The sequence below is a fragment of the Puma concolor genome, chromosome C1 (assembly GCF_028749965.1).
Source record: "Puma concolor isolate L17-30 chromosome C1, mPumCon1.1.hap2, whole genome shotgun sequence".
Taxonomy (NCBI): Eukaryota; Metazoa; Chordata; class Mammalia; order Carnivora; family Felidae; genus Puma; species Puma concolor.
In genome coordinates this window covers 113093627-113237805 of record NC_141674.1, presented here as the reverse complement: position 1 = coordinate 113237805, position 144179 = coordinate 113093627, and the positions used below count along the sequence as shown (strand labels likewise).

At 37.0% G+C, this 144179-nt stretch overlaps 1 long non-coding RNA gene across 2 annotated transcripts; it reads right to left on the bottom strand.

The window, feature by feature from the left end:
- Positions 1–35380: 35380 nt before the first annotated feature.
- Positions 35381–136017, bottom strand: LOC147578396 (uncharacterized). 2 transcript variants are annotated; one of them, XR_015255152.1, is made up of 3 exons: positions 135666–136017; positions 49384–49612; positions 35381–37048 (listed from the first exon to the last, which is right to left on the bottom strand). It is a non-coding gene; the product is annotated as an uncharacterized LOC147578396 (long non-coding RNA). The 2 variants fall into 2 exon arrangements; XR_015255153.1 differs by lacking the exons at positions 35381–37048; positions 49384–49612 and adding an exon at positions 114038–115137.
- Positions 136018–144179: the final 8162 nt, after the last annotated feature.

The window sequence follows — 144179 nt, the reverse complement described above, 5'->3', positions numbered from 1 at the left end:
GGCATGGTAGTTGGAGAGAGCTATTTCTCTTTATTCTCCACAGCACTGAACATTTTAAATATCTACAAGATACCATCAATACATACTCATGGATTACTAAACCGATTATCTGATCACCCAGAGTTTGAGCTCTGGCTTATATCCTCCTTGTATTTCTCTTAAAAATCAGGCCAATTTCCTGAAGACAGATAATAGGCAAGCCCACTTTAGGGGAACATGGAGTCTTATTGGGAATTGAAGACCAGTGCTCAAAAGGGAGCATGTCACAGGAAGTCCTTCTTCCTTTCAAAAGCCAAGGGCTTAGCTTTTAAAATGAGGAAAAGAGAAACTTTTGTTCAATTGCTATTGAGTTTCCTTTTGGTCAAGTGTATGCATTCTAGCACAGCTGTCCCCAAGACCACTTCAAAATATAGTCAGCAGAAATACAAATATTTGTCAGCCCAGCTCATAGGCTAGAGAACAACAGAGAACACCTCCCTGTCAGACCATTGCTTCTGTTCCTTCTTTGGCTTGGCTTCTTCCTAATAGACAGAATTCACTGCTGTGCTGTGCCCCGCTGGTTCTTATGTCCTTTTAACACGGATCACAGAGAATAAACATGTGATTAACAAATCCTGACAGCCTTCAACAAAGTGCATCATATAACTCATTGTTCCTTCGTGGGTATCAAAGAAGCAGCCTCATGCTGCTGACTCAAGATATCACCCTCCAAGAAAGGGAAGTAGCAGGGGAAGAAAGGAAATTTACAGCCTATTTATTTTACCAACCCTATCAATCCAATTGTCCCCATCTACAAACTTCAACTTTTGCAGACCAGATTCCACTTCACCAGATCTCACTGTTCCAGTGCTAAAACAGAAGGAGAGAGAAGAGAGGTGAGACATTCATCATTTGGAAACCCTTCTTCTATTAGCATTGACTGTGCTGTTAGAGAAACAAGGCTCACCTCATATTTTATTTCCTCCATGATGAAGTAGAGATTCAAAAATGCAATTGCATTATAAAGGAGCTGATTGATTTGGTATCTGTTATTTTCATCAAAGTGGGATAATGTTTTATTCAGTGCTGCACCCCCAAGATCTAGTAAGGATAGGCACATTCTTCCAGGTTCATGCTCCCCAGTGTTCACTAAGTGGACCTCAAAGTGTAGGTACTGGACTCACAGTACCACAGGCAATGCAGATTCCTAGGTCCCCTCTGGACATGCTGAATCTGTGTTTGAAAAAGTCCTCTGGGAAATGCTGATGCATGTTCTGGTGTGAGAACCACGGGTTTAACTAAAAGGAAAAGAAAGCAGGGAGGAAAGGGAGTGGGTAACTATCAAGTGCCATTTTGAGGTGCACCAGCTTTTCTGGGAAGCTTATTCTGACTCTCTCTGCCTGCTACCAGCAGCCTAGCAAGGTTAGTGGTACCTTCCTGGATAGCTCCTTGTTATCTGACTATATCATTACCTTAATTACTGTATACTGGCTCCTCGTATACCTGCCCTGGCTTCCATAAGAAGCCATCTTGACGACTCTATCAATCTTTGTTGTCTCAACACTAGTATGGCTCACAGAGCACAATGGGCATGCCCATTTGTTGAATGAATGAATGACAAATGAATGAGTCTACACAATGTTCCTTTGTCCATATGAATGTCCACAGTCATAGCCCTTATCTTTGGTGTAGGAGTGTGTATGTGAATGAGAAAATTCAGAAAGAGTTAACGTTACCACACAAAAAATATCAAAATACATCAATACATATGTTTGGAATGTACTTTTTTCTTTCAAATGTTCATATATGAAACACACAGAATCAGGGAAAGACATCCCCTGTCAAATATGTAGAATGAGACAATAAACTTATTGATAATGAATTGTTCATAACATACCCTTTTATTTTATTGGTTATTGGTTTTCTGGGATGTCCATAAGAAACTGCTACAAACTGGGTCACTTAAACAACAGGAATTTATTGTGTCATTGCTCTGGAGGCAAAAGTCTGACATTAAGGTGTTGTCGAGGTTACTTTGTGCTGAAGCTGGTAGGAAAGGACCTGTGCCAGGCCTCTCTCTTTGACTTGTAGGTGGTTGTCTTTGGATTCACATGGCATTTTCCCTGTATGTGTGTCTGTGTTCAAATTTCCTGTTATAAAAGGACCCCAGTCATATTCTATTAAGATGCCCCTAATGACTTTATTTCAACTTGATTGCCTCTGTAAAGACCTCATCTCCAAATAAGGTCATATTCTGAGAAATCAAGGATGGGGACATCAACAGATAAATTTTTGGACAACACAGTTCAACCAACATATCCCAACTGTTCTCATGTTCTTGATGTGTCCATGGCCTGAAGAAGTGGCAAACTCAAAGTCTGCTTTGTGTTGGAAAATGTCAGGATTTGCATGAATATTTCTTCCTTGACAGAAAACAGAGCCATCGGGTCTGATGACCTTCACAAGTAGCTGGTATTTGCTGATCTCCTGGAACTGCTGCACCTTGCCTGCTTTACACCCTGCTGTCCTCACTTCTCCTGACCTCCTGGGCTTCCAATCTTATGGCTCGGATGCTTTCTATGTCCTTCTTTTGGACATAGTTTCTCAATCAGTTTTCTCAAATGCAGGCCATGTTTCTCAATTATGAATCAGCTTTTGTCTAGTTCTGCTCTCTTGCCCTCTGTGTCAGATCTCAGGGTGCCCTCCCTCACATGGTCTGGCTACCTTCCAGCAGACAGCCCAGGGAGGGACAGTGTGGTGCTGATGTCACGGCCCTCTGAGCGAGGCTTCCTGAGTGAAATCTGGGCCCTGGCAAATTCTGGATATGGCTTAGCCAATTTGTGATTAGTGCCTCAGTTTCCTTGTCTGTAAAATGAGGATGTCAATAGGGCCAGCTTTGTGGGGGTCCTATGAGGATTAAGTGTTTTTTAAGTTTCTTTTTTAAGTTTATTAATTTATTTTGAGAGACAGAGACAGAGAGAGAGAAAGTCAGCAGGGGAAGGGGAGAGATAGAGAGGGACAGAGAGAAGGAATCCCAAGCAGGCTCTGCATTATCAAAGCAAAGCCTGACAGGAGGCTCAGACTCACGAACCATGAAATCATGACTTGAGCCGAAGTCAAGAGTCAGACGCTTAACCAACTGAGCCACCCAGGTGCCCCAAGGATTATGTTTGATGACAGTTCCTGGCTTCTGGTAAGCTCCAGAGAAGCATTTGCTGCCATTCCTCTGTTTCTTTGTCTTTGTCTGTCCATGCTGGACCCTATGATATGCCACTTCACCCAGTGTGAAGCACTTCTTTTTTTTTTTTTAATTTTTTTAATATTTATTTTATTTTTAAGAGAGAAAGAGAGACAGAGCATGAGTAGGGGAGGGGCAGAGAGAGAGAAAGGGAGATACAGAATCCGAAGCAGGCTCCAGACTCTGAGCTGTCAGCATAGAGCCCGATGTGGGACTCAAACCCACAAACCACTGAGCCGAAGTCCATGCTTAACTGACTGAGCCACCAGGCACCCCACTGTGAAGCACTTCTTATTCACATTCTACAATTTCTAAACTGCAGACTCATATTACACTGAGAAGCACGTTATGATGAAGGGTTTTTCTTTCCCCTACTGAAAACTTTCTATTAATTCAAGGGTGCATCTTAAAATCAATGTCATTTTAGAATCGAAGAAATAATGTTGTTAAGTCTTGCTATTTAATGAGAGCCTATTAAGCATTAGATTGCAGACACCTCTTCATAAATTTTAAAATAGTTCCGCAAGGGAGGTTTTAGCATCTCTACCTTGTAGGTGGGAGCAGGGATTGGCATCGCAGACTCTCTGAATCTGAAGGCCACGCAGTCAGTCAAGATCTAAGCAAAGCCAACTAAGTCTGTCCAACGTCTGGACCCTTTCTCTTTGTACAACGCTGAGAAGGTAGCACGCTTGTGCACTTCATTATTTTTGTTTGTTTGTTTGTTATGCGGTGTGGTGTTGTATTGTGTTGTGTTGTGCTATGCTGTGATGGTTTGTGAGAGTGTCCAGCTCTGCTTTGTGTGTGTATGAAACTGTTTGCCTCCAATGTCCTTTTGGTCAGTGCAGCACCTGGTGTACTGTGGAATTAACATTTGCTCGTCAGACTCCATAATTAAGGATTTACTCTCTTCATCATCTTTATTATATCAGGACATAATTCTGTCACAATGAATAATGCTGAGATCATTAATTGTTGCTTGCATATATACTTTATCTCTCTAGTGAGACTATGAGCCTCTTACAATCGAGAATGATGATATGTTTTCTGCATCCATGGTATTTTGTGAGAGCAGAGTAAACAAAAATTAAAACCAAAACCAAAAACAAACCTCTAGGTACTTCCCAACTGTTTATTTTCTGTGATGGGTTTAAAAGGCCTTCTAAGACAGTGGTTACGTAGGTAACCTGATACACCCTAATATGCCAATAGAACAGCACACTCTCTCTATTAAACATGTATAGATTAATAAAGGGCATCTGAAGATTATTCTCCTTGTTACTGGGTTATTCAAAGATGGTAAAATGTGTCCCTTCGCTACCTTTCCTCATTCTCAGCACCCATGCAGACATTATTAATTGATGATGGAGATTTTACTGCTAGGGTCAGATGCAGACTCTGTTTTGCAGCACAGCACTCTAGACAATCACTGCAATTTCTTTGAGGTCACATGCAAAATGATGCCAAGTTAAGCATCCCTTGTCTCACTCCTCTGTGGTTTCGAAAGTGGAGAATGCAGAGCATTTAGGAAGAGGAATTATTGCACAAGAAGATGGTCAGCTGGAATATATGACCTGGGGGGTCCCCCAAGTGGCCACAATATAAACATTCCGCAGCTTCAGCTAGGGTAAGACTAGCCCTGATTTTAAAATCACATCAGTCCTGGAGCAGAGTGGATCTTGTTCAGAAGTTACCCAAGAAGAACTCTGCTCTACAGGAATTCCATTCCTTCAGGTTTTATAAGCTGGCCATGCTCAGGCTCTGCCCCAGACCTCTCCAATCTGCCCAATTTAATCAGAAATCCCAAGGAAGGAGTTTAGACATTGGTTTGTTAAAAATTGTTCCACGATTGATTTAAAATGCCCACTTGCGGTGGAGAACCAGTGTGCTAGCTAGGGCATTTGCTGATAACAGTGCCTCTGAAAAAGATGTCTTCTAAGGGTATTTACATGGAGGCTCTTGACAAATGAAAATCCTTAGCAAACCTCCAGAGACGTATGCATGATGGGATTTCAGGCCATAAAATCCCATGGCGATCCTTGGATTGCCCACATGGACGACCATGCAGCGCTCACCTCCCCATGCCCAACTATACTGCAGATGTTAGATGGGAATACGTCACACATAGTAATGAGCTTCTAAAGGCACAGTCTGTGAGGATACAAGTTATTGACAGGTATTTCCAGTAGCATTTGGCCATTTTTTTTCCTGTCTCTATTAGAAGCTGTTTCTCCCAGAGGAAAAAAATAATCAGATGCTTCATATTCACAAATTCCCATAAAGGACTTCCTTCAAAATTGCTGCATGCATTTCTTCTGGTGGTTTGCCCATAGCTACTCTCGTAGCTAATGGTTTTGCTTGAAGAAAAGAACATCTTAAAGATTTCATGAAGAATAAGTTTTAGGAAACCGTATGGGATTTCTTTTTCTCTCTGGGGCAAAATTCACAGAGTTGCCATTCTTTTGTTTTCTTTTGTTTTATTAAATAAAAGTTAACAGCTCACAAGATTTGTTCACCTCTCACCATGGATGCGTTCATCATTGCATGCACTCTCCCAGCCGTGGCTTCTCCTGTGCATGAACTAACAGGGTCGAGCAGCCACTAACAGAAAGTAATACAAACTTACAAAGCAACACAAAAATGGAGGAGCAGTGTCCACTGGTGGACTCCTTCTCTACTTGTCTTGGCCTTTGTATCCCTACCCTCCTACTAATGCCCTCTCAGGATAGCCTAATTCAATCTCTTATTCCAAATGCTCATAGTTGAAGTTGTTATTTATACTTCATCTGTAATCTTGATTCTTGCCTCTTCACATAATTTCAATCCACCATCCACTGTCTTGCCCTTGTCCTTGAAATGCTTGAGCGAATGTTTTAGCTTGGAATTGATAAGCAGTAAAAACCCAAAGGCTTACTGCTCTCCCCTGGCCCATACTAGGTGACAAACATTTACCAGCCCATAATATTGAAAGAGAGAGAGGTGCAAATTTTGAAGTGGAATCCAGAAACAAGGCTAAGGCAGTAAGATGTGATGGTAGACCTCAGAGAAAGAAAATAGAGTAAACAATATTGAAATTAGTTTGCCTAAATATGAGATGGGATTTGTGTTAGGTTTTGATCTTTCATGACAGTGGGGTGCCTGTTTCTATCCCAGGAGGATCTCAATAAAATTTCTTAAGGCTGGATTTCTACAGCCTCTGAGAGAAGTGACTTCCTACACCCATAAATGTTTATGTAGAGGCTGTAGGTCCTCACTGATTCTTGAAACCCACGTCTCCATTAGTTTGAAGATGCACTGGACAGTCCTGGGCTCTGGAGTCTAGGGGCAAATCCCAGCTCTGAAACCTACCACTTGGTATTGTGGGAGTTGAAAAAGTATCTCCACACAATTTTCAAGGAGATTATTCAAGGAAAGTATCCAAGAGCTGTGTGATTCTGGGGTTCGTGGTGCCTGGTCAGGGAACTTAAGTCTAATGCAGGACTCTGATAGATAAGAAAACATGCACATGGAGTAAAGCCCCCAATATGACAAAACACAGGATTTTCCATGGACCCACACGAGCACTGGTCTTATGCCAGAGGCTAAGAAAAGTTTTTTTAAAGACTCTTAATACTTGCCCAGAGTTAACAGAGCAAGAGACAAGGGCAGGGCCTTCTGGGAAGTCTGCACTTCAAATACCCAAAATCTGGATCTGTGGAACAAAATATAATTTTGCTCAGGGCTGGGATACTTAGCAGGCAAGAGTTGCTGAGTTAGCCTCTCAACGGGGCTGTGAAGCTTTATTCTCCTCATTGCTTAAGCACAAACTGTGGTGAAAGTATGAAGACTTCATTTCTTTGCAGAAAATGACCCTGAAAAGAAAGCCAACTGCTAATGCTTGCAGTGGCAATGAGGAGAAAGGGGTGATTCCTAGCCAGAAAATAGCTTTATAAATTACTTTGGTTCTATATTTATAGAACAATTCAGGGCCTATAGGGTTCAACTACATTTTCTAGTTATATTTACTACAACTAAGGTTGGAATTACATGCTACAGTGTATGCAAATTTGGGGAATGTACAATATTGTGCACATTTCTCGTAAATGACAAGGGTCTGCTGTAGTTCAAATCATTATAGCTGAAGTGTAAAGAAAATCATGCACTGAAACCAAGCTTCAAACAGTGCAGTATGTTCTGGTGCATTATCCAGCCCCCCACCTAATATCACAGCTTCTATGATGGTTTGAGGCTCATGGTAATTGAGGGAAAAGCATCCGTCAAGATTTCAAGGTCTAATGTGTCATGTCAATTTCTGGTTGGTGTCTCAAAGCTGGATGTTTAATGGGCTAATCACTTGATCCTGAGGACTGCAACTAGTCCAGCGTTTGAGACCAATCCCACAGGATGTTGGATGTAGCAGACAGGGTCCTTGAGACTGAGATAGATTGTGGGTTAAGTTAACTTTTGAAGCTCAGTACAGAAGTAATCCACAGGACAGGGGTAAGAATATGTTAACGCTGACAGACTCAGTGGTGACAGAAATATGGGCGTTGCGTATCAATTTGGAGCGTAAAGTGAAATAGTCACCACCTCAAGACTTTTGCTCCCATGTGCTCAGGGGCTGGACATCCAGTTGAGAGTTTTCTCTTGTTATGTAGGGTTGGGAGTGGGTCTAGTGTTTTTAACTCACCATCATTTCACTCTCAGAGTTCCTAGTCCAAGATGTTGAAAAATGATCTTTCAGAGGACTTGGAATGCTGGGTTACATAGCACCATCTCCCGGTTATTAGCTGTTTATGGAATGATCCTCCTCTTTGGGGGCACAAATGACTCTCCACTGCCTCGCATCCCTTGTAGTTTGTTGTGGAAATATAATCAAATTTCCCATAAAGAAATGTGAGTATGACTGATACTTGTCAATTCTAGGCATGGCCCATAAGATATCTTCCACAGGTGTACTCTGGTGCCATTTTTCTTCTGATGGTAGGTTGCCAACACTGCTGATGTCCTAGGAGAAGATAGAGTCATAAACCAGAGTCTCTGAATCACTGAGTAGATTAGAGGTATCCGTCAAGCAGGAAAATCCATTCTGGACTAATAATACCTGAGGAATAAATAGACTTCTCTTGTACTTGGACAGTAACACATTGGGTTGATTTCTGGCAGCCACCCTACTGTGCTGGTGATGTTTGATTGCTCTCTGGTCCTCACTCGGACTTTCTGGGCCCTGCTCTGTACCCAGAGAGGCTATCTCTATAGACTGCATTCCCTGGACTCCTTTTCTCTCCAGCTTTTGGTTGACTTTAGCCAATAGGACTCATTAGCAGCAAACTAGAAGGTAAAAGTCCTAAAGAAAACAAGCAGAAAGGAGAACACAGGAGGAAGTGTTAGCCTCATGCTCCCTCTTGGTTTTTCTCAGGCAGCTACCCTAACACGGCTACAACTATGACCAAGTGCTGGTGACACAGATTCTTCCCATCCTCTATCAGATCAAGAGTATTAATGAATTCCCACTGTCACTAGATCTGGGTAACTTACCATGTTTTATTTGTTCCATTAGCCCTGCTCAGACCTTTGTAAATAGGTCTTTCCTTAAAAATCTATTCAGTTAAATCATGTTGATTATGACGTCTATTCTCTCTGGGACTCTGGCAGATAGAAATGCTATAATCCCCTCACTGCCTAACCATATCCATGCCTGGCTACCTCCCTCAACCCTCAATCCCTTACACTGCTGTTTTCCAGAGAAATACAAAATGAGAATGTTTTCCAGCCTATTCTCATGCTCACCATAAAAACTGTGGAAATAAAGGCCAGAGAAGGACACGTTCCCAAAAACATTCAGCATTTTAGGCATAGAACCAGGACTCTGGCAGAGAAGAAGTGAGCATTAAGGGGAGAACTGCCTAAAAAAGAACAGAGCTGGAACTAGAAACATCGTAGTTTCTCTCCTACAGACACTTTTTTGTCTGGCTTCCAAGGAAGGGTCACCCAGGGGAAACATCCCCTGCCATCTGTTCTCATCTGGGTAGGAATTAGGTAGGTGTGTTGTCAAGAATTGCATTGGGATCCCCATCCTTGACCTAGGAAACTAGGCTTCCCATTGTGAATCCACAGGGTTTCCTCAGAGCCTCTGGCCCCTATACTGGCCTCCTGTGGAAGATGTACCTGAAATCAGTGTACAGATTTGGCCAGATTCCTTCCCAAGAGTATTCCCTCCTTCACATTGTGGCAATAGAGACATTCCCGCCACCATCACCAATTAACTTCACAGAAAGAATCTGCTTTGAGAAAACGTAACAGCTAACCCACAGCTATCATGGGTAGCTGGTGGGAGAGGAGGCAGGGATTTAAGGTCCCTTGCCCCGTTAGATAGCTGCAAGCAGATAGAAAAGCTTGGAATTGGGGTGGAAAACCTATTGTGTCATTCTCAAAGGAACTATGATTGCTTTTTCTCACTTGACTTTCCTCCTCACCAGCTTTGTATTCCAGGAGTTCTTGGGCAGGGGTGAGGAAATGTGGCCCCTTAGAGAGACTTGGCACACTGTATTCCTAGGGCCTTCTGTCCTGAAGACCCTATTTTCGAGTCCTGTTTCCCTGACATCTCCCAAATAGCACACAAAAGAAGTCCTGGGAGAAGGCACTGTGCATTTTCTTGGGGCAGGTCTGAAATTCATGAGGGTCTATGTCTTCGGCACCCACACCAGGGCCTGGCAGGCAGTAGGTATTCACAGAATGTGCTCTTAATGATATCCAACAAATGCATTTGAGAATGCCCAAAACATCCGGAGGCAGGAGTTAATTTTAGCATATGTTTTCCTCCAGCTGTGAATTCTAAAGTTTGCCTATCTTGAAGACCACATTTAGAAAACTTCTTAAAAAAATCAAATACCCTTTTACAGAAGATTTAATGCTATAATAAAATATATGTTCCATTGCATTTATAGGGATCAAAATGGCAATAATTTTTGTGGTGAGCTAAATTGTAAGAAATTATATTATACTTAATATGCTAAATAATTAGCCACCGGGCCAATCATCAACTATTTATTCTTATTTATATCTTTGAGGTGTCCCAATCCTGTGAATCCCCTGCATCCTTATTATGTTTCCAAATAATTCAATTCTGTGTGCCTCCCTTCCTGATCTCCCGTTTTGTCCCATAATCATCAGAATTTTTTGTTTCTGATTCTTCACCAGACTGAATCATTTCAGCTATAACAAAATTCAGCATATATAATATATATATTAAGGTTGTTAGATATATATATATACACACATATATATATGTGTGTGTGTGTGTGTGTGTATATATATATATATACACATATATAGCATATATAATATATATATTAAGGTTGTTAGATATATATATACACATATATATATATATGTGTGTGTGTGTATATACATATATATATATATACACACACACATACATAAACTCTCTTTCCTGACCTCTCAGCTCCTTCGAAACTTGAATCTAAACACCTAATCAAACAGATGTCCCCTCCATTAGCCCCGTCTTCTGCTGTGGGTTGCCGGTTTATCTTCCCTTCTCTCTGAAATAGCCCTTAAAAAGTATTCCAATCAAATCTCATCTCAAAGCTCAAATAATATTTTTCTAGCTGAATTTATAATAGATGACCTACTTTTCTAAGTAGAAGGGAGTGGGAGAATGAGAGAAAAAGAGAGAGAGGGGAGTGGTTTTGTTTTTGCTTTTGTTTTTTTCTGTTTGGAAAGGATAATGAGATTTATCGTATAATTTTAGAACCAAAATATAACTAAAAGATCAAAGAATCCAGGTTAGATATTAGATAAGGAAGCCAAGATTCAGAGAAGTTAAGTGGTTTACCCAAGCTCACACAGCAAGGTATTTAAAATGTAAGATTATACTAGGGTAGTGTAGCTCCCAATTGAGTCCTCATTCAGCCCTTTTGAAAGTCTATTTATCTAACACTTATTTGTTCAGGAACAACAAATTAAAATTATACTGTAGTAACTGGAGATATGAAACAGTTAATATAGGATCCTGTCTTTGAAATGCGTGCAGCCACCTACAACTAAATAAGGCAAAAGAGGATGTTGCTTCAATTTATAAATGCTTTATAGTAATATCAAAATTAAAATTCCCAGCAGGTATATAGTGTTTTATAGTTTTAAGAGTTCCTATAAATCCACTGGCTCCATGGTTTCATTTGACCTTGTGAGAAAATGGTTCTTTATATAATTTCTGTCTTGGTTATATCCTTTTGTATACCATTCTCATCTAGACCTTAAAGCAGTAATACTGACCATTCTGAAACTCTCCAGAAAGAGTTGTAAATGAGGCCATGCAAGTCCTCACTCTGATGTAATTTTGATCAACTTATTTCTCCCCTGGGAAAATTTAGAGGAAATCATGCTTTCCCAGACCTGATGCTTTTGTGCACTATTCTTGCTGTCTCAAGCTATGGTTCTCAAACTTCCATATCCATTGCATGCTGGTCTCCAACCAGAGAGTGTCTGATTCAGTAGGTCTGGGGGAAGCCTGCGAATTTGCATGTCTAGCAAGTTCCCTACTGCTGCTGCTGCTGCTGTGCACCTGGGCCTGAATTTTGAAAACCACCCAGCCTGTGTTGTTCATCTCATTCAGGAGAGATGAAGGGGCCAAGGCAGATTTTGCCAATGCTGTGCCTGGGATGGCACAGTTCCTGGCACAGAATAGGTTTCTTTCATGCAGAGATATGTGGCAAACTGAAGAAGAGTGTATTCAACAAGCGTACATTGAGGATTTAAGTTGTGTGAGGATCTGGGCCCAGAACACATTTGTTAAGAGTCAGGAAGAGGCTGGTTGGAGGGTGAGGTTAAATTGGTAAGGGATGTTGGCATAGATAGCTGCCAAAGAATGCTGCCATTGGGTCCTTCTGTCTTTGGATGGGTATGCCACTCGACCTCGTGTGCCTGGGTTTCCAATTCTCTTTGACTCTGAGTTGGCCTTGTGACTTGCCTTGGTCAGTGAAATGTGGCAGGAGTGCCACTGAGCTACTTCTGGGCTTTGGTCTGGAAGAGGCTCTGCAGCATGTGCTATCACTCTGTGGATCAGACACCATTTAGGAAATCCAACTACCCAGAATCTTCCATGTTGTGAGGAAGCCCGGGACACTTTGTGGTGAGGCTACATGGAGAAACAAAGACTCTGGACATGGAAGTGAAGCCTTCTTTGACTTTCTAGATCAGACCAGACATCAACATCAAGAAAACAAATGACTAACTCTATCTGACACCACATAGATCCAGCCAATACCAGTGAATCAACAGAATTCTGAAAAAACAAAACAAAACAAAAACAAAACAAACAAACAAACAAGAAAACAAAAATAGTAAAATATTGTTGCTTTAAGCCACTAGTTTTGGGGGCAGTTTGTTAAACAGTGAAAGATAATTAAAAGATATGGGGTGTTCCATAAGCTGTAATATCATCATCGGTCTCTGTATACTAATATTACACCATAAAACAACACCGTGGAACAGAATTGAATTCACACAGAATAAATGCAGTAAAAAGATAATGTCATCTCCAATACTCACCCATTCAACAAATAGTTAATAAGATATTCTACTTATAATAAGAGATAAAGGGATATAGTGCTTAAGAGATAAAGGGATATAAACTCAAGAGTGAATAATATTAATACGAGTCATAGAAATAATTACCATAGTCGAAGCCTTACTAGGTACCATGCAGTGAGTTTTAAACAACAGTTTTCCCTCTTAATCCTCACAAAAAGCCATTACCCAGGAGTTTTGTTTTTTTTTTTAATATATATTTATTTTTGAGAGAGACAGATCATGAGCAAGGGAGGGACAGAGACAGAGGGAGACACAGAATCCGAAGAAGGCTGGCTCCAGGCTCTGAGCTGTCAGCAGAGAGCCCAATGCAGAGTTTGAACCCATGAGCTGTGAGATCATGACCTGAGCTGAAGTCGGATGCTTAACCGAGTCACCCAGGCACTCCTACCTAGGAATTGTTAATCACAGTTTAATGCAAAGAAATCTGAGACTATCTATCTATTAGGTAAACTAAAATAGTGACTTCAAGCACTGAAATATATTTTTTCATCTTCTGTAACTGTAGACATAGATCTTGCCCTATTTTTTAAGTCCACTATTTTGTATTTTGGGGTACATGGCACCATACATGTGCCAACAAAAAATATTGACATGTATGTAGTGGTAAGAATGGGAGGGCAAATGTTTGACTCAAATAAGAGAAAAACGGGGTTAAAAAATGTTAAACACATTTCTCGACTCAGTAAATCTCAGAGGCTCTTTAAGGCTAATGAGCTCTGTGAGTACTACATAACCTTTCTGGAAATGATTTGACCTTGAAATCCTTTCAGACCATCAATTAACATCACATTTAGATAGTGGTATTCCACAAAATACAGATTGGAAAATGCTGTTCTAGATAAAGGAATGAGGTGGTCAGTTGATTGACTTTTAACTGAAACAACTTCACTTGGGAAAAACAATCTGCCAATGTGGAGACACAGCCCACTTTAACATTGTTATTTAATTTTGCATGATATTTTTGTTGGCATATATTGTGTTTTTTAATTAAAAGAAACATTAAACCTGTGCAGATATAAATATTTAAAAAATCATTTCGGGTATGGCGGCCTGGGAAAAGGAGACCACGTTCTACACACAAGCCTGTGTTCTCAGGAGGACTTACAAATCCGGATTTTATTTTCCCTGTAGCCTATGCCATGTTAATTTCGACTTCCAGAGAAGACGTTCAGTTCAATGGTGTGAAATAAGACATGGCAGGTCAAAACAAACAAACAGCATGCATACCTCTTCCTGCCCATTGATAGAATCTCTTTTTGCTTGCATTCTGTTCTAGAAGTGGTTCTTCCTATCTGAGAGAATGGAAAAAGGTCTCCACTGTAGTGTGATAGAAAGAGAACACACTTTGTCCTGAGTAATGGGACAGAAGAGAGGACTCATCCTTGCGTGACAAGTAAAGCAAATGGCTTCTGTACAGAACAAATTTGGAAGACTCTTTCAGAATCAACTAAAAACAAAATAGTTCTGGAGCTGAGTTTTAAATAGTTGTAAGTAGTGAGAAACAGAAATGAATTTGAGTCTGTGTCAGAGGCCACCCTAAACTGAGTGCTATAAGCCCAATATAATAACGGGAGATAGGAAAGAAGTTGAAAAATATTAAAAATCAGAAAGACCGCAACTGTTTCTATGGACTGCTTTTAAAGAAGAAATAAATATTTACATCAGAACACAATCTATATTATTTGGAGTACGTTCTTATATGTGATTGAGAAACCATAAATTATATAAATTTCTCATTTCCATATTATTAGCTGATTATACTCAACTAAGTCTTCTTAATGAAATCACAAAGTCCTTAATTTGCCTTTCTAAGTATTTTTATGGTCAGTGAAGACCTTTTCTAAAACTTGCAGTCAGGTTCTGGTGTCCAGTATATTCCTCTCTTTATAATGTTCTTTAATACATTGTATTTTCACCCGAGTGTACTTGACACTACAATGGCTCTCTTTTGGGCAATTGTGTCGGTGGAATATTCAAAGTGCTCTGTTGCTAAAGGGTAGTAAGGTAATAACTGAGACTATTGTTAGGTAGTACTATGAACTCAAATAGACTGGTATCCAGATCTACTTGGGCTGCGTATTTTATCCCCCTAACAATATTCACTTGCCCATCATATACTGTCATGAAACAGTACACAAAGAACATACAAGGAGACAGAAACAAAAAACATTTGACACACATACACACACAAAGACATAAACTTGGAGTAAATAAAATACCTTCAATTGAACATACTTATTTAAAACCCCAACTTTATTTATTAAAAATGCCAGATTGTAATTTCTATATTTCACAGTGTCCACATGGAGACTCTGTCAATGATTAGGATTCAGGAACAATGTATCCTATGTACAGAGCATGGGCATTAGTGTCCAATGGACTCGTGTTTATAACCTGGTTTTGCCACTTTGCAAAGAAAACATTTGGGACAAAGTCAGTTGCCCCCATGCACATTTCATGTGTATCTCAATCCAAATCCCATAGGTCATGGTGATATCAATGTGCCACAACTAGCAATTCAAATTACTTTGTTTATACACTGTTTTAGTATGCAATGATTTACAAAACATTCTTAAGAAATATTTCCCAGGGTGCCTAGGTGGCTCAGTCAGTTAAGCATCCAACCCGATTGGCTCAGGTCATGACCTGTTGGTTCATGGCATTGAGCCCATGACACCACAGAGCCTGCTTGGGATTCTTTCTCCCTTTCTCTCTGCACCTCCCCAGCTCCCACTATTTCTCTCAATATAAAGAAATAAACATTTAGGAAAAAAGAAATATTTCCAATGCCATCAAAATATATTGATTTCTATTATTTGGGGTGATTTTTATAATTTAACTGCCATTCTCTAACAGTACAAAATAAGCGAAGTTTTTTCAGTACATTATGTGCTTTCTGGTGCGGAAAATAATATGACTATACATGTAAATGGAAACTGACAGTTAAATTATTTTTAACTGAGGTATAATTTACAAATGATAAAATTCACCTTTTTGAAGTGTACAGTTGGGGGCACCTGGGTGGCTTAGTCAGTTAAACATCCAACTTGGGCTCACGTCATGATTTCTCAGTTCATGAGTTCAAGCTCCACATCAGACTTGCTGCTGTCAGTGCAGAGCCCACTTTAGATCCCTTGTCCCCCTCTCTCTGCCCCTTCCCCACTTGCATTCTCCCAAAAATAAATAAATATTTTTAAAAATTAAAAAAAAATAAAGTGTACAATTGGATAAGTCCTAAGTGAATGCAGTCATACGACCACCATTATGACCTAACTATAGAATAGTTTTATCATCCCCAAAAGCCCCTTCTACTTCTACTCCTGGCAACAAGTGATCTGTTTTCTGTCCCTCAGTTTTACCTTTTCTAGAGCATCATATATGAATGGAGTCATTCCATATGTAGTTGTTGTGTATGATTTGTTTCAGTTAATATAATACTTGGAAATATATCCATGTTGTTGAAAGTATAACAGTTCATTTTTTTTTTTATTGTTGAGGAATATCTCATTGTATGGACCACCACAACCTGTGTATCCATTCACTAGCTAGTGCACAGTTGGGTTGTATTCAATTTGGGGCTGTGATTAATAAAACTGTGAACATTTATGTCCAGATATTTGTGTGGACATGTGTTTTTATTGTCCACAGATAAATAAGTAGGATTTGGATTGCTAGGTAGTATGGTAAGGGCATGTTTAACTTTGAAAGAAATTGTCTGTTTTCCAAAGTAAGAGATTCAGTTGTCCCAAATCCTCACTAGTACTTAGTATTGCCAGTTTTTGCTTTTTGTTTAGCCATTTTAGGAAGTGTATAGCAGTATCTCAATTAGTTTCAACTTGTATTGTTTAGAGTAATGATTAGCATCTTTTTATATGCTTGTTGGCCCATTATATACATTCTTTGGTGAAGGGTCCATTCATATCTTTTGACATTTTAAAAATGTGTTAAATTAAATTAATTGATTTCTGTTGAAGTATAATTAACACACAATGTTAAATTAGTATACAGCATGGTGATTCAACAATTCTATGCATACACAGTGCTTACCACAAGTGTAGTCACCATCTGTCACCACACAACATTATCACAATATTACTATTTCTCTATGCAGACTTTTCATCTCCATGACTTATTTATTTTATAAATGGAAGTTTGTACCTCTTAATCTTCTTTATTTTTCCCATGTCACCACCCCCCTCCCCTCTGGAAACCACCAGTTTGTTACCTGTATGAAGTGTCGGTTTGTTTTATTTGTTTGTTCATTTGTTTTGTAGATTTCACATGGAAGTGAAATCATATGGTGTCTGTCTTTCTGACTTATTTTCACTTAGCATAATACCCTCTAGGCCCATCCATATTTTCTTTTGCATTTATTAAATTGAGCCATTTGTCTTATTACTGATTTATAAAAAGTCTTTATATGATCTGGCTTCAAGTTTTTTGTCTAACTATATGTTTGGCAAATACTTTCTCTCATGTGGAGCTTGTATTTCCATTTTCTTAATTGGCTTTTGAACAGAAGAGATGTACTTTTGACAATGTGCAACTTACCCTTATTTTTCTTTATGATACATGCTTTTTGTGTCCTTTCTAGAAATCTTTGCCTAATCCAGCCATGTTAACAAAGATTTTCTCCTCTTTTTTTATCTAAAAGCTTTTTACACTTCTGTCTATGATCCATTTCAAGTTAGTTTTCTATATGGTGTGAGGTAAGAGCTGAACTTTATTTACTTATTTTGAATATGGATATTCAATTGTCCCTACATCATTTGCTGGAAATATTGTTGTCAGTGTTATTTTTTCCCACATTAAAATGCCTTGGCACCTATGCTGGAAATCAATTGACCATTTACATGTGGGTCTATCTGGACTCCGCATTGTTCTCCATTACTCCAAATATCTGATCTTAAAACAGTACCACACTGTCCTGATTACTATTAACTTTTAGAGTGAATCTTTAAACCAACCAGGTGGTATAAACTGTCTAACTTTGTTGTGTTTCTTGTTTTTGATATTAGAAGTCCTTTGCATTTCTATGTAAATTTTAGAAGTTTCATCAATTTCTGCAAATATCATGCTGGCATTTTGGTTGGGATTACATTGAGTCTGTAGGCCAGTTATAGCATAATAATATTGAGTCTTCTGATTCATGATTGTACAATATACCTTCATTCATTTAGATCATCTAAGATTTTTCCTGGCAATGTTTTGTAGTGTTCAGTATATGTTCTTGCACACTATTTAATCTCTTTATCTCTAAATACTTCAAATTTTATTTCTATTGTGAATTACACTAATGTTTTCATTTCTTTTTCTTTTTTTTTTTTTAATTTTTTTTCAACATTTTTTATTTATTTTTGGGACAGAGAGAGACAGAGCATGAACGGGGGAGGGGCAGAGAGAGAGGGAGACACAGAATCGGAAACAGGCTCCAGGCTCCGAGCCATCAGCCCAGAGCCTGACGCGGGGCTCGAACTCACGGACTGCGAGATCGTGACCTGGCTGAAGTCGGACGCTTAACCGACTGCGCCACCCAGGCGCCCCTTCATTTCTTTTTCCAACTGTTCACTGCACATATGTAGAATTTCAATTTATTTTTGTATACTGGCCTTTTATTCTGCAACCTTGCTGAAGTCACTTGCTATTTCTAGTAGCTTTTAGTAGGTAACAAGATTTTCTATGTAGACTATAAGCAAAGGCAATTTTATTTTTTGCTTTCCAAACTGTATGCTGTTGTTATCATTCTTCTTCTTATTATTATTATTATTAGCCTTATTGCACTCAGTTACTCTAGGCAAGTGACTTTTAAATGAATAAATTATACACTTACTATTAGATTTTTGTACATATATAATCATGTTTTAAATTCATAATAACACACAGTAGATATTAGTATTACCCTTGTAAAGTGAAGAAATTGAGGTTCAGAAACATTAGCATACCGGCTTAGTATTAATTCACATTAATCACATTTTATTTTATAACAAGTTATTTATTCCTGGGTCAGATGTCTGGGTTAGTTGGTCTGACTCTTGGTTTCAGCTTAGGTCATGATCTCATTATTTCGTGAGTTTGAGCCTCATGTCAGGCTCTGTGCTGGCAAATCTTCTCTCCCTCTCTCTGGCCCTCCCCCATTCTCTCTCTCTCTTTTTTTTCTCTCTCTCCCTCTCTCAAAAAAATAAAATAAAATAAAAACACTTAAAAATGCATTCATGCACTTATTTAAAAATAAAGTTATTTATTCCCAATAAAGCACTATTCTATTTGACTCTATCATGACCCCAATTTAGTTATCCCTCATGGTCTCTGAAATTTCCTTTCTCTCCTGTAGCATGAAAAGAGTCTCCTTTACTAGCAAACTTCCTTCTCACCTTCTTTTTTCCCCGGACACATAGACAGAGCACCTACAGTTACCACCCAGTTACCTCATAGGCACTGGGAACCAAAAAAATGCATGCTTGTTTTCCTCAAGTGTTTCAAGAACTAGTTTGGAAAGTGATTTTTGGAGGCATGAATGAAATGCAAGGAGTGCAGAGAGGTAGGTGCGTCTATAACTGCATAACCTGCTCAGAAAGAATCTCCACATAAAGGAAAGGGTGCGAAAGGTAGAAAAATCTCATTTTTTGTTGTGTTGCAAGAAAGGGCAAGGTGTTAGGCAGTGAGTGACAAGAAATATGTTTGGAAAGTGTCATGATTCCGACAGGAAAGTGCAAATGAAATGCTCTAGGTGTTTCAAACAGAAATAATTTAATGCAAAGAATTAGTTGCTGAGGGCTGGTAGGATTAGAATGCCGTATAGAGAACAGTGAGGGAATCCTCAATTTAGAAACAGCAAGCATGCCCTCATAATCTAGGGTTGGAGGGGCTTAACAAGGAGATGGCACCCGGCAGGGTTAAAACCCAAGGCCGTCCATAGGAGCTAAAACCATGGCAGAGACTACCTAGTGGCAGTTGGAAACTTTCCATAAATGGCTTCTAGGGATCCTGGTGGAAGCAGAGGAAAAAAAAAATCACATAGACATAGCCTCTCTCTTCACTTCTTGTCTCTTCAAATGTTCCGTTGTTATCTCCTATTGAATGAATGCAGCAGGGAGCCAGAGGGCAAGAGCTGCCAGCAAATGAAGTTTCCTGTGACACAGGAACAGAAGGATGTGGAAATAATGTAAGAGAAAACAGGCACATGATATCTCAGAGGGATTCACGGGGGCCAGACAAAGAAGGGCAGGAGGAGAATCTTGGAAGTCAGTGACCTGGCTGGACTGTCATCTTCTCTGCTGCCTACTGTTCTCTGTTTGCTTTTCCCAGATGCTGAGGACACAGGTGCTCAAAGTCAAGGTATCAAATAAGATTGCAAAAAAAAGTGTATTATAAGATTCATATCATTGGATAGATAGACTTTGGTATATAACATATACCAAAATATAATGCTTCCCCCAAAATACAATAAAACTTCAATTAGAATTTCAATAATTTATGGAAACACTGAATAAAAGTACTCGAAACATTATATGAAAGTAGAAAGTCTTGAGAATAGATGAGGACCTTTTGAAAGTTCCTTTGAATTTTGCATTGCTCCTACAGAAAATCAGTACTACAGAGCTACTGGAATTATATGCCTGTGGTTTGGCCTATGAGTACACGAATAGATCCGTGAGCTATAAGAGAGAATAAGGCAGCAGATTACCTTGTATGTCAGAATGTTATAAACGGCAAAGATGGCATTTTAATTCAATGACAAAGGATGCATTATTTAGTAAGTGGTACAGGCACAGCTGTCTATCCATCTGGAAGAATATAAAGCTGGACTTCCTTTTTACATCATGTTAAAAATAACACCAAACGTATTAAAGACTTAAATGTAAAAAATGCAAGAAAATCTGAGTCCATGGACGTTCTCAAGGCAGAGTATATATGAATCTACTTGAATTTATATAAAAAATAATATATGTGGTAAGAGATAAGTCAAAACACAAAAGACAGAATACATATTTGGGAAAGTATTTGCAATGAACAAAATATGTATATGCCCATTATTAATAATAGACAAATATCTTTTACAGATTTGCAAGAATAAAACATTTTATGGAAGTAAAAAATGTGCATAGATTTAAAAGATTTAGATAAGACTACTTACACAGGAGCAAATCCCAATGGTCAAATGTGAATAGATGCTCAAAAACAATAGTTATAGGGGCACCTGGGTGGCGCAGTCGGTTAGGCGTCCGACTTCAGCCAGGTCACGATCTCGCGGTCTGTGAGTTCGAGCCCCGCGTCAGGCTCTGGGCTGATGGCTCAGAGCCTGGAGCCTGTTTCCGATTCTGTGTCTCCTTCTCTCTCTCTGCCCCTCCCCCGTTCATGCTCTGTCTCTCTCTGTCCCAAAAATAAATAAACGTTGAAAAAAAAAAATTAAAAAAAAAAATAGTTATAGTGAAATGCAAATTAAAGTAACAATGAATATTTCTTTATATTTATCAATCTAGCATTTTTTTTTCTTTTTAAAAGGTCTGATTATACCTACTGGAGGCAGATAGGTGAGGAATAGGGCACCCACACATTGCTACAGTAATGCTACCACTTTTGAGGTATAGTTTGTAAGACTGTAAAAATTAAAAATGCAGATTCCCTTTGACTCAGAGAATACAGCTTTGAAAACCTGTCCTATAGAAATAAAAACTACAGTGCAAAAAGGACTCTGTCAGCAGAGAATATTTGAAGAAAATATTGTATATCTATAGCATGAAGGTTAAGACACCATCAAAAAGGATAAATTAGAATCATACCATATGACTTGGAAGGATTTCTAGAAGATTAAGAAAAAAGTATGCATAAGATGTCATTTTTATGGAATAAACAATGATACTGGGCAGAAGAAGAATCCTGTGTGTGTATATATGTATATAAAACATTATATAAATACATAGAAAGTATGGAAGACTATATTAATTTGATTATTTTTAGCCTATAAATTTGGTTTACTGACAAAGTAGGTCTTCTGGTGAAGACTAGAAGGAGAGTAAATAAGTAGGCAAGCATAAAGTTTGAAGAAAACAATTAAAGCTGTACTTGTCCCCCTATTACGAGATGATCATGGTACAAGATGATCATGGTAATATAGTTATGTGAAATTGTGTGTGTATGTATAAACATATACACATATATCTATGCAAATATTTACATACATATATACACACATGTAGATATATTTACATATAAGTATCTACATATATGTGCACATATATACATGCATATGTCTACATATATATATGTTTGATCATTAAGACAAACAAAAATTGGTGAATAAACAGCACAGCTTGAGGGCCTTCCTCCTTGTTAAGAACTGAGTTTAGCAGGTCTGCCTATCACCTTTGTCTTGTGGTGGTACCATGGTGACTTTTTGCTGCATATGTGATGTGTTAAGCCAGCAAGCCTACTCCTGCAGTTCATGTGGCTCTTTCTAAACAAGCTATGGGATTAATTAGGATGTATGACACTGTTTATCTTTATCATTTATTTTAGTTTGTGGTTTTCCTAAGTGATTACTCTAAAGCTTAGTCAATTACTTTTCTCTTTCCCTTGGGTTTCCCTGGAATAGAAGTTATCTGCATCAATTTCAGAAGCACCAAGAAAGTAGAAGTCAGCTTGCTTAGGCCTTAGTTTTTTTCATCTGTGAAATGAGGATAATGATACTTTCTTTGTCCCTGTCTCAAAGGGATGTGATGACAATGAATAAGATAATTGACTGGATATCAGGTCCCAGTAAAGATGTACCATGTAAATACAGCCTCTGCTCACATCATGTGCCTTTCACTTTTGTAAGAGTTTAATGGAAAGAAACCTATTTCACCAGAGCTGTTACAATTAAGCAGAAGGTGATGGAAGTAAATTCACTTATTTATAGACTGATAATCAACTATTTTGCAACAAGGCTTTGGGGTCTTGGAAAACAGATTAAATCTCAAGAGAGATTTTAGTAGTCTGTCCAAAAACAAGCAAAGCAAAGAAAACTCTAGAAACCAACTGCTCTTCATTTTAATAGCGTCAGGTTGTAATTCCAGGGCCTCATTTTCTGTTGATGCAATCATTTTCTGCCTTCCAGTTCTCTGGGATATAGCCTATGCTCTGATTTCATCAAAGCAATCCTTTAAAAACTCTAAACAATCTTCTAAAACACAAATCTCAAAGCCCATGCTGAACACCCTTAACCAGTTCTTCTTTTCCTTCCAGACAAAATCCAAGTGCATTTATATGGTATCAGGCTGTCCTCCATGACTGGATTCCTTCCCATTTTTCAAACCATGTTATCATGACCATTCCCCTGGCTGTTGTTCCCAGCCATCTATAGATAAGGATGGGGAAATGGCCTGTCACTCTCAGTGCCCAGACACTAACTGGACAGTCCCTATTAGACCCCCCACCCATGGCTTCATCACTGATGCAACTGGGACATTGATCAGCCTCACATGGCTTGGGGCGTTATAGACTGTCCCAAGCATACTGGGCGAGGCAATGTGTAAATGGAAGTACACTGAAAGTGCCTAATCATACAAAGTGACAAGAAGAGAGAGGGAACAAAGGATAGAGTCTGAAAATAGAGAGCTAGGAGGTTTGGAGACAAGAGGGTGTGATGGAGGGTGTCCCTCAGGATCACTGCATAGTCTCCAGCTGGCTTAATATTTACTTTCATTTTTTTTCCCTTGGAGCAAGCATTATCCCTATCAGTGCCCTCTGTTCCCAAAAGTTTTTCTTGGGACCAACAGTGCACCTCACCTGGTGTCTAGAGTCCATGAGACTTAACAATGAATAAGCTAACGTTAGCCCCAAATCCAAATGGAAATGGATGTACGCATGTGAGGCAAAGTTATAAACCATGGCTAAACTGACCAAGAGTGAACTTAAACCAGTAGTATGCTGGCAAAGCCTTACCAGCTTTGGCTGTCAGAGGGGGAGCCCTGATTTGTAGTATCTGAAGATGGCCATGGTGTAAATTCCTTATTATAGCCAATTTTAAGATACCGATGCTTTACAAAAATGACTGTCAAAATTCCTGATCCCTACAATCAATATGACTCAGAGACAGCACACCCTACGAGAAAAGGAGCTTCCAGAACAGTCTTCTGATAATCAGAGCTGGGAACTGTGAAATTAAAGAGCCAAATCAATAAGCACAGACCAAGACTGGAGCCAAAAACAACCCAAATCTGTGGGTAGCATGGGTGGAGTGTACTCTGGAAGGGAAGGACTGATGTGATCTTCAATGAGGCAAAATTGAGGCATACGAGGAGATTTCCTGAAGATGTGTCACCTGCAGTCATGAAACGGCTGCCTCTCAGATTTCTTTGTCACTCTCACAGACACTAAGTATTGGGGGGTTACTCTCTGATGGCTCTCTAACACAATATATTAAATATCCCCTCTCTCAGTCCTCACAAACATCCTGGAATCATTCTGCCCACTTTGCAGGCAGTAGAACTGAGGCTCAGAGAGCTCACGTAACTCTCTGCAGCACCCATGCTTACAAACACCTTCTGAGTATGTTGGGAGACCTGGATGCCTGTGTATACCTCTGGGGCTTATTTCAGTCAGTGAACCATTTAGGATTTGCTTCACTCCCAGAACTTCAAATGAGTAACTGTTGTCCATTTTACAATAATCTGTATTCAATCAGTATTTTCTGAATGAATTGATTTTATAATTTCTTTTTCACATTTATTCATTTTTGAGAGACAGAGGATGAAGGGGGGAGGGGCATAGAGGGAGGGAGACACAGAATTTGAAGCAGGCTCCAGGCCCTGAGCTGTCAGCACAGAGCCCTATGCAGGGCTCAAACCCACAGGCTGCGAGACCATCACCTGAGTCAAAGTTGGGTGCTTAGCCACCCAGGCGCCCCCTGAAGGAATGAATTTTAGATAACATTTTCAGTCAACCACAGAGAATAACAGCCATCTACTGTAAAAGTCACCCCCACTTCCCTGCTGAATTGTTCTTTTTATGCTGAAATTGTAACTTTTTGTTCTTATGATGTCTGCCACTTTTTAAGCCCCTACATGTACAAGCTGCTTAGATATTTCACCTTGCTTCATCTGCAGGAATTGTTTTTAAGTTTATTTATTTATTTATTTTGAGAGAGAGAGAGAGAGAGAGAGAGAATGCACGCACAAGCAGCAGAAGGGCAGAGAGAGAGAGGGAGAGAGAGAATCCCAAGCAGGCTCCGTGCTGTCAGTGTAGAGCCAGACTGAGGGCTCAAACTCATGAACCATGAGATCATGACCTGAGTTGAAATCAAGAGTCAAATGCATTACAGACTGAACCACCAAGGCGCCCCACCTGCAGGAGAATTTTAGAAGAAACAAAGTGTCATCGCCACCATACAGCTGAGAAAGAGAAGCTCACACAGTTTAAGTGACTTGCCCAATTTCACATAATTTATGTGACAAAGTCAATATTCGTACCCAGATCTGTCCCCATCTTCCTTCTTGATGACATAACCTCCCTAATTTCTTGTCTCTGCCACTCCCCGGCCTTGAGTGAACCCCTGTGGCTTCCTCCTGCCTTACCATGACAGGAAGCACATGTGTACAATTAACAGCACTGTGGGCAAAGCCATTTTTTTTCCACGTGAACTCTGCTGCTTTCAACACACTTAAATCCAAAATCCTGAATCCAAATATGTGACACTCAGCACAATAGTCACCTCTGGCCAACTGAACTCCAAGTACAAAGCTATTCAATAAATGCTGATCAGAAAGTTCAGGGAGTTATGACATGGCATGACCCCCCAGACCCCACGCTGCAGCTTTAATCATAATTGGAGCTTGTCTAAAATCCCTCCGTTCGTCTGTACGAACATACAGGATTTTAATCACAAATTTGCAGCGCTCCATCTTATTATGAAAGGGAAAAATCCCTGGCAATGCTGTTAATTGACCTTAATCTAATGTGATGTGTAATACACTCAGCTGGATCCTCAGGCACTCTAGAAATAGAACAGTAAAACACCTCTTAAATCTAAATTATATTTGAAATAGCAGATTAGATTATTCCCAGCGTCCTCAAACAAACCGTAGCCTGCTGAAATTTATCTTGTGCTTTCCAAACAAGGCAGAGACTCCAGCCTGACATACTGAATGCTTTATGAGTTCATCTACCTTGAAAGTCACACCAGTGTCTTCCTAATGGACCACCTGGCTGGTTCCTGCAAGGGGATGTGTGGTCTGGCACGAGGGCACTGACCCACATCTGTACTGGCTCTGAGGTCAGGCTGACCTGGAAGGATCAGGTCATGTGTTTCAGACACAGACAGACTGGGACTCATTGCTAGTGTGGCATTTCCCAGCCCTGTGACCTTGGGTAAGTGGCTTAGCATTGCTGAAGCACAGGACTCTTCATTTGTAAAGTACGGACAACCCTATGTGGTGCCTTAGAGCTTTGTAATGTTTAGGGCTTGCTGTGCTGTTTAGGGAGAATGTGTGGAAACCACATAGCTCATAGCAAACCTCAATAAAATATGGAATGTTTTGTAGCAACGTGGATGGAACTGGAGAGTGTGATGCTAAGTGAAATAAGCCATACAGAGAAAGACAGATACCATATGGTTTCACTCTTATGTGGATCCTGAGAAACTTAACAGGAACCCATGGGGGAGGGGAAGGAAAAAAAAAAAAAAGAGGTTAGAGTGGGAGAGAGCCAAAGCATAAGAGACTGTTGAGAACTGAGAACAAACTGAGGGTTGATGGGGGGTGGGAGGGAGGAGAGGGTGGGTGATGGGTATTGAGGAGGACACCTTTTGGGATGAGCACTGGGTGTTGTATGGAAACCAATTTGACAATAAATTTCATATATAAATAAAAAATAATAATAATAAAAAAAATAAAATATGGAGAGGGTTAGTATTGTTAGTGTTTTTACAAAATGGGACTGAGGATTTTAGAAAAGTCTACCCACAGCCATAGGAAATGGCTGAAAGTTGATGACGTGACCATGGGCAATCAACTTTTCTTCCTCTTTTGTTTTTAATTAACAGTTTATTTGGGGTTAATATAGATGAGTGTACAGGTAAGAGAAATAAAATTGAGGCATCTCAGATGTCTCATTTAGCCATTACTCAGTTTTTCCCATCAGGAATGTCCTGCAAAATTCAATCAGAATGCCGCAACCAGGACATTGGCATTGTCACAGTCAAGATAAAGAACAATTCCATCAACACACCTACATTTGCACTCCCCTGTTTTTATTAACCCCTGGGAACCGCTAATCCGTTCTCAATGTCTACAATTTTGTTTTTTAAAACTTTTATATAAATGGAGCTATACAGTATGTAGGCGTTTGGGATGAGCTTTTGGCATGCATTCCCTGGAGACTGATCCAGGTTGTTCTGTGTATCATAGTTCCTTCCTTTCTATTGCTGGGTGGTATGCCATGACGTGGATGGACCATGATTTGTTTAAGTGTCTACTTATTAAAGCACAGTTGGGTTTTCTCCAGTTTTTGGCTATTTTGAGTAAAGTTACTATGAACATTATTGCATAGGCTTTTGGGTGGATATAGTTTAATTCCTTTCGGATAAATGACCAAGTTCACAATTGCTGGGACATACGGCAGTTGTGTGTTTAGTTGTAAAAGAAACTACCAAACATTTCCAGACTGGCTGAGCCATTCCTACTCCCATTCAAAACGCATGAGTAATCTATGTTGTCCACATCCTCTCTAGCATTTGGTATTGGCACTGTTTGCTTTAGCCATTCTGGTAGGTGTGTAATGTTATCTGATTTGGGTTTTAATAAGCATTTTCCCTGATGCCCAAAGAGGTTGAACACTTCTTTATTTGCTTATTTGCCATCTGTACAGCCTCTTTTGTGAGATGTCTGTTCATGTCTTTTGCCCATTATCGGACTGGATTATTTGAATTTTTACTGTTTAGTTTAAGGTTTGTATGCTATATTCTGTATGGGCTCCTTGTCAGATATGCCATGTGTAAATATTTCCCTCCAGTGTGCAGCTTCTCTTTTCATCCCCTGGTCAGGGTTGTTCACAGAGCAAAAGCTTTTAACTTGATATTTCCAATTTTATCAATTTTCATTTAAGGATTGTGTGTTTGGTGTCAAGGCTAAGAATTCTTTGCTTCAGCCTAGATACTAAAGATTTTCTCCTGGGTTTTGTCTAAAAGTTACATAAAGTTAAATTTTATATTTAGGTCCATAATCCACCTTTAGTTAATTTTTGTATAAGGTATGATATTTAAGTTAAGGTTCACTTCTGGGCCATGGATGTCTATTGTTTCAGCACCATTTTTTGTAAAGAGAATTCTTCCATTGGTTCCTTTAGCACCTTTATCCAAAACCAGTGGGATGTATTTGTGTGGGCCTATTTCTGGTTCTTTATTCAGTTTGACTGATCTATGTGCCTGTCTCTCGACCAATACCACACTTTTGATCATTTTAGCTATAGGGTAGGCCTTAATGTTGGGTGGACCAATTCTTTCCACTTTATTGTCCTTTCGTGACTTTTTTTTAAAGCTATCTAGGGTTTTTGCTCTTACATATCAATTTTAGGATAAGCTTGTCTATGTCTACAAAATTACTTCCTGGGATTTTCAAAGGAAGTAGATTAAACATACAAATCAATTCAAAAAGAGTTGACATCTTTACTATGTTGCGTCTTCCAATCCATGAACATGTTATGTCTCTCCATTTATTTAGGTCTTCTTTTATTTTTTTCAACAGGATTTTGTCATTTTCAGTGTACTGATCATCAGCATGTTTTACTAAGTGTATATCTAGGCACTTCATTTTCATTGGAGTTATTATAAATGATACTGTGTTTTTAATTTTGGTTTCCACACATTCATTGTTAGTATATAGAAGTAAAATTGATTATTTTGTGTTGACCTTGTATTCTGTGACCTTGCTAAACTCACTTATTAGCTCTAGGAGTTTTTCGTAGATTCTTTAGGATTTTCTACATGAACAGTCATATCATCTGTAAATAGGATGATGCAGCAAAAATGGTAGTTGCTGAGAAAAACACTTAATACCCATTTCTTACTTGTAGATCTATCTTTACATACTTCAGACTCTAAGATGTGCCTCTTTCCCTAGGCTCAGTCATGAGCAGCACATAGGAGCTTTCAAAACTCAATCTCATTAATCCCTGTATGTAGAAGAGAGTAGCCCAGATTTGTTTTCCCACTGATGTGTATTATGTCACCCAGGACATTTCCACCACAGATAGGTAGAATTAACTACAGTCAGTTTGATATCTAAGTAGTTTTAGAAAAAATATTCTGACATTTACATAATAGAAATACAAAAGAAGTCCACGTTATAGACTTACTGTGAATGCCAAGTGACAAAAAACGTATAAGAAATATTTTTCCATGTTATTAAAATATTTGATAGCAATTGTGTCCAGCTCAAATTGTATCTAGCCATGAATTTTCAAATCTACAACCTCTGCATTCTCAACAGCAGGACACAGGGAAGGGGATAAATTTCTTGTGTGACTAGAGAAGCCAGAATCTTTAAGACTCTCTCAATGGCAACCAAACAAAAACATTTCTTAATATGTCAGGTTCTCTGCAAAGACCTTGTTATCTTCAAATTTACATACACAGTGGTAGTGTTTGAGGATTGGGTAAATCAACATAAAGAAATTATATTGAATCAAGTAACCATATTTTTTACCACTCCCTGGGGGCCTTTCAAGTAAGCATTAAACTGAATGAAGACACCATAAAGCATATAAAATCTATTTTAGGGATGCCTGAGTGGTTTAGTTGGTTAAGTGCCAGACTCTTGATTTTGGCTTTGGTAGTGATCTCACAATTCATAGGATCCATCCCTATGTCAGCTCTGCACTGACAGCACAGACCCTGCTTGGAATTCTCTCTTCTTTTCTCTCTCTGTCCTTCCCCCACTCATGCTCTCTCTCGCTCTCTCTCTCAAAATAAACCTTTAAAAAAAGATTTTAACAAACATAAGCCTTCTAGAGACCCCTTTTTAATCTAACAAATCCACCGAAATCCTGAAATCCAAAGGCAAATTATGTTATAAGCAACTGGAGGTTTTCAAAAAGCAGTTTCTGAGACCATACTTGACACATCCTCCTCTCCCCTACATCTATTATATTCCTATTTGTTAGGTATTGAATGTTGTCATGGGATCTTCATTTTAAACTAATTCCTAGGCAACTCTGCTTCACAGGCACACAGGCACACCTGATAATGACTAGTCAAACCAACATGAGGTTCCCAGGGTGAGAGTTTTACAAGATAAGTCTAGTGTTCTTCGAGGTGGGGATGAGATCCAGGGCACATAGTGGTCTGGGGACGAGTACAGGGAGGGCACCAGGTCCTGTTGGAATGCCTCAAAACAGAATATGGAGGGAACCAAACAATATCCCCCTTCTCTGTAGAATCAGAATGTTCAACAGTCTCCCAGTCTGACCCTCCATTTAAAAAAAAAAAGCCTGTCTGTGCAGTGACTTCTCTGTTTCCATTCCCAAAACTGCCTCTAAAGACAAAGCTGTAAAATGAGGGGTTTCAGGTCTGACCCTCTGTTGAAATTAATTATCTTGGACAAGTGTTCCATATAATAAGTCACAAATAATTTATTAAGCTCAAAAGGCAAATAACTTAAAAAGACAAAGACAGAAAGTTGAATTTATTATTTTAGCCACCAAAAAAATCTCATCTCTTCTTTGTGAACACATATTTTCTGTGTAAGAAAAAGACATATTGCATATGCATGAAAATCAATGCATCTATATTGTATCCAAACAGTGCCGATGGAACTAACAAATGCATAATCAGTCTAGCCCATTCCTTTGAAAATAAATTGATTCTTCAGCACTTTTCCCCAAACTCCAGTTGCTTTGAAAATAAAATCATTCTCTTTTTTTCTGACACCAGTGCATTTTAAATGTGGGCATTTTCTCATCAAATGATTGTTTCTGTGGTTTTCTCCTACTGATTGGACATATCTAATTATCCAAATAGCTATTTAAATAGAATGCATTTTCAGTAATGTCTTTAAAGTGCAGTTTGAGGAGACGCAGTGTTCTATGACCTTTAGACCACAGCCACCTGCCTCGGCTCAGCCCTGAATGAAGTTAGGCACCACAAACAATCTTAACATCAATACTCATGGATTGTTATTGGAATCTACATGTTTTAATTTTTTAATTGCCAAACAAGGCAACTACATGGCCATAAAAGGTGATTGAAAGTGCTGGTACAAGATGTGAAACTGACTGTTTTCCACTTATAATATAATACGAACACAGATTTATCACTGGAGCTTATTTTCTGTTGACATTTTTATGAAAATAAATGTAGTTTGGGAGACTTTGCCCCACTCTGTTCAACCTTGACTGGAGACCCTGGTGTAGCATGTCCTCAGATGAGTTCTCCACTTTGAAGAGCACCCTAAAGGAAAATATAATTGCTTTTCTCAACTCATCCTGCGTGGTTTTGATATGAAGGTCTGAATTGGTTGGCTGTTTAGGTACCTTATACTTATTATTTTTATTTGTAGATGTGTGTTTGCTAAAACACAAACTTTTCCTAAACACTTAAAATGTAATCATTTTTCTCTTTCCTCATGTGTAATTGATATATCTATTTCCCTTATAAGGACTGCTGTTGACCTATTATCCACATAAATGATGGAATAAGGGAATATATATATATATATATATATATATATATATATATATATAGTAACATGACTGTTGGGATATTATTGTACCACCTTCATTTTGAACCAGAAGAATTGGATTGAATTTCAGTTTTTGTGTGGTGTTTTCTTATTTCATGGGCTGAAATTTATAATATCAACAATAAAATTCTGAGTTTAGAAGCAGCTTTCTTTGATGGCATTCTTTTCCTCAATTTTTGACTACAGTCACACTTAGTTTTTCAAAAAAACTGAACTCCCTCCTGCTACAGGATCTTTGCATATGCCGTTCCTTTTATTCACCATGCTACCATATGGCTCAGATTTCTTGACCTAGATAGATAAAGGGAGAGGAAGGAATCCAAGACAACCTGTGGACTTCTGGCTTATGACTGGATGAATGGCAAAGCTCTGAAGCAGGAATGGATACAGATGAGAATGTATGGAAGTAGAAATGACAGTTCTGCCCAAACAGGCTGAGTCTGAAGTCCAGCAAGGCAGCCACCTGGGGTGTAGGAGCTGGATACAGGCACACGACAGGGCTCCAACACAACTACTAGTTTAAATCAGGAGAGTTTAACCTGACTAAAACAAAATGCAAGCATTAAGATGGACAGTGGTTGGCTCTGCCCCCAAGTAACACAGATCAAGACAGGAAAGGGGACCTCCAAATTATGTGTTGCCAAAGCTTTTAGAGTGAAAGATTTTCAAGAACGATCAAGATGGAGGGATGAACGGTGGTTCAGGGAGAAGAGAGTTCCTGTGAAACAAACAATGCAACCTCATCATTGAATCAGAAATGCAGTGCTGAGAATAGTCTTTGTGCTGAGAGGTAGAAGGTCAATGTCCTCTTCTCTTGGTGTCCCACACACCAGGAATGCAGAGACTGTGACAAAGACTATTCACTGGACTAAACATTACGTCAGATTTATCTTCTCTTAGCTCATATGTGCACTTCCTTATAAAATCCTGTTTGGGCAAGAACCTTAACCAGAACTCCCACCCTCAATATCTCATCAAGTTCCTCATCCTCCACCTTCCCACAGGTAAAGTTTAACACCCTGGCCTATCTTCAGCAAGAACCTTGTTAAGTCAATTTAGCCAGAACCCCTATTTACCCCTGATGTCTCCTCTTACAAATTTTCCATCCACAACCTTCTACCCTGCTTTTTGGTTAAAATTTCCACTTGCCTGTGCTGTATTCACAGTTGAGCTCAATCTGTCCCCCACTGTAGGATCCCACTGCAGTGGTCTCTATACCTGTCATGATGGTCCTGAAACAAAGTCTCCCTTGCCATCTCTAGCAAGTGCCATTGATTTTTCCCTAACAATTGTCCCATGGTTATCAAAAACTCTAATGGACTTTTTAATTTCTTTTTGATATGTACCAGTGTTATAACAAGAATATAATAATATAAGTAGAAGTATGATGAAAATTTTTGGAGGCTTGGTCAGATAGTCATTGTGCAAATAGTGATACAGAGGCCCAGGAAACGTAGCTGGTGAGCAACAGAAGCTCAAGTTTTCTCTGTCATGGAATTTCAATAACCTGCAGGTACTCCTTTCCTGGTTAATGATATGGCTCTTTAGTAATCCCATGGAGTTCTTAAGACTTATTTGCATTTCAGATCTCAGCAGCTTTTACTGGCTTCTTGATGGTGTTGGTACCTAGAAGGTGACTGATACAGAATCAAGTAAAAATATAGAGAAAACCTTTCAGTGAGATTTTGTGAATATCATTACAATTTCACTCAAGATGTTCTCCACATTGGCAAGTCTCCATCAACATTGCAACTCCTATTCTACCATGAATACCTGGTGCTATTAACCAAAGAGACAGGAAGTGAAGATTTTTCTGACTACATTTCAGAAGATGTGTTCAAGACTTGACATCTTCATTAAAATATCTGACTTTCAAGACCATCTTCAAAAGCATTCTTCAACAACCCTGGAGATTTCTTCAGCCAGTATTTTCTCCATACACACTACTTTTCATGTATCCAGCATTTTATCCAGAAAGACATGATCTCACATAAATCCCTACAGGAGGGAGAGAAAAGCTAATGCAGAATGTAGATCATCACATGATGTTAAAATCTTGGTTAGGAGAGAAGCAATTCTGAAATGGTGGGGTAAGAATTTCCAAACTCCTGATCATCCATAAAAGTAACAAAAACAGTAGAAAAATTGTCAAAATAAGCTTTTTCAGAGCTCTGGAAATTAACAAAATTATAAAATAATCTGGGTAACATTTATTTAAAAACAGTGACTGAATCTCAGTAAGAACAGCAAGATTTTTGGTGTGTTAGCTCATCATATTCCCAGACACTTCATCCCAGCTCCATGGTCTATCTGAAAACCAACAGCTTCCTAATCAGAGTAGCTCTGGAAACAAGCAGCTGGAATGAGAAGAAAGGACTTGGCACTCCAAAAGAAACACAATTCCTGACAAACTATCATTATTTAACCTATCTGGCAGCTCCCCAGAAACTCCCTACTCAAGATTTTTCTGTACATGTCCTGACTCTGAACTTGTCCAGGGAGAACAGCTATTTCCATGGGACTTTTTTTTTTTCAAAACACAGCTTGAAATTGTTTCATATTACAATAATCTGAGGTCATGATAAAAGTTAGGAAAAATAAAAGGATGACAAAAAACTTAAGGGAAACCTGGGGAATGACATATCCATAGTGGAGTTTGAAAAGTTCTGAGACACTCCTGGGAGTCTAGAAAAACAGGAACATGCATAGGACTGTGTGCATGCTTAGAGCTGTGTGCATGAGTGGGGAAGAGCCCTAGCTCTCACTACTCAGTGACTTGGAGGTTCTGTGCAAACAGGGAGTGAAGACTGAAGACGGAGTTGTAAGCCACCAGTGTGTTGAAGAAGCCTTAATATGAGCACAAAGGCCCTCAGCAAAACTAAGAGATTTGTTGGTTCAAGGTAATTTAATGAAATCTCTATCCGTTAATTTATTGACCTTAAGTTAACTGAGCAGAACCTAGAATCACACATGAAAAACAATACAAACTTTACAGAATTAATTCAAAAGTCACTAAATAATTGGGGTGACTGGACGGCTCAGTTGGTTAAGCATCTGACTCTTGATTTCTGCTCAGGTCATGATCTTGTAGTCCTGAGAGCAAGCCCCACACCAGGCTCTGTGCTGACAGCAGGGAGCCTGCTTGGGATTCTCTCTCCCTCTTTCTCTGCCCCTTCCCTATGCCTCCCCAAATGCACGCACAGAAGCATGCATCACACACTTGCCTCTCAAAAACTAAAAATAAATAAAAACATTTTTAAAGAATCCCTAAACAGGAAACAGCGGCAACGACAACATAATCTGGAGGGAGGGAAGAAATAGGATTTCGAGATTTGCCAAATCATTTTAATTAAATGTTTATTTTTCAACAAAAGTTATGAGACATGAAATGACATAGGGAACGCTGACCCATACCTGGAATAAGGCAAGGTTGTCTACTCTCACCATTTCTGGTCAACATTCTACTGGAAGTTCTAGTGACAGCAATTAGATAAATTGGAAAGGAGAATGTAAACTACCTTGACATGTACATATGTCTACGTAAAAGACAAAAATTTGTATACAGAATATGTTAAAAATCCAGAAAATATATTATTAGAACAAATAAAAGAGTCCATCAAGGTTGCAGGATAAAAAATCAAAATAAAAAAATCAACTGCATTTCTATACCTAAGCAATGAACAATCCGAAAAATAAACTAAGAAAACAATTACATTTACAATATGTCCAAAAGGATAAAATACTAAGGAATATATTTAACAAAATACATACAAGATTTGTATAATTAAAATTAAAAAATATTATTGACATATTTTAAAAAGTCTTAAATAAGTGCAAAGACATCCATGGTTTTAGAAGAGAAGTAAAAATTCTGTTGAGATGTCAGTCCTCCAAAACTAATCTACAGATTCAACATATATATATTCTCTATCAAAATCTTGGCTGAGGTTTGTGCAGAAAGTAATATATTCATGTGAAAATTCATATGAAAAATTCATACGGGAATACAATGGGCCCAAAATAGCTAGAACAATCTTTAAAAAAGGACAAAGTTTGAATGATCCATACTTCCCAATTTAAAAACTTATAAAGCTATAGTAGCCAAGGGAATGTGGTACTGGCATAAGGCTAGATATGTAGATCAATAGAATATAATTGAGAGTCCAAAAATAAATAAACTCTTAAGTTTATGGCAATTGATTTTCAATAAGGGTGTCAGAACAATGAAATGTCTTTTTAAGAAATGGTACTGAGATGACTAGATATTTGTGTATAAATGAATACAGCTCAACTCTTACCTTATATCATATGCAAAAATAACAACATGGCTCATAGAAATAAATGCAAGTGCAAAACTAAAAAAACTCTTAGAAAAAAAGCAGGGCTGTTGGGATGTTGGATTAAGTTATGGACCCTCTAAGATGCAACACTAAGAGTATATTTACCAAAGAAAATATAGGTAAGTTGAACCTCATTAAAATTTAAAAATTTTGTGCTGTACCATCAAAAAATAGTCAAATTGAAAAGTCAATTTACAGAATGCGAGGAAATATTTACAAATCATACAAGTTTTCAGAACAAAGAACTTTTGCAAATAATCCAATTTAAATATGGGCAAAGGACTTGAATAGATATTTCTTCAAAGAACGTCTACAAATGACCAATAATCTCAGGAGAAGATGCTCACTATCATTAGTCAGGGAAATGCAAATCAAAAGCCTAATGAAATATTTCTTCACACCCACTATGATGACTAACATAAAAAAATGGCATAGCAGAAGGTATAAAGTTATTGAATTGATGTATGTTGTACACCTGAAACTAATGTAACATCGTGTGTCAACTACACTTAAAAAGCAAACAAACAAAAGGAGTAAAATACTGATATATGCCATAAGATAGATAATCCTTGAAAACATTATGCTACAGGGAAGAATCCAAATACAAAAGAGCCCTGTACTATATGATTCCATTGATACTAAATGGTCACACTAGGCAAACCATAGAAACAATATGGATTGGTGGTTTTCAGAGGATGGGGAGGGGCAAATTGAGATTGACTGCTAATGTGTTCAGGGTGTCTTTTGGGGGGAGATGAAAATTTCTGAAATTAGATAGTGGTGTTGGTTGCCCAATTCTGTGAATATACAAAACAAACAAATAAACAAAAACTTCAGAGGGTGAATTTCAGAGGATGTGAATTATAAAGCTATTATCTGGTAAAAGTGAAGGAGAGAGAAGTATTCTGTGGGTCAGGGAAGGACTGAAGGCATCAGGCCTTGCAACCTCTTGTTCTGACCCCATGAAATGGGAATGCGGTAGTGGAAGGAGTATCCTTCAGGGGCTTCGCTTCAAATCTCTTTGACATTAGAAATTACCTTAATTGTTTTCAGGCTTAAAAAAAAGATTTTGATCAATAAAAAGTCTTCATCCTTACCCTTTAGAATTTTCTAGATGGTAAAATGTTGCCATAATCCCCAGAGCCTTCTTCTGTTATCTGATCTCTCATATAAGCTCTCATTTTGGGGGTCTGTAAAACACAAGCATTGAACATAAAAGTTGCTCTCCAGCACATTCTTAAGATTACACTTTATATTCATAATTGAAAATTCAGCATCAACCCCCATTTTATGACACCTAATGATTATCATAATTCCCTTCTTTTAAACCCAATTATTTTTCAATTAGAAATTCAAATGGTTTTTCAAGTTTCTATCTTCACCTTAAAATGACGGAGGCACTCCACACAGACTATTTCAGCCACAATTTGAAATACTGTGTAATGAGGATATTTTTAAATGTCAATTAAAATATTGTGATAAGAAAACCAATTCCATTAATGAAATATAAGATGATAAATATCTAATTATTTCTTGACGAAAATCTCCATTAGATGCTTTTAGCATTCCATTAATGTGTAGGAGAAACAGAACAGAGTTTTTTTAAAAAAAATCCTTTAGAGTTTTAATCTTCTCCCTCTGTTCTCCAAGAGCTGTTAATTCATTTACAATCTGCTTGGACCTGTTGGTAGCAGGTGAAGCAGGAGAAGGACTCAGAGACAGGAGAAGCGATATGTGTTGAGGACTGAGGACAAGGAGGCAAAGTGTCGTAACTCAAGGGAACTTGATTAGTTTAATTTGATTGGAGTCCATAGTGCATAAGGAAAAGCAACAAGAACCTTTTTCATTTCTCTCATTGAATCTTTTAAAGACAAAACCTGTAAGGCTGATATTACTTCCAGGAGGAAATTACGATTCAGCCTATGTAGGTGGCTTGCACCATCTCACAAAGTCCTGGAATAGTAGAGCTGGTCCGCATACTCATTTTCAAAATTCCAGGTCTTTGGTAAGCTTTTGCCTTTCCCACGGATGCCTTTCTCAATTTTCCTGGTGTGGAGAGAATGTCCTGGTGGAGTAAGTTGGAAAATGAATAGAAACTTAGAAAATAAGGGCATTGAAGGGATGTGCATCTCATTAATCGCTGATGGTGAACAATGTGGCCGATCCCACTGTGCTTGACTCAGAGACACCATTCCTGTGAGTCTTTACTGAGTGAAGAGGGGAATTTCAGGTTATGTTTCTATACAGAGAGATAATTCCAGAAGATAGACCCTTTAGTCAAGAACAATTCTAAACAATGATGGGTGACTATGTTGTGTTGCCTTGCTCTTTGATGAATAATCATACTATATTGTCATCCAGAGTTGAGATGGATGTTCGTGCACAGATAGCCCCAAACTTTAAAATTAAGCCATCTGTTCAGTAATAGTTTAGCATGGGAACATTTTTTATCAACACTGAAGAAGTACAGGAGTAGTATATGAATGTGCGGACATGACACCATTTCTTTCACTGATCGACCTTTCAAAGGACAAATTGAAATATCCTGTAGTCTTCTCTACAAGCATTTATTAAACATATGTTGCATGTCTAGGTGTAAATTTGATTATTTTGTTACACACATACATCAAAGATTTAGCTCCCCTCTAGAAGTCATTTATAATGTGAACAGTTATTAAAAATTAGCCCACATTTGGGGAAAACATAAAAGTACCAATTCCAAGTAAGTCATTCAGGGGGCTGTGAAGTTTTAACAATATTGGCCCAGGGCTTCATCACCTATTACTCACAAGATTTCAAACATGCTACTTAGCATCTCTTTCTCAGTTTTATTTTCTATAAAATGGAGATAATATACTTTATTACTATGTTGTTATTATGATAGATGATATGCATGCAAAGTATCTAACACAACTCTCAACAAATATTAAATACTCAATAAAAGCCAACTATGTATTCATAATCAATTATTATGTTTTAATTACTAATTATTTACCAAATAATTAAATATTTACTAAATAACTAGTAATTAATAAATTGTTTGTAATTATAGCTAAATTTTTTTATGATCTCAGACAAGTAGTTATTTTTCGGGTAACCAATGTTGATGCGGAATCAATCTCAGCAGAGGATCCTGAAGATTCCCTTCAGGCAGAAATCCTCTGGCCTCAGTTGAAAAGATCCAAAAGATCACATAATATCATGTGCCACTTTGCTTCTCTGGTTATCCATATATACCTCATCAGGGCTTCAAGTACTTTTTCTTCTTCTCATTTCCTTTAGTATACTACATTTGTCAAACATCTGCCCTTGTGTGCTGATGAGTGTAACTTGAACTAGGACACAAATTACCTTGACGCCCTGTTACAGAGATTGGAAATGCTATTTTCATGTATCTGCTAATAGCCATCCTCCCCAATAGCGCCCATGTGACCTTTAAATATCACAGAAGCTAAGTGGCAGAGGAGAATAATAATGGCATTTTAATTGATTGGTAAATTATTGAGCAGCATTAGCTAATCCACCGTAACACTTCTTCTCTCTGCCCCACTCCATCTCGCTGGAACAAATCATTATGCTCTCTGGAGGGTTCCTGTTTTTCTTACATGTGAGTCTATGATCCATTTGACCCTGTCTTCTGTGGTGTAACATATAGGCTAGCTAAAAGAAAGTGCAGATAAATGTTGGAGAAAATAACTGTGTGGAAATCGTATGCTACAAATGTCATTGTAGACTAGGTCTCACTGAAGTTCTAACTATTCTGAGTAAGTGATAAGAGTACTCTGAATTTATTCTTGCTATTTTTAAAATGATTTTTGAATGAGTTTAACAATTAGCTTCAAGTCCCTTTGGACATTATTTTCTGGGGTTCCTATATTTCTGATCCTGGTAATAATTACCAAGCTTTGATATTAATCTCAAGTGAGTGACTACGTGACCCTTGTCCCATAATATGGCCTTACTATCTTTGGAAGCATTTTATTTAAAGACAGCCAGATGTATTCCTCCCTGCCCAATAAAATTCTGACCTCATGAAAATTTCCCAATCATCTTAACCCATGCTGAGTTTACTCCTTCCTGGAAATATTTAGAATTTTGTAATCCATTATCAGGAAAACCTTACAAGTCTTTGATACATTTCAGGAAGCAGTGGGAAGTGTGGTAGAAGTGGGGAAACACAAAGTCATCAAGAGCAGTCTGACCATAAGCACTGGATTCTCATGAACCTCAGTTTCTTACTCTCGAAAGTTCCATGGAGTCATGAGAAAGAAATAAGAAACCTGGGAGCTCCCTGTACTAGGAGTTTGGGGTGGCCCCTGGACTATGCAGCACAGACACTCTTGATGGCTCAGGCACTCAGAGTGTGGTCAGCAGATAGTCCCTACCCCCAGCAGCAAGAGCTGTCATCTGTCCAGGCAACCCACATCCAATGACTGATTACCAACCAAGTTAGTCCAAAGTAGTAAAGCTCTAATTATCCTTCTATGTTCCCATATGGACCCCAAAGCTCCTACTGGGTTTGGCAAAGGCTTTGTCAGGCTTGTGTCACAGTTGAGCTTCTCCTGCCTGGTCCTGGTTTCTCACCCACTCTCTTATAAATGGTCATCCCTAAATTATATCCCCACCCACCATTGTGTCTTATCATCTGATTCCAGAGAATGAAACCTGAAATGGTACTGACACACACTAATCTTACAGTTGAATTTTTATGTCCTCCCCCAAGGACAGGAAACCAAGCCTTCTGCATTTTCGCCTGCCTCTCCTTTGATGAGACCTTTCAAGCTAATATCACTCTCTAGTCTTATTACTCTCCATTCCCAACTACACCTCCCCCCCCAACAATATAAGCATTGAACTCTGGGCTCCTTCAGCAGTCTCTCACATTTATTTGCCCTATGTGGCATGTCCTTCTCCTAAAAATGCTATAATTCCTTTACCTCCTAGAACATTTAGTTCTGCTTTCAATCCTCTGAGAAAATTTCTTGGGCCCTTTGGTTTGTGTTTGGTGTTTCCATGACCATCTGGGCTTCCTTGTGCAAGTAATGATTGTGCTGTGATATACATGTTTATGTTTATCTCCCCTATTCATCTGTGAACTCACAGTAGGGGGCAATGAGACAGTGAAAATCATACTCTTCTCCATAGCAACAGTTCCTAGCACAGGGCTGGGGTGTGTTAGGCATTTAGAATCATTTGTGGAAAAGACTGGAGGGATAAGCAACTGAATTAATTAACAGTTGATACTTTTTCAGTGTCATATTATTAATCTTCCCAGATTTCTCCTCTCTTACTGTTACCATTAGTGTTTTTGAAGTGAAGATACTTCTATATGATTCCAAACCAAAGGACTGGACTATGTGTCTATCTGTCTCAGGAAACGTTCAGAGGAAGAGATTGGCTATGTGCTATTTCTGCCTGCAGAGTTTTCAAAAAACCATGTGTCACAACTAAAGCTTCTGTACCCACAGATACACTTATGCTGGCAGTGTGTGGTGTGTATGTAACCTTCTCTCTCATTTGATACTGAAATTAGCTCATTAAACAAATAACTTATACAGCTTACACAAGTTCAGTATCAAGATGGCTGTTGGGATTTAGAAAGCTCTGGGGAACAACAACTTGCAATGAGTTCAATGGGTGGGATGGGAGGGGAAGCATGTACTGAGAAGTGAGTTATAAAGCCAGAGAGAGAGGCAGCATCAGTGCAGTAGAGTAGATATGGCAATTTAGGAACAGAGGAGTAATAAAGAGAAAGACTTATACTTCAGAGTCAGGTGACTGAGGTTTGAGGCTCATTAGGCTCATCTGGAAATGGGGATAATACTTAATTCATAGAAATGTGATGAATATGTTTTATCCTCAGTGGTGAGGGTTTTAAATATGTTTGGGATGTTGGCATAAGCAATATGAACATCAATGAGTGCTTTCTATCAGTCTGATGACAAGATGGTAGACAACTTTACTTACTTCTCAATTCTACTTAGGAACAGGCCTATCAAATGACCAATCATGTTTAGACCAGTGTTCTTGGCCATGAGGAGTGTAAATTCTTGTAGAGCAGGCTTCCTTCAACAAGCCTGCACTCCTTCCTACAAAATGGGCAGGGGTTCTTGGAGGACCTTATCCAACTGAAATCACCAACATTTAAGAAATGGTGTTTTCTGGGGCACCTGTGTGGCTCAGTCGGTTGAGCATTTGAATTCGGTTCAGGTCATGATCTCGAGGGTTCATGAGTTCGAGCCCCGGGTCAGGCTCTGTGCTGACAGCTCAAAGCCTGGAGCCTGTTTCAGATTCTGTGTCTCCCTCTCTCTCTGCCCCTCCCCCACTTGCACTCTGTCTCTCTCTCTATATCTCTCTCTCTCAAAAATAAATAAGCATTAAAAACGATTAAAAAAAAAAAGAAATGGTGCTTTCCCTTTGAAAACAGACTGACTTTATTTGTCTTGGATTTTGTGGTTTCCCTGAGTATTTATAATGAATGTAGAGGGGATTACAGCGTTAGGTCAGAAGCCCAGCACTAAGCTTATCTCTTAGCCTCTGGAGAGATAAGTCTTCTCTCTCAGTGTCAAGTCCCAGTTGTAAGAGATCTGGGCTCCACTCACCTTCTTGGGCCATTCGTAGAGTGCAGATAGTCTTTTCAATACATCCTTAAGAAACACAAATGGAAGAGTTGTGATTCCTGCCCTCCTTGCCAAGGCCATCGGGACTCAATCAGATGCAAAGGGAATAAAAGTAAAGGAATGATAAAAGGAATCTCATTCAGCACTGAATTCTCTTTTTCAGCCCACATTCACCATTTAGAGCAATGAGAGTGAACTCACTTAATCCATGAGCTGTACAGTAACCTATCTACACTGCTTTTGGCAATTGCCTCACAGGCTGGCAATCTAGATGGCACTGGACTATGTTCCCATCCCAGATTTATAGTACAACAAGTTGGGAGGGTGGGGGAGAAGAGGTGTGGACAGTGATTGGAGATGGGTCTTGAGTACATTGTGAAATTTCCAGAATCACAGAAGCTAAGTCCTGGCACATTCTGACGTCAGATACAACAGCCCCTAAATGTTGATTACATGCCAGCTACCCATTCTGGCAATGGGATACAGAGAGGCAACACAGCGATTCAGTTAAGGGTTGGGACTCTGCAGTTAGTATGCCTGGGGATGAGACCTGTCTGATCTCCTGACATGCTGTAAGGCTTGGGCAATTGTCTCCTAGTCTGTGCCTCAGATTCTTCCTCTGTACAAGGAAGATAAGAAAAATACTTGCCATAGGGTTGTTGCAAGGATAAATGAGTTAATACAAATTAGGGACTTAGAACAATGCTTCAGTAACTTCTCAATAAGTGGTAGCTACTATAAATATTAATGAGGAGAAAGATAGGCCAAGTACCTCTGCTTCCTCTAGCTGCAGCTGAACTCCAGATTCTACCCCCACTGCTTCCCTCCCCAGATGTGGCATTTGGTGCCCTTGTCAATCTTTGCCATTATCTGTGACCTTGAATTTTGTAGCTGGCCTGTTTCTTGAATCAACACATTCCTCAATACTTAGTCTTGGGGAAGTCTTCCGAAGACTTCCTACCTTCTCACCTCCACCTTCTTGCCCTCAATCCAGTCATATGTAGCATTTCCAAGTTCTAATTCTGACAAAGTTGGACTTCCTATCTATGATCTCAGAGACCATCACTTAACATAATTTAGCCTCAGTTTTCCATCCATGATAGAGGAGCTAGACATTAATTAGATAATTAATGAATTATTTAAGGTCTTTTTCAACTTTAATTTCCTGTAATTTATGACTATAGCCTGTTAGTCATTTAAAAAATAACCCCATTCTACCTTTTGAATCTAAGGCAAACATACTAGATGTTCCCCCAAGATGGAAGTGAAGTTCAGCATTATCAAGGTTAAGAGCTCTGGACCCAGGTCATAACGGAACAGGTGTTTGTCCATGGTGAACTGAGAAACCACTATCATGGGCTGAGCCTGACTCAGTGTCAAAGGAAAGCCAAAGATATACTGGGGAAAGTGGGTTGACAAGAAGTGCTTGTCCTGATGCGTTTCTTAGAGGCCAAAGTTAACAATGAATCTGAGGCCCAGACAGTGGGCAACAGAAGAATAACCTGGAAGCGAGTGCTCCAAGCAAAGGCTAGAATATCAGAAAAGACAGAAACTCTGGGGACTCTTTGTGTTAGGGGTTGCTCTTAGGTGGATTTTATTTTCAAAATGCTCAACAGAGCTGAGCAATGTTATTTCCTCTCCCAGAACAAGAAACACAATTCAGTCACGAACCTGAAAGGAGCAAATACCTCAGTATCTCCTCCTAGATTTCAATAGCACAAAAATCCGTGTGTGTGTGTGTGTGTGTGCGTGTGTGTGTGTGTGTTTGTGTATGCGTATATGTGTAGGCACAATCCCCTAAACTGGAGTCAAATGAGATATAAAAAGTATTCAAGATGAAAACATTTGGAGCACATTAAACAAAGTGGAGTCCGAATCAGGAATCCTGATGTTTTGTTGTTTCTCTCTCCTTTTAACCTCAATGTGGTCATTTTACAGATCTCCACAGTGTTCGATGCTTTAATTTTCTTCCCTGTGTATAAGATAATTTGTTTTCAGTTGAAGTAACATCTGTTTCTGTAGATAATTAAGTTATTAGATGCCGATCAATTTAATAAAGCCACAAGGCTTTCCTGACCTCTTTATGCATAATCAATGAATTTAGATGCAAAATGTGAAAACTTTACTTTTTTAAAAATGATCTAAATCTTCCATTAACACAGTCATTTTGCAATTATGTGGTGCTTGCAATCAGAGAGCTATGCAAACATGACATTATGGAAACAAAGATTATTTAGTCATTATGGGGTAGCAAGAGAGACTGGGAAAGTAGCTGATCTTCTCTTTGTCCTTGAACAACAGTTTCTATCTTTATTACCTGAAGTTCTTTTACTTTATACCTCTGACAGTTAATGTTCCTATCCCACCTGTTATATAATAGGTGTCATTTCTAGAGTGTTCTAGGCACTTTGCATATATTTTCCACATTTAATTTTTCCTGGCAATCCTGCAAATAATTATTAATATTTTCCATTTTGCAGATGGCTGAGACAGGCAGGCAATTCATCAGGGCTTCCCAAGTGGAGTCAGAATTTAAACCTTCAGCCTCTGGACTCTGGAGTCCACCTCCTCATTGCACCACTAATTGGTGGCCGTTAGCCATTAGCACTGTACCCTGCTTCTTGTGTGCTTATCTGTGTTAATTGGGAGGTGGTGGGTGGGGAGGCAAGCAGCTTTGACTCCCATAGATTCCCAAAGTCATAATGTATCCAAGATTCAGAATTCTGTTTCTGGGGTTCCAACAATTCATAGGTAGACCACCTTCACTATAAGAAGTGGAAGTAAACTTTCAAGTTGATGGGAGAGCAGTGAAAGAATGAATCAGGGATGAAATTAAATACTTGTTAATGTTTATTTAATTTTGAAAGAGAGAGAGCATGCAAGCATGATCGGGGCAGGGGCAGGAAGAGGAAGACAGAGGATCCCAAGCAGGCTTTGTGCTGTGAGCCCAAAGCTTGAAGCAGGGCTCAAACTCAAGACTCTGAGACCATGACTAAACCAAAATCAAGAGTCAGCCACTTAACTGGCTGAGCCACCCAGACACCCTATGAATCAGGAATGAAATTAGACACTACAGGTCACCATGATAACCTTCCAGTCACTAGAGAATGTAGAATTCCATTTATATCTAGTTTAAGAGATAAAGCCAAAATATGTTTTGTGACTTTCACCTTAACTTTATGTGCCAAATAAACATGGGAATATAAATTAGCAAAAGATTCTATTTATGTTTTTTCTGTCAAATGTAATAATTTTTATTTCCCTTAAGACATTTTTTTTATGTCGGGTTTCCTGAGTGGCTCAGTCAGTTAGGCAACTGATTCTTGATTTCAGCTCAGGTCATGATCTCACAGTTCAGTTCATGAGATTGAGTCCCACCTCAGGCTCCATGCTGACAGAACAGAACCTGCTTGTTCTCTCTCCCTCTCTCACTGCCCCTTCCCCACTTGTGCACATGCACACTCCCTCTCTCAAATAAATAAATAAACATTATTTTTTAAAAAGAAATTTTTATGTCATTAATAAAGACAGTAACACAAAAACAGTTGTGAAGTGTAATTGACAAGATAGAAATCACCAAGAATGTGAACCTCCTTAAAGTCCTTCCAGGCTCAACACATCAGCCTCAGTTTTCTCAAACATGTGGAGAAGAGAGTACATCTGTTCTCTGTACATCTATCTGTTACATGGTCTTATTATGAAGATCAATGAGGGAGTGTAAAATGCAGAAATTCTGAAAAGTGTAAAGAGCCAGATATGTATAAAGTTTTATTTGGTAATACATTCTTGTTAATTTCCATGTGGTGAGAGATTTCCATCTGATGGGAGTCATCATTTCTGTTGTGCTCATTCCAAAATAAACTAATGATTTTATCTGCGAAAGTTAAATGAAGTTGAAGTGGTACTGTTTTTAATAAATTATTTTCTTTCCTACAGAAATATAAATGAAACAATCAATTCATAAAATTACTAACTGTTCTTCCCTGATCTGTCACCATGCCACATCTTTGAGAGGCAAGATGACTATGACCATAGCACAAGGCTGTGTTTTTCTAACTTTCCAACAACTGTAGAATTAGAATATACAAGTCTTTGGGATTAGCAAGTGGCATTTCAAATGTGACTTGCAAATGTATCTTAGTTTAGGCACTAACTATACAATAATAATTTCATGTATAATTTTAATACTAAACATTGAACAACTGTTTCAGAGACCAAGGATTTTGCCTGTCAATTCTTATGACCATGTAATGCTGCAGGTAAATCTCTAATTGCCCCTGACATTCTTGCTTTGTAAATTTGTTATCTTATTTTTGGTGTTTCCAGGTTTTCTATTGTGAAACACACCTGTATATATAAAGTTTATTGCTGTGTGTTTGATTATTATGACCTTAATCACCTTTTTTTGGCATGTAAGATCACAGAAATTTCTTTTTGGGGGGATAAGTAGTGAAAAATTAAAAGAGGCCATGAAGGAAAAACAAAGTCCTTTCAGAACTCTCTGACTCAGCATACAGAAAAGATGAGTATAAACTCTGGTTTAGCCTTTGGTTGACACAATCTGGATTTCTGCCTGTTGTCTTGGTGGTCCATTTGGTTTAGTGTTTTTCCATTGACTTCCCATATTCCCCCTCCCCCCTCACCAATAACTATGTTTTAAAATTAAAGTATAAATTATACACGGGAAAGTCTAAAACCTTTAAATGTACTATGCTTTGCATATGTATGCGCCTGTGTAACTACTGCCCAAATGAAGATACTGGAAACCTACCAACTATTGTAGGTTTCCAGCAACTTACAGACCCTTCAAGAGCATTCCAGCTGACATCTCCCCAGAGGGATTCAGTATGTCAACCTCTAACACCATAGATTAGTTTTACCTGATTTTGAACAAGATATAAATGGAATCATAACAAAGTATCATTGTTATCATTACACTAAAATAAGCCAAGGGAGGCTCTTAGGTCTCCACTTTGTACTTACTTTAAGCTTCTTTCACAGTCTTCCATAGTCATGTATGAAATGTGTGCAGAAAATAGTTCTTGCTTTATGCATGATTAGATCTGAAAGATGATTACACAGGATGTATCTTTCTTTTCCATATCCTTCGAGACACAAGGGTACTAGTGACTCCCTTCCAAGGAGCACATGCAGGGGACACACATTAAAACAAAGTGCCTTTAGGCAGGAGCAGCTGGCCACATCTAATTCTTTTGGCTCTTGGGATGTGGGTGAAGAAGTATTCATCACAGTTCTCCATGATGGCCACTTGATGACCTCCCATGGCCCGTGTCATAATCAATAAGATTCACAAAGCCACTAGGATCGCAGTCGGTTGTGTCAGTGGGAAGTGAAGGGAAACCATAACTTAGGTGTCCTATAAATGTGGTGGAAAAATAAAAAGCCAAGCAATCCTGCTGTGGAGATGTATTGCGATTAATCTGAGCAGTCTTGCTGCAAAGGCTTGGTCATTTATTATAAGGTGCACAACTATTTGTTGTGTGGTAACACCTTTTTTCTTCTCTTATAATAAATGTTTTCAGTAGTAATGAGCTCAAAAGAATGAGAGTGTGTTTGATGAAAAATTAAATGCTAAATTTTCATTTATCAAAAATGTTGATGATGAGCATGTAAGGCACTAAGTATGTGTCAACATTTACTATCAACTGTGAGAGATCGCAGTGTTATCACAAAGACATGAAAATCAAAACACAAAGATTAGCGGACTAAGCTTCATCATCTACTGCAACAAATAGTAATTATTTTAAGATGATGCCTGGAAGTAATTTAATATTGTATCTAGAGAATGTGTGTTTAAATATTATTCTAATGCAATATTACCTTTTTTCCCCTAGATCAAATGAACATGTGTTGTAGTGAACCTCCAGAGTGACTCCCAATGGTTCCTACTTCTTGGTATTCAAACCCTTGTGTAGTTCCTCCTACAGTCCCAGGTTAAGTTACATAAGACTGTATTTTCTACCATGAGTTGTCACTCTATTTTTCTCTCTCATATTCTTAGTTCTGCAAGGGGTCCAGGTGCCATGTCATAAGAACACCAAGGCACCTGGTGTATCTTTTCTGAAGAAGCGTATCATCTTATGGTAAAAAATGCAAGTCTGACCGGCAGCCAGAAAAAAACAAAAAGAAAAAATTGTAAGAGTAACCTTAATAATGTTTTTTAAAAGTCTCCTGGAATGTACACCAAGGTGATGCTCCACTTTGCAAGCAGCCCATCTCCCTTCTCTAACTATATGATATGATGCTGGACTTAAGAGGGAAAAAAAAAAAAAAAATATATATATATATATATATAGAGAGAGAGAGAGAGAGAGAGAGAGCAGCAAAAAGAGTATCTAGATCCCACTGGACCATATAAACTGTTTCATCTGTAGTTCTAATTTAACATCTTTTCCCTTAAATTAATTTTTTCCTGAAGTGTTGAGATTGTTAATTTTGTATACGCCAGTTATAAAATACAAATGTCAAACATGTTTAGGTGGAGAATATGAGTAAGAACAGGGAAGAGAAAGAATGATTATTTTAAACATAAGCCTTTTAAATAACCAACAGATTTAAGACTGAAGGTGTTCACAACTACCGCTAACTCCCTTATCCAATGAGGTCCCTAATGAGGGCTCAGCCATTGGACACAACTCAGCACATCTCTGTCTCAGCCTGGCCTGTTTTTGCCTCCTCCAATAGAAACAATCAATCTCTCCCCAGGGCATGTTTTTTGTGGTTTTGATTTCTGCTTAATCATGTCTTCTTACTCATCTTTATCTATTGCTGTGTAACAACACCAAAATTCAGTGACATAAAACAACAACCATTATTTTTCATGGTTTTGGGGGTTGACTGGGCTCTGGTGTATGGTTCTCCTGCACCATGTGGCATCGTCTTACCTGCCTTCAGTTGGGTTAGGTCGTGAGGTCTAAGAAGTTCGCACTTGCATGTCTGGTATCACACTACTCCTTCCTATGAGCTCTTCTAGCTCAGTAGCTTGGTCTTCCTCACATCATGGTGATCTCTGCATCAGTCAGAATTCTTCCTTGGCAAATCACCTGAAGAGTAAAAGCAGAGGCAACCAGGCTTCATGGAATTCTATTTATCAAAGGAACTTATGAGGCAAACCTAGATACAAGAGGAGAGTAGGAAGAGATTCCATTTCTTAATGGGTAAGGCAGGTATCCATACACAATGAAAGAAATGTTGCTGACATCATCTTTGGAGAGTTTAACCTATTCATGGCTCCCCGTAACTTCACCTTACTCCTCATCTGCACTTTTTGACTATATGTTCTTTAGCTTTTAGCTCCCTGAGTCCCCCATCACATACCAAGCGTAACATCTTTGGTTCAAATTTCTAAGAGAAATAGCTAATCAATTAATTATAATTGTCCTTAGACAGAATAAACTTTCAAAGAGAAACATCTCACATGTCATTGATCAGTTTATACAAATTATTCTTGAATTTGGTGCTGGTTTTTCAACCAAAAAGCTTGGCTACGAAGGGCAAGAACAGGTGTTATAGTGAGTGGCAGGCATGGGCTGCATTATCAGAACAGGGCTGGTAGGTGTGGTCTTTTCCCTCAGAAAAGTGCAGTGACTGTGAAGAATGTACCTTGACCAGCAAGCTATCTCTTAGCTAATGAACCAAAATGAGGTATTGATTTTATAGTTACCTGGTTATTTATTTTTCTCCATCTAAAAGTGTCCCTTTGCTAATCTGAAGCCCCTCTGCCCATGGGGTGAGGCAAAACAATCCATCACAGAAAAATCAAGACCGAGTTACGTTATTTATCAGCCTCTAGCATACTGGGATTCTTTTTCTTAACTTTCCACATTCTAAACAATGGAAGCATGAGGTCTTTCTGGAACATTATAGGTCTCTTTAGAATACATTTGAAATATAAAATTTACATAATGAAATAATCTCTTCTTTGTAGTATGTTCCTCAAACTCCTTTCTCCCACACATTTATTTTCATTGCTTTAAACTTTAATTTATTGGTTTGATTTATTTTCTTTATTTCTTTTTTATGACAGAAAACTTGATAATAAATTTGTACAAGTTTCCCTGTGATGCAGCCCTCTCATATATATACCTAGAAGTTCTTGCCTATCTGATGTCCAGAAAGAATAATAGTATAAGACAGCAAAGAATAATAGAAAGAATCCATAGTTCTATCAGAATCCTGGTACCTAAGAAAACTGAGATTTTGTTACAAAGGACTTGAAACTCTTTTCTTATCTTTCTTTTTCTAAACAGGTGCTGTATATACGTCTCTGGTCCACTCTGACGCTGTGTACTTTGAAGCCGTTGATCCTAAGCTGAGAATAGAGGAAAAGAGTTTTAATCCACCACATTAATCCTTTGTTTTATTACTATTACCCATTGGGACTTTACTAAATATTTGAGATATCTGCCTTCATGAAGCTCAGATAAGAGAAAGAGACATATATGAAAATGAATATGCTTTGTAGGACACAGGCCACAAAGAAAAAAGTACTCATTCTGCTGAGGAAGGAAAGAGCAGAAAAGTCTTCATGGAGGAGACAAATTGAAATGTGGAGTTATATTTTTAATGGACATCCTGTTAATCTTCATTGTTGTCAGGACTTGATACTGTCTTTCTTTTCATTTATAGCCTTAAAGTGGATTTTTTTGTGGGATATGATTTCCCTTGAGATATTTTCTGGGACTTAATTTTTAAATATGTTAACTCATTTTTCTTATTGATTTCTAGCTTAATTCCACTTTGGTCAGAAAACATATTCTATTTTATTTCAAGGATCAGTGATTTTTGAAAATTTTCTATGGGTGTTTATATACATATATACATATATATAATTAATATATACACTATAATACTATATTATTATGTATATACTATATATAATAATAATAATACATAATAATACTACTATATTATTAATGTATATACTATACAGCTATATATATATGTATATATATGTGTATATATATTCTTAGGAATGTTCAAATTATCTATATCTTCATTAATTTTTGTTTACTTATCTTACTAGTTACTGAGATAATTCTATGAAAACATCTTCGCTCTTATTTTGGATAAGCTCTAATATTTCCCATAATTATGTCTATGTTTCCTTTCTATGCATTGCCTGTGGAATTTACATCAGTAGTTGTTTTGGAAATCTGTAAAGTGCGAATGTTCATATGCTATACGACTCAGCCATTCCACAATTAGGTATAGTTGACAAAGAAATGCTTGCTCGTGTGCACTAAGAGACATGTAAAAATAATTCAGAACAGTAGTATCCATAGCCTCAAATTGGAGATAATACAAATGCCCCTTAACAATAGAATAAATAAATAAATTGTGGCATATCCATCCATTCAATGGCATACCATAGAGCAATGAAAAATAACAATTGATAGCTATACTATGTACAAGTACCACAGACAAGGCTAAGGAACAGAAGGCAAGTGTGTACCATATGACACCTTTTATATAAATCAAAACCAGGCCATAGAACCTAGGGTTAGAGCTCTGAAAAATTATTACTTGAGAGAAGATGGTTGGAAAGTAAGTGAGAAAGGACATGAGGGTGACATTTGGGTGATACTTTAATTTTATTAAATTGGTGTCGATTCAAAAGGATTTAGCTTTCTGTTCATTGAATGGGATGTTTAGGATCTGTGCTTATCTCTGTATATTTGATATATCAATTCAAATATATATATATATATATATATATATTTGAATTGATATATCAATCAATATATATATATATATATATATATATATATATATTTAGTTTATATACTAGCATATGTGTATATAATGAATGTGTATATATGAATATAAGAGCATGAAGGGTATTCCAGACACAGAGAGAATCACAATCCAAGGAACAGACGATAAACAGCAGGGTCCTTCCTGGCAACTTCAAAGACTTCAGCACCAACAGACAAAAGAGAAGAAGAACCACAGTAGGAAATGGCTGACTAACCGTTCACTTAGCGCACCATTGATTTGTATGTTTCCCTCATGTTTGCTTCCCTGGAATGAAGAAAAACAGCCCAAATGTCAAAACACCACTTTGTTTTCTTTAAGAACATGGATCTCAAGATAAACGAATCTCAAATGAAGTCAACAGCACCAAGGAATGAACATCAGTGTTCTTCCAAATTTGTATAAGAAATACTCTGTGCTGGGGAGCCTGGGTGGCTCAGTCTGTTAAGCATCTGACTTCAGCTCGGGTCATGATCTCGTGGTTTGTGAGTTCAAGCCCCACATCAGGCTCTGTGCTGACAGCTCAGAGCCTAGAGCCTGCTTTGGATTCTGTGTCTCCCTCTCTCTCTGCTCCTCCCCTGCTCTCTCTCTCTCTCTCTCTCTCTCTCATAAGTAAATAAACATTAAAAAAAATTTTTTAAAGAAATACTCTGTGCTTGTGTCCTCTACATTTGTAATTCATAAATCTTCTAAATAGCACTGCTAACCCACAATATAAAATGTACATTATATATGAAAAATAGAAAGTTATAAAATTTTATATGAATAGAAATTTTGCCATTTTCTTTCAGCGTCTCGGTAGATCACCTTGAGAACCCCTTTGGAGAGTCAATTGTGAATTCTTTCTGAAATAGGCACTGCTTTATTACTAAGGAGTCTCCAGAAAAGCTGATAATAATGTGCTGTAATTCAGGATAAGGAGGTAACCTGTGCGCTTTGTCCCTAAGACAAGGTTTTCATGGTTTTAGAAATTAATTCGAGAGTAGAATCCTGGTTAGAAGAACTGACCTTCAGCACTACTGGGAGGAAAACAGCAGGCATCTTTGACATCTATTAATTTACATTCTGGGAAACTCATCCTCCTTTAGGATTACTTTTTGGTAGAGAGTTCATGGAGGAAAAGGAGTCTTGAATTGAATCTTGAAAGAATCATTACACTTTTAAAGGAAGAAAGTAATGAACATTTCAGGGGCAATGGAAACTTGGGATATAAAGGGGAATTTTAAGTAACGATTTAATTTTCTTTCTTTTTCTTTTAATTTTTTTAATTGTTTTAAATATTTATTTATATTTGAGAGAAAGCATAAACAGGACAGGGACAGAGAGAGATCGAGACAGAATCTGAAGCAGGCTCAGACTCCCAGTTGTCAGCACAAAGCCCAACATGGGGCTCGAACTCACAAACTGTGAGATCATGACCTGAGCTGAAGTTGGATGCTTAACCGACTGAGTCACCCAGGTGCTACCTTTTTTAAAATTTTTAAAATATGTTTTATTCATTTTTGAGAGAGAAAGAGAGAGATTGGCAGAGTGAGAGGGAGACACGGAATCCAAAGCAGGATCCAGGCTCTGAGCTGTCAGCACAGAGCACGATGTGGGGCTTGAACTCATGAACTGTGAGATCATGACTTAAGCCGAAGTCAGATGCTTAACCAACTGAGCCACCCAGGGGCCCTGATTTAATTTTATTTCTTAACTTGGGTTACAATTAACAAGTTCAGATTTATGTCATTTTATTGGATGAAATATTTATGTTTTATGCACTTGTCTTTTCAAACATCAAAAAGAGTAATTTAATAATGGAAAGGTTTAGAACATATGAAGTAATAGCCTCTAGGGGGCATCTCTGTTGAGAACATTGAGAAGGAAAAAAACAACAAAAATTTCCAGGTGTTTTCCTAGAAAGGTCAGCAGGGCAGGAAAATTATCTCTTGAATTGTTGGTAGTGAAGCAAATAATGGAGCTTTCAAGTTAAGATTTCTGTTTATCTAAAAGAAACAGGAGGCTCACCTGATGCTACTACTATATAAATTAGTTTCTCAGAGAATGTGCAAGAAACTAAATAAATCTCTTGAATTAGTTGCCATCTCTGTTTTCGCAGAGGCTGAATTATGCATGAAAGTAATACTAACTGAAATTAAGACTTCTCAGCTTGCTCAAAGTGAGGAAAACTGGGGTCCCAAGGACATGCAGACAGATAACAGACCCTCACTCCCTTAAATGACACTGATAATATGCACATTCACACTTGAGTAATTCAATTATATAGGAGTCAGAAAGTTAAAAAAGAAAGAAAAAAAGTGCAACATTTCTGGTTTCAGTACTGACTAAAGAACTTAGAAGAACTTCGAAGTCATTATTCACATACTTATAATAAATACAAGCTGGGGTGCCTGGGTGGCTCAGACGGTTGAGCGACCAACTTCGGCTCAGGTCTTGATCTCACAGTCTGTGAGTTTGAGCCCTGCATCAGGCTCTGTACTGGTGGCTCAGAACTTGGAGCCTGCTTCGGATTCTGTGTCTCCCTCTCTCTCTGCCCCTCCCCCACTCATGCTCTGTCTCTTTGTCTCAAAAATAAATAAAAACATTAAGTAAATAAATAAATAAATAAATACAAGCTGAACAAACTGAAAATTAACGACTCTTCTTACACCCATCAGAGAATGAAGATTTCAGTAAAAACTGCCACTGCAAAATCTAGAAACATAGGTGAATCCAGAAAGTCACAGTTGAAATATGCTTACCTCCAACAGAAGCTGTTGGAGCCATCCACCAGTAGGAACACTTAAATGATAACTTTGGCAAATTGCCAGAGGTGGAGTGTGAACCACTGTGACACAGAGAATCTACTGGAGGCTTCTGATCTGTAACACCCTTACACTTCTGTGGTTTTATGCCCGGTAATCCTCTCCAGTTCTCATATTGACAATCGGAGAAAGATCCGCCCCACCCCCACCCCCCACCATGGTTCTGACATGGGGAGGTATAGGGTAATCACTGTGAAATATACCTGAAGTGGTCGACTTACCCTCCAGGGGAAAAGATTTTTTCCACAGTCTTATCCTAGCTGGAAGAAGAGCATTCTGCCCCCCTCAACCTCCTCCAGCCTTCTTGTCTCATCTAAGGTATAAAAGAATATTACTGGGGGGAGGGGGGCATGTTAAAATTCTGAGGCAGGCTAAGAAACAGAAAAACATGATCTCTGTATAAGGGTAAAAACCAGCAATCGAAACTGTATGTAAGATGAACAGATGTCAGATTAAAAGACATAGACTTCAAGGTGACCATGTTCAGAGAATGAAAGCAAAACGTGCTTAAATAAATAAAGTATGATGAAACTGTCTCATCAAAGAGAGAATGTATATAAAGCCATAGTTAGTAGTTCTTTATACTAACTTTAGAAGAAAAGTATAATTTTAAATCAAAAATTCCTGGAGAGGCTCAAAGTAGATTTGAACTGGCTGAAGAATTAGAGAACTTGAAGAGAGACCAATGCAGATTATGCAGTCTGAAAAACAGAAAGAAAAAGGAATGGGAAAAAAATTAACAAAGCCTCAAAAAAAGATGGGACACTATTAAATGCACCAGCATATGCATAATGGGGGAAGTAGCTTAAGGGGAGAGAGAGAAAGGAGCAGAAAAAAAAGTATATTCAAAGAAATGATGGCTGAAATTTTCTCAAATTTGAAAAAAAAATCTATATATTAAACAAGATTGATAGACTGCTATTAGGATAAATGCAAAGATATCCATGTGCCTATCATATATAGATGATGAAAACAAAAAACAAAAAAACATTTTGGAAACATCAAGTGAAAACAAATCATCACATAAAAGGGAACCCCAGTAAGATTGGACTACTGAAATTTCATCTGAAATAATGGAGGCCAGAAAGCAGTGAAATTACATATTCAACATCCTCAAATTAAAAATACCAAGCAAGCATACCACATCCAGTAAAGCAAAGTGCAAAAATAATAGCAAAATAGACTTCAAAGTTTTACAAAATCAAACAAACACGGAATTCATTTTTAGAGGATCCATCTTATGAGAAATACTAAACAAAGTTATTCCTACTGAAAGCAAGTGATTCCAGGGAATAATATGAACTGACAGAAAAAAAAAAACATAGAACACTAGTACAGGGAACTATGTAATTATAAAAAATAGTTTAAATGCATATTTTATTTTATTCCTTTAACTGACTTTAAAAAAATAATTGGATAAAATAATACATATAGGATCATACTGATGGGCATAATGTAATATATTTGCTGGAACATTGCAAAGGAAGACAGTGGGAATAAAACTGTGCTGAGCTAAAAAGTGAATCTAGACAATAACTTGAAAACATAGGACAAATGAACAGAACAGGAAACATGAAATAAAAAAGCAAATATAACAAAAAGCTATAAATACATGCTTTTTTTTATACTCATAAAGTTAAAACTATAGCAATATATTGTTGAAGTTTGTCAAATATATAGGTGTAATATATATAATAATAATACTTCAAAAAACAAGAGGAAGATCAAGTAATATTTTTATATATAATTGAAATTGTTTTATGAATCTGAAATATATTCTGACAAGTTCAAGTGTATATAGTAAGCCATATAGCAGCCATTAAAGAAATAAATCAAAAACTATATATAGAAAACATTATCAAAGAAATGAAAATGTATTTATATAATGCAGGAAATATGAGTAAAGTAAGAACAGAGAAACAAAAAAACATGAAACATATAGAAAATAAAATGGCAGAAGCAAATTCAATTATATTAATAGTAACATAAAATGTAAATGGATTACACAATCTAATTGAAAGGCAATAATTGTCTGACCAGATAAAAACCAAGCTATGATCATATTCTGCCTACAAGAAGCACACTATATATTCTAAGATACATAGACTGAAAGTAAATGGATGGAAAAATATATACCATGCAAACAGTAACCACAAGAAAGAAAGAATGGGTATACAAATACAAGAGAAGTAGATTGTAAAGTAAAAAAAAAAAAAAAAAAATACTAGAAATGAGATACATCTTATAATAATAAAAGGGTCGATCCATCAGGAAGATATATCAATTATAAACATACATACACCTAACAATGAAGAACCAAAACTCATGTAGCAAAAACTGACAGAACGGAGGACAGTTCAACAATAATAGTTGAAATTTTCAATAAAACCCGTTTCAATAATGTAAAGAACATGTAGGTAAAAAATCAGCATGTAATTAATTTCAGCCATAATATAACCAATTAGACGTAGCACACGTGTCAATAGTCCATCTCACAAACAAAGAATAAAGTTTTCTCATGTGCGCATGGAGCATTGTGTAGGACACACCATATGCTGGGCAATAAAACAAACTGCAATAAATTTCACATGGAAATTATATAAAGTTTGTTTTCTGACGTCAGTGGAATGAAATTATAAATAAATAACAGAAAGAAACTTGAGACAGTCATAAATGTGTGGAAATTAAACAATACATCCTAAATAACAGATCAACGAAGAAATCTAAAGGGAAAATAGGAAGTGCTTTGAGATGAATTAAAATAGAAACACAACTAACAATGGAATACAGCTAAAGCAGTGTTTAGAAATGTGTAACTAATTGGCTGAGTCAAAAAGAAAAGAAATATTCTTAATAACTTAAATCTTAAATCACTGAAAAAAAAAATAAAAAGAAAACTAAACCTAAAGCAAACAAAATCAAGGAAATAAAATTTAGGGCAAGATTTGACAAAACAGAAAACAGGCAATAAAGAAAATTAATATAAGAAAACTTTGGGGTTTTTTTGAAAGTTTTAATAAATTTGATAAATCTTTAGCTAGATTGACAATAAAAAACAAAGGCACTCAAATAAAGAAGTAAAAATGAAATGGTACATTACTATTGACCTTACAGAAATAAAAAGGATTATGAAAGAATTTTTGAAAAATTGCATGCCAATAATTACATAAATTAGATAAAATGGACATGTTTCTATAAAGACATGATCTATTCAATTTGATTCAAGAAAAATAAAAAATTTTGAATAAATGTATATCAAGTAAAGAGATTGAATTAATAATAATAACAGCAACAACTACCGAGAAGAAAAAGCCCAGTCCCAATGACTGCTCTGGTAGATTCTACCAAATATTTAAAGAATTAACACAATATTTCAAAAAGCCTTTCAAAAATAGAAGAGAAAAAAACACTAGTCAACTTATTTCTTGGAGCCAATATTATACTGGTACCAAAGCCAAACAAGAAATGACAATAAAAGAAAACTATAGACAAATAGCACTTTTGAATATAGACATAAAAATTCTAAACAGAATACTAGCAAACATAACTCAATTAAGTTAGGACAATTATAAGTAGAATTTATCCAGGAATGTAGGATTGGCTTAATATCCAAATATCTATTTTTAATTTTTTTTTAAATTTGAGTAGAGTTAACACACAATGTTACATTGGTTTCAGGTATACAACATAGTGATTCAATTTCTCTATACATTATGCTATGCCCCCAAGTGTTGTTAATATCTGTCACCATACAACACTATTACATGATCATTGACTATATCTCCTAATCTGTGCTTTTTATTCCTGTGACTAATTCAATCTATAACATGAAGCCTGTATCTCTCATTCTCCTTTACCATTTTGCCCAGTCCCCCACCTCCCTCTCTTCTGGAAATGATCTTTCTTTTTTTTTTCCTTTTTTTTCTCTGCATTTACATCGAAATATGTAATCTTATTCTGATTTTGTTTATTTGTTCATTTGTTTTGTTTTTAGATCCCATATATGAGTGAAATAATATCAATCATTGTTATATACCATATAACATAAGATATATGTTATAAAACCAAATAAATAGGGGCACTAGGGTGGTTCAGTCAGTTGGGCAGCCAACATTAGCTCAGGTCACGATCTTGAGGTTTGTGAGTTGTGAGTTCAAGCCCCATATGGGGCTCTGTGCTGACAGCTAGAGCCTGGAGCCTGCTTTGGATTCTGTGCTTCCCTTTCTCTCTACCCCTCCCCTGCTCGCACTGGGTCTTTCTCTTTCTCTCTATCTCTCTCTCAAAAATAAATAAACATTAAAAAAATTTTAGTAACAAAAATACACCAAATAAATAAATAAATAAAATAATTATTGTCAATGAATGAAAGACAAAAAAATCCAATGAGAAACAAAAGTCACATGATTATCTTAATAGACATGGAAAAAGCATTTGACCTTTTCATAATGAAAATGTTCATTGAACCAGGAATAGAAGGGAACTTCTAAAACCCGATAAAAAGAAATTTACAGAAAACCCTGCAGCTAACATCATACTTAATGGTAAATGACTGGATGCTTTTATTCTAAGAATAAAAACAAGACAAGATGTACTCTCCTTGCCTTCATTTAACGTTGTATTAAAGGTTCTAGCCAAGGCAATTAGATAAGAAAGTGAAATCAAAGGCATCCAAATTGGAGAAGGAGGGAAAGAAAGATAATTACCTCCATTTACAAAAGGCATGATATTGTATATAGAAGTCCTAAGGAATCCACTAAAACAGCTATTGTAAAGAGTTCAGAAATGTAGAATATAAGATTGATATACAAAAGTCAATTGTATTTTTATATACTAGCAATGAACAATCTGAAAGTGAAATTAAGAAAATAATTCCATTTACAATAGCATCAAAAACAAAAAGTTTAGAATTCAATTTAACAGAATAAGTTCAAACATTATACTATGAAAACTACAGAACATTGCTGAAAGAAATTAAAGAAGATCTAAATAAATGGTAACATATTCCATGCACATGTACCTGAAGACTTAATAATACAAACATTAATAATACAAAGACTTAATGATGCAAATATTATTAAGGTAGCAATACTCCTCAAATTGATATAGAAATTCAACACAATCCATTTATTTACTTTTAAAATTTTTTTTAGCTCTTATTTATTTTTGAGATAGAGACAGAGCATGAGTGAGGGGGAAGGGCAGAGAGAGAGGGAGATACAGAATCTGAAGCAGGCTCCAGACTCTGAACTGTCAGCACAGAGCCGTATGCGGGGCTAGAACTCATGAACCGTGAGATCACGACCTGAGCCAAAGTCAGAGGCTTAACTGACTAAGCCATCCAGGCACCCCCCCCCCCCATTTATCTTTAAATTTTTTTTTAATGTTTATTTTTGAGAGAAAGAGAGAGAGCATGAACACAGGAGCAGCAAAGAGAGAGGGAGAGAGAGAATCCCAAGCAGGCTCCGTGCCCTCAGCCCAGAACCCAACGTGGGGCTTGAACTCATGAACCATGAGATCATGATGTGAGACAAAGTCAGTCACTCAACTGCCAGAGCCTCAGTCACCCCCAACACAATCCCATTTAAAATCCCAGCTGGCTTCGTTGCAGAAATTGACAAGCTGATCTTCAAATTCTGTGGAAAACTCAAAGGAACAGAAAAGCCAAAAAGTTAGTAGACTCACCCTTCCCACTTAGAAAATTTATTATAAAGCAACGTTAATCACGACAGGGTGGTACTGACATAAGGATAGACATACAAATCAGTAGAATAGAATTGAAAAATCCTCACATTATGGTCAATTGACTTTCACTAAGGATTTGAAAGTAATTCAGTGAGAAAAGAATAGTCCTTTCAACAAATGTTGCTAGGACAAATGGCCAACCACACACAAGTAAATGAAGTTAGACTCCTATTTCACCCCATTATAAAAACAAACTCAAATCAAAGACCTAAATGTGAGAACTAAAACTATAAAACTTTTAGAAGAAAATACAGATATTAATCTTAATGACTTTGTATTAGGCAATGTTTTCTTAGATATGAAAGCAACAACAGAATAAATTAAAGAAAAAATACGTAAATTATGTATGGCACTTTCCCCTCACTGATCTTCCTCCCCAAAACCCATAATCCCAAGGTAGTCAGGCAAATTGCAGTCTGGAAGATTTTACAAAATAACTAATTGTACTATAATTTCTCAAAACTATCAAAGTCATCAAAAAACAAGGAAAAAATGAAAAACTGTCCCAGCCTAAGGAACCATGGCAATGAATTGTGATATGATACAACCCTTTATGGGGCCCTGAAACAGAAAAGACACAATAGGTCAAAACTAAGGAAATCTGAATACAGTAAAGGCTTCAGTTAATAATAAGATACCAATATTATTTCAAATTAGTTATTTCAAATTCTTTAGTAAATATTCAGTAGCACAATTTCTGGATCATAAGCCAGTTCTATTTTTAATTTTTTGAGGAGCTTTCAAACTGTTTTCCACAGTGGATGCACCAGTTTTCATTCCTACCAACAGTGCATAAATGTTCCCTTATCTGCACATCCTTGCCAACACTTGTTTCTGTTGATTTTAGTGATTCGACAGGTGTGTGGTGGTATCTCATTGTAGTTTTGATTTGATTTTCCCTGATGATGAGTCATGTTGAGCATCTTTTCATGTGTCTGTTGGTCATCTGTATGTCTCCTTTGGAGAAATGTCTATTCACGTCTTCTGTCATTTTTTAATTGGATTATTTGGTTTGGGGATGCAAATTATTCAGGTTTGGGTGCATTCAGTTTCATAAGTTCTTTATATATTTTGGATACTAACCCTTTATCAGATATGTTATCTGCAAATATCTTCTCCCATTCTGTAGGTTGCCTTTTAGTTTTGTTTATTGTTTACTTCACTCTGCAGAAGCTTTTTATTTTGATGTAGTCCCAATAGTTTATTTTTGCTTTTGTTTCCCTTGCTTCAGGAGATACATCTAGCGAAAGGTTGCTGTAGCTGATCTCAGAGAAATTACTAGCTGTGTTCTTTTCTAAGATTTTTATGGCTTCAGGTCTCACATTTAAGTCTTTAATCCATTGTGAGGTTTGTGTATGTGTGTGTGTGTGTGTGTGTGTGTGCGCGCGCGCGCGCGCATAGTATAAGACAGTGTTTCTTTTTCATTCTTTTTCATGTTGCTGTCCAGTTTTCTCAACATCATTTGTTGAAGGGACTTTTTTCCCATTGTATATTCTTTCCTCCTTTGTCAAAGGTTAACTGGCCATATAATCATTGGTTTGTTTTTAATATTTTTATCCTGTTCCATTGATCTATCCCCTATGTTTATTGCAGTATGACTTACAATAGAAAAACCTCCGAGAGATTATTTTTTGGGTCTGGGAACACTCAAATTTCCATATAAATTAACTGTAATTGCTTCTTTGCTTTATGCCATTTCTGTTCATGAAAGATTTTATGGAAACACTCTACTTTTAGCATGGAAACCTGTTTACCTGTTTTGGTTTATTAGTTTTAACATATGTACCATACCAATGTAAGATGTTACTAATAGGCGAAACTAGTTGCAAGATATCTAGGGACTCTGTCACTACCTTTGTGATTTCTTTGTACTACCTTTGTGCCATCTTTGCAAAAATTGTTCTAAAATGAAAATTTTATTAACACATAGGAAGGAAAGAAGGGAGGAAGGAAAGAAGTAAGAGAAGAAGGAAGAAAGGGAGGAAAGAAGGAAAGGAAGGAGGGACAAAAACAAGGAAAGAAGAATAAAAGGAGAAAACAATTTTAACCATGGGAAGACTTACATCTTAGACTGTGGAAATTTTAGTTTAAAGGGATTTTAATGTCTTTGGCAGGTCACTATTGAAGCTCACTAATGAGTGGTTTGTGGAATAAACCTCCTTCTTCTTTTTAAATACTGATAGAATTTGCCCATCTCCAGTCTTTCAGAAGCTTTTGTCCTTACATGAACATGAACAATCAATGACAGTTATCTCATTTAGAGAGTCTCTTGAGACTCTGGTGTGTAATTTAGACAGGTCAGAGGTTTTAACTCATGCAAAGCAAGCATGTGTACTCTTACAATCGTTTTATCCATCATGAGTGTATTTACTTCACTCTCAGAAATGCTCGCTGTACCCTTTTCGATCCAAAGATAATTCTTCTTGACAGAGAATAAAAGGAACCCAGAAGGAGTTAAGGAACTTTGCTGCACCAACATTGTCTCTTTTAATGTTTATTTGTTTCCCTAAAAATGCTTGGAAGATGACTCCTCTGCATGTGTATACATGTATGTGTATTTTCATGTGTGTATAAATTTATAATATATATTCTATATATATTATAATAGATTTATTTATGAAAGTATACATCAACTTTTATATAAATGTATTTATAAAATTAGTTTTTTTTCTGGAACATTAACTTACCTTGAGCCTAAATTATCTGACATTTTTTAAATGTACTTATCACTCACCTGCATTTAACATTGCACATTCTATCATTTCTACAGTGGAGAAAGTTGTTTCTCTTACCTAGTAAGTTGTTTCTAAAGTCCAATAATGCAGAGTATTTTTGTATTCACTGTTTCTTAATAAATCTGGAAAAGCCAATTTCCTTCTCCAGGAAGGCAAAGGATAGAAATTGCCACATATAAAGTTGTTGACTTGTAGAGAAGAACTGAGTTTTTACTCAAACAAGCTCTTTGATGACCTCTGTGGTGTATGAAGTGGTCAGGTTTATATTAAATATAATACCATGAGATTTCTAACCCCATTTGCAAATGATGCAACTGACACTTGGAGAAATTGCAGAACCTCAAAGAGCTAAATAAGATCATATAACCATACGTGTGTGTGTGCACTTGTGCAAACTTATTTGACCTTATTTATATAACCTTAATGAGCCCTTTCTGTAACTTCTCATATTGTCAGTGTATTTGCATGTCTGAGTGTAGATATGATCGCAGGCTGCCACCCTCCCCCTGGGAAAGAGCAAACATGTCAAACGTGATCTGGTGTGCATGTGAATGAGGGAGGGACTATGATGGAATTAGCAGTGAATGGTTCTTAATGAAGACTAGGGAAGAGGGAAATCTGGATTCTGGTCACATGGAGGGGTTGGCTTTGTCCTCAGGGATTCTGATCTGAGAGCTCTTCTAGCCTCTAGAGATCTGTACTCTTTGAACACCCATCACTACAAGTAACTCTTTGTTCATAAACCCCTTGGGAGGGGAAAGATCCCAGCTTCCTCACACTTGAAGACATTATTCCTAGTCACCTCACCACTAAGATCTGTAAGGCCTTGGGCAAATCATTTATTTTCTTGACTCTATAGTTTTCTTTGTCTGTAGAATGAGAGTAGGAGGGGATATTGAAAGGATCAGTGCCCCAGGCTGATGCCCACTGCTTTGCATGATGTCTAGCTCCAAGAAAGTGTTAGAAGGGGACAATAGAGAACCCCAGCTATGAAGACTCTGAGGAGAGAAAGAGGCTACAGGAAGTTGGGGCAGGCAGGAAGGCTTCCCAGAGGAGACAAAACAGGAGATGAGAATTTTGAGGCATCTAGCCCATGTGTGAGTGCTTTGGGGAATGCAAAGAGAAGAACAGGCTGGGATCCGAAAAAGATGAGACCCTGCAAATCAAGTCATGGTGTAGACTTTCTGCTCAGAAGTGTGTCCTGTGTGCATCTCTCCATAACCCCACATGTGGAAAGTTGAGAAAGGAATTCTGGGAAGAATGCTGACCCTGTTTACTCCCTGCCATGAGGAGAGGACAAGTGTGCTATGGAGCCACTCCAAGATGGTGGCACCACGTTCACGGGCCCCAGGTCAGGGCCAAGGGATCAATAACTCTGGGGTACAGAGTTTCAAGAAAGTCAAAACACTAACTGTAAGGGAAAAGACAAGAGGAAAGAGGCCAGTCATAAGGGAGATTGGTTAGAGAGGGAAGCTGCTAATGAGAGAAAAGCTACAGAAAACAGGGAAAACAGGCCCTGAGGCAACTGCACAGGCAGGAAGCGTGGTGCAGGGGTCCGTAGTCCTAGATGCAAGTGGACATCTTGGGGAGGGGTTCTGAATCTGATAATTAGTATCCAATAACTTTAGTTCCTGGGTCTACAATGGGGGCAGTCAACACAGCAGAACACAGACATGTGGTATCTCACAGCTGCAGAGCTGGTATCCTAATCACATATGCTAGAAGCTTCTTTGGTGGCCACAGTGACCTGGAAGCTGAAGGACTCAAACCATAGGACTCAGACAGACCTTCAGGAGTCCCCTTTAGGGAACAGCAGTATTTTTGTTATTCTACCTGCAGAAGTATCCATAAACTATAGCTATGAGTATGTCAACACTTCTCTATGGTGAGTCTAAGAAGTCACTGTAACAGTTCTGGGACATGAGCTTGTATAGGTCCAGCACTTTTGTGTTAAAAACCTACTATGTATTAGCTATCAAGCTAATCTTTCCTACCTTAAAGAGCCCCAAATTTCTTATTTTTACTAACAGACACCAGCACCTACATCTCAGGGTTATTACAAGAATTAAGTAAGATGTAAATCAGGAGAGGCAGTGTGGCTGTTAACCATTAAATTATCAATGAATGGTAATAAGTTTTAGTATAACAATTAATGTTATTAGAATTAAGGCTAGTATTATTTATTGTTGCTCATATTTGTCTGTTGTTTTCTATATATTTAGAAAAATAGGGGTGCCTGCATGTTTCAGTTAGTTGAGCGACCAACTCTTGATTTTGGCTCAGGTCATGATCCCAGGGTTGTGGGATTGAGCCCCCAGTTGGGCTCTGCACTGAGCATGAAGCCTGCTTAAGATTCTCTCTCTGTCTCCCTCTGCCCCTCCCCCTCACTCACATGTTCTTTCACTCTCTCAAATAAAATAAAATAAAATAATATTAAATAAAAAATAAAAAAATAAAATAAAATAAAATAAAATAAAATAAAATAAAATAAAATAGCATTCCCTTGAAAAGTCATCTATTTTCCTCTAGGAAAAATAATACAAAACATCAGAATTCAAGGTCACCAATTCTATCAGTGTCCATTTTATTTGCATTATTTTTATTTATATTATCCCTATATCTTTCTTTTATCTCTCTTCCTCTCTGCTTCCTGCCTTCTTTCCTTCCTTCCTTCTTTCCTTCCTTCCTTCCTTCCTTCCTTCCTTCCTCCCTCTCTCTCCCCTCACTGCTTTTTTCCCCTCTGTCTCTCTCCCTCCTTGACTCTCTCTCTGTCTTTCTCTTTCTCTCTCCTTTCCTCTCTTTTCAGTGGTGAGCATACTGAGAGCAAGGCAGAGGAATCAGGGCATTCAGGCAAGGAAAACCAGGTTTGGACCAGAAACAAAGCATCTTCCAAACAAGGTGACTTTGTTAAAACACAACTCTTTGAATCATTCTCATAGAGAATTTTTTAAAAGAATTTATTCCTATGTTCTTGCCCCTAGATCTGAATTTTCTATCACAGTCGCATTGCCATTTTATTATAGAGCTCTGACACCAAAATATGGGATCATTTCTGAGGCTGCAGGAACATAGCATAAAATGGCTAAAAAAAATTAATCACTCATTTTGATTTAGTCTTCTCTTCTGCCCAGTAATGACTTTGGATGCCATCCTATTGACCTTCTCTGCTTTTGTTCCCATCAAAATCGATACAGTATGCAATGTCATAAATTTGCTTTGGCTGCCTTTCAGTTCATTGTGAACCAAATGCTCCCCCTGCAAACTGGGTGATAATGAAGTTGTGGGCGATGGGCCTCCTGTAATCAGCCATCATTACAGTAGTGCCTGGCTTTAAAGTAAATGACAGAGCCAGTAAGGTTGGGAAGATATTGATCAATAACCAGCCTTGGGAGGCTCAAACTTTACCTGAAGTTCTATAGCCAATGAGTGTTAGCTACGAAATACCAGGTTCAAACCATTTGCTTAATAAGGTTCTTTGCAACTGGACCTGAGAACGCCAATAGTTTATGTGAATTCAACATAATGTTTCCTCATGAAAGAGACCCCTATCCAGTTACAAAATATACTATATACATAAAAGATCATACAGAGCACACATGTAAATTTTAAAGAGTAGGCCTGAACATCTATTTATCCTTAAGAAATAGACATTTCTAATATCTCAAAGCATCCATCATCTGCCCTCTTATGACTGGCCTCCTCTCTCACTCTCAGATATGACTCCAAATATGATTTTTGTGGCAATAATTCCATTTACTTCCATAATATTTTATCACTTGTACATGACTCCTTTAAGAATGTATTGACTTAAATGTTGTGTTTTCCAATGTTTTACAAGTGAGATTGATATCATTTGTCTGGGATGACTTTCCCCTTTGCTTTGAAATAATTTTTCTTCTTTTGAGACTCACTCACATTATGCACATGACTGTGGCCCACTCATGGTTACTGTTTTATAGCACTGTTTAAATGCACTGCAATCCATGTATTCTTTCTACTGTTGAAAGACATTTGAAGGTTTTGGTTTATTTATTTCATTTTTATTTAAAAGCTATCATGAAACTACTTCCATATTTTTTTTTTTTTTTGCTCATTTTACCAAAATTTAGAATCAACTTATCAAGTTCCAAGGAAAACTGCATTGGAAATTGAATTGGAATTCCAATAAGTCTGAGTCAATTTAGAATTGGTATCTTATGGTAGTATGGTTTTCCATTTATTTATGGCTCCCTTAATATCTTTTAATAGAGTATTATATTTTTTGCACAAAGACTGTGCATAAGTTTTTCTACATTTTCTTGAGTAACTTTTTAATGATGAGTGTAAATGGTATCTGTAGTAGTTTCCTAATTTATTCACAGTCTTGGAGAATAGAAGTCTAAATCCAAAATGTCAGCATTGGCCATACTTCCTGGTAGTTCTGAGTAGAATCCTTTCTTGCCTCTTCCTAGCTTCCTAGGGTGGCTATAGACCCTTTGCTTTCCTTGACTTGTAGCTACCTCACTCCAATGTCTGTGTCTGTCTCTGTGTTTCTGTCTGTCTCTGTGTTTCTTCTCTTCTTCTTTTTTTAATGTTTTTATTTATTTTTGAGAGACAGAGCATGAGCGGGGGAGGGACAGAGAGAGAGGGAGACACAGAATCTGAAGCAGGTTCCAGGCTCTGGCTGTCAGCAGAGCCGCATGCAGAGCTCGAACTCACAAACTGTGAGATCATGACCTGAGTTGAAATCAGATGCTCAACCAACTGAGCCACCCAGGTGCCTCTTTTCTCTTCTTATAAGGGCACCAGTCATATTGGATTAGAGTCCATTCTAATGAATTCCTCTTAGTTGATTACATTTGGAAAGACCCTTTTTCCAAATAAGGTCAGGTGCACCAGTACCAGGGAATGGGATTTCATTATGTCTTTTGTGTGACACAATTCAGCCTATAACAGTGTCTTAGTGCTTTTTATATTACATTTTTCTAACAGCGTTGTTGCTAGCATATAGAAAGGCAAGTGACTTCTGCATATTGATTTTAATTCAGTAAACATGAATTCCCTTATTAATAGATTTCTTAGGTTTTCTACATAGAAAATATTATATACAAATAATAGTAATTTTGTTTCCTCCTTTATTAAACAGAGTTTTTCAGAAACTCAGAATCAGTAGAATATATATATTTAATATTTTTTTCAATATATGAAATTTATTGTCAAATTGGTTTCCATACAACACCCAGTTCTCATCCCGAAAGGTACCCTCCTCAATACCCATCACCCACCCTCCCCTTCTTCCCACCCCCCATCAACCCTCAGTTTGTTCTCAGTTTTTAAGAGTCTCTTATGCTTTGGCTCTCTCCCACTCTAACCTCTTTTTTTTTCCTTCCCCTCCCCCATGGGTTTGTGTTAAGTTTCTCATAATCCACTTAAGAGTGAAACCATATGGTATCTGTCTTTCTCTGTATGGCTTATTTCACTTAGCATCACACTCTCCAGTTCCATCCACGTTTTACCGAGGGCCATACTTCATTCTTTCTCATTGCCACGTAGTACTCCATTGTGTAGATAAACCACAATTTCTTTATCCATTCATCAGTTGATGGACATTTAGGCTCTTTCCATAATTTGGCTATTGTTGAGAATGCTGCTATAAACATTGGGATACAAGTGCCCCTATGCATCAGTACTCCTGTATCCCTTGGGTAAATTCCTAGCAGTGCTATTGTTGGGTCATAGGGTAGGTCTATTTTTAATTTTGGGGGGAACTTCCACACTGTTTTCAAGAGTGGCTGCACCAATTCCCTTGCCTTTGGGGATGTGTCGAGTAAAAGATTGCTATGGCTGAGGTCAGAGAGGTCTTTTCCTGCTTTCTCCTCTAGGGTTTTGATGGTTTCCTGTCTCACATTCAGGTCCTTGATCCATTTTGAGTTTATTTTTGTGAATGGTGTGAGAAAGTGGTCTAGTTTCAACCTTGTGCATCGTGCTGTCCAGTTCTCCCAGCACCATTTGTTAAAGAGACTGTCTTTTTTCCATTGGATGTTCTTTCCTGCTTTGTCAAAGATTAGTTGGCCATGCATTTGTGGGTCTAGTTCTGGGGTTTCTATTCTATTCCATTGGTCTATGTGTCTGTTTTTGTGCCAATACCATGCTGTCTTGATGGTTACAGATTTGTAATAGAGGCTAAAGTCTGGGATTGTGATGCTTCCCACTTTGGTCTTCTTCAAAATTACTTTGGCTATTCGGGGCCTCTTGTGGTTCCATATGAATTTTAGGATTGCTTGTTCTAGTTTCGAGAAGAATGCTGGTGGAATTTTGATTGGGATTGCATTGAATGTGTAGATAGCTTTGGGTAGTATTGACATTTTAACAATATTTATTCTTCCAACCCTTGAGCAGGGTATGTCTTTCCATTTCTTTATATCTTCTTCAATTTCCTTCATAAGCTTTCTATAGTTTTCAGCATACAGATCTTTTACATCTTTGGTTAGATTTATCCCTAGGTATTTTATGCTTCTTGGTGCAATTGTGAATAGGATCAGTTTATTTGTCTTTCTGTTGTTTCATTATTAGTGTATAAGAATGCGACTGATTTCTGTACATTGATTTTGTATCCTGCAACTTTGCTGAATTCATGTATCAGTCCTAGCAGACTTTTGGTGGAGTCTATCGGATTTTCCATGTATAATATTATGTCATCTCCAAAAAGTGAAAGCTTGACTTCATCTTTGCCAATTTTGATGTCTTTGATTTCTTTTTGTTGTCTGATTGCTGATGCTAGAACTTCCAACACTATGTTAAACAACAGCGGTGAGAGTGGACATCCCTGTCGTGTTCCTGATCTCAGGGAAAAAACTCTGTTTTTCCCCATTGAGGATGATGTTAGCTGTGGGCTTTTCATAAATGACTTTTACGATGTTTAAGTATGTTCCTTCTATCCCGACTTTCTCGAGGGTTTTTATTAAGAAAGTGTGCTGAATTTTGTCAAATGCTTTTCTGCATCGATTGACAGGATCATATGGTTCTTATCTTTTCTTTTATTAATGTGATGTATCACATTGAGTGATTTGCGAATGAACCAGCCCTGCATCCCAGGAATGAATCCCACTTGATCATGGTGAATAATTCTTTTTATACGCTGTTGAATTCGATTTGCTAGTATCTTATTGAGAATTTTTGCATCCATATTCATCAGGGATGTTGGCCTGAAGTTCTCCTTTTTTACTGGGTCTCTGTCTGGTTTGGGAATCAAAGTAATACTGGCTTCATAGAATGAGTCTGGAAGTTTTCCTTCCCTTTCTATTTTTTGGAGTAGCTTGAGAAGGATAGGTATTATCTCTGTTTTAAACGTCTGATGGAACTCCCCTGGGAAGCCATCTGGTCCTGGACTCTTATTTGTTGGGAGGTTTTTGATAACCGATTCAATTTCTTCGCTGGTTATGGGTCTGTTCAAGCTTTCTATTTCCTCCTGATTGAGTTTTGGAAGAGTGTGGGTGTTTAGGAATTTGTCCGTTTCTTCCAGGTTGTCCAGTTTGTTGGCATATAATTTTTCATAGTATTCCCTGATAATTGTTTGTATCTCTGAGGGATTGGTTGTAATAATTCCATTTTCATTCATGATTTTATCTATTTGCGTCATCTCCCTTTTCTTTTTGAGAAGCCTAGCTAGAGGTTTATCAATTTTGTTTAAGTTTTCAAAAAACCAACTCTTGGTTTCATTGATCGGCTCTACAGTTTTTTTAGATTCTATAGTGTTTATTTCTGCTCTGATCTTTATTATTTCTCTTCTTCTTCTGGGTTTAGGCTGCCTTTGCTGTTCTGCTTCTATTTCCTTTAGGTGTGCTGTTAGATTTTGTATTTGGGATTTTTCTTGTTTCTTGAGATAGGCCTGGATTGCAATGTATTTTCCTCTCAGGACTGCCTTCGCTGCATCCCAAAGCGTTTGGATTGTTGTATTTTCATTTTCGTTTGTTTCCATATATTTTTTAATTTCTTTTCTAATTGCCTGGTTGACCCATTCATTCTTTAGTAGGGTGTTCTTTAACCTCCATTCCTTTGGAGGTTTTCCAGACTTTTTCCTGTGGTTGATTTCAAGCTTCATAGCATTGTGGTCTGAAAGTATGCATGGTATGATCTCAATTCTTGTATACTTATGAAGGGCTGTTTTATGACCCAGTATGTGATCTATCTTGGAGAATGTTCCATGTGCACTCGAGAAGAAAGTATATTCTGTTGCTTTGGGATGCAGAGTTCTAAATATATCTGTCAAGTCCATCTGATCCAAAGTATCATTCAGGGGCCTTGGTTCTTTATTGACCGTGTGTCTAGATGATCTATCCATTTCTGTAAGTGGAGTGTTCAAGTCCCCTGCAATTACCACATTCTTATCAATAAGGTTGCTTATGTTTATGAGTAATTATTTTATATATTTGGGGGCTCCGGTATTCGGCTCATAGACATTTATAATTATTAGCTCTTCCTGATGGATACACCCTGTGATTATTATATAATGCCCTTCTTCATCTCTTGTTACAGGCTTTAATTTAAAGTCTAGTTTGTCTGATATAAGTATGGCTACTCCAGCTTTCTTTTGGCTTCCAGTAGCATGATAAATAGTTCTCCATCCCCTCACTCTCAATCTGAAAGTGTCCTCAGGTCTAAAATGAGTCTCTTGTAGACAGCAAATAGATGGGTCTTGTTTTTTTATCCATTCTGATACCCTATGTCTTTTAGTTGGCGCATTTAGTCCATTTAGATTCAGTGTTATTATAGAAAGATATAGGTTTAGAGTCATTGTGATGTCTGTATGTTTTATGCTTGTAGCAATGTCTCTGGTACTTTGTCTCACAGGGTCCCCCTTAGGATCTCTTGTAGGGCTGGTTTAGTGGTGACAAATTCCTTCAGTTTTTGTTTGTTTGGGAAGACCTTTATCTCTCCTTCTATTCTAAATGACAGACTTGCTGGATAAAGGATTCTCGGCTGCATATTTTTTTCTGTTCAACACATTGAAGATCTCCTGCCATTCCTTTCTGGCCTGCCAAGTTTCAGAAGAGAGATTGGTCACAAGTCTTGTAGGTCTCCCTTTATATGTTAGGGCACGTTTATCTCTAGCTGCTTTCAGAATTTTCTCTGTATCCTTGTATTTTGCCAGTTCACTATGATATGTCATGCAGAAGATCGATTCAAGTTATGTCTGAAGAGAGTTCTCTGTGCCTCTTGGATTTCAATGCATTTTTCCTTTCCCACATCAGGGAAGTTCTCAGCTATTATTTCTTCAAGTAAACCTTCAGCACCTTTCCCTCTCTCTTCCTCTTTTGGAATACCAATTATGTGTATATTATTTCTCTTTAGTGCATCACTTAGTTCTCTAATTTTCCCCTCATACTCCTGGATTTTTTTATCTCTCCTTTTCTCAGCTTCCTCTTTATCCATAATTTTATCTTCTAGTTCACCTATTCTCTCCTCTGCCTCTTCAATCCTAGCCGTGGTCGTTTCCATTTTATTTTGCAGCTCGTTTATAGAATTTTTTAGCTCCTCCTGATTATTCCTTAGTCCCTTGATCTCTGTGGCAGTAGATTCTTTGCTGTCCTCTATACTGTTTTCAAGCCCAGCGATTAGTTTTATGACTATTATTCTAAATTCACTTTCAGTTTTATTGTTTAAATCCTTTTTGATCAGTTCATTAGCTGTTGTTATTTCCTGGAGATTCTTTTGAGGGGAATTCTTCTGTTCGGTCATTTTGGATAGTCCCTGGAGTGGTGGAGACCTGCAGGGCACTTCCCCTGTGCTGTCTTGAATAACTGGAGTTGGTGGGTGGGGCCGCAGTCAGACCTGATGTCTGCCCCCAGCCCACCACTGAGGCCACAGTCAGACTGGTGTATGCCTTCTCTTCCCCTCTCCTAGGGGCAGGATTCACTGTGTGGTGGTGTGGCCCATCTAGGCTACTTGCACACTGCCAGGCTTGTGGCGCTGGGGATCTGGCGTATTAGCTGGGGTGGATGGGCAAGGTGCATGGGGGCGGGAGGGACAGGCTTAGCTCACTTCTCCTTCAGTGGTCAGCTTCAGGAGGGGCCCTGTGGCAGCGGGAGGGAGTCAGACCCGCCGCTGGAGGGATGGATCCACAGAAGCACAGCGTTCGGTGTTTGCGGGGTGCAAGCAAGTTCTCTGGCAGGAACTGGTTCCCTTTGGGATTTGGGCTGGGGGATGGGTGAGGGAGATGGCGCTGGCGAGCGCCTTTGTTCCCCGCCAAACTGAGCAATGTTGTCAGCGGCTCAACAACTCTCCCTCCCGTTGTCCTCCAGCCTTCCCGCTCTCCCAGCAGAGCTGTTAACTTATAACCTTCCAGATGTTAAGTCCTGCTCACTGTCCGAACACACTCCGACCGGCCGCTCCGCTTTTGCCAGCCAGACTCGGGGTCTCTGCTTGGCCGGTGGGCTGCTCCTCTGCCCAGGCTTCCTCCCACCAGTCCGTGTAGCCTCTCTACCCTTCCTACCCTCTTCCGTGGGCCTCTCATCTGCGCTTGGCTCTGGAGACTCCATTCTGCTAGTCTTCTGGTGGTTTTATGGGTTATTTAGCCATTATAAAGTGGAATCTAAGTGATCAGCAGGACGCACAGTGAGCCCAGCATTCTCCTACGCTGCCATCTTCCCCTGGTATCTATATTTAATATTTTTTAATTTATATTTTATATTATATATATATGTGTATATATATATACAGTTGACCCTTGAACAATGTGGGTTAGGGAAACTTTGACTCCCTCAAACCTACTAATAGCCTACTGTTGACCTCACCAATAACATAAACAGTTGGTGATCACATATTTTGTATATTATGTATTGTATACTTTATTCTTCCAATAATTTAAGGTTGAGAAAAGGAAATGTTATTGAGAACATCATAAGGAAAAGAAAATACATTTATAGAACTGGACTTACTTATCAAAACAATTGGCATATAAGTGTACCTGCATAATTTAACCCTATATTGCTCAAGGGTCAATTGCATAGATAGATAGATATGGATAAGGATATAGATAGATGATATAGGTAGAAATATATAGAAGATTGATAGAGAGAGAGAAATAAAAATAGAGATAGAGAGATAGAGATGATAGAGATAAGAGATAGATAAAAATAGAGATAGAGAGAGATGATAGAGATAAGAGATAGATAAAAATATAGAGAGAGACAGAGATAGAGATAAAAATAGATAGAAATAGAGATAGAGAGAGATAGAAAGAGAGAGAGGATGATAGAGAGATAGAAAGAGATAGAGATAAAAATAGAGATAGAGAGACAGAGACAGAGATAACATAGAGATAGGGAGATAGAGATAGATAAAAATAGAGATAGAGAAATAGAGATGATAGAGATAGAGACAGAGATAGATAGAAATAGAGATAGATAGAGAAAGGGAGAGATAGAGATAGAGATAGGGATAGATATAGAGGTAGATAAAAATAGAGATAGAGAGAGACAGAGATAGAGATAGATAGAGATAGAAATGGAGATAGAGATAGAGATAAGGATAGAGATAGAGAGATAGAGATAGAGATAGAAGCAGAGAGAGAGAGAGAGATTTATTTTAAGGAATTGGCTTACAGAATTATGGAGGCTGAGAAATCCCCAGATCTGTAGTCAGCAAGCTGAGGATCCAGGAGATTCGAAGTGTAGTTCCAGCCTGAGTCTGAAGGCCTGAGAAGTGGGAGAGCTGATGGTGTGAGTTTCAGCCTAGGAACAGGAGTATAGCAGCTCTCATCTTACTGGCAGAAGTTCCCTCTTACTGGAGTTTGTGTTCTATTCACGTTTTCAGTTGATTGGAGGAGGCCCACTTACATCGGAAGAGATATTCTGCTTTACTCAGTCTATACCGTTTCAAATGTGGCTCTCATCCAAAAACACCCTCACAAGACACACTGTGATGAGAAACCAGCCATGGTCACTGCCCCAACCACCTTATAAGCAGCAGATGCTTGCTCCCTCTTCTCTGTCTCCTGCTTGCTTGTGACCTGGGAGGGAGGACTGCCCTTCTGCTGGTTCAGGGCACTTGGGTTCTGGGATTTGTAAATAATAAACCTTATGACCTTACTTCCTTTGTGTGAGTGTCTTCAAACCCTGCCTTTGCTCAAAACAGCACTCGTATGTGGAATTTAAGAAACCAAACAGAGGAACATATGGGAAGGGTGAAATAAAAAAAAAAAGAGAAGAGAGGGAAACAAACCACAAGAGATTCTTAGAGAATGAACCGAGGGTTGAGGGAGGGAGGGAGATGGGGGATGGGCTAGATGGGGGATGGGTATTAAGGAGGCCACTTGCTGTGAAGAGCACTGGCTATTGTATGTAAGGGATGAATCACTGGGTTTTACTCCTGAAACCAATATTGCACTGTATGTTAATTAACTAAAATTTAAATTAAAAAAAAAAAAAGAAACAAAGCAAAACTGGGGGTTTTCACTTCCCCGAAGGTGGTGCTAGAAGGCTGAGGACACTCCCTGCTGGCCCCATGTGGGTGCATGTGCCTCCTCATTCTGCAGGTCAAAATCTGCATTTTCTTGGGCACCTGAGTGGCTCAGTTGTTTAAGCATCCGACTATTGATTTGAGCTCAGGTCATGATCCCATTGTCCTGAGATTGAGCTCCACACTGTGAATGGAGCCTGCTTAAGATTCCCATCTTCTCCCTCTGCAGCCTTCCCTGCTCATGCGCTCTCTCTCGCTCTCTCTCTCTCAAAAACAAAAACAAGCAAACATAACCCTGCATATTCTTAACTCACCAGCTCTTGGTTTGCCAACCCACAAACCCAAGAATTGTGAGCAAATGTTCAAGCACCCTGTAGTCCAGTCAAGTTGACACACAAAAGTAACCATCATGCCTCCTTTCCAATTTGTATGGCTTTGTTTTTCTTTGACTAACTGTACTGTCTGAGAATTCTATTAAAAAAAAATGAAAACAATAATCTGTGACTTTATTTTGTCCCTCCTAATCAGGAAACTATTTCCAACATTTCACCATTAATATACGAGTTGCTATAATGTGGTAGGGGCCCCTCACTAAGGAGAAAAAAGAACAAAAAAACCTCAAGGCAACATGGCTTTAGGGAAGGTGACAACATCCCTCACGACCTTGTAACATGAGACAACTTAATCAGATTGCATGTTTGTGTGTTACCATATATGGGAGACTAAGAAATAGAAAATGTATAAAAAACTACTTCACGTGATGTTCAGGGCTCAGTTTTCCGGTACTAACCCAACTGAGCAGTGTCAACACGAATAAAGTTGTTTCCTGGAAGGAGGAGCCTCGGTGTGGTGACTCTGTGCAAGAATCCTGGTACAATAATTTTTTGTTGTTGTTGTTTAGATACTACTGATGGGTAACTATTTAAGAAATTGTTTTTTCTATTCTTAGTTTGTTGAGGATTATTTTTTTGAATATCATGAGGCACCGTTTCTATATTTGTTGAAATGAACATGCAGTTTTCTCCTATTGGTTAACATGATAAATTACAACAATCACTTTGCTAATAATAATCCCAGCTTTTCTGGATAAATTCAGCTTGGCAGAGCTACCTGCCGATATTTTACATGATATTTTTAATTGCATATGTACCCCTAAGTTTGGCTTTAATTTTCTTCCTGGTTTTGGGATCAACATAATGTACAACCCATAAAATGAGCTGGAAATGTTTTTTTTTTTCTTTTTCCATTTTTCAGATGAATTTATATAAGATTGGCAACATTCTTTCTTAAATATTTTCTAGAATTTACCAGGGAATCCCAGAAGTCTGGTCCTAGAACTTCTTTGTGGAAAGAAAGGTCTTCGCTCATTCATTCCATTTTTTAATAGTTTTTAAAATAGATTTTCTATTACTTTGGTATAACTTCTGATGAATTGTAGGAGTTTATTGAATAAAATTTTCAGATTGATTGCAGTGTCCTCTGACACTCTTTGTCATATCTGATCTGTAGTAATGTCCCTCTTTGCATTCTCTTGGCTATTTGTGCCTTTTGTGCCTGTAGTCTTTTCTTCCTTATTCAATCTTGCCAGAGATTTCTTCCTTTCTCTAGCCTTTTCAAAAGACCTGTTTTGCCTTTGTTAATCTCCTTGTAATTTCTCCCATATCAATTTGACTCTCATCTTTTAACATTTTCTTCTATTTTGTCAGAGTCTATTTGTCTTAACTTTTGATTTTCGATATTTCGCCCTTTTATAGGAAAAGCTTCTAATTCCCTGTAACAGGGCTCCTCACTGTTTTCACCAGTTTTGATGACAGTATTTTTCATTTTCATTTAGTTCCAAATGGTTTCTAATTTCCCTTTTGATCTATGAGTGGTTTGTTTTTAGAATTTTACTTTTAAATTTCTAAACACATGGCTTTTCTTTTTCCAGTTTTCTTTTAATCGCTTATTCACAGAGAATGTGATTCATATGACACCAGTCTTTAAAATGTGTAGTTACTAAATTTTATCTCACATGTGGAAATTTTTAAAAACTGGTTACCACGTGTTTATAAAGCAGTATGTTTTCCAAAGTTGTGTGGGCTATTTTATATATGTTTGCCCAAGGTTATTGTCCTTTTCAAAAACCTCAAAATTCTTCTGTTGGTTTTTTTCCGCTTCCTTTATTCTCTCTTTCCCTCTCTCTCTCTCTCTTCCTCTCCCTCTTTCTCTCTCTCTTCTCCCTCTTCTCTCTCTCTCTCTCTCTCTCTGTCTCCTTGAGGAATAATTTACTAAAGAATATGAATTTTAAAATCTGCCTGCTGAGTTTGTGATTTTTTAAATTGTTTCTTGTAGTTCAACCAATTATTACTCTTTATATCCCAATCCTTCAATTATATCAAGGTTAGAATTGTTATATCTTCCTCATGAACTGAATACATATTGTTAATGGAATTATTCTCTCTAATATTATTAAGTTTTAAAAATCTATTTTGTCTGGTCACACCAGTTTTCTTCAGGTTAGTATTTCTGGGGATAGGCTTTTCCATTCTTTAACTCTTTAGCTACTCCTTTTTGCTTTGTTTCTTAAAAACAACAAAAACCTTGTTTTGTTTTTATTGTTTTTAATCTTTAAATTTTTGTCTTAAACTTTTTCATTTTTCCAGTTGTCCTTGCATTTATCTCTAACATCTCACTAAGCGCTTTATGCCCACTTGGTTTACAGACTTTCTATACACATATTCTCTTTTTTAGAAAGATTACAAGCTTCTTTTTTTAACCTTATTCTTACTCTCTTTCTCTTTAATTATTGAAGAGTTGACGTATAATCTTATGTCAGTTGCAGGTACACAATACAGTGACTCGACAATTCCCAACATTATTCAGTGCTCACCATAAGCGTAGTGCCTGTCACCATACAATGTAATTGCAACATGACTGTTGGCGTGCCCTGCACTGTACTTATTTCATAGCTGGAAGCTTGTACCTCTTAATCCCCTTCACCTATTGCATCCACCCCCCACTTTCCTCCTTTCTAGAGGCTATTATGCTAAGTGACATAAGTCAGGGAAAGACAAACACCATACAGTTTCACTTATATGTGGAATCTACAAAGTGAAACAAAGCAAACTAAAAAACAGAAACAGACTCATAAATATAGAGAAACAACTGGTATCCTCATTACTTTTTATTCCTCCTACTGCTTTGGAAGTTACATGTTCTTATTCTTTTAGCAGAGAGCCTGAGCTTTTAAAAGTACATATATAATACAGCATAAAGTTAATCGAAGTTCTTATTCTCCTCTAAAAGAACCATGACATATTTTAACTTTCATTATCCCTTTCACCTGAAGTTATATTGATTTCCAGGGTTGCTTTTTTTTGTTGTTCGTATTTGTTTTTGTTGTTTGTTTGTTTACTTCTCCCTTGTCATGCTCCCCCACCCACCACACACAAATTAGGCGTTACTGTTTCTAATATATCCGTACACGCTTACGGTATATATTAAGTACATGTAAACGTATTTGAACAACATACTTATATAAATGGTTATAATTCATTACAAATTCCAGCTCTTACCTGATATTATTTATTTCTGCCTTATATGTGTCATTTAGAATTTCCTTATTTAAAAAAAAATCTGTTGATAGTACAGATTCCCCCACCCCCCCGCCATTATCTTCTCTCGTTCTCATTCTCGAAAAGTGTTCGGAGTATAGTATTCTAGGGAAAGATTTATGTAATATCAGCACATTAGAGATAATATTTCACTGTACTCTGGCTTTACTAGTTGTTTTTAATAAATCAGGCCATGCTAAGTAATGTTCTTCTGTGGTGGATCGATCTTTTGGTCTGTGGCTGCTTTTAAATGTTTACTTTCTTGGGTGTCCTGCAGTTTCAACATGATATGTCTGGGAGTAAATTTTTTAAATGTTCTTTTCCTGCTTTTGTTATTCATTGAACTTCCTCATGTGAATTTAGTGGAATCAATAAGATAGGATACAGGTCACAATGGAACACTGTGAATACAAAAAGGTTAATTTTACATAGAGAAACATGGATGGAACTGAAGCCCACCCACATAGCTGAAAGGGAAAAAAAAATAAAAACAAAAAGGAATCTAAAATGTATAATATAATAGTATTTAAACAAAGTTTTAAGAATTTATACAAAACTATATAAAATCAGGGACAGTTAAACAAACAAAAATCAATCCACCCACATGTTAGAATGGTTGTTTACGAAGACAGGAGAGAGGGATATGAGTGCAGAATGAAGATAAAGGGTAGAAAATAAGCAAACAAATAAGCAAATAAATACATGAATAAGTGGGTTCTTGAATTGACCAATATGATAACTTATATGGAGCCAAGAAATATTTATTCAAATGTTTACATTTGAGCCCAAAATACATGTGTCTATACTTGTGCATGTGTGTCTATTCAGTTAGCACATTTGTTAATTAAAGTTTTAATTCACAATGTAATTAAATTCGCAAGTTTTTACTTACATTTTGTGTTTTCGAAGCTTTCTCCAAAACGTCAAAATGATGTTCTCTTGTGTTTTTTTTCCATTAAAGAAGAAAATGTGTGTGTGTGTGTGTGTGTGTGTGTGTGTGTATGTGTGTATGTACTTTTCATAATTAGGTCTTTAATACAGCTGGTGTACAACTTTGCATGTGGCATGAAGTGAGATTTCCTTCCAGCTTTCTACTGGCACTAACAGTAAGTATTTCATGGTCAGTCTCCATTTCAGGCCCCACAGAGCCCTCATATACTTCTCCTGACGATGATTGAGATTTGCGTCCCAGTAAGAAGCTCAACTCTAGCCGGTTACAATGCATTGAATGATGTTTCATTAGCCTGAATTATTTTTATGATGGCCACAATTGGAATGCAAACACTGCAAAAAAATAACCATATATTAGCCTACAGCAACTCTATAGCCAGGGTGTAGGACTTAAGCATAATCGGGTCTTTGAAATTTCACTAGTGACCAGATAAAAGTCGTAATTAAAAGGGTAGGCATAATGAAAAACCAGCAAGTTCTCCACTATAGCCAGAACTTCGACCTCTGCTCCAATCATCGTTTCTATATCTTCAGTTAATCGGCTTCTTCTGTAAATCCAGATGATTCCTATTAGTTCCAGTATAGCGGCAATCAAAATCCCTCAGGAAGCACTGAAGGGGGCAGTCAGAGCAATCCAGTAAGTTTCAGCCTGAGTCACACAGGGTCCTTTCTTCTCTCTTGCTTTTACACTCTCACTCCTGTCTGCCTGTCTCATTCTCCATCTCTCTCTTCACTCCCTCTCCCTCCATACAGTCCCTCTCTTTGTGTTAGGACAGTCTTACTTTTCTTCACATACCTGACATGTACTCAACTGTGTGGTCTCAGTTTCAAATGCCACTTTCTTCATGAAGCTTCTCTGAGTAATCAATAAGCACCCTGCATTTGCCCCATGAGAACACTCATCAACTGTAAGGAACTATTCCACAGGACTTGGGGGACTATTGTTTTAAATATGACAGCCTTTTCCCTTCTACTTCTGATATTAGACCCCTCCACTTTGATACTTGGCATAGCCCATGCCCCTGGGAACAACAAGGGCTTCAGATTGTAAGTACTTTAATACACTGATTAGAGCTTTTCACTGGGGCTGATATGGATGTCTCTATTGGAGCGTTTAAATGAGAAGATGAAAATCCAGAGTCACCAGAGGCCATATTCACCTGGTAATTGAAAAGTCTTCTCTGCCGAACACAGTCAAACAGAACCTAGGAGAAGTGGGAGAAGCAAAAAGAACTTCTGGAAAGATATATGTTATTTGATTGAAAACTCTAAGATTCCACTTCAGGAAGTTCTTCCTTGATCTTTCTGAATCCTAGAACCACTAATTTTCTTTTTTGTTTATGTTCTTTAATGGATCTGTATCTCTTGTAATAGAGTTCTGTCTAATATACTTGACCATTCATTTGTATGTCCCTCAGAATGTAGTCAGCAGACCAACACAGCAGCAATATCACCTGGGAGCTTATTAGGCATCTCAATCGTAGGTCCAACCATACATCTTCATCTGCATGGTTCTGGGAGTCTAATCTCAATGCATCCTTCAGGGTTCTTACACACACGCTAAACTTTGAGAAGATCTCATCTAGATTATAAGCTGTACAAGGACAGAGAATAGGGATCTCCTGCTCAGTCATATGCTCACCACCTAGAAAGTACTTGACACACAAATTACTATTGTGGCATATTGGGCAAGCCACAAATAGGCAGGAATAACACTGTAGCCCAGTAAAGTTATTGCACCAAGAAGTGAACCAGAAGTAAGCAAGGTACTTGGGGGACATGGAGCTGGGGAAAGAAGATGTAAAGCTGAAACTTTTGAGTTGAAGAATAGGAAATGGAGCTGGGTAAGTATGAACCTCTGGGAAGTTAACAGGTGCTGAGACCCAGGAGTGTGTAATCCAGCCCAACCTATCACCGCTTATATGTGTGTAACATTTGTTCCTCATTAAAAGGTAGATAGACAATAGAAACCTTCCCCTATCCAGCAAAACTTCCATACAACACCTGCATTGGGAACATCCAACATACACATAGTAGCTAAGTACCTCACATCAAATTATCTTTCCCAGATAGACAAGACTTTGAGCAGGTAATGAACATTTGAGTAAAGGTTGAGGTGTGATAGATGTCAGGTGTCATTTCCCTGGGGGCTGCCTGGCATAGAAGGTGAGAGCCAGGAATCCTACCAAAACAAGAGGGCTGGCAGTTCACTTACGTGAATCATAGAACCAAGGTTAGAGCACAAGGGACAAGATTGTTATGAAGCATACTAACATATTATAAGCTCTACTTATTTGTTTACTTATTCCCTCTTTGGAATGGTAACATGAGGAGGGCAGGAATTTTGTTTCTGTTGTTCATTCTGTATTCCTAGATCAGTGCCTGAACATAGAAGGTGCTCAAAAATATTGAATGAAGGAGAAAATAAAACACAGATATGACAGAGAAGAAGACATTTTAAATAAAAGACAAGAGGCACATCCTGAAACCATACATAAATCAGTAATGACTTGTCAGAAGCTTGCAACCTTGAAAAACAGGTTCGAGGGTGTAGCTAATGTGCCAAACTAGCAAACACTCACTTTCATTGTAGACTATACGTGAACCTAATATATTGGGGCCAACTCCAAAAGTATCTTTCCTCCTTCTTTGGTCTTGTCCTTTCCTATAACTCACTCCACTATAGTAACTATGCCCCACTGTCTGTGGGCTCCCATTAACTTCATTGCATTGACCCCTGGCTTCACAGTACCTCCAATCCAGGCCTTCTAAAACCTCTTATCCAGGTCTGTCTTCTTTTGACACAGCATCACATTCCTAACTTATCCATCTTGTACTCCCTATAAAAAATATCCTCAATCCTTCTATGCCTTGCCCTCAAAGCCCAGGGAAGTGCTTCAGAGCCAAGGACATTGAAGAGACAAAAGGGCACAGCATGGTTTAAGAGGCATTCCCAGCTCATAAAAAATTAACATCTAATTGATGATTTATCTAAGGTCGTTTGTTTCCAGGGTTATTTTGAAGAATTATACTTAAGAGAACAGTAATTTAACCCAAAATGAGTGTCTCACCAATGGCATTTCAAGCAAGTCACAGACTGTTAAGACATGTTTTGGAGTGACGTTAAGAGATGGGATGAGGCAGGTGGTGGCCTGAAAATCACATCTGAGAAATGTCAGTCCTTGACCACAGCCCCTCAAAAATGTGATTTCCATAAAAAAAAAAAATGAAACGTTGCTGTTTGTAGCATGGATGGAGCTAGAGAGTATAATATTAAGTCAAAGAAATACATACCGTATGTTTTCAGTCATATGTGGAATTTAAGACATGAAACAAGCAAAGAAAAAAGAGACAAACCAAAAACCAGACTCTTAACCATAGAGAACAAACTGATGGTTGGTTCCTAGAGGGGATCTGGGGTGGGGATGGGTGAAATAGGTGAAGGGAATTAAGGGTTCACTTAACTTGATGAGTACTTAGAAATATTTAGAATTGTCAAATCATTCACATTGTACACCTGAAACTAGTATAACACTATATGTTAATTATACTGAAATTTTAAAATATTTTAATGTGATTTCCTTTTTGCTATAGTTGTGGTTAGAACTGCATGATAAGCCTAGTCCCAGAAGACTGAAGTAGCTTCAGTTGGCATTTTCTCTCCTCTCCTGGAGTACTGATCCACATAATGTTTAATGAACACTAGCATTTACCTTTCCATTCTGAGTAATTAAGGGATGTACAAAGCAAGAAACATGAAATAAACTGGAACTGAATCACCTCATTCTACTATTTCGTAGCTCTTCATATTTTCATAATTTGTATTAGGCACATGCCATCACTTCCACAATTTGGTTTCATTAATGCATTCGTGTTGATGTTATTGTGTGATTAAATGTGCAACACTGAATTTTTTCTATCTGAAATGTACCTCTTTCTCTGCCTTCTTACAGACTCAAATTTTCCCATCTCTGATAGTTGCTTGATTGAGTGGGTATAAAGATAATAGATAGTCAGGGTGCCTGGGTGGCTCAGTCAGTAGAGCATCCGACTCTTGATTCTGGCTCAGGTCATGATCCCAGGGTTGTGGGAATGAGCCCCATGTCAGGCTCCATGCTGAGCGTGGGGTCTGCTTAAGATTGATTCTCTCTCTCTCTCTCTCTCTCTCCCCCCCCTTCTGCTCCCCTCTCCTGAATAAAATAAATTAATAATTATTTTTTATAAAAATAATCAGTAGATAATAGAGATGGAAACTTTCATGGAGTCTGAGTCTGCCAAGGCCCTGAAACCAACACATGGGTATATTGTTTGGTGAATTATGTCAACTTTTTTGGCATGTGACTGTCTGCTTTGGTAAGGACTAGAGTGTCATGATTACAGACTATTTGAATTCAGTCATGGAAAGATATGCTATCAATGGTTCCCTTTCCTGTATTCCAAGAAGGTTTTTATATGCCCAAAAGAATGGCCCACTAGCATAATCTAATGAGAAAAATATTCTTCTCTTTTCCCTTTTATCTATTGAAACATAAAACTGTCAGTGTATTAATTTGACATTCATTGAGTGCCTACTACATACTTTCCACGCACAATCTAAGTCCCTGGAGACATACAGATATACAAAATCCCCATACCTTTGCTAAGGAATTCATAGTAAGAGGGGGAAGACATATAAGTAAACAGAAAAAAGTGCATGAATGTGTGACAGGACAAGATGACATAGATTCATTTCTCTTTCTGCCCACCAAACACAATGGTGATCCATAGAAATAACAAAAGAAATAACCAAAGGAGAAGTGGGAGATGTGGAAGAGGAGAGCAAAATGGTTTGAGACTCCAGGAACAGCACAGCCTCAGCCTCCCTCACCTAGTGGAACATGCCACCTTGTGTTTCCTGACCCTCAGCCTAGCAACAGAAGGCAATCCCTCCCAGGGATCTAAGGGAAGCCCAAACATCAGAAGAGCTTTACACCACAAGCAAGGGGGGATCAATTGGAAACCCCACTAACAATAAGTGGCTAGAGGAAGTGCCTCTACTTCCCACTATGCCTGAGATGTCCCTTCTCTTCTAAGACATACAAACATAAGCAGATGGGATCAGCAGAAGGGACCCAGCCATGACAAACAGTCTGCCCAGAAATTCTCTCTTTCTCCATATGTCTGAGACCGTTTTCCCTTCTAGGTGACTCCAGGCCAGGTAGGCAGAACTAGAGTCACACTAATTTTATGCAATTCCTTCCAGAAAATACAAGGAGATGGAACATTTCCCAATTATTTTATGAGGCTAGTATTGTCCTGATATCAAAGGACTTAAAAATATAGTACAAAAAATGACTACAAAACATTATTTCTCATTAACATAGACACAATAGTCCCCCCAAAAATATTAGCAAATGAATCTATTACTGCGTATAAAGAATTACACTCTGTGACCAAGAGGTGGTTATTCTAGGTATCCAAGGCTGACATTCAAAAATAAGTTAATGTAATGCAACAAATCAAATATAAAGTTAAAGATATATTAAAATAAAAAGATAGGAAAAGATGCACAAAGCAAATTATAACAAAAATAAATCTAGAGTGAATATATTACAAGCAGACAAAGTAGAATTCAGGGCAAGGTATAATATAATGGATAAATAGAGATTTTACATAATTATAAGGGGGTAAATTCCTCAAGAAGACATACCCATTGTAAATTTATATGTCCTTTAAGCACAGTTTTAAAATACTTGCAGCAGAAATTGATCAAACTAAAAGAAAAAAATAGAACAACTCACAATTATAGTTATAGACATAAGTAATCCCCTTTAAGTGATGAAACAAGTGTACTGAAATGAGTAAACATATTTAATACCTGGACATTATGTATCCACATGACCTAAATGACATCTACAGAGCACTTCAACCAACAACAACAGAATACACATACTTTCCAAGTGCACGTGGAGAGTTCACTATGATAGACCATACCCTTAGTCATAAAAATATATATATATATTTTAAAGAATTGATATCATACAAAGTACATTCTTGGACCAAAATAAAATTAAAGTAGAAACCAATTAAAAAATAATATTCAGGAAACTTGCCAATATTTATAAATTAAGCAACATATTTCTAAATAATCCAGTGATCAGAGAGGAAATCACATTATATATTTTATATATAATTATATAAGGCATTATATATTTTATATTAAATGAAATAAAAATACAACATATAAAAATTCCTTGGATACATCTAAAGCAGTGCATAAGGGAAAATGTATGATATAAAATGCTTATATTAGAAAAGAAAAATGGCTTGAATCAATTATTTAGCCTTCAGCCTCAAGGAACTTGGAAAGGTAGAGCAAATTAAACACCAAGCAAGCCAACAAAAGGGAATAATGAAGATCAGAGAAGAAATTAGTAATATAGGAAACATAAAAACAGTAGAGGAAGTAAATGAGACAAAACAAAATAAAACAAAACAAAACAAAAAAACCTTGTTCTTGTAAAGATAAACCAAAACCATAAATGACACAAATTTTCAAAATACAAGTTGAAGACATCCTACAAGGATAAAAGCCACAAACCATCAAAAGTCACAAGAAGCTTTACATATAATGAACAGTTCTATACCTATTCAAGACATTGAATTCTTATTCACGACCCATTCCATAAAGAGAAATGCAGACATACATAAGTTCACTGGTGAAATATTCCTAATATTTAAGAAAAAAGTTACATGAAAGCATAAAATTTCTTCTAGAAAAATATAATAAGAAGAAAGACATCCCAATTTACCTTGTGAGGCCAGCACCATACTGATACCAATATCAGACAAAGGCAGCACAAGAAATGAAAAGTAGAGACCAAAACATTTATGACCATATACCTAAAAATCCTTAACAAAGTATTAGCAAATGGAATCTAACAATAGACAATAAGGACAATATTAGCAAATGAGATTTATCATAGGAATGCAAGGTTGGCCAAATATGAAGAAGCCAATCAAGGTGGCCTCAAATAAACAGTCTAAGTTTTTATCTTAAAGAAAACTAGGGAAGGAAAAGTAATATAAGCCCAGATCAAGCAAAGATAAAATATTTCTTTTTTTAAAACTATCTTATTTGAAATTATATAATTTTTATTTGAAAATAAGAGCAGAAATGAAAGAAATTGAAACTTGGTAAGCTATAAATAAAGTCAATGAAACAAGAGCTGATTTGTTTTTTTAAAAAATAATAAAATTGGTAAACCACTGAAAAGACAGGAAAACAAAAAGAGAAGGCAATATTAAGAATGAATGAGACAGCACCACAGATCCTGGAGCGATAATTAGGGAACACTGCACACAACTTTATACTCATAAATTTGACAGCTTATGAGAAATAAATGAATTCCTCAAAAACCAAGATGACATAAATAATTAATCTGAACAGTCTTATAACCATTAAGGAAATTGAATTCATAATTAAATGCTCCAGAAAAAGAAATCTCCTAGTATTTATAGTTTAACTGGAAAATTCCTCAAAATATTTAAAGAAAATTTTCAAAAAATCTCTTCCAGAAAAATATTAAGACAAAGTGTTTTCCAATTCATAATAAGTCCAACATTACCCTGATACCAAAAGCCTAAAAAGTCAAAATTTCCTTAAGAAGGGAAACTACAGACCAATATCTCTAATGAACTTAGACTCCAAAACCCTCAACAAAATATTAGCAAATGAATCCATCACTGTATAAAAGGAATTATAACTTAGGTCTAAGTGGGATTTTTTTTCCAGGTATGCAGGAGTTCAACATTTGACAATAAATCAGTGTAATCCACCATATTAGCAAGCTAAAGAAGAAAAGTCGTGTCATCTCATCAATTGACACAGAATAACATTTAACAAAATCCAACTCTCATTTGTGTTAAAAACTCGTAAGAATAGAGGGGAATTTCCTCAACTTGATGAAGGGTTTTCCTGGTTGGTCCAGTCAGGCCAGTCAGCAAGATGTTGTTCCCATTAGTGCTATAATATCTCCTTTCCTTCTTGACACTATTAAAGTCCTTACTCAAACACAACCTTCTCCAGGAGGAGGAGCCTTCCCCAACTGATGCAATCCTCATTTATTAGCCAGTTCGGTCTATCAATCAATCGATCAATCTATTGATAGCTGGATATTTGTGCCACAAAAGAAAACCTTGTAATATTGTTTATTGTTATTACATGTTATGTTAGCTTTTTCCATTAAGGACATCAGAAATTTCTTAAAAGCAGGAATTGAGAATATAGTTCTTACATTATTTATGGGCCTCCTATTTTAATAAGCTCTTTGTAGGTTCTGTGTAAATATAATTAAAGGAACAGGAAAAGAAAGATGGTAAATTGAGTAAAAATGACCAAAAAAAAAAAATCTGTGTTTTACTTTACATTGCATAATATTTAGTAAGTCAAATAATTTGCACAGCTTTGTTTGCTTCATGTAAACTTGAGAGAAACATATCTGTCTTAATTGCAGTAAAAGCTATTAGACTGGACTAGGAATATTATGGTTAAGAGAGAAGGAGCCCTGAGATGGACATGAGAAGCGTCTTGTAGGTGTGTTGGTGTGTGGGGCAGGCGTGAGGAGACAGCAGGCACCAGTGCTGGTGTCTAGGTGCAGAAAGACTGAGCAGGGATGAGTAGGTGGAGGAGGTTGGCATAGAGGGCTTTCTCAAGAGGTAAGACAATAGAGGTTAATGCAATGGGATTGAGGTAGAGACATAAGTCCATAGGCAGGAAGGTCGAAGACCCTCAGTGTGAGGAATCTACTTTATGAATGAAGTGGAAAGGGGTGCAATGCTTGGAGAGTGCCCACAGAAGGCAAGAAACAGTAAAACTGAGTATCTAGATCTGGTTTGGGGGTCAGAGAAGACTTTACTGAGGAAGCAAAGCACATTGTGAGTCAATATACTTTGGTTGCAAGTGACAAAGACCCTACTAAAACTAGCATAGGTGAAAATAGGAATTGATTGATTCAGGTAGCCAAAAGGCTGAGGAGACAGCTATTCTCACAATCTTTTGGAGTGCCATTGTTCTTTTCTCATCACTTGTCCAGACACTGTCTCTCTCTGCTTCTGCCTCTCTTGCTGGTGTCATTTATCCTACTGTAAGTAGTTTTCTCCAGTTGGTGGTGGGAGTGGTGGAGGCATGGATGGTGGACAGGGCTGTCAGCAACTCCAAGCTTACATCATTTTAGCTGGAGACCACTGAAGAAAGCCCTCTTCCACAGGGTCCTTATACAAATTTCAGGGAAAAAAAAAAACATAAAAACAAAAAATCTCTGATTAGCTCAGCTTAGTAGACATGTTTATTCCTGGGAATAAACCCTGTGACTAAAAACATAGAGTATTAAGTTGGAGAATGGCCAAGGGAATATCCTATGCCTACCAGGGAGAAAAGAGTGAGATCCTAACGTCAGTAGATCCATCAGAACCATGTGAATTAGAGGAACCACAGTTTTCCAAAGTCTTTCATTTGTATGGAAAGAGGAAAGGCTGCTGGGAAGAAAACAATGGTCCATTCCATAGACAAACACAAATATAGTATCCTAAATGAGTAGTAAATCACTACTTTGAGCTATATACTCTCAGGATGTGTGGTAAACGTCTCCATGACTTTGAACTCTGATGACAGCTCCCTTACTATTAAAATACACTCCTCCCTTGGATTCTAAGACACATGTAACTTAAGGTCCTCCTTCTCTTTCTCAGTTATCCCTGAAGGTCTCCTTCCCTTCTGTTCATCCTTGGCTTAACCTTTATGGGCTATTCCCCTGGATTTCCACTCAATACCTTCTTGTTGAACAGTTCCCATCACTTCTGTGAAAGTTTCAAATTTCACCTCCTACAACATGAATTCCAAAGCTACTATTGCCCAATGCCCAACTGCTATTGAATATCTCTTGCAATTCACCCCAGAGACAGCTCAAATCCAGGTGCCCCATACCAAATTAATGACCTTCCCCTTTGAAAGAGTATCCTTTTTGTTATATTCTATATCTCAGTTAACGGTACCCATTGTCAAAGCATACATTACAAAACATTTTTTTTCTTTTTCTGACCTCGAACAACATTACCAAGATAAATTCACTTTACCTCCTAAATAGATTCTTGAATCTTTTGAATTTTCTCCAACTTCACCTCATTTTTTACTTCAGGCTTTCAACATCACTTCCTGTTACTTACAGCCACTATTTATTGAGCATTTACTATGTGTTAGACTGATACTAAGGACTTCATATTTACGTTAACAAGTAATCTTTAGGGCAACCCTAGACATTGTGTTTGTGTTCATTCCTTTTCTTTCTCCTCTGCAAGGTGGAGGTAGATGCTAATGTGATTTAGATGGTAATTCTCAAGAGATAGCAGCATTACTCATCACAAGCATATGGACATGTTTGGGACTATTTAGAAATGGTTAGAGGAAAGGTGCTGCTGGGATTTTGTGGGTCAAGACCAAGAATGTTAAAATTCCTACATCAAACAAAGTAGTACTACATGATGAAGAATGGCCTCAAATAAAATAACAGTCGTGTCTCTATTGGGAAACCACCAGACTAGAATGTTGGTTGAAATGTATCCCCAAGCCAGAACTCACTCATCAGGTACTTGAAAGAAATGCATCAATGCGTGGCCTTCTCTTCCACTCCATATGGGTGTTTATTTTCCCCCCTATACACAGATCCATGCATTCTGGCCATCGCTTTGGGGCACTTCATTCATTCACTTGCTCAGTGGCTAATTGTTGGCCAATAACTGTGTGTCAGCTACTCCGCTAAGTGCCGGCTAATGAACAACACTGACTTAGGGTAAGGAGCTTAGGGTAAGGATGGACAGATTAAAAACCAACCAATAAATATAATTGCAACTGGCATAAAAGCAATGAAGGGAAAGTACATGGAGTTACAAGCAAATGAATTAAAGTGATTGGAACTTGGGACCTGGGATGAGCAAGAGGGCAGTAGGCACAGAGGTTGTTTTTGAAATCTGATAGTCATGCTGAGATAATAAGAATAGATAGGAGGAGCAGTCTAAGTAAAATGAGCAGAGGGTGGACAGAAAGGAGAAACTTTTTCCAAAAAGAATTAGCAGCAACTGCAATTCTGTGGCCGAAAGAACAGCTAAGGACTGGAGGAGCAGAGTGGTTGGTACTGAGTCAAATCCAGTGTGTGGAATGCATAATCCTGAAGGGCCAGGCAGGACCCAAATGATTCATGGGTTCACAGCTCGTATTGAGAATGTGAAACCACAGCCCAAATATCATGGGAGCCAATTAAATCTTTCCAAAAGGGCTCATGTGATCGTATTTGCATTTTGGTATAGATCACTCTGATTGCATCATGAAAAATAGATTAGAATATAGCAAGATGGATAGAGTACTCAAATAAGCTGCAGTAGCATCAATCCTGTGAGCAAGGTGAGGGCTTTGGTCCATGCTGGTTCAGAACAGATAAGAAAAAAAAAAATGAAGAATCTGAAAGTAACTTACGAAGGACACATGGAAGCCTTCCTTTAAGCCTGATCTGAGAACCTCTGCTTCAACTCTAGTTTCCAGAATTCTTAAGGAGGGTATCAGGCTCCCACCTAGGTCTTGAGAATGGTATTTTCCTGCTTAACTAATGTGATGTGTCTGATGCCCTTAACAGTGTTATGTTTGTTTTGAACTGGTCTGTTAGTTTAAGGACCTTGCACAGTGGCAAAATATTAATAAAAAATGGAGCCAAGTTGAAATCTAGCTCTGTCTTTTTTTTTAATGTTTATTTATTTTTGAAGGAGAGAGAAACAGAGCATGAGCAGGGGAGGGGCAGAGAAAGAGGGAGACACAGAATCCAAAACGGGCTCCAGGATCTGAGCTGTCAGCACAAAGCCCAACACAGGGCTTGAACTCACAAACCTCAAGATCGTGACCTGAGCCAAAGTCGGATGCTTAACTGACTGAGCCACCCAGGTGCCCCATGAAATCTAGCCCTGTTTTAATCAAGTCTTGGCTCTACTTAAATAATATTTTACTGTGTGTCTTTATGCAATGGCCTTCTAAGGGGGACTCTTGCCTCAACTTCTAGCATCCCATTCAATGACTCTCAAATAGTGGACCTCAGACCAGCAGCATCAACATCGCCTGTGAATTTGTTAAAGACACAACTTCTCCAGCCCCTTCGCAGTCCGACTGAAGCAGAAATGCTAACATTGGACCCAGCAATTGGTGATTTCACAAGACTTCTGGGTGAATCTGATTCATGAACACATTTGAAATCCAGTGATTTAACTCATTTCCACACAGCCTTGAAGGCTTCTTCAGGCGAGAGTCATAAATAGTGAATGAACTCTGACAAACAGATCCCCTCCCCACATTTTATCCAGCCCTCTCAAGGATAGTCATAGCCATGAAGGTTAGTAACTCAACATTTCTCTCTTCACGGTTGTGCTTCTAGCTTTTAGGACAGAACACAGAACACAGAAGCGCTCAGTATTTGTTGATTGTGTACGATTGAATGTGTACGTTGCCTATCTCTTTTGACTGTCATTTTCCTACTTTGCCTTTGCCTGTCATAATCAGTCTTCCAATTTATTTTCCACTGAGCCTGTTTTCTTACAATTCTTGTAAGGGTAGATCACTAGTACCAAAAAGAGGATAAACATCATAGTTTCCACTGCTCCGTGGGAAGCGTCTTCCTTAGGGGGAAAGAGCCATCGCAGTAAAAGTGAGCTATTCCCAGTGCATTTTTTAAAACCTCATCATTTCCCTCTGCAAAATGTCAAGAGCTATTTGGCTAAGAACTCATAACTTGGTAGGTAATAAAATAAGCATGGATTTGATAATCATATCTTAGGACGAAAGGACTCAAAGGAATTTTAAATAAATTATTTCTCTAAATGAGTGATTGTGTTAATTGCCATATCTAGAACTTAGCTTATCTGTTAATATGCCCTGGTGAATTCAGTGATATGGCTTCTTCCCAAGGTGCTTGCGGCTATCAGGATACCATTCAGACAGGACGGAATGCCCACCCCAAGGCTAAGTGAGAAACATTATCTCAGCAAAGCTGTACTCTGGTCAGGAAACATATGGGCAGAGGAGAAATTAACAATGGAAGCTGAAGGGGCAATAGACATCTGACATTATCACTAAGAAAATCCATTTAGATATTCAAATTAAACACTCTCATGTGTAGCTATTTAAATGGACCTATTGATCTTTCTGTTTCAATAAAATTACCCTCATCTTGATTACATGTTTAACCTTGTAGATTTTGAGAAAATATTTCCCTGCCAGAATTTTCTCTTTCTCCTTATATATTACATTATAATCCTTCCTTCCTTTTTCTCTTTCTTTCTCTTTTTCCTTCTTCCCACTGCTCAGTCCCAAAATTTGTAGTAGTTTTTAAGGAATCTTATAGATCTACTATATGATGTGAGTACAAAAATAATGTGATCTATATGATGTGAGTACAATATTCTTCCTTTCTTCCAGGAACTTACTATCTTGCCTAAGAGATTAGACTATGTCTCAACTTTTACACCAGCTGTGAGAAGTCAGGCACAGAGGCTGCAGTTACTACACTACCTGGATTCAAACTCACCATAATCTGATTGTATGATTTTAGCCCATTCTTAAATTTCCTCATGTGTAAAATGAGGATAAAAAATATTTTGTTATATGTATGATTATTAGGAAGAACAAATGAGCTAATATATAAAAAGTTCTAAGGACACCTGGGTGGCTCAGTTGGTTAAGCGGCCGACTTGATTTCACCTCAGGTCATGATGTCCCACTTTGTGAGTTTGAGCCCTACGACAGGCTCTGCACTGACAGCATGGATCTTGCTTGGTATTTTCTCTCTCTCTCTCTCTCTCTCTCTCTCTCTCTGTCTGTCTTTCTCTTTCACTACCCTTCCCCAGCTTGTGCACCCTCTCTCTCAAAATAAATAAATAAACTTTAAAAAATTCTAAAAAATTTAGAACACTTATCATACTCTTTGTAAACATCAGTTGTTACTTAAGTGCAGTAATAGAAAGAAGTGATATGAGATAGATATCACCCCTAAGTTGGAGAAATGATGTGCTAAAAAGAACATTCCTGAAGTGACAATATTTGAGATGGCAATTTAATAATTTAAGTACCAGTGTATTCATAGATATATACTGATTTTTCTTTTAATATGCCAGGACCTGGATGAGACACATGAAATAAAGAATGGGTGTGTGTGTGTGTGTGTGTGTGTGTGCGTGCGCGCATGTGCGTGTGTGTGGTCTAGGCCTTGGGTGTAAAGACCAGAACTTTTCAACTCATTATAAGGATAACTGATGGTCATTTTACAATAGAGCTCTCCATGGAGTTTCCTGGGGCTGTCTTCAGGCATTCTACCTCAAATTTGACTTGTACCAAATCTTGCTTTCTTTCCCTCCACAAAGATATTCTCCAACAAATATCCTGCAAATTCCATCTCAGGACCTGATTCTCAGAAAGCTCACTCTAGAGCAACTGGTCACACAGGTCTATGGAGGTTACTTTTCTAAGGAAGGGGGGAAATATGTCTTATAGTACCTTTGATTTTACACAAAAAGAAACTTGGGCTGAGACATGAAAGGAGGCTCCCCTCCATTAACAAAGCCTAAAGTAGTCAATCCAGGGTCCAAATTGTAATCCCTTAACTACAAGCCCCATATTCATTCTGGTATTCATGGAGAATATTCTAGATCTTCCAAGACAATCTGGGCTTAATAAAATTTGGATTTCTACAATAACTGAATGGAAATTTTATGTTTGCACACATGTAAGTGTGTAGATTTAAGTCCATTTTCAAGTCAGAGAAAACACTTTTATATTCTAGGTGTCTGAAAGTTTGCTTCAGAAAAAGCAATAAATGCCATTCACATATAGAATCCAATATTTATATTTTCAATCAACTCTATATTTCTGCTTATTTTGTTCTATTTGCAATTCCCTACCAAAATTTCATAACTAGGTTGCATGAGTGGCTTAGTCAGTTAAGCATTCAACTCTGTATTTCAGTGTGGGTCATGATCTCATGGTTCATGGGATCAAGCCCCATTTCAGGCTCTGTGCTGACAGTATTCTCTCTCTCCCTCTATCTCTCTGCCCCTCTCCTGCTCAAGCTCTTTCTCACTCTCTCTCAAAATAAATAAAGAAACATTTGAAAAAAATTAAAAATTGTATACTGTGCCTTTTCTCCCCATGTTCACTATTGTTGTTTCTTAAATTCTACATATGAATGAAATGATATGGTATTCATGTTTTTCTGATTCACTTACTTCACTTAGTGTAATGCTCTCTAGCTCCATCCATGTCATTGCAAATGTCAAGATTGCATTCTTATTTTTATGGCTGAGTAATATTCCATTGTATATATACACCAAAACCTCTGTATCCATTTATCCATCAGTGGATGGATAATTCATGTTTTTCCATAATTAGGCTATTGTTGATAATGCTGCTGTAAACATCGGGATGCATGTGTCCCTTCAAATCAGTATTTTTGTATCCTTTGAGTAAATACCTATTAGTGCAATTGCTGGATCATAGGGTAGTTCTATTTTTAACTTTTTGAGGCAAACCAGAAAATAGACTCTTAACTATGGACAACAAACAGGGTTGTTGTAGGGAATGTGGGTGGGCATTTGGGTGAAATAGATAATGGGGATTAAGGAAGGCACTTGTGATGAGCCCTGGGTGTTATATATTGAGTCATAAATCACCACATTGTATACCTGAAACTAATATAACACTGTATGGTAACTAACTGGAATTTAAATAAAAACTTGAAAAAAAGTCAAGACATATGTTAATCAACCATAACTGTCTAGGATTCCTTACTGGGGGGTGAAGGATTTAATAGAATGCTTCTAAAACATGACAACACTTGTAATCTCATAGGAAGCTTTTAAAACATTCAATTTCCAGAACTCACTCTTCCCAAGCCAAGTAAACAAGAATCTCTGGCAAGAGCTCTAGACGTTTTATATTTTAAATGTTCCCCAAAAGATTCTAAAGTGCAGGCAGCATTAGAAACCACTAGTTTAGTCCAATTTGCTCCATGTGCAATAGATCAACTTATTTTAAAGCTATATAGCAGTGGATAAGACTGTAGCATTCAACCACTGGTGGGAATGCAAGCTGGTGCAGCCACTCTGGAAAACAGTATGGAAGTTCCTCAAAATATTAAAAAGAGAACTACCCTATGACCCAGCAATTGCAATACTAGGTATTGATCCAAGGGATCCAGGTGTGCTGTTTCAAAGGGGCACAGGCACCTCAATGTTTATAGTAGCACTATTGACAATAGCCAAAGTATGTAAAGAGCCCAAATGTCCATCGATGTATGAATGGATAAAGAAGATGTGATACACACACACACACACACACACACACACACACACACACACACAATGGAGTATTACTCAGCAATCAAAAAGAAAGAAATCTTGCCATTTGCAACTACATGGATGGAACTGGAGGATATTATGCTAAGTGAAATTAGTCAGAGAAAGACAAAATCATATGACTTCACTCATATGAGGAATTTAAGATACAAGACAGATGAACATAGGGAAGGGAAACAAAAATAGTATAAAAACAGGGACGGGGACAAAACATGAGACTCTTAAATATGGAGAACAAACAGAGGGTTACTGGAAGAGCTGTTGGAGGGGGATGGGCTAAATGAGTAAAGGGCATTAAGGAATCTACTTCTGAAATCATTGTTGCACTATATGCTAACTTGGATGTAAATTTAAAAATAAATAAATTATAAAAAAAAAAAAAGAAAACAAAAGCAAAAACAAGACCACACACACACACACACACACACACACACACACACACACAAAAGACTAGCATTCATTGATTCATTCATTCTTTTTAAATTTTTTTTTTTCAACATTTATTTATTTGTGGGACAGAGAGAAACAGAGCATGAACGGGGGAGGGGCAGAGAGAGAGGGAGACACAGAATCGGAAACAGGCTCCAGGCTCCGAGCCATCAGCCCAGAGCCCGACGCGGGGCTCGAACTCACGGACCGCGAGATCGTGACCTGGCTGAAGTCGGACGCTTAACCGACTGCGCCACCCAGGCGCCCCTCATTCATTCTTTTTAAACTGTGTTCCTGAGGGGCACCTGGGTGGCTCAGTCAGTTAGATGACTGTCTTCAACTCAGGTCATGATCTCACTGTTCATGGGTTCAAGCCCCATTTCAGGCTCTGTGCTGATAGCTCAGAGCCTGAAGCCTGCTTCAGATTCTTTGTCTCCCTCTCTTTATGTCCCTCCCTTACTAGCACTCTGTCTCTCTCTTTCTCACTCTCTCAAAAATAAATAAGCATTAAAAAATAAAATAAAGTAAAATAAAATAAAATTTATTCTTGAAACAAATATTTCCAGAGCATTTGCCATGCATCAAGCATTGAGCTAAGCCTTGGAAATTCAGAAATGAAAAATATACCGTCTGTCATTTTGAGGAGTAGTTTTTCTGGTGGGGAGTGAGCCAGAATAGAGACATTTAAGAAAGCAATTCAATTTCAATGCTTGGCATAAGTTTGTGCAGTTAATTAAGAATGGGAGGTTTTCTAGATCATGCTATTGCATTGGAGAGAACTTTCTTGATCAGGTTATAGTTAAAATTAGAAGGAATTATAGGAATCATTCAGAAAGGTAAAAGGATGAGATAATTTCAGGCAGAGGGAATGAATTCAGAGGACAAAATACCATGTTTGTTGAAGTACTTCAAGTAGAACCAATTCATGTTCAAAAATCACATCACACAAATGAAAAGCAAAATATTAGTTTATCATTAATATGAACTTATTTCAACAAGTTTCATGTAATTCTAGGTGAAAATACTTGCTGTTCTATGTCAATTCAAATGCTTATGAAAATATTTATATAAAATCAAATGCTATGCATTGACAGCAATTTTGAATGACAACTATGTCTAAAGCATTATGGTAGGGGGCTTTACATACATTATCTTACTCAATAATCATGTTAAAAAGGCAGTATCAGCTCTACTCTTCAGGTGAGATAAATTAGGCTCAGAGAGGATAAAGTGCTTAAACAAGGTCTCATACCTTAAGAATTCAAAATCCCAATAAGAATCTAAAAAAGCAGAACGTGAAAATATACATATTCTTTTCTACTGAGACTTATTTTTACAATAATGAGTTTAGAGTCCTAAAAATACCCAAACAAAATAAATTTTAAAAAGAAAGATTAGATTCAATGGTGTCTTGCAAAGAAAATATAAATAACTGAATTATACATTTATTGTGAGGATTGTCACAAACAATGCAAATAAAAATCATTATAGTATATTTGCTATGTAGCAGGTTGTATTCAGTTAGTATCACATCAGTTTATTATTATTATTATTATTATAAGTAATGTTATAAACAAATAATATTATACATAACTTGTGACCATGTTTTACAGAAAATTTTAGCTTATGGTGTTTTCAAGAAAATTTTCTTATATTATGTTTACATCAGCTCTATAAAATAGGATGTCTCTACTTTAAAGATAAGGAAACAAAAATGTCTTCAGGTTAAGTGACTTTTATTTATTTTTATTTTTATTTATTTTTTAATGTTTATTTTTTTGAGAGAGAGACAGAGAGACAGAGTACAAGCAGGGGAGGGGCAGAGAGAGAGAGAAAGATACAGAATCTGAAGCAGGTTCCAGGCTCTGAGCTGCCAGAACAGAGCCTGACACAACGCTCATACTCCATACAATGGGATCATGTCCTAAATGGACTTCCTAAATGGAAGTCCAACGCTTAACCAGCCGAGCCACCCAGGCGCCCCTGGTTAAAAGACTTTTAAAGATCATAGACTTAAAAAGACAATAAAAATGAAATTCAAAACAGTACCATGGCCCTCCACTTGCATATATGAATTAAGAGTTTTTATCAACACAATCCTCCTACCAAAAACAAATAAGACAACTGTGTAAACACACACATGCACACACACACACACACACACACACACACACAGAGGTACACACAAATACAACTATTTCATGACATTAAGGAAAAACGAAGAAGTGAGGACAATAAACTGCTTCATGTTTCCCTTGAAAGCATTTGATACAGATTTTTAAACAAAGATGACAGTCTAAATATCAAGAATAAAGCAGTGCCTAAGAAGCTGAGAAGATAAACAGAGCTTTTGAAAGCCTTACACTACGATGTGCACAAAGAAATACTTGTCTAAACGAGAAATAGAGACCTTATATAAACACCCAGGCTCAGAGTTGGGACTCTGAAGGACTTCACACTGAGAGTAGGGACAACTCAGAAATAGAGCATGCATTAAAACATAAAAACCCAGACTGTATTCACCTAGATCCCAATAGAAGTTTGTGATCTGCCCCTTTTCTAACTGGCTAGAAAACATTAAATTAAATCACCATAAAGTATATAGCATCAAGCAGCATCTCTATAACTTACCTATACACAATCAGGGTTTGATTATAAATTTTCATTCCAACACCAAAACAGTACCAAGAGAAGGAAGGAAGGAAAGAAAGAAAGAAAGAAAGAAAGAAAGAAAGAAAGAAAGAAAGAAAAAAGAAATAAACTCATAGATGTTCCAGATATCTAAGTTACCTGAAATGGACTCAAATTTTGTTTTGATTTATATGTTTAAGAAAGTAGATGACAAGATATAAAAATTTACCAGAAGGCAAAATCAATAAAAAAGAAGCAAAGAGCAATTATAGAATGTATAGCTTCTACTTCAGACCAAATTGGAGTAAAATGAATCAGACATGACCTCCCACCAGAAAAAAAATAAAATAAAATAATGAATAAAATATAAAAGATCGTTTCCAAGACACTGTACATCAATAAATGAAAACAGTGATTCCTATGAGTTGAAAATAAAATAAGGGGAGCCCTATAATTGCCCATATTGTTTCCTTGACAGAGTTTCTAGGCTGCAGCTCAAGAAAAAGAAACCTGGGAAGAAATCAGAAGACACCCTGAGTTGAAAAGATAGGACTGAGCATCAGAGGAGGTCAAGGAGGTTAGAGTTTTCAGGGTGGAGTACCAGAGAAGGAAGAGCTACACAGGCAGAGGATTGCACATGGGATTCTAGACATCTGCAGATGCCGCTCTTTTAAGTACTCCACAGAGTATTGATTGATACATACTTGTAAGAAAATTACCTAAAGTCTGGAAAGAAATGCCTGAAAGGATTAGGGAGAAGAATACTTGGGGTTTCTCATTTCTAATAATGCACATGAGGGCTTTGGGAGTCAGTCCATCCTAGCAGAAAATAAAAAGCTGAAAAATTTGAAAAATCTGAAGTCCTTTTTAGATGCATACAAGAAATGAGCTTACAGGGAAAACTGCTGTCCCCCAAACTGGAAAGACATACAAAGCAAATATAGAGAATCATAGCCCACAAGAGCAGAAGCCTCCATGGGAACCAGAGCTGGAGTAGGAAAACCTGAGCTGTAATTGACTTATTGTTGGAAGCTCAGAGAGAGCAAGTATGAGAAATAAAAACTCCAAGGGATTCAGTTATCAGGAGGCCCCGCATTTATGTTATATTTTTATATCCTGAAGCTCTGACAGATACTCAAAGTCAATATCAGAAAAAAAAATTTCTGTCAAGGAGAGGGAAAAAATGAAGCATGTTTAAGTATACCAGAGCACTGTGTTTTTCTTAACAAGGTTTCTCTTATAAAGGTTTGACTTCAGGAAAAACTATTTAATCAGAGCCTTCCAGGACTTAACAGAACCTATATAACCTGGGATAAGGAAAGTTTTCAGCTTCATTCAATTCTAGCCTTCCATGTAGAGGAAGGGAAATACCTCCCTCTCCAGACCCTTCTAGATATCCTGTTCCACCTAAGTGGGGAGAGTGATGGTAGGGGCTGATAAACACTTGTGAAGTTCACATCAAAAAACAAATGCTCTAAAAAACTGAGAACTAATTAATTGACTATAGAATGCTTATCATCAAATTACTATTAGCCTACTGAGAGCAGTCCCTTTTACTCCGTACATGTCCATCTATCAAATACATATATATATATATATATATATATATATATATATATATATAAAGTACCAAAATGTAATAGTAAAACCAACCAAACAAAAACCATGGTTTGAAGAAACAGAACAAGCTTCAGAACCAGGCTCAGGTATGACAAGGATGTTGCAATTATCATAACAGGGATTTAAAACAACTATGATTAAGGTAAGGGCTCTAATAGATATAGGAAGTAGCATGCAAACATAGATGAACATTATAAGTAGAGGTGAGAATCTTAAGAAAGAAACAAAATAAATGCTAAAAAATCAAGAACACAGTAAGAGAAATGAGTAATGCTCTTGTAGGGCTCATTAGTAGACTGGACATAGCTGAGGAAAGAATCTCTGAGCTGGAGGATATCACAAAAGAAAACTCCAAAAATAAAAGCAAGAAGTAAAATAGACAAAACAAAACAAAATATAATACCCCCAAACTATAGGACAACTACAAAATATGTAACATAAGTGTAATAGGAATACCACAAAGAGAAGATAGAAAGGGTTAGAAGAAATATTTGTAACAATAGCGACTGAGAATTCCCCCCAAATTAATGTCAGAGGTCAAATCATAGATCTGGGAAGCTCAGAGACCACCCACTAGGATAAATTCCAAATGTACAACACCTAGGCATATCATTTTCAAAATATAGAATATCAAAGATAAAGTTCTACAAGACGTCACAAGAAAAATAACACTTTAAGGGCACCTGGGTGGCTCAGTCAGTTAAGTGTCAACTCTTGATCTTGGCTCAGAACATGATCTCATGGTTCTTGAGATCAAGCCCCACATTGGGCTCTGTGATGGCAGCACGAAGACTGCTTGGGATTCTCTCTCTCCCTCTCTCTGCCCCTTCCTAGCTCTCTTCTCTCTCTCTCTCTCTCTCTCTCTCTCTCTCTCTCTCTCTCTCTCAAAATAAATAAATAAACTTTAAAAAAAAGAAAATAACACCTTACTTATGAAGAAGTAAAAATAAGTATTACATCTAATTTCCCTTAAGAAATTATGCAACCAAGAAGACAGTGGAGTGAAATAAAGTGTTAAAGAGAAAAAAAGTAAAAATAATAAAACAACCCTCAAACCTAGAATATTATACCCTACAAAATTATCCGTCAAAAAGGAAGAAGAAATACAGGCTTTCTGAGATAAACATAAATTGAGGTTATTTGTTATCAGAAGACCTATACCTATATTTCAAGAAATGTTAAAAGAAGTTCCTTAGAGAAGGAAAATAATGTAGGTAAGAAACTTGATCTAGAAAGAAAGAAAGAAACAAAGAACAAACTAAAGTTGGAATAGTAAAGGTATAAAAATTATTTTAGTATTAATTGATCTAAAAGGAAACAGTGTTCAAAATAATAATAGTAATAACGTATTCAGTTATGTACGCATATATAGATATATACATACATATATGCTTATTATGCTTATGTATACACAAAACAACATTAGGGATGAGAGAAAATATTGTTATAAGACACAATACCTGTAAATCACTATAGTGTTATTTAAAAATGAATTTGGTGGGCGCCTGGGTGGCGCAGTCGGTTAAGCGTCCGACTTCAGCCAGGTCACGATCTCGCGGTCCGTGAGTTCGAGCCCCACGCCAGGCTCTGGGCTGATGGCTCGGAGCCTGGAGCCTGTTTCCGATTCTGTGTCTCCCTCTCTCTCTGCCCCTCCCCCGTTCGTGCTCTGTCTCTCTCTGTCCCAAAAATAAATAAAAACGTTGAAGAAAAAAAAAAAATTTTTAAAAATGAATTTGGGTTAGTTTTAATGTATATTGCAAACTTTAAGATAACTTCTAAGAAAAGTAAAAAAAAAGTGTATAAAATATGCTAAGAAATAGAATCATATAGAATACAAAAAGCTCAATTAGAACCTATATTGAAAAACAAGTTCTTTTCTTCTTTTGTAGGGAAAAACCCAGTTCTTCCCTCTTTTACTGTGAGCCTCTTTTACTGCTCACACTTTGACACTTCTGATTACCAAATGTATGGAGGTTTTACCCTACATCAAGAAATTATCTGTGACACCAGCTGGCATCCTACAATTTAAATCAATTCTGACACTATATACCCAGAGATAACATCAGAACCAACAGATTAAGGGCTCATTTCCACAAGACTGCTCCCACCCTATTTCAGATGCCAATCTCAAGTAGTAGGTCCCCAGGGTACCCACAACTTCTGTCCAGGGTGGCTACAAATCAGGGGTTCTCATGACCCTCTTCTCAGTTTTGATTTATTTCCCAGAGCAGCTCACAGAATTCAGTGGGGGAAATACTACTTGTTTACTTTATTTATTTATGCATTTATGCACGTATGTATGTATTATTTGTTTACTTTATTTATTTATTTATTTATTTATTTATTTATTTATTTAAATAATGTCATAAAGAACAGATGAACAGCTGGATGAAGAAATACATAGGGCAAGGTCTTGGAGGGTCCTGAGCTCAGGAGCTTCTGACCTCATGGAGTTGTGATGCATCACCCTTTAACTGTGCAGGTTTTCATCAGCTTGGAAGTTCCTCAAACCCCCTAGTATTAGAATTTTTTGGAGGCTTCCTCACATAAGCATGACCAATTATTTAACCCCATTTCTGGCCCCTCTCTCCTCGTTGGAGGATAGGAGGTAGAGCTGAAAATTCCAAGCCTTTAATCATGGCTTGGTTTTTTGGTGACAGTTCCCGTCCAGGAATCATCCAAGAGCCCAGTAAGAGCCACCTCAATAGAACCAAAGATGGCCCTAGTCCTCTTATCACTTAGGAATTTACAAGGGTTTCAAGAGCTCTGTGTCAGGATACGTATTTTTTTTTATTACACAAAACAACAAAATGGAGAAAAATAGTGGAAGACAAAGATAGTAACAAAAATCAAGAGCAATAAGTAAAAAACAGAAACAAATAAGGTTGATATTCATCACTCTATATCAATAATCACATTGAACATCAGTGGTCTAAATGCACCAATTAAAAGATAGGGTTTGTCAGAGTGGATTGGAAATAATACCCAACTATATGTCGTCCATAAGAAATACACTTTAAATATAAATTAAAAGTAAAAATATAGAGACAATATACCATTCTAACATTAATCAAAAGAAACCAGAAAAATTATACTAATTTCAGAAAGAGTAGACCTCAGAGCTAGGAAAGTTATCAGAGGCATTACATGATAAAGGAGTCAATTTTCCAAAAAGACATAACAATCCTCAATATCCACACATGTAACAAGAGAGCATAAAAATTCATTGAGACAAAAACAATTAGAACTACAAGGAGAAATGGATGAATCCATTATTATACTTGATGACTTCAACAACCTTCTATCAGAAATGTACAGACCCTCAGACAAAAAATCAGTAGGGACATAATTAAATTCAACAACACCATCAATCAAATGGATATAATGGGCATTTATAGACTATAAAACAACAACAGAATACACAGTTTTCTCAAGTTCACATGGAACATTCACCAAGATGCACCACATTCTAGGCTGTAAAACATACCTTGAAAAATTTAAAAGAATAAAAATTCTATCATGCCTGCTATGAGACCACAATGGAATTAAACTAGCGATATTAAAGACAAAATTATCAGAAGGGGCAATTTCTTACAAACTAAACATATTTTTACCATATAATACAGTAATTGTGCTTTTGAAAATTTTCCCAAAGGAGTTAAAAACTTGTGCACACATTAAAAACACCTTCATGCATAAGTTTATGGCAGTTTGATTCATTAATTGCCAAAACTTGAAAATAATCAAGATATGCTTATGTGAATAGATAAATAAACTCTGGTACATCCAGACAATGCAATATATTCAGTATTTAAAAAAAATGTTATATTAAACCATGAAAAGACATGGACAAAGCTTAAATGAAAGTTACTAAGTTTACGAAGTCATCTGAAAAGGCTGCATCTTGTATGATTCCAATTACATGACAGCTTTGAAAAGGAAAAACTATGGAGAGAGTAAAAACATCAATTGTTTCCAGGGATTAGGTAGGGAGAGAGAAGTAAATAAGCAGATCACAGAGGATATTCAGGATATAAAATTATGATCTCCCAATAGCAAATATGTGTCATTATACTTTTATCCAAACCCATATGATATACAACACCAAGAATAAAGCTGAAGGTAAACTATGGACTCTAAGTGATAATGATGTGTCAGTGTATGTTTATCAAGTATAATAAACGTTATCACTATGGTATGAGATAACTGGAAGTTATACATCTGTAGGAGGAGGTAAATATGAAAAATCTTAGTACTTTCTACTAATTTTTTCTATGAATCTAAAACTGCCCTCAAAAATAAAATATATTAATAAAATTAAACAACACACACACACACACACACACACACACACACACACACACACACACGATAGTATTTAAAGCTCACAGAGGACTGGCGATAGTGCCTGTTCTTACCCAACTGATTGTAAAGTCTAATGAGTCACAAGGCATTGGGTAGGGTACTCAGCTGGGTCTTATCAAAGTAGTGGAAGATAATTTGCCTTAAAATAATGGCTGTTCTGACTTCATTTAACAAATACTGAAAGCAGTTTGCAAAGAATCAAACTATTCCTGAATATTGTAACTGTATTCCAGGGAAAAGTTCAAAAACAAAATTAGAAACATAAAAATATCCAACACCAGGTAAAATTCACTATAATTTAAGCCAACTAAAAACTACTAGCATGAAAAGAAGCAGGAAAGTATGATCCAAAGGAGGAATAAAGTCAGTAAATCCAAACATCCAGAATTGACACAGATGTTAGAATTAGCAACGAAAAAAATCACAAATAGTTTTACAACTGTATTCCATATGTTCAAAAAGCTGGGAGTCAAATTTAATATGTTAAATAGACAGAAAGATACTAAAACCCACATTATACATGTAGAAATGAAAAATATTATGTGTGAGATAAAATATAATACACCGAATAAGATTAGTGACAAGTTAGACAGTTTAGATGTTACAGAAGAAATAATTAGTAGTCTGGGAACACAGCAATAGAAATTTCCCAAATTAAAAACAAAGACTAAAAGATTCAAAACAAACAAAACAACAACAACAACAACAACAACAACAAAATAAGGATAGCCTTATCATTAGTAATCAGGAATATAGCTTCCATTAGCCTAAATTATGTATAACTGGAGTGTCTGAAAAAGAAAAAAAAAATATTTGAGTATGTAATGGTCATTTTTTTCTAAACTTAACAAAATGCAAATCAAAACCATGATAGGGTACCAGTACACCTATCATAATGACTAATATTGATGATTAACCAAATCATGTGCTGATAAAGACTTGGAGGAAATGACATTCTCACACACTGCTGGTGAGATGAGTTTCTCTATAACTGTAGTTTTGAATATATAATTACAATATGAATCAGTCATTCTACTTCTATATATTTACACATACTTGTAGAAATGGAAATATGTACACACAAAGACTTGCATGCAAATGTTCATAGTGGCTTTATTTCTAAGCTAAAAACTGAAAAGAGCCTATGTGCATGTCAAGAAGTGAATGTATAGACAAACTATGGTACATCTACACAGTGAAATACTGTTCACTATTAAAGCTAATGAACTATTGATCATGCAATTAACAAACAAATTACCCTAAGTGAAAGAAGCCAGTCAAAAAAGGGTACATATCAACAACAAAATAAACAGTCCAATTAAAAATGGGCAAAGTAATTGAATAGACATTTCTCCAAAGACATACAAAAAGCAAATAAACACATGAAAAGATACTCAACATTAGTAGCCATTAGGGAGATGCAAGTAAAATCCACAATGTTGTACCACTTTATACCCATTAGGATAGCTATCATGAAACAAACAAACACAACCAAAGTAAGTGTTGGCCAAAACATGAAAAATTTGGAGACCTTGTGCATCACTGATGGGAATATAAAATGATGTAGCCACTCTGGAAAACAGTGCGATGGGTCCTCAAAAAAGTTAAATAATTACCAAATGATCCAGAAATTCCACTTCTGGGTATATATCTAAATGTTGGAAGGAGGGCCTAAAACATATTTGCACAACAGTGTTCATAAAAGCATTATTCACAATAGCTAAAAGGTGGAAACAACCCAAAGGTTCCATCAAGAGATGAACAGTTAAGGGGCGCCTGGGTGGCGCAGTCGGTTAAGCGTCCGACTTCAGCCAGGTCACGATCTCGCGGTCCGTGAGTTCGAGCCCCGCGTCGGGCTCTGGGCTGATGGCTCAGAGCCTGGAGCCTGTTTCCGACTCTGTGTCTCCCTTTCTCTCTCTGCCCCTCCCCCGTTCATGCTCTGTCTCTCTCTGTCCCAAAAATAAATAAAAACGTTGAAAAAAAATTTAAAAAAAAAAAAAAAAAAAAAGAGCAAAAAGAGATGAACAGTTAAACAAAATATGGTATAAATGCACAATTAAATATTATTCAGCATTAAAAATCAATGGACTTTTGATTCGTGTTACAGCACGTTAACCTTGAAGACATTATACTACGTAAAATACCAGACCCAAAGGGACAAATATATGAAGTACTTTATATAAGTTATCTAAGAATAGTCGAATTTGTAGAAACGAAGTAGAATGGTGGTTACCAGGAGTCTGGGAAGGAAGTAATGGAAAGTTACTGCTTACCAGGTACAGAGTTTTTAATTCAGAATGATGAAAAATGCTCTGGGCTGGATGGTGGTGATGGTTGCACAACAATGCGAATGTAATTAATGCCAGCTAACTGTGCACTTAAAAATAGCTTTAACAGTAAGTTTTATGTCATGTTTATTTAGCACAATAAAAAATGAACAGAAAAGAAAGTAATATTATATAGCTAAATTTACATAAAATTCTAGAAGTTGAAAACTGATTTATTATGACATAAATCAGCAATTGCTTGATGACAGAGAAAACAAGGGGTACTCTTATGCCCCTTGTTTTATGATTATAAAGATGCACAGAAACTTAAGGAAAGAATATGTTCATTTTCATGATTTTGGCATCACTGTCTCCGTGTACATGTACAGTGAAACAAATCAAATTATACATTTTCAATATGGGCAAATTATTGTAGGTCAACTGGGCCTCAGTAAAGCTTTAAAAATACACTTAAAATTTTTTTAATGTTTATTTATTTTAAGAGAGAGAGACAGAGAGAGAGAGACAGACAATGAGTAGGGGAGAGGCAGAGAGAGAGCGAGACAGAGAATCCCAAGCAGGCCCCACATTGTCAGCACAGAACCCAATTCAGGGCTCAATCTCACAGATGAAAGATCATGACCTGAGCCAAAATCAGGAGCCAGGAGTGAAACTGACTGACCCACCCAGGTGACCCTAAAAATACATTTTAAAGAAGTAATTATGGAATTAGTAGATATGACAACTGAAATTAGAAACAACAGATGGGTTTAACCTCAGACACAGATGAATACAGCATTAGCTAAAAGAAGTCAGAAGAAAAAAAAATATGGTATTAACCATTAAAAGCATGGAAATTTTTTTAAAGTGATTAAGAAGACTATGATACAAGGTGAAAAGTTTTAACTTGTCAGTAATTATGTATATATAATTAAAGTCCAAAAAGTGTAGGAAGCAAAAGATTGGGTTTAAAAGAGATAATTCCTAAAAATTCTCAAAAATTGATAGGGCACCTGGGTGGCTCACTTGGTTAGGTGTCTGACTCTTGATTTCAGTTCAGGTCATGATCTCATGATACATGTGATCGAGCACCACGCCAGGCTCTGCACTGACAGCACAGAACCTGCTTGGGATTCTCTCTCTCTTTCTCTGTCTCTTTCCACCCTTGAAAAAAAAATACACTTTAATTTTTTTTAACACTTATTTATTATTGAGAGACAGAGAGAGACAGAGCATGAGCATGGGAAGGGCAGAGAGAGGGGGAGACACAGAATCAAAAGCAGGCTCCAGGCTCCAAGCTGTCATCACAGAGCCCGACGCAGGGCTCAAACTCACAAACTGTGAAATCATGACCTGAGCCGAAGTTGGATGCTCAACCAACTGAGCCACCCAGCCACCCCAAAAATAAATACACTTTAAAAACTTTTAATTAAAAAATTAACATTTTTTTAAATTGAAAAAAAAAATTGTCTCACAAATTCAAAACATGATACAAACTCTAAGCAGAGGCATCTAAAGACAATAAAATTAAGCACATCAGAACACTAACAGAACATGTGAAAAAGGTTTTAAAAGAAACCAGAGGAAAAAAGACCTATCACACTGAAAGGAAAAATAACACAGCTAAAATGAGACTTTCCAGAAGGAATGATGGAAACCAGGTAATTGGAATATATTTACTAAAATTCTAAAGGAAAAGAACTGCAAATATAAAAACAGGAAAAGTAAGTGTGTGTATGTAAAATTGGAATATCTGAAAAAGAAAAAAAATATTTGAGGATGTACTGGTCTTTTTTTTTTCTAAACTTAATAAAATGCATATATATACATATATATATCATAGTACATTTACATTAACAAATTAAAATATGTATAATACTATAGGTATTAATATGTATAAGTGATTAAAAACTGACGGAAAACAGTGCACACAGACATCAGAATTTATATTTGTTCTTAGAATATTCACCAAAATTGGTCATAAATTGAGTTGTAAAGTAATTCCCAACAGGGGTGCTTGGTGGCTCAATTGGTTAAGCGTCTGACTCTTGACTGCAGCTCAGGTCATGATCTCACAGTTGGTGAGTTTGAGCCCCTCATAGAGCTCCACAGCTGACAACCTGGAGCCTGCTTGGGATTCTCTCTCTCTCTCTCTCTGCCCCTCCCCAACTTGTAGACACACACACACACACACACACACACACACACACACACACACACAGACTAGAAACAATCTTTCTATTAACTATAGATTAGATAAACAAATTGTGGTCTACTAATGGTAAGTAAGCCACTTTTGCTAAGTGCAACAGCATGCAAAAACATAAATAAACCCCATAAACATAATGCTATATGAAAAAAATTGTAAATCATCTGTATTATAAGATCCAATTTATAGGAAGTTCAGAGTAAAACTACTCAATGTTGACAGAGGATAGCATAGTGGTTACATTTGGGGGGGACAGGTTAGTGACTGGAGGGCCCATGGCAGGCTTCTGAGTGACAAGTAATATTCTATTTTTCAACCCAGAGTATGTTCACTTTGTGAGAATGCACTGAGCTGAACACAGGATGGTGTACTTTACTGTATGCATGTTATACTCTATTAAAATGTTAAGAAAAAAAAACAAATATAACTTTCTGGCTCTGTGTCTTACAGTCTTTCCCTTAAAAGGCTGTGTTGTTGCCTTGAAATTCATATGTAGATGTTGCAGAAATGCAGAAATGATGGTCATGGTTAACAAATATTGACTAAGGGCATACTCTCTGTGCTGTGTTTTATTTAGGGCCAGTGACAATGATGAAATTCTATATACAATACAGTTCGTGTTCTCTTGGGGCTTATAGTCCACTTGGGGAGAATTTTATAAAATAATACTAAAAGCAAAGATATGCATGTCAGATAATGACATTTAGTAATAGAAGAGTGATAGAACATAAGCATTTGGAACATAAGCAATTTAGTGATGGAACAGTGAGATCACTAAAAAGTCAATAATCACTTACATGGGGTACAATAAAAGAAGAATTTAATGAGAAGGCCATATGTTTGTGGAGGCAAAGTTGATAGCTTAAATTTTTTTTCTTTTAAATTAGCTACCACTGCCATACACGAATATAATTGCAGCTCTTTGTAAAATTTTCACGTGCACCAGAAAATAATTTATTAGTTAATGCCGGATTATTTCTTATTTACTAAAGATCCTTTCAAACTAAACTGATTGTATAGAAACCAATAATATATAAATGCCAAATGATTAGAACTACTAATGTTTTTCCTAATATTAAGATAAAGGGAAATTGCTCTTTAAATCAAAAAAGTAAACATCTAATTGCAATGGCAATTGCATTTTAATTAATTTCATGCAAAAGGATTATTAAAACATAGATTGATGTACTATTATATGGAGTAAGAGCATATCAAAACCTTGGGTTTTGGATGCTGGAAATTTAAATTTATGAGATGCCTATGCTAAGCTAGGTAAAGCAATATCAAGCTTAAAACTGCAGCAACTTTAGAGTGCACAATAATCAGAAATATAGCAGTGGGCTGGAACCTTGGGCTTTGTATGTAACATAAAAAGATGAGAAGTATCAGGAGTGGATGGGCTTTCCAGGAACCTTGAAATTCATGAAAGAGTTCTCTGATGCCTTTGGAAAGTCTGTTCCTCCAAGGAAGAGCATTAGAGTCAGAACTTTGGGCATTAAAGGTTTGAAAACTTGCAGAAATGGACACACATTTTACAGCGATGTTTTTAGCCTTGTGACTCTTCCTAGCAGCCATGCTTTAAGGTGGCCAAAGGGTTTGAAATCACAAAGCAATGGTTTCTCTAACAATCTATATCCAGGTCAATAAAATTATTACCTAAAATTATAATTAGAAAATGATGAGCAGGGGAACCTGGGTGTCTCAGTCAGTTGAGTGGCCCACTTCAGCTCAGGTCAGGATCTCATGGTTCGTGAGTTCAAGTCCCACATCAGGATCACTGCTGTTAGTGCAAAGCCCACTTCAGATGCTCTGACCCCTTCTCTCTCTGCCCCTCCCCCACTCATGCTCCCTCTCACTCTTTCTCTCTTTCTCAAAGAAAGAAGGAAGGAAGGAAGGAAGGAAGGAAGGAAGGAAGGAAGGAAAGAGAGAAAGAAAGAAGGAAAGAAAGAAAGAAAGAAAGAAAGAAAGAAAGAAAGAAAGAAAGAAAGAAAGAAAGAAAATGATGAGCATAAATGTGTTCTAGTTTTCTAGGAATTACTAATACTATATATGCTTGTGTGTGTCCTTTTTTCAAAAATGAAATGTACTAGAAAAGAAAAAAAAATTCCCTCAACCCAGCATCCTAGACAAAATGTTGACTTGAAAATCAAATAAGACAATGTATCTCAAAGACATTTATAAACTTGGATGAGCACTGGGTGTTGTATGGAAACCAATTTGACAATAAATTTCATATATTGAAAAAAAAAGACATTTATAAACTTTAAGTCCTATATATTGTGTAAAAGGCATTAAAAATCTATATCTTTTTTCATAATTAGTAACATAACATCTGAGAGTGGGAAGGCATTTCAGAAATTTCCTTGTTCAATGGCAAACTTTACAAATGGGGAAAACAGTGCCCAGATTGGGGATTTACCTGTGCTAGCCTGAGTTTAAAGAACATTGTACAGACAAGAATTTTAAATATGATAAAACAGTAGTATCTAACACTGAACACTTTCAAAATTTATTAATTGTTGATGTTTCAGTAATTAAAACTGTTAATGGTGATAAATAAACTTACCCATTCCGCAAGAAATCTGTAGTGATAGAGAGTAATTAATAATGTATTTCATTGCTTGAAATTGGTGTTAATTAATTCACTTGCCAGGTAATTTGTTCATCCTGATAAGGATTTTTCCTTATAACTCTGTTATTGACTTTGTTCAATATTTTAAACAAAATGTAATTACATGATAACCCAAACTATCACAAATCACATTCAGTAAGTACAGTGATAGGCCATCACTTTTTTGTGTGTCCGTGAAATAATGAAACACATTATATATGTGGTATGGTGAGCTAGGCAGGACATACCACTGTTGGTTTTGTCTGTTTTAAGCTGCTAGTTTGTACAGGTTTGTGTGTGTGTGTGTGTGTGTGTGTGTGTGTGTGTGTGTGTGTGTGTTTTGGTTTAAGGTTTTTGTTGTTTTTTTGGTTTTTTTGTTTGTTTGTTTGTTTTTTGGTCACCAAAATAGTGACTGCAAGAGAGACATTTATCTTTCTCTTATGCCCCAGCATTTAAGCTCATTCTGGTCTTCTACTGATTACTGATTTCTCATCACCTCCTCTTCACTATCTCTATTTTAGCACTGCATTTCATTCTTCTTCTGAAGCACCCCATTGGGGTGGGTGCACCCCCACTTATCTTGGTCGTCTTTCAGATGGTAGTGAGGTCCTCCTCTCTGCGCCGCCTCAAGCCTCTGCTCACCTACCACCGTAGTACTCTTTATCCTACATATGAATCACTTGCCTTCTGCACATAAACAAGTAGCAGTTGCTATTTGTTCCATCGGGTTCCAAAAGCCCTACTGGTGAACACCACCAACAAACCCGTTGGCCTCATGTAACTTAAAGTAAAAAAAGGTGGGGAGTCTTGCCATTCTAACTCAGCAGTAAAAAGCATACAAAATACTATGAAATAGAAATACCAGGGATCTCTGTAGCAATACCAAGGAAAGTGGCTACTATCCTTTTTCAGTATCCTGATTATATCTGAAATATAAACAAACACACCAAAAAAAAAAAAAAAAAAAGGAAAATGGTTTATTTCTGCAAACAGTGTTCATGCACAAAAGCAAAGAATTCTTAGGCAGTGTGGCACATAAATGGCTATTACCCCAGATTCTTCCCTAGACCCAGATGGAAAATCTTAAACAGTGTTCACCTACTTTGTACTAATCTTAAAATTCCATCACTTTCTCAGACTTTCATTAAAGCTGATGAATTTGGTTCTCATTTAAGATCACTCCAAATGTGTCTTCATTGGAATATGAAGCCCTCTTCCTCCCCAAGGCTGTTCCTTGCTTCTGGCTTGCATTTGCCTTAAGAGATGGACAAGAAAAACCTTTCAGGGTCTTCTGACTTAACCATTCTTTTTCATTGGCTAATGAAGTTTCTCACCCACCTCATTATGACTGGATATCAGAACCAACTCCTTACTGAGTACCTATGGCCCCTTGGAATGCTGTGGTAATATAGATCATTGTTTGCCAAATGTGTATCCAATCACTAGGAGATCATTTGAGAATGCAATTTCTGATACAGTAAGTCTACAGTAAAGTTTGAGAGTCTACCTTTCTAACAAATGTGTGAGACATTACAACAATGCCGGTTCAGAAACCACATGTTGAGCAGCAAGGATATAGAGAACACAGAAATTAATCTGGATAACATATATTTCAGAATATTTTTTTTTTGGTGTTATAATATCAATGAAACCAGGGCAAGGATACAGAGGTCTGCAACTCAACTTAAAGGCACACGTGTTTGACCAAGGCTTTCAGAAGTTCCAAAAACTCCTCGTATTACAAAGTTTCATTAGAATCTCCCAGTATGAGTCTTGTGTCTCTCTCCATAATATAATATTTTTTTCCAAAGGAGTGAGCGGGGCATAATCCAGAAAGAAGTCTGACTTCTGCCCCAGTTTAACCAGCAAGATCTATCCCATCATGCATTTTTCATATGGGTTCTCAGCAGCCTATGCCTGTTGCTTCCACCATAATGAGAACATGTTCTGTGTTAGGGTGAGTTTTTTTCTGCATCCTGTACTGGGGTAACCATTGGATTATACCGTAAATCCACCATCAGTAAGTCAGGAATCCCAAAGGTCCATAAATGCTGCAAACAACCTGGGTGAAAACAGAAGTTAAAAGTTTCAAAACAGAGTTATTATCAAATGCCTTTTTTTAAGTAACTAAGTAAATGGATAATCATACAGGGTTGTATTTTTGCCTATTTCTAGAGATCAGAGTAGAAAATATGCTTTCTTAATTTATTTGTTTATTTTGAAAGTGAGAGAGAACAAGCAAGGGGAGGGCAGAGAGAGAGAGAGAGAGAGAGGGAAAGAGAGAATCCTAAGCAGGCTCTGCACTAATGGCACAGGGCCCAGTGCAAGGCTTGATCTCACAAACCTTGAGATCATGATCTGAACCGAAATTAAGAGTCGGTTGCTTAACTAAGTAACCCAGGCACCACAAAGGAGAGAATATTGACCAATAAGCTTTGACTCCAAAGTCCCAACAATTAAATGGGGAATCCCTAATGGCTGCCTCAATGCTCACTGAAGTAGACTCAATGAAATCACTCTCTGACCCTTCTTTCCTCTATTATCTTTTATCATTATTTTTTTTCTTATCACCCTGGATTCTGCAAAGACAATGAGATGGTGAGCTTTATGTGCACCAGCACAGATTCAAAGTGCAACCATCCTCTTGTGACAGACCCAATGGACCCCATCTCATATCTCCTGAATTATGTTGTTTGTTTTTTTACCTGTTTGCCTCTTGTTCTTTCCCCCATCACTCCTTCTTTTGCTTTGAAATCATGAAACTCCATGCAACACACGTACAGGATCCTTTAGATGAGCACCAATCATGATGCTACCTTTTTAAAATCTTAATTATGATGCTAAGTCACCTTTCCTTAACTATAAGGCAGGAAAGCTGGACTTTTCTCCCCTCAGGCTCAAGTAGTTGGCTATTGCTCTATGGTCTTTATATTTGTTAAATAGTCAGAGCTATTAGAAAATTTAATCCCTTTCAAAGTGTTATGAAGAACAGAGATAATGGTCGAGAAAAACATTTGAAATGTTGAAAATCTTGAAGCAATACTGGACAGTTGTTTAAGTCATAGTTTATTAAGTAATAAAATAACAATGTAGTAAGTTTATGAAAATAGTAGTTTTGTTTCCCTAAAAAAAGTTTATATACACTTTTTTTTTTCTTCAAGAAAAGTGTATAGCATTTATTACTCTTTGGAATCTCCTAACCCAAAACTTTTTCAAAGAAATTTGACTTAATAGCTTTGGGCTTTACAGGAGGCTACCATAATCACAGCTTCTTTTATTTTTCAGAAGATAGTTGGGGGAGGGTTCCATGTTATTACCACCTCCTCTGAGAGCTTAGTTCCTAGCAAAGCCAAGGTCCATCTTTCACTGTGCAATTCTAGCCTAATAGGAAAGTTATATCACTGTTGACAGCCTTGTCCTTTCTTCATAAATCCTGGGAGTTATCCCATAAGGAATATTCATTTTCCTTCAGACATGAAGTGACCATTAAGATGCACCAGTAAAGAATCCGTGGCTTTTAGTGTCTCACTGTATGTCTTCTAGTTTAAGGATTTTAAGAAAAAAAAATGTTGCAGTGAAAATGTATACTTTTATTAGAAAAGAAGTAAATACATTCCTTGTTTCTTAATAAATGAGAGTTATAAAAAGCCAAGAGTGATATTTTCTTAAATTTAATGAAATCTAGGGGTGTCTGGGTGGCTCAGTCAGTTAAGGATCCAACTCTTGATTTTGGCTCATGTCGTGGTCTCACAGTTTGTGAGTGCAAGCCTTGTATCTGGCTCTGTGCTGACAGCAAGGAGTCTGCTTGAGATTCTCTGTCCCCTGCTCTCTCTCCCCCTCTCTCCACCCACCTCCCTCAAAATAAATAAACTTTTTTTTAAAAATTTAACAAAATTGTGCCATTTGCAACAACATGGATGGAATTAGAGAATATTATGCTAAGTGAAGTAAGTCAGACTAAGAAAGACAAATACCATATGATTTCATTCACATGTGAAATTTAAGAAATGAATCAAATGATCATAGGAGGAAGAAAAAAGAGAGAGGCAAACTAAGAATCAGATGCCTAACTATAGAGAACAAACTGCTGGTTACCAGAGAGGAGGTAAGTGGGGGGATGGGTGAAATAGGTGATGGGGATTAAGGATGCACTTGTGATGAGCACTGGGGGATGTATGGAAGTGTTGAATCACTAAACTGTACATCAAAAACTGACATTTGACTTTATGTTACCTAACAGAAATTTAGAAAAATTTTTTTAAATTGAAATTTTCAATAAAAGCTTCATGCTTAACTATAAAAGAGAAAATATTATTTACTTACAGAAAAATGTCTCTGTAAGTGGAAACAGGTTTACAGACCATATGCTGAGACTAGCTGAGAGTGATGAGGTTTACTTATAAAGAGAGGGTAGTGCCACAGAATGGAGAGTGGTCCAAACCAAAGGTGGATCTGGCTCCTCAAAGGGCTTGGTTTGTCCTATGTTATGGTTCTTTCTAGAATCATAATGAATAAAAATAACAGAGGGCTTCCACTTTGAGATCCAGTCTTCCCCCCACATATAAATAAATAGACCTCTAATGAAGGTAACCTCCTCTCTGTCCCTGAAGGTTGTTGACTCCATGATATTTTCTTCCACTACCTAAAAGTACCTGCTCACATGAAGAAAGAGAGACTAATATTCCATGTTATCAGGAAAGAAGACAGTTCATTTGGCAAGTATTTCAAGATAAAGTAAAAGTGAAAATATATGGGCATAGGAGAGGAATAGCAACATGTATTGAATACTACCACATGCTGGAATCTGAGTTAAGATGCTTTCACATGTGTTCTCTTGATTCAATAATTGCATTCCCTACTGCTTCAAGATCCCTCGTACTTAGAAATTAAGTCACTTGTTTCAGATGAGACAACTAATAAATATTAAAGCCAATCTCAATCTCATAATCTGATGTTCAAATCATATCACGATTCTTTATAGACACACTAGACCAGCACTTTCCAGTAGAACACTTATCAATTATGGAAATATTATAAATTTGTACTGTTTAAAATGTTAGTCACTAGCTCCATGTGACTATTGAACTCTTCAAATTTTGCTACTGTGAATGAGAAATTGAATATTAAATTTCATTTAATTTTAGTAATTTGAATTTAAACAGATATATGTGGCTGGTGGCTACTGTATAGACAACAAAGGCCTAAACAATAGTTTTCTTAGAAAGAATTTTCTTTAACTCAGATTTTTTCCTCAGTCTAGCATCACTGTTTCTCTTCAACTCTTTTTTCATTTTTCAAAATGCAATCCCTAGACTTAGCACAAATGATGGAATAAAGACCTCTGAATTTTTGTTTCCATAAAAGAAGTTAGAAAACTAGCAAAAATTGTGAGAACCAAGTTTTTTCAAGACTCTGGAAATTAACCAGAGTTTCCACAAAGCAATTTATTAGAGAAAACAGCTCAATTCAATAATAACAGTAAACTTCATGGTACTTTCATTAGTCTCATTTTCATCGATACCACTCCAGCTCCATAGTAACCTTGGAAAACTGTAGGCTGAAATTACACTGTAAACTAGTAACAGGAACACGAAGAGTCAGATAGTGTTGAACCTCCTTCAAACCAGAGAACTGTCATTCCCAGAGAAATGTCATTACTTTAACCTGTCTGATAGTCATTGGAAGATCCTACTTGCAAGACTGTCTTTACTTGACATGGCTCAGAGCACACCCAGTGCTGCAAAAGCTTCCCCAGAGCATTTGTCAAAAAACAATGAGAAGAAATTTTTGACTTTGCAGCTGCCTGAGGCAGTGGACAACAGTTGGCGAAAACTATATAATAATTGTTTTAAAAAACTTAAAAAATGTATCTGGAGAAGAAGATATCTAGAGTGTCTTTGAAAGTCTCTGGCATATTTCTGGAATTACAGAAATTCCCTAATAATGGGAGGTTAACTTACTCCAGATGAGACACCTCGTAAAAATTAAAACTAATCTCACTGTTATGTCTTGATGTTCAAACCACATATCACAATGTTTCACACACGCACTGGGCCAGCACTATCCAATATGGTTATTTGCATGCTCTGGGCTGTGCACATACTAAGAAAAGAAGACTGAGAAAGCCCTAAGATCTGACCTTGCACTAACTTTGAGGCTCTGTACAACCATGAAATGGAGGTTAAATCAGAGTTCTCAAATGTCAGGCTGAGTGTTGACTTCCTGCCTCAATATGCACATGGAGTTCTTTGGAAAATACTTTGAAGACCATTGGTTCAATCCATTTTATAATATTTATATAATTATTAGCTGACCACGAATCTAATAAAGCAGAGACTTCTGTGAACACACACAACAAACAACACAGACTTTATACAGAATTTTTTCAGAGAAGTTATTAAACAAACAAATAACAATAAAACAACAAAATGCAGCAAAAACAAGCCCTGGCAGGGAAAGTAATCTGATCTCCAGAAGTGCCAAATAATATGATTTGAAATATTCAGTTTTCAACAACAAAAATACAAGACATGCAAAGAAACAGGAAATGTTGGCTCATAGACAGAAAAGTTTAATAGTCAATGGAAACTATCCCTGAAGAAGCCCAGACACCGGATTTAGTAGAAAATAAATAAATAAATAATAAATCATCTATTATAAATATGCTTAAGGGACTAAAATCCACATATAAAGAACTAAAAGAAAGTATTAAAACTATATTTCTCACAATGAAGAATATCAACAAAGAGAAAGCAAAATTACAAAATAAAGGGGCGCCTGGGCAGCTCAGTCGATTAAGCATCCGACTTCGGCTCAGTTCATGATCTCATGGCTTGTGAGTTTGAGCCCCATGTTGGGCTCTTTGCTGACAGTTTGGAACCTGGAGCCTGCTTCAGATTCTGTTTCCCTCTTTCTGCCCTGCCCCCACTTGCACTTCTCTCTCTCACTTTCTCTCTCTCAAATATAAATATTTAAAATTTTTTAAAATTATAAAAATTATAATTTTTATAAAATTTTATAATTTTCTAAAAATTATAAAAAGAATAATATTCTTTATTATACACTGCTGTCAATTTATAATAACTGAAATGAAAATTTCACTAGAGTTTGACATGAGACTTGAGCAAGGAGGGAGAATCAGTGAACTAGAAGACAGATCAATTATCTAGTCTGAGAAACAGAAAGAAGAAAAGAATGAAGAAAAATGGCAGAGCTGCAGAGATCAATGGCACACCATCTAAAATAAAGACACATGTATAATGGGGGTCACAGAAGAAAAGTTAAAGAAGGAGGCACAAAGATATTTGAATAAATAATACCAAAAATTTTCCAAATTTGATTTTGAAATATTAATCTTTACAGCCCCAAATCTCAGTTAAGTGCATGTTGGATCAATTCAAAGAGACTCACACCTAGACATCATAACTAAAGTGGTAAAACTCAAAGACAAGGATATTCTTGATAGCATCAAGAAATAAGACTCATCATATAGAAGGGATCCTCATGAAGTTTTTCATTAGAAACAATAGAGACCACGGTACAGTTGGGTGGCATATTCAAAGTGCTAAAAGAAAGGTTGTCAACCAGTAATTTTATAGCTTATAAAACTATCCTTCAGAAATTAAGGAGAAATTAAGACATCCCTAAATAAACAAGAACAGGGAGAATTTATTGCCAGCAGACTTGCCCTGCAAGGAATACTAAAGGGAGCTCTTCAGGTTGAAACAAAAGATCACTAGATTGTAACTCAAATCCACCTGAAGAATGAAAAGAATTAAAATATATAGGTAATATAAAACATAGTATAAATATATTTTTGTATGTAACTTTTTGTCTTGTCATCTTTTTTTTTTTTTTTTTTTTTTTTTTTTATGTTTATTGATCAGAGGAGGAGCAGAGAGAGAGGGAGACACAGAATCTGGAGCAGGCTCCAGGCTCTGAGCTGTCAGCACAGAGCCTGATATGAGGTTTGAACTCACAGACCGCGAGATCATGACCTAGGCTGAAGTCAGAAGCTTAACCAACTGAGCCACACAGGCTCCCCTGTCTTATCATATTTTTAAAAAAACTTTATAAAGCAATGATCATAAATCTTTGTTGATGGGTGCACGATGTATAAGATGTGATACATACAATAACACTACAGAGAGAAGATTGAATGAAGCTAAACAAGTGCCAGAGCTATTATATACTAAAAATTAGGTTGATGTTAGTATGAACTAGACAGTTATATATTAAAACATGAATGGTAACCTCCAGGGAAGTTACCAAGAAAATAACTAAAAAATACCTATTAAAAGAAATGACAAGAGTGTAAAAGGCTACTCTATAAAATATTTACTGAACTCATAAAAGACAATAATGGAAGAATTAGGAGAAAAAAGACATAAGATATACAGAAAAGAAACAGGAAAAAGTAGATATAAATCTTACATTATCAATAATTAGATTGATCTGGTAAATTAATGAAACATTATTAAAAGGCAGAAAATGGCAAAAGAACTTAAAAAATTATCCAACTATACGCTGTCTACAAGAGACATACGTTAATTCAACAATACAAATAGGTTGAAAATAAAATCATGGAAAAAGTGATACATGTAAATAGTGACAAATAGATTGACTATATTAATATCAGACAAGATACATTTTATGGTAGGTAGGATGATGGCCATCACCCAAGTGCACATATTAATCCATGGAAGTCATAAATATGTTACAATATGTGTCAACAGAGACTTTGCAGGTGTGATTGTGTTATGGATCTTGAGGAATGAGAATCGAAGTCAGAAAGAAGAAATATGATGTAAGAAGTAATTGACTGGAATGATATGCATCCAAAATGGAGGAAGGGATCATAGGCCAAGGAAAGCAAATGGCCTCTAGAAATTAAAAAAGTCAGAAAAAAGTATTCTCTCCTAAAACCTCCAAAATGACTTTGGCTCAGTTGATGGCATAAATTTATCCTATAAGACTCATAATGCACTTCTGATTTCCAGAATTGAAATATAATAACTTTGAGATTTATGCAATTAAATTTGAGGTCATTTTTTACAGTAACAATAGAAAACCTAATAGAGATTAAAAGATAAATAATGTTGCTAAAGACTTTTTTATGATAAAAGTTGATTATAAACATATATGCATGAAAGAAAAGAATCCTAAAATATAAGAAGTAAAAACTGACAGAATTGAAGGGAAAAGAAAGAAATTTCATAATAATACTTGGAACTTCAATATATTACCTTCAGTAACAGCTACAACAACTACACAGAAAATAAAAGCAAAAAAATAGAAGACTTGAAAAATGCTTTAAAGCAAGCAACCTTCACAGATATCTACAGAACAGTCCACCCAATAGCAGCAGAATATGCATTCTTCTTAAGTACACTGGAACATTCTCTACATAGGCCATAAAACATGTTTGAATAAATTTAAAAGGTTTTAAATCATACAAAATCATGTTCTCTAAAGTCATGAAATGAAACTAAAAATCAATAACAGAAGCCAACTTGGGAAATTCAGTAAATATATGGAAATTTCACTACAGATGTTCCAACAACTGATGGGTCAAAGAATAAGCCACAAGGAAATTTAGAAGAAACTTTGGTAGAGTGGTTCCAGTCCAAGTGGCAACATAGAAGCCCATGAGTTCACCTCTCCCCATGAGCATACTTAATCTACTGCTACACAAGAAATTTATACAGTTGAAGAGCAAAAACAACCAAACAAAACAAAGAAGAAGAAGAACAACAACAACACAAAACTTAATTAAAAATGGCCAGAGGACCTGAACACCCATTTTACCAAAGAAGACACCCAAAGGCCACAAAGTACATGAAAATATACCCAAGGTCACTAATATCAGAGAAATGCAAATCAAAACCACAGTGTTATACTACCTTGCACCCTAAAATTGCTATTTCAAAAATACAACAGGGATGCCTGGGTGGCTTAGTCAATTTAGTGTCCGAATATTGATACTGGCTCAGGTTGTGATCTCACAGTCATGAGATCTGAGATCGAGCCTCTCATCAGGCTCTGCATTGAGCATGGGGACTACTTGGGATTCTCTCTCTCCCTCTTTCTGTTTCCCTCATCCCCTCATGTGTGTTCTCTCTCTCTCAAAATAAATAAATAATCTTAAAAAAAAAGACAACTGATAATAAGCACTGGCAAGGACATGGAGAAGAAATAACCCTTGTGCACTGTTGAAGGGAATGTGAATTGGAAGTATGGAAATGGAATATGGAAAACAGTATGGAAGCTCTTAAAAAAATTAAAAATAGAAATACCATATGATCCAGCAACCTCACTTCTAGGTATGTATCCAAAGGGATTGAAAGCAGGATATCACAGAGATATTTGCCCTCCCTTGTTCATTGCAGCATTATTTACAGTACCCAAGATATAGAATAACCTAAGTGCCCATCAATGGATGAATGGATAAAGAAGATGGGAGATATATTACAACATGGATGAGCTGTGAGGGCATTATGCTCAGAAAGACAAATACTAAATGGAATCACTTATATTTGGAACTTAAAGAAAAGCCGAACACATAGAAACAAGGAGAGAAAAGTGGCTGTTAGGTGCTAGGAAGTGTAATAAATAGGGAGAGTTTTACAAAAGGATGCAAAGTGTCAGCTCTAAAATGAGTAAGATTTGAATATCGAATATAGAACATGGTGACTATAGTAAATAAGACTGTAGTGTATAATTGACACTTGTTAAGAGAGTAGAACTGAAATGTTCTCTCTCTCTCTCTCTCTCTTACACACACACACACACACACACACACACACACAAAGACAAGTATGTGAGGTGATAGATGTGTTAATTTTATAGGAGGAATCTTTTCACAATATACATATAACAGATCATTGCAAATTATTCTTTAAATATCTTACAATTCTGTTGTTCAATTATACCTCAGTAAAGTTGGAAAATAAAGTACTTTGACAGAAATGGAAAAGTAAAAAACAATATATCCAAACATAGAAGATTCAGCTGAAGCAGTGCCCACAAGAAAATATATAGCTGTAAGCACCTGTATTGAAATGAGATGAAGTCTGGGGCACCTGAGTGGCTCAGTCAGTTAGGTTTCTGACTCTTGGTCTTAGCACAGGCCATGATCTCATGGTTTGTGCGATCAAGTCCAATGTTGGGCTCTGAGCTGATGATACGGAGCTTGCTTGGGATTCTCTCTCTCCCTGTCTCTCTCTCTCTTTCTCTCTGCCCCTCCCCACTTGCTCTCACTCTCTCAAAATAAATAAACTTACAAAGATGAAGTAAAATATGACATCAATAATCTATCCTGTAACCTTAAGAAACTCAGAGAAAAAAGGAAACTAAACCTGAAGAAGTTTAATACAGGAAATAATGATTAGAGCAAAAATTAAAGGATATAATCATAACAGAGAGCACCAACAAAACCCAAAGCCAGTTATTTGAAAAGATCATCAAAACTGACAAAACTGTAGCTAGGCTCATTAATAGAGATAAAACTCAAATTACTAGAATCAGAAAAAAAGGGGGGGGCATTACTGCTTACTTTACAGAGATAAAAAAGAATTATAAGAGAATACTATGAAAAACTGGATGCCAACAAATTAGATAACCTAGATGAAATAAACAAAAATCTTGAAATATACAAACTATTAAAATAGACCTATAATGACTATATTATTAATTAAAAACCTCCCACAAAGAAAAGATCAGGATCAGAAGGCTTCAACTGGTAAATTCCTTTCTTTTAGAAAAGAATTAATACCAGTTATCAACATTCTCTATCAAAAAATAGAAGAGTAAACACTTTCCAATTAATTTTATGAAGTCAGTATTATCCTCACATGAAAATCAAAGAAATCACAAGAGAAGCAAATTAAAGACTAATTTAACTCAAATGCTTTGATGCAAAATCCTCTTAAAAAATACTACACCATATAAAGCAACATACAAAATGAATTATACCACCATAACCTGATGGGATTCATTTTAATAATGCAAGAAAAGAAATTTAAAAAAAAAGAAAGAAACAGTCCTTCTAACATGAATGTGGCCAATTGGCAAGTTTCTACTGAAGACAATGTAAATAGTTTGCCACATTAAAATCTACCTCAGCAAGTCCACTGGAACTTAATGACTCCTGGAGAAATAGTCCAAGAGTCAGACATCATTGATGCCAAATGGAGACAAAACCATGCTGTACAAAACCTAAAGGGGAATTTTACATTTAACTATTCTCTATGTAAAACCTACCAGAAGCTGTTAGAACGCCAGTTCCCATTTTTCAGTTTTAAGCAAGTGGGTACACAAATAGCCCCTGACAACAGCTGATGAAACAGGGAGAATCTCAGAGTGGATATTCATCACACAAACAACCGTGAGTGGATATCCATTCAAATAGCTCTCTAGTTAGGCTGTAGTGGTAATTGAGTAAAGGGAGATGGATAGACAGTCCAGTTTGTTTCAGCAAAGCCCCAGAAAATAAATATAAATCTTCTCCAAAACTCTGGATCCTATGTTGTTCTCTGACCATAGAACTTTGTGTTAACACGTGATTATTGATCTTGGATTATGGGTGCTCCTTGTGAACAGAGCCTCTGATTTAATGTTGCAGCTCCAGATCTTATCATTTTTTTCCAGCACAGATCAGAACCCTGAAATTGTTTATGGGGTTTATTGTCTAAATTAATTTAGTATCACCAATGTGAAGCAATTGCTTTTCAAACTGGGTTCTGTGATTGCTATGACAATTCCGACGGAAACCACAGTAGTTTTAATTGCTTTGTTTTTATTTCATTGGCAATATAAAAAATTATAATTCTGTATTCAGGATCATTTTATGACCACCTTATGATCTAATTCAGACCCAAGATTCTAAGGTCTGCATCAGTTTTTAAGATACATTTACTTCCCAACTCCTGGCATGCATGTGTATGCTTAGCTCTGTGATGAAAGGTCCAGGCTTCTGAAGAATACCCATAGCTCCAAAGTCAGAGACAATGAGAACTGATGAAGATATTGGTCCTTCCTTTTGGGATTTTAGCTCCTGATGTAGGTTCAGTTTACCCTTGACAGCTCCCACTTTGATTCCGTCTTTTCTTTCTGCATGTCTGTCAGGTGGACTTCAAGCTCTAGTTTCAGAAGCAAAGACAATAGTCTTCTGGAGGCGATTCAACCAGCTCTTACAATTATGTCAGCTAATCCTCTGCAATAAATCCCATTATGTTGTAAACTAGTCTTTCTGCTTCTCTGGTTGAACTGATAGAGTTGAGGCATTACTTTGCTCTTATCATTGTTTTACTCTTGCCAAAGTTTTACTGGTAGCACATACAGAAATAACTAAGCAAGAAGGAGTCTTGTTCCTATTCCATAAACAATTGCATTGAGACAGATTTTAATAACAGTGTAATCATAATTTGATCTTCAACTAGACCAAACAACTTAACAGAGTTATTAAGTGATGTACGTAGTAACTGTAAGACCTTATCAAATCCTTGGTACACACACTAACATAATCACAGTAGCACAGGATTTGCTATTGGCAGGTAAGCTTGGACATCTTTATTGCCTGATGTCCAATAAGGTCACCATCTTTGCTAGTTAGCATTGTCCTTTGCCTGACAAAACAATGGTTGTGTGACTAGGGACCATTTGGAGCAAGAGACTCCCAGTTTTTCAGAAACTATAAATGTGACTCAACAATGACACTTTGCAGTGGCAGGGGCCAATGAACACAGATATGAGTGTCATCTCACCTCCAAGCAACAGCCTCAAAATTTCTTTTTTGGACAGTATTCTGGAAATTTTAGGCAGGTTCTACAATGATCAGGCATTTAATGGCAAAGGGAAGGATCAATGGGTAGCAGAGAGCTGAATCCACCACAAATGGGGAACAGTTCTTTCAATATATATGGTGTTTTTGCTTTTTATTAAGAATACTTTTATTTTTCTACAAATGAATAAAAGTAAAAATCTGTCATAATATAGAAAAAATATCAAATATTAAGATTTGGACTTACCATTCATTAATATTAGCCTTCAGAATTGCTTGCTGGCAAAATTTTGGTTAAGGACAGAAAATGATCATTTTTTAACCAGATAATAATGCTGTTATCAATACAATTTAGTACAGCATAGTTATAGGAAAGATCTCTGCATAAGTATTATTGAATTCAAAATGTAAAAGGAAATTAAATATAGAACAAAATCTGAAGCCACATCTTTCCACTATTAAAGCCAACACTGGCAATGTTGTTTTAGCAAAACACAATCCATAAGACATTAAATTAATTTTGTTAATTTGAATATTGGTTTTGTGCCTTTTATGTAATTCTTATATTTATCTTACTTTTACAGTTCTATACTATAAGTAAGCTATAATCAAAGTTTAAATATCTATTTTGTACACATTTAAGCAACATAATTATAAAAGGTATTTTTGTCAACAAATATAGCATCAATAAGAATTTCATTTTTTTCTAAATTGGTAGTTTTCAACCCTGCTGACACATTATAATTACTTGAGGTCGAGGGTGCATTTCCAGTGATTCTGATTTAATTGGTGTAAGGTGAGCACTGACCTCCAGGTAATTTTAATCTCTCAGTAACCAATAAAAACAATAGGAAAATAATAACAATATACATTTGAAGAACACTGTTAATCAAACTGACATTATTAGACTTTATAGAACATGACATCTGACAGATGTAAATTGTTTTTCAATTACACCTGGAATCCTCACTAAGATAGACTACAGGGGTGCCTGGGTGGCTCAGTTGGTTAAACAACCAACTTTGCCCAGGTCTTGATCTCATATTTGTGAGTTCGAGCCCCACATCTAGCTCTCTGCAATCAGCACAGAGCCTGCTTCAGATCCTCTGTCTCCCTCTCTCTGCCCTCCCCTGCTTGTGCTCTCTCTCTGTCTCTCAAAAATAAAAATACATTTAAAAAAACTAAGATAGATTACATATTGGGACATTAAAATAAATCTCAAATTATTAAATGATTGGAATATTTCATAATACAACTTCTGACCAGAACATAATTATTATATAATTCAGTTACAATAGCACACTTAGAAAAGTTCCCAAATATTTGGAAATTAAACAAGACACTTCACAATAATAATTGTGTAATAAGTTAATTGCAAGACATATAAGGAAATATTTTTTACTAACTTTAACTCATGTTATAACAGAAATACAGCATAACAGAACTTGTAGAATGCAGCCAAAGTAGCAATTGAGGGAATTTTATATTTTTAAATACTTATTTTAGAAAAGAAAAGGATGGTTTAAAATCAGTTGTCTTAAGAAGCTAAAAATGAGGGGCGCCTGGGTGGCGCAGTCGGTTAAGCATCCGACTTCAGCCAGGTCACGATCTCGCGGTCCGTGAGTTCGAGCCCCGCGTCGGGCTCTGGGCTGATGGCTCAGAGCCTGGAGCCTGTTTCCGATTCTGTGTCTCCCTCTCTCTCTGCCCCTCCCCCGTTCATGCTGTGTCTCTCTCTGTCCCAAAAATAAATAAACGTTGGAAAAAAAAAAAAAATTTAAAAGAAGCTAAAAATGAAAAGGAAGTGAAACCCAAAGTAAGATGAAAAAAAGAAGATAATAAAAATAAGAACATAATTCATTTTATCTTAAAAACAGAAATAGAAAAAGTCATGGATAAAGATGGTTCTTTTAAAATATTAATAAAATGAAAACTCTCAAGCAAGACTAATGAGATTTTTTTAAAAAAAGATTAAAAAAATTATCACAATTAGAAATAAAATAAACATTATCTCTATACATCTTACAGACATTAAAAGTAAAATAAATAACAGTTTTAAACAACTGTTTGTAATTAAATTTGACAATACAGAGAATGGACCAATTACTCGAGAAACAGAAATTACCAAACTGACTCATAAGAAATAAAAATCTAAGTGAAAGAAAGAAAAGAAAAGAAAAGAAAAGAAAAGAAAAGAAAAGAAAAGAAAGAGAAAGAGAAAGAGAAAGAGAAAGAGAAAGAATTCATAATTAAGAACCTCATCAGAAAGAAAACACAAAATAATTATTCTGGCTAATACTATTAAATGTTTAAGAGTGAAATAATACTGAACCTAAGGAAATTTTAGACACTCTCTTTTCTGAAAAGGATATCAAACTAGGAAATTTTGATACCAAAACCTGAGAAAGTCCTTACAAAGAAAATTACAGACTAAGTCTCTTCTGAATGTAAACAGCAATAGCAAAAAAAAAAAAAAAAAAAAAAAAAAAAAAAAAAAAAAAAAAAAAAAAATACTAAATATTATCAATCAGATTTAGCAATATATAAAAAAGAATAGTACATTATATAACTACATAGTGTTTATCCCAGGTGGTCAGGTGGATTTAAGATTCAAAAATGTACTGATTTATCACATTGACTGAGTAAAGGAGGAAATAATTATCTCAACAGATGTAGGAAAACCATTGGATAAAAATCGCTATCCATCCATGATAAAAATAGAAAACTGGGAATAGAAGGGAAATTTCTTGATAGGATAAGGCATATCTAAAATATCCTTACAGCTAGTATATATTTATGGTGAAATTTTGAACATTTTCTCAAAAAAACAGAAATAAGACAAGGGTATCTGCTCCTACTACTTCAAATCAATATTCCCTAAGGAACCTAAAAACAAAACAAAAGAAATTTCTCAACTAATAAGTAAATTTCTCAAGATTGTGAGATACAGTATTTTTATACTAGCAGGAAATAACTGGAAACCTCAGTGAAAAAATTATTCCATTTAAATAGAGTCATAAAACATGTAACATACTTCCACCTTGTGCCTACAATATGGCTCCAACTTCTTGGTTGATAGAAATATTTTATACCTTGATTGTTGTGTGTTAGTTACATGGTTGTACTTATTACTAAACCTTGTTGAACTGTATACTTACAGCCTGTGCATTTCATTGTATGCAAATTTTACCTCAATTAAAACAAAAATATGTTTGGGGTGCCTGAGTGGCTCATTGGTTAACTGGCTGGCTCTTGGTTTTGGCTCAGGTCATGTTCTCATGATTCGTGGGATCAAGTCCTGTCTCAGGCTCTGTGCAGACAGCACAGAGCCTGCTTGGGATTCTCTCTCTCTTTATGCCCCTTGCTCACTCACTCACTCTCTCTCTCTCAGAGTAGATAAATAAACTTTAAAAAATATGTGTTTAAATCTTTTGTGTGTTTACTGTTTATTATTGACACTGACCAACACCCTCCCTGACTCCCACTGGGCACCAGAGGGAGAGAGCCTTACTCATCTTTGTTTACCCAATGCTGAAGTGGAGGAATACATTTTTTTAATTAGTAGGCTCCATGCCCAATGTGGGGTTCAAATCACAACCCTGACACTAAAAGTTGCATGCTCTACTGACCGAGCACCAAAGAAATACATGTTTATAATGAAGCGCTAAGAAGAGTCCAATAAATCAAAGCAGAAAAAATATAATTCAGGCAGACCTCAAAAACTAAATTTTGTCCTAAACATTGTTTCATTGCCCTCATTGCTGCGGAGACAGAGCTTTTACAAGCCAACAAGTGTTTTGCCTACAATTCAAGTCAAAATCTAGTGGTAATTTTTTTGATCTTTTTAAATAAATTTAAAAAACAACAACTAGTGAGTGGCTAGTATAGACATACACTATTTATTTATAATAATAACTGGCACACACAATAACAAATGCAGTATTGCTATAAAAACTGATATTTTTTCCCCTAAACTATTGTTTTCACTCAAGAGGTATATGAAAAGGAAAGTAAATTACTTGCATCCTGTATCCACGCAACAGGTCATTCATTTATTCATTCATTCACTTAGCATTGGTTTGTTGAGCACCTACTCTATGTTAGATACTAAACTAGAAGTGGAATATACAGATTAATATGAAACCTTTTCTAAAAATAAACTGACACTCTAGTTGGGGAAAAAATGAATAAGCAGACCAATATAAGAATGGCTACTTGAACTATGGTAGAGATAGGTACAGACTAACATGGGTTTCTGCTATTTTTTATGGAAAAAAAAGTATGTATATGTATATATATGTATGCATATGTGTGTAGATATCTATAGATAGATACAAATATAGATATATAGATATAGATATAGATGATATAGATAGATATAGATATAGATATAGATATAGATATAGATATAGATACACACACCATGGCTGGCCAACTCCTCCAGACTTCTCTGCCAGAGGCAAGTCTTTCCATTGCCCACCTCTTGCCTTCATTCTTCAATCTCAGATTTTTGCTCAAGTCGTACTCTGCCTAGAAGGTTCTGTCACCATTTTTCCCTACCATATCCTGATCTGAACTTTCATTTTCTTTTTATTTTGTGAAAATATTTTTAATTTATTTTGAGATAGAGAGAGAACATGAGCAGAGGAGGGGCAGAGAGAGAGAATCCCAAGCAGGCTCCATGATGTCAGTGCAGGCCCCCACACGGGGTTCAATCCCACACACCAGAGATCATGACCTGAGCTGAAATCAAGAGTCTGATGTTCAACCAAATGAACCACCCAGATGCCCCCACAACCTGCACTTTTAAAAACATGGACTTAGTCCAATTTCTTCCAACCATCATTCGCTGGTGTTTTCCTATCCCTGTGGCTCCCACATGCTAGCATATCCTTTCTCAACTTATTTTACATGAACCTGTGTATGGTGCATTGTGTGCTGTATGTTCTTATGAGAATAGAGACCCAACTCATACTCAGAGGTTACTCACAGCATTTGTCCATGATTGTCACATAGAAGATGCTCAAAAGTAGGAGCTGATGTTATTAATGCACAATTGTTGAGCACATGACATGCACAAATTACTGATCATTTTTCTTGCTGAACATGGGATAGGTGTGACCCAGGCACCTTTGATCCACTCTCCCTACCTGTGTACAAACACATACTCTTTAAACACAGTCACTGCAAATATAATACAAGCAGAGGCCACTGCATGCAATTTCTCCATTCAGCAAGTGTGCTGATGTGGAAAACCTATGAAATACCATTTAGAAACAATGACTGTCACTCCTGAATTTCTCTGGAGCAGCAATTTGCTAGTGTGTCAGTGTCATTGGCAACTCATAAAGTATTGGCTTAAAGGACAAAGATGTGCAAAAGGGAAATAGGTCTGAAATCCCTTGGGGGAAGATCTTTCTCCTTGCAATGGGATGGAGATAGCCAAAAGATATGTCAGGACTGTCCTTGTATGAGTCTAAAAGCTGTGGGTATAATTTGATCCCTGGCCACTTCTCAGTATGGAGTGAGCAGTGACACACCATCTGAGAGGGCCAGAACGACCACAATCCCTGGCCATGGCACGCCATCCGAGAGGGGCAGGAAGACCACAATGCCTGGTAGCTGGGAACAGAAGGCCACCAGCTTCATTTCAGAACAATGGCTATAACCTTAGTCTCAGGCTTGACTACACATTAAAATCATATTAATTAAAGAAGAATTCCTAGGGATGGGAACAAAGGCATAAGTCACTATTGAAGCCCTTCAAGTAATTTCAATGGACAAATTTAAGACCTAATGAATACAATGGTAGGGATATTCCAGGGCGTTCAGGCCCTTATGAATATAAATAACCTAGGGAGATTTCCAAAATGGCATGTGATGATTACTCTTACGTGGAAACTTGACTGGAACAAGCGGTGACCAGATAGTTGGGCAAACATTGTTTTGTGTGTTTCTGTCAGGATATTTCTAGGTGAAATACACATTTGAATCTGTAGACTGAGTAAAGCAAATTGTCCTCCCCAATGTGAGTGGCCCTCATCCAATCAGTTAAAGGCCTAAATAGAATAAAAAGGCTGACCCACCCTCGAGCAAGAGGAACTTCTGTCTGGCTATTGAGCCAGGACAGGGGTCCTTTCCTGCCTTCTTACACAAATGTTAACATTGGCTTTTGGGTCTTGAAGCTGCTGGTTTTCAGACTGGAGGTTTACACCACAGGTTCTCTGGGTCTCTGAATTGCTGACTGCAAATCTTGGGACCTGTTAGCCTCCATAATTGTGTGACACAATTCCTGATAATAAATCTGTGTGTGTGTGTGTGTGTGTGTGTGTGTGTGTGTGTGTGCTTACATATACATACATCCTGTTGGTTCTGTCTCTCTGGAGAACTCTAACTAATTCACTATAGGTGGCTTATCTCACTGCCACAGATTGCGTTTCTACTGGAAAGGCATGGCCCCAGAATTTTGCTGTTTTTGTTATTACTGGTATTATTATTGTTAATCCCAGATTGTTCTAATAAAGACAGACTTTGTAACTTGGACATAACTGGATAATCTCGGGCAAGTTACTTAACCTTGTCTAAGTTATTACCATCTTTTTATGTAACATGAGGATAACCATACTACATTTTGTGGCAATAGTATATTACATTGCATTGTCATGTATATGGTACAGCCTGGCACATGCATCTTAGGAACATTTATCTTTCCACATATGTGTGCAATTGGCAAAATATTTTTCCATAGTAAATGCTCAATATTGATTTTAAATACAACTAGAAAATATTTCAAACATCAGTGACTTAATTTCCTTCAGAGTACAATTTGGGACTTATATGTGTCTCAGATATATCATTCTTGTAATTTGCCTCATAACAATATATAACTACTTTTTTGCTGGTCTGTCCATTTGTGACCCAAGCATCGACCCAGTACAGATGGGCACTGGTCCAACAAACAAAAGTTGTTTCATGCTTTTTTGCCTCTTCCTAATCTCTTCCAGTTACTCACATGACTTTCTTCAGGCACTGAGTACCATCCAGTGTCAGCTCGTGTCATTTTAGAGAAGCAAGTGATAATAACAAACCATTCCTACATGACACGGAATTTTACTGAACACCACTCGTTGGATAATACTTGGTCTGATTTTTAAACCTATGTTTCTCATACATGCCACTGTACAGTTGTTTGAAATTTGAAATTTCTTAATACATCCAACCCTAAAGCACTGCAATATTTTAGGGTCCCTCATTGGCTATACAGTCTGCCCTTTTACCCACCCCATCTTTGTCACCTTTAAAGGATTTGCAAATGAGCCTTTGTGTAGAAAGATGCTAGCACGTTTATAGCCATAAATTAGTGAATGTTTAAGAGAGGTTTTCCATAACGATTAGTTCAGGTTATTTAAATATCATTTTTACTTTAAAAGATTGCTTTACTTGAATCTGAAACTCCAGTAAAGGCAAATAACTCAAGCAGTCTAAGCAGCAAGTATGATGCAGTTATAATTATCTGAATATGTTAACATTTAGGGAACAGTCAGGCGCATTACTGGCCTTTGGAAAATAGAATGCTTCATGTAGACACTAATTAATCAATAAAATCCTAATTGGATTCTATTAAGTATTGGAAACGACATTTCAACTTAAATATTCCATGTACAACCCTGACCCATTCCCAAGAAGCAATAAAAGCCAATTAGGGTGGTATTCAAATTATAATTATGAATGCTATCACCACCCTCATCTACATTAATATTACAACAATTAAAGAGAACACAGTAAGGAATGAATCAGGCAAGTCTTCCTGCGCAGATGCCTCATTTTGGGGCTATTGTTGAGAAATTCAATATAACACAAAAGTGGCTATTAAAGAGCATGAGCTTTGGAATTAGGAACCCTGAGATAATATCCACCACTCTACTCATTGTGTATGTATCTGAGACCAATGTCTCCCTCCGTGAAATGGGAATGACAGCAGGCTTTTTCAGATCTATGTTGAAGATTAGAACTGATGCATATGAATGTTTCAGTGGAAGGCTGTGTATATGGAATCCTGCAGAAAATGCCAGATCTAGTCCAGAATACTGAGGTCCGCATTCATAGAATCTTCGGAAGAAACCCAAGATTTACCAAACTCACCTGCCATTTTTAGTGCAGGAACACTTTTTACTGCAGTCCCCAAAGATTATGTTCCAATCTCTGCTTGCACACCTTTACTGCTTCAGAATTTATTTCTTCCTGGGTGTACCACAGTTTCATTGTTAGCATTTTTAGAACATGCAGAAACTGACCTCCTTATTAACTCCCATTGGACCCAGCTTTACCATAACCAATAACATAAACCATATTGAAATTCTGTTCTAGATGAATTGTTCAGGAAATACAACCAAATTTCTGATATCACAGGCTCTGGAACTAAACTGCCTTGGTTCAAATCCTAGACCTATGACTCACCAGCTGTTGACCTTGGGCCTATTAACCTCTTTATGCTTTAGTTTTCTCACTGTTAAATGTGGATTATAGTTTCTGTATCTTGCATGTGCTGTGAACACTAGCTATCATTTCATTCAGAGCATTTTCCTTTTTCATATTTGCAACCTCCCCTTGAAGTTATTATGTACAATCTTGCCTGAATGCCAGTTTAAACACAAAACTTCTATTAAATTAATCATGTTGATGCACATCTTGGTAAAATGAGTTACACCTTCTCAGAGATGTGTGTCAACAAAATTTCCTTCTTTTTCCACTGTACAAGTGAGAAACAGAGTCATACTGAGGTGAAGAAAGGCAACTTGCTCACAGACACTTACCTTGCACATGGAAGGCCAGAGATGAAGGAACACACTGCAGGTGTCACAGTCCAGGCTCTTAAGGGATTTGCTATACTCTCTCCAGCATCCATCACAGTAAAAAATTAAAGGAAATCAGAAGGATTGAGATCAGAGTTGCGGGAAGCTGAGACCTTTGCTTTCACACTGGCCACAGTAACAGTGCAAACCAGGCCTAATGGACATGACAAAATGACTTGATCTGGTAGCAACCAGGGTGTTCAGATGTTCAGGCAGAGATGCTCAGAAGTCAGGCAGCAGAGTCATGCTATTTCTCCTAGGAGAAGCAGAACTTGATTGTAGTTATGGTGTTACATTAGAAACGTTAGGCTGAAAATGGTCTATTTACAGGACACAAAGTGTAAAAGCATATTAATTAGCAACTAGACAACACAAGCACAGTCTAACCATGACTCTGTGGAAACAATGCCTCTATTCAGTGGATTCAGAGGATGAGTTTAGTAGGCAAATTTTTGGCTACAGAGGACAATCTGACTGTGAATATATTTGGGGTGGCACAGGTCTTATGATGACCCTCAAATCATGTTATATAATTAGTCATCTCTTTATTTATTTTTAATATTATTTGTAGAACTAGTCCTGATTCTCAGGACAAAGAGGGATGGTGCTACCCAGGGGCTGCTACCAGAGTTAAGCCTTGTTTTAGAACATAGACTACTAGGGAGAAGCATTCTAAGACTAGACTTCAAAATGATATAGACTGACTGCTCTGTAGCCCCTAGAATCTTATCTTGAATTATTTCTCTGGCATCACAAAGTCAGCAGATAATTGAAATAGATCCTAGATTCAAACCCCTTTGTTCCAAATCTCATGCTTTTTTGGCAGCTTTTCTCATGTTGTAAATTAAGTTAAGTACTCAAGATCAAAATTATTTTACTAAGATATCTACAAAATTCTCTATTACAGTAAGACGTTTCAATAATTTGATCCTATATAGACTTTCTATATTTCAAATAAGTTCTAATTGAAAAGGCCATTAAATAATTGTATGATTCAATGTATATGAAATATCCAGAATAGGAGCACTCATAGTAACACAAGGAAGATCAGTGGCTATCAGTGATAGTGGGGAGGGGGAACCAAGAGTGGTTCATAATGAGTGGCAGTTTTCCTTTAATGGTAGTGCAAAAGATCTTGAACTAGATGTGTTGATAATTGCACAACAGTGTAAATTTACTAAATGTCTCTAATGGTAGATTTTATGTGGTGTGTATTTTACCAAAAATCAACCAAAAAAAATATTTTGGTAAGATTTCATGTGGAAAAAACTGGGGACAAAAACACTTTGTTCTGTTCCTGGCTCTACAACTTACTGGCTACAACTGGCTGGATTCCCCTGAACCACATGTACCACATAAGCTTCTTGTAGAATCGGCTAATGCAGATCAAACACTTTGCATAGTATTTTATGTACAGTAGGTGCTTGGTTATAGTAATGGTCATGTAGTCTTGGGCTCTCTAAGGTGACATAACAGGTAAAAAGACAGTGATTTAGAGGTTGGTTTTATTGTAAGGAAATTTGCTATAAATGTGCAGCAGTGATTCCCAGAAGCCTGGTTTTGGTGTACTCATATTAGTCTACCAAGTTTTAGTCTTTTATCTCTCCCTGAGCTGGAATTCAGTGCAAAGAATATTTTGACATTTAAATAAAACCAATAAGGGAAAACATTATCTATCGAAATTATTGAACTTCTGGGGCTGACACCAATACCCCTGCTTGAAAAAATTAAACTGTGAAGTAGAAGATCAAGTTGACATGGACCAAATATAAAGGATTAAACTTATAAAGAAAACTATACTTCTTAAACATATATATATATATATATATATATATATATATATATATATATATATTTTTTTTTTTTTTTAACCAGCATTTCTTGAAGGGTCTTATCTTGTGTGATGAGTAGGGCAAAAAACAGATGAATAGCAGGTAAAAATATAGCTGATAATTATAATAGCTAATACATTCAGCACTTACTAAGCTTCTAGCGGTGTCTTAAGGAAATTTATATATACAATTACTATATGTATTATACGTATATTGGTTGTGTGTGTGTGTGTGTGTGTGTGTATGGACATACGTAGAGTATATATATATATATATATATATATATATATATATATATAGTACTATATGTCATCATTCCATTTCAAAATGTAAAAGAACAACTAAGACAATCTGAGTTCTTTCCCCATTATTTTACACATAGAAAGATGCTAAACCAGGATTATAAATTGAAATCATCTATCTCCAGGGACTCTGGTTTTAACCACCACAAAAATCTACCTCTTAAATCTATACTTCTAAGTTTAGTGTTGCTAGAGGCATTTTTAACATATAAATTTATAAAGTTTATTTCTTATACTTGTTAAAACAAAAGATATAAAGAGCACTTTATATAGTAGTTAACTCATTCATAGCCATCTATAATAAACCATATTCATTTCTTCGTTCTGTATAAATTTCTAATTTTTCCTAAGTTAAAAGCTTATGAGAAGTTTTGTTATGGATGATGGAAATATTTCATGAGGAGTTTCACTTTTTCATAGATTTTTTTTTCTTCTAGAGATTCTGGTATTCTTTTCAGGCAAAAAAGCACATTGGAAGCCAATTGAGAAATCAAGTACCATGTTAATTATCTTGAAGAAAACCCTATAATCTTCTAAAAAGCAGATTGTAGCACTTAGGATGTCATTGGTTAGAAGTTGCAGAAGATGCTATAAAAAATTGGCTTACAATGTGAGGATCTGGGGCACCTGGGTGACTCAGTCAGTTAAGCATCTGACTTCAGCTCAGGTCATGATCTCGCGGTTCATAAGTTTGAGCCCCGCGTCAGGCTCTGTGCTGACAGCTCAGCTGTTCAATACTGTCTTCTGAGACTTAGGCACTTTCCTTCCTGCCTCTGCCATAATCCTCAATGGGTTGATTTTCATTTTGAGATATGTTGCTCCTTGATTGCAAGACAACAATTCACATTAAGACATCACATCCTAAGACAATTGTGTTCGGTCCATACACTAAAGAGAATAATTTTTTCCCCAGCATCTCTTAATTTTATTTAGTAGAAATAACATTTCCAGATGCCTCATAAAAGCAGTCTTCTTTTACTTCTTTTGTCCCATTCACCAGAACTGGATCCCATGGCTACCTCTAACGAGGAAAGTGAGAAGGAAAATAGCATTACAACCTTCTACATAGGAGGAATTCTGCTAGTAAAAAAAAGTGTGAGGATGTTTTAAAATGTGGTTTTTATTATTGTTTGGGTGTAATGAAACCAAAAGATCAAAGGATGACTACAATTGAAAAGACAGTATTGTTACTCACAATAACTAAGAGGTGGGGTCATGCTATCTACACCATGCAAGACTACATGGAGAAACACCAGAATTGGTCAGCAATCAAGGGCAGTGAGGGGAAAATGTGAGTGAGAGGTTTTATTGTGGTTTCCTGAGAAAAAAAGTGCAAGGCAAGCCAACCAAATTTAGGATTGGCTAGGTTGAATAATTTCAACATGCTCTTGGGCACAGAGGCTCTCTCTAGTTGTGTGCTACCTCACCCTGGGGTGATAAAGGGAACATTGTCTTGGAGTGTAAGAACCCAATAAAGAAGATGGGGTGGGAAGCTTATAGGCTCTGTATTGGTTCATCTGTATATGAAAGGTACATTCCTCGGGCACATTGCTTGCCATCTTTAGGAATTGACCTAACCCAGGGAGGGACAGTCCCTCTTTAGTCACTAATGAAATATCTGAAAAAGAAAGAAAGGAAATAATCTTAGTTACAAGAACATCAAAAGGAAGAAAACACTTTGGAATAAATTTAACCATGGGGGTGAAAGATTAGTTCATGGAAAACTGTAAGAATTTGATGAAAGAAATTTAAGAAGACACAAATAAATGGAAATGTATCCTGCGTTCATTGATCAGAAGAATTAATATCATTAAAATGTCCATTCTATCCCAAGAATCTTTAAATTCAATAAAAGTCGTATCATAATTCCTGTGGCATTTTTTCACAAAAATAGAAAAAAACAATTCTAAGAGTTGTCTGGAACCTCCAAAGAACCCAGTAGCCAATGAAATTCTCATAAGGAAAAACAAAGCTGGAGGCATCATACTTTTTTATTTCAAACTATACAACAAAGCTATAGTAACCAAAACCATAATATACTGGCATAAAACATACACAAATAAAAGAAAGCCCAGAAATAAATCTGTGTATGTACAATCACCTAATATTTGACAAGGGAGCTGAAAAAAACACTCAGTGGGGGAAACATTCTCTTTTCAATAAATGGTATTGGGGAAACTGGATATACACACACAAAAGAATACAAGTGGACCCCTATCTTATATCACTCACAAAAAATTAACTTGAAATGGATTAAAGACTTAAACGTAAGACCTGACACTGTAAAACTCTTCAAAGAAAACACAGAGAAACATCTCCTCGACATTGCTCTTGGCAACAGTTTTTTAGACATGACACCAAAAGCACATCCAACTAAAGCAAGAATAAACAAGTAGGACTACATCCACCTGAAAGGCTTATCTACAGAAAAGAAACAACAGAACAAAGGGGCTATGAAAGGGGAGAAAATATTTGCAAGCCATGTATCAGATAAGGGGTTAGCATTCAAAATATCTCAGGAACTTATACAACTCAATGGGAAAAAATTTTTAAAAATTAAAAATTAAAATTAAAAGATAAAAAACAGACAAAATTAAAACTTAAAAGATAGACAAGTGGACAATGGGCACAAGTAAAGGCACTCAACATCACTAATTAGCAGCAAAACCACAAGGAGATATTATAGTATACCTGCTAGAATGTTATTATTAAAAGGAAAAGAGGTAACAAGTCCTGGCGAGGACGTGGAGTAATGGAACTCTTACGTACTTTGGTGCGAATACAAATTGGTGCAGCCACCTGTAAAGATTCCTCAAAAAATTAAAAATAGAGCTACCATATGATCCAACAATCCTATTTTGTGGCATAAGAAAATGAAATCACTAACTAGAAAAACTATCTAGGGGCACCTGGGTGGCTCAGTCGGTTAAGCATTTGACTCTTGATTTCAGCTCAGGTCATGATTTCATGGTTTGTGAGTTCAAGCCCTGCATAGGGCTTCATGCTGGGCATGGAACCTACTTAATATTCTCTCTCTCCCTCTCCCTCTGCCCTCCCCCACTCATGCTGTCTCATGAAAGAAAGATAAAAAAGAAAGAAAGAAAGAGAAAGAAAGAAAGAAAGAAAGAAAGAAAGAAAGAAAGAAAGAAAGAAAGAAAGAAGAAAGAAGGAGAAAAATTAACGGTATCCCCATGTTGTCAATATCACAATATCCATGACATGGAAACGACCTAAGTGTCTGTTGACAGATAACTGGATAAAGAAAATGTGAGACAAAGAAAAATATATACATATACAGAATATTATTCAACCATAAAAAAGAAAGAAATCTTACCATTTGCAGCAACGTGGATGAACATTGAGGGCATTATGCTAACTAAGTGTAATAAGTCAGACAGAGAAAGGTAAATATTGCATGATATCCCTTATATGTGGGATCTAAAAAAAAAAAAAAAAAAATCAAACACAGAAAACCAGAGGTAGAACAGTAGTTGCCAAGGGGCTGGAGTATGGGGTGTGGTGAGGAAATGAGATGTTGGATATAAACTTATAGTTATGAATAAGTTCTGGTGATCTATTATTCAGTAAGTAACTATAGTTAACAATATTTATTATATATTTGAAATTTGCCAAAAGAATACGTTTTAAATTCTCACCACACACACACACAAATGTAATTGTGTAAGGTAACAGACGTATTAACTAACCTAGTTATGCTAATAATTGTGTATTACGTACATACATCAAATCATCATGTTGTACATTAAATGTACAGAATGTTATGTCAATTATTATCTCATTAAGGCTGGGGCATAAAGGAATGCAGAAAATTAAGAAAATATAGTTAATTCAGAAGAAAATGGCCTTCGGCAGTCTACTAACATGTGCTAAATATTGTAGGTCTTAGGCTTATGTGAGGTTTTCTGCTTCCTCCTTGAGTTTAACCCAGAAGGCAGAAAGCCTATGAATACCAGAGGCAGACTGTGAGAACACTAACAAATTAACAAGTTGCTGCCTACAGACAGGTCCTAGCTGGTTTGGTTTACCTACAAATAGCAGAGAGATCAAAGATATAGCAGGAGGGTTTCTCCCATCAATTTGGAAACCCTTCCCTGATATTCTTTTTTTTAAAGCAACAGAATGCACAAAAATGTCCTGTATAGCTGAGCACCAGATGTGAAAAGAGGAAGTACAGAGCTCAATTCTTGGCATAAGGGCATGGACTCTCAATGGGGTCCAAAGAATGGTCAGGAAAGAATTTGGTTAAGGGATGAAGGGAGTCTGGGAGGTTGTCAGAAGAAAGTAGCATTCTCCCCACAGAGTTGTGCACTGGACTGGAATTGCTCTTTTTGATTGATTGGTGTCAGGTGTTGGTGAGTTCTGAGGACCCTCTGCTGTGAGCACCTTTCTGTTTTGCTTCATTTCAATTAGAAAAAGTGCCATCCAGGAAGTAGAACAGTTACTTCTCTCTGAAGAAATGACCTGGTCTTTGCATATGCAAATGTCCCAGGTTCATTTTCAAACCAAGTCTCCATCCCTTGATTCCCAAGAGGGCCTTGCATCTTTCATTGTTCTCTGAAAGTTGATGGCTTGCATTTTTGAAGGTCCTAACAGTGTTTTATGATTGCCTACTTGGCCCTTGAGTCTCTGTATCAATTAGAGATATTTGAGGTAGGGATGTGAATTACAAGGAACTTTCTCTTTTTTTGAAAAAAAAATATTTCTTTTCATGTCTGAGAAGAAAATGAACCAGTATTCAACTTGAGTAGCACCATTACACATCCTGCTTGCTACCAGTAAGCATCATCTGTCAGGCCCCCAAAAGTGAATGGGGGCATTAACAATTAATCATCATAGGCCCTCTCTGGCATTTAACTAATGATAATACAAAGTTGGAAATGAATTGTAATTGCTTTTCTAAGATCTTGGTCTAAGGAGAGTTACACATAATTAAGTGAGCGTGATGTAGAATGACTTGATGAGAGAAAAACTCTCTTACAGCCTGATCTACAAGGGAAGCCATTAGGTTTATTTCTAAGTCAGCATCACCATACATAAACTTTGTTCAAACCAAAAGACTGATTGATAGCCCGCCAAATATGCATTGTACATCTGCTTTGTGAATAAGTAGCCTAAAGGAAAACCATCTTGTTCTTAAGATATTGATCAATGTTTCTACTCCCTGTGTTCCTTGATGTTAAAACTCATGATTCCTGCTTATATGCTAATTTATAATCTTTTGAGCTTTTACAAGATGTAAAAAAGTATATACCCCTGTGGAAACTGTTCATTCTCTGGAGCACTTTCTTCCCTGTGAAGGGCCTATCTCCCAGGCAGCTGTCCTAATTTGAGCCCAAATAAAACTCTCTATTTTCTTTTTATATTAGAGTTATTTCTCTGGTAAATTTGCAGGAACAGAGTTAGAGATTTGAACAAAGTAGAGCAGATGCTTGCAGGAGTGTTAGATCCTGTCTGAGAATTCACAGTAGCCATGTTTCTTTATTTCCTGTACTTCAGGTTGACAGTGGTGACTGGTGTTGAAAAAGAAAAGCACAAGCCCCAAATGCAGTCATTTGCACCCCCCTCCCCCAGGATTACAAATTAAAATTTCAACCTATCCCAGGAATGTGAGATTTTAACAGTCAATCTGAAATGTCTTAATCAGCACCAGTGAGGTCATCTGCACAATAAAAAACCCTGTCCCTCGGCAAGATTCCCTGCAAAAAGAAGGTATCATGGCCTGAAACAATCCTTTCTTTTCCTTTGCTCATAACTTCTTGCCCTACCTACGTTCCTGTAAAAAAATTTCCTTTTGGTACAAATCCTCAGAGCATCTCACTACTTGCTAGATGGGATGCTGCATGAATTGCTTAATAAAGCCTGTTGGATACTCAAATTTACTCGAATATTATTTGTAAGCACTGGCCATCTACCCATCCCTTCCAATATGGTAGAAAAGATACAAAATTGCTTAAAGCCAAATTATAAGTCTCCAATCTAAATTTCTCCAAAGCAGTTGTTCAATAAAAAAAAAAAAAAAAAATAGACTGTGGATCCTGGGGATGTCACCAGCTAGACTGCAAGACCTGACCTTTACCACCTGCCTCCTTGGACCATTGACCTTTGTCCCCATTTTTTCCTTAAGCTCTTCTTTCCAGGTTACCTCATAACTCAGGCAAAAGACCCAATGGGCACAGCATCCTGTGATAGGAACCAAAACTACCCCTCAAGCAATCATGACTGCCTAGATGAAGAGCTCTGGGGCCAAGACAACCCAGGCCAATTTGAGCCCAACCCCTGACTCACACATGCACTGTGATGGGCCATGGAGTGACCCATGG